This window comes from Notolepis coatsorum, assembly GCF_963971535.1.
Source record: "Notolepis coatsorum genome assembly, chromosome: 4".
Classification (NCBI taxonomy): domain Eukaryota; kingdom Metazoa; phylum Chordata; class Actinopteri; order Aulopiformes; family Paralepididae; genus Notolepis; species Notolepis coatsorum.
In genome coordinates, this window is record NC_140168.1 from 68,370,404 (window position 1) to 68,514,582 (window position 144,179).

At 45.6% G+C, this 144,179-nt stretch overlaps 1 protein-coding gene across 1 annotated transcript; it reads right to left on the minus strand.

The window, feature by feature from the left end:
• Nucleotides 1–13,118: 13,118 nt before the first annotated feature.
• LOC311226544 (integrator complex subunit 3-like) lies at nucleotides 13,119–117,923 on the minus strand (the record flags this gene model as incomplete). Its single annotated transcript, XM_084311964.1, has 19 exons — nucleotides 13,119–13,190; nucleotides 14,412–14,568; nucleotides 20,537–20,609; nucleotides 20,849–20,949; nucleotides 23,166–23,369; nucleotides 24,571–24,619; nucleotides 25,033–25,053; nucleotides 46,026–46,139; nucleotides 47,634–47,709; nucleotides 54,048–54,116; nucleotides 58,759–58,912; nucleotides 70,712–70,876; nucleotides 78,269–78,372; nucleotides 88,486–88,540; nucleotides 95,854–95,983; nucleotides 101,756–101,872; nucleotides 102,657–102,760; nucleotides 117,402–117,493; nucleotides 117,909–117,923. 19 exons carry the CDS (start codon nucleotides 117,921–117,923, stop codon nucleotides 13,119–13,121), a joined length of 1,872 nt encoding a protein of 623 aa, XP_084168090.1.
• Nucleotides 117,924–144,179: the final 26,256 nt, after the last annotated feature.

Sequence of the window (144,179 nt, forward strand, 5' to 3'; positions counted from 1 at the left end):
GACTGCACTTTGATTGACAGGTCGTCTAATGAGCGATTGTCTGTTGCTGGGGGTAGGCGATCAATATGCCTTATCTCTTGGATTACGTAATCCCATATACGTCCATATCTCTGGTCCAGCGCTGCTAGGGCCGCGGTGTATGGGGTCGTAGAGGTGGCATAGGCTAGCGCTATATTGTGCGCTCGCGGTACTTTCAGGTGCTTCAGTAATATTGCATACTTGTGGCGTTCATCAGCGACATCCACCATCATTGTCTCTAAGCACATCCGGAGCTCCGTGTACTGTGCTCGATTCTCATAGGTGAAGTCTGGAAACGACGGCGTGGCAATGTATGACGCCGTGGATGGCTGATACATCGGCGAGCGTTGGGGGAGAGACCTCCTAGGCGAGTCCCCTCTTGCGCCTCTCTGTGGGCTGGTACCGACAGGGTACCAGGGCCCGCTGGTCCAGGTGCTATTCCTCGGGGCTGGTCGTACGTCGTGCTCACCCGTGAATAGAGTCGGGGGTCTGTAGCGCAGCGCCGCGGGGGTATAGCCTGGGCTGTACTGGACCTCCTGGTCCGGTGGAGTACTGTGCTGTCGTCGGGCTTGGTTCTCCTCCTCTCCCTCTTCTTCCTCTATCAGGTCTTCCAGATCCTGTAGTCGTTTGTTTAGCTTCTCCGCAGTGTATGCCGCTCCTTCCTTGTAGCTGGGTCTCGCTTGAACCGGTCTGGGAAGGGGGTCTGCGGGGGGTATAGGCTTGGTCTGTTGGTCAAGTTCAGGGTCGCTTGCTCGGTTGGGAGACGCTGCCCTTGACTGTTGTCTCGACGAGTTCCTTGAACCCCTGGCGGAGGGAGAGGGTGTTGCCTTGAGGATCAGCTGCTCCATTAGCTGCGCTTGTAACTTGTCGCGCTCGACTTCGCGCTTGGTGAGATCTGCTTCTCTTTGGGCACCGGCAGCGGCGCGCTGGGCGTCGGCCCGGTCTCTTGCCATATTCTCTTCCGTCTGAAGGCGTCTCATCTCCAGGCGTATGCGCTCTTCTTCGCTCCGTTGCTGTGCTTGGAGTCGATCGCGTTCGCCCTGAAGTCGATCGCGTTCACCCTGAAGTCGATCGCGTTCGGTAGAGGCTGTTAGGCTGACGAGGAACGCCTGTTGTAGCATCCTCTCCGCTTCGCTGGGGGAAGGCGGTTGTGGAGGTGAGCCGCTCCTGGGTGAGCCGCTCCTGGGTGTACTCGTTGGGGAGTCCTGGAGCTCTATTTCCTCGGCGCTCTCCTCCTCTTCTTCCGTGCAGAGTTCTCTCTCTGTAGGGTTGTCTTCCTCCCGGGGCTGGTCGGGGACTACTTCTTCGGTATTGGCGGGGGGTAAAGGCATGTCAGCTCCCTCCTGGTCCCCACCGTGAGCTTGGTCAGTTACATTAGAACCTACTAGGGCCTCTGTGGTCGGGGAAACCTGGTCGTTAAGGTCAGACATAATTTTACTTTCTACTTTTACCGCGCTTACCGTTTGTCGAAGGCTAGGTAGTTGACTGACAGCGTAATCCTCTAAGTACTGAGGTGGCTGTCGTCTGCGCCGCGGGCGTTCTACGTTAGGAGGACCGTTTCGTGGAGTGTTCATCATAGGCCATTTTAATATTAATAACACTATATTAATATTACACTAGTTACCCTCCGGCTCGAAGGACCAATTGTAACTGAGGGATACAATTCCCTGACTGTATTGATAAGTATGGTATTATTAAACCACTACCTCTTGTACTTTAACTTCTGGCCATCCAGTACATGATATAGATATGATGAACACTTTCCCACCTGATGAAACGAAGTCCACACAAATGTACAAATCGAATATTTTATATAGCAAAGGGTATATACAACGTTCACTTGATGACATTTATGATTTGAAATGCACTTGTATGGCAAATGAGTATTCGTAGGTAAATCAACATTGAATGTCCAATCTCTGGTTACGCAGGGAGTAAGTATACAACCCGGTTCTTTAGGGAACTATAGCGATGGTACTTAAATGATTATAGCTGGATACACTAAGGGGGGGGGGGGGGGTCCCGCTGGTTGTAAGACAGTAGGAGGGGGGGTTAGAAGAGCCGCTGGCGGTATCCCATCTGGCCGACGATTTCTTGGGAGAATTCAAAGTCTTGAACACGGTGCCCACAGAACCTCGGTCCGCAGATGAATACAGCTGGACCCTCTGGTGGACGGTAGCTGCCGGTCCACAACGGAGAGACGTGAGGCGACCTCACTGGTGTAGAGCGCCGTCTCACCTGGACTCCTCTCCGGGGGGTAGTTCCAACACTCAGCAGTGTTGGCCGTTATCCATGGAATAATCAAAGCACCCAAAGCATGTAGATAATCCAAGCCGTGGAAGGCTCGCCGTCGTCCGGGTAAAGTAATCCAATGTACAGGTCCGCTCGTCCTGGCCCGGAGCTCCTCGGATGCAAGCACCACTAGTGGTCTGCCCAGCCTGGTTAAGACTCCAGATAACGTCAGGAACGATGGGGGTGCTGCTCACTTTATAACTCTAACCGAACGATGCACCATACATAATAGACTATTATTAGCTTAATAGAAATACGTCCAACTCGACGGTATAGTGCCAAACTATGACAATTCAACTATTAATCCACACGATATCTCAATGCCTATTCTGAGGTCAAGTAGGCCTTACTGCACCACACGTGCGTCGTGGGTGAGGCTTCGCGTCTGTTACTAGGTTGGAGGGTAAAGAACTAATGGACTAAAAGAAAGTTCTACTTTACTTGCGCCATATATATATGCGCTGTGAACAAATAGTACCATTCGTATTTCGCCAGACGTATTCCTACGCGGAACCGGGCTTGCCACGACATGTTGGGCGGCACGATTGAACTTGAACCTAGGGGTATGGCTGCTGGCGCCAGGTTCTCGTCCAATGGTAGAATGAAACTATTATGGGCTGTTTAGTAGACTAAAGGGATATTCAGTGCATATTGTACAAGGAATATACAGGGGATATCAAACGATATACAAATACTATTAGATATATATCCATAAATAAATATATATATTCGGTTTAATCTGATCCTTCACAACAGCTAGGCTTCCTGATCCATATTACTTCCATTAATTTGTGCTAAGCTAGGCTAGCATGCAGCAGGATAGCTTTCTACTGAATGCTCTGGAGAAGACGGTAAGCATACTTCCCATGTTGGCTCGTTCCTTTAACTTTAAAAGTAAAAGTAGGAATGCACTGATAGTGATTTCAATGAATTATCTCTCATCCATGTTTCAGTTCCAACTGTCTTTCAAAGCTTCATCCGCAACCAAGAGAAGATGTCCAACCTGACCACCAACGATGAGTTCTTTGGAGGGAAAGCCACAGACATGTCATCTGTACTGAAGTCTCTGCCCACCCATGAGGCTTGGAGAGGTTTTACCTGAAAAGGGTCCGCATCAAGTATAGAATAGAATACAATAGAAATAGAATATAAATATAAATACTTTATTTATCCCGAGGGACATTCTGCACTACAGATCGCTCACAGTAAACAGTAAACATTTAGGTAGTCAGAAACAAAAGTCACGAATAAGAATACGAATAAAATACGGAATAAAATACGTAGCTATTGTTCCGTGACAGAATGAAGTACAGGGACAGAGAGAGAGGGAATCACATTTAGCTAACAGTCTCTCTTTTAAGCCTACAAGCCCCTCCTGGGCCCCATTTACCACTGCTGCTTCTCTGTATCGTAACTCTTTGAGTATTTGGGCTATTGAAAAAAACGCAATGCCGTCTGAAAGCCAAAGAGCTGAGCTTTCTTCACATATACGGCTTATTACTGTAATCCCAAAACCGCTGGAGTTATTGAGGAAGTAAACATAGGTAGAATTCTACCTGCTTCAAGGTCAACAACTAAGGTCAAATTATTTCGCCTAGACAAAAGTGAGTAAAAAGGAGCCTAAGAAGAATAAATCTAAAAGGCCAGGGCCCTCATTTATCAACAATGCGTAGAAAGTGTTATATTTCCGTTCCTACGCACGGAATTTAGAATGTGTGTACGCACAGAAAATCGTGATTTATCACACGTGCATACACAGGTCCTACGCACACCTGCAAGTACTCTGTGTTGATAAATGCCACTTGTTCTACGCTACGCGCTTGTGCACGATTTTAAGTATTTGCATATAGAACCGCCCGTAATTAACCATATACGGTAATGAAACACCCCCATGAAATGTGGAAAAGTGGACTAAACCGAGCGAACGCGTGTTATGGGAGAAATACGCGACAGGCTGACAGACGTGTACACGGTGATGTCTGATATGATATCTATTAACTTCCTAAAGACCATTGCTGCCTGGGCAGTGCAAACACTAATAAAGACCGTTAACCACTGTTTGCCGTTGGTGTCATTAATAACCATGCTGGAACAGGCACGTGCACACATAGAGGCCAAGGGGTGCCTGAGCACCTGCCTTTTTGAGCCTCATCAAAAAAGTGCCCTTTTTGATTTTTTTTTTTTTTTTTTTTTTTTACTGTTACGCATATAGACTGCCCTTCCAACTGAAAAATGTCAGGATAGAATAAAAATATTAGGTAAAGAGAGAGAGATGCCCCATATTCCATTGCTGTTTGCACGGCCTCCTCAGCATGCCTCTCCGCGGACCTATATATTTTATGCATAGCGTGGGTGGTGATGATGATCATGATAGAAACCGCTATTGAATGCTGGTATTACACTCATTGAGGGACACAAAGAAGTCAAGTCCGATGGGATTTGGGAATCTCAAATACAAATCGGGATTGGAATAAAAAATGCATTTATATTAAACAATACAGAATATACAGCACTTCTTGGGGTCTGTAGGGTAAACACTTATTCCCTCCCCCCTGAACATTTATGGAGATGTATGGGCCTTTTAAGTCAGTGATAAAAGTGTCTTTCAAGGATAAGTGAGCTCCTGCACTGATTATTATAGTTCAATATTCAATATTTGATCACCAAAACCCCCCAAAAAGCATAAAAAGGGGGCCCCCCGCCCGAAAAGGGCCCTTAAAAATCGTGCTCGCGCGCTAGGCGCGCTCGCTTAATATATACACACAAGTGGTGTGCCCTTTTCAGCCTTTGAGCACCTGCCCCTCTAAAGTCCTGTGCACGTCCCTGTGCTGGAATATGACTGCCTTTTTTCGTTTCGTTCGATTAATACCCAGGGATTAAAGTTCTCTGTCAATTTGATTCCAAATCGCTGTAAGGGTTCGGTGTGAGGGTAGGTGAGGAGACCCCAAATGCAGAACACGATCCGAGAGAGTAGAGGCAGAGACGACAAAATGAAATAAACAGGCTTTTACTTAAGCAGTTGCAACAAACAGTGATACACGTTAAAACGGTACAAAACAAAGGCGAACTGCAAAACCCGGAAAAACTAAATTCAGCAGTACTGGAATAAGGAACGGACTCACTGGGAAATAGCAGGAGTGAAGGTGAACAGGGTAAGTGACCGAACACAAGGTTAGACAAACAAAACAATGGCAATGGCGCGACAGGGAAGTGAGAAACGGGCAGGAATAAATACTGCCCGTGATTACTAATGAGCGCCAGCTGGTTTAGGGCCAGGCATGACCAAGACTGGTGAACACAAAGTATTAGTAAAAGGAAATCTCACACTATAAATAAAAGCATGTGTAAAGGGATTATCTTAATGGAAACATATGCAATGAGGTTAACCCTTAACAGAAACATATGTAAAGGATAAACCTTAATGGAAACATATGAAAAGGATTAACCCTTAATGGAAAGCATAAGTAAAGAGAAAAGCCTTACTGGAAACATATGTAAAGGATAAACCTTAATGGAAACATATGAAAAGGATTAACCCTTTAAACACAAGCTAGACCGGGGAAACACAACATGAACAGAGGCAGCATAGCATTAATAATAGTATTCAAACCTAGGACTAAATGCCTGAGAAGGTTCAATATCTGGAGCTGCTGCGTTTGGCCACCAGAGTGCGGCAGAAAACCACTGTTCACATTGTTCAGGAAGGATCCCCGGCTGGGACCATGACAATTGCGACAGATTTTCCATAAATGTTCTACCTGCATATGATTTGTAGAGGCATACAATCTATTAGGTATTAGGTAGCCTATATAACAATAATACGAGAGCATACAAGAACAATGAATCTCACTGCCATGTAGCCTACGCCATGTGTAGCCTGCCTATATGTGATCAATACAAACTTAAACTTGAATTCCATCATGTCTGTGTGCGGGAGCTCACAAGGCTGTTGTCACAATGTAAATAAAAATGTGCACTGAAAAGTTACAGTATGTAGATGGTTGATTATTTCTATGGCAGTCAGTCAACCCTTGTAAAAAGTATGAGTTTTATTTAATGAATTGAAAACATAGCATTGATATATGCAAAAGCAAACTGGCAATAGAAAATATGTTAAAAATAATCGAGTTCCCTTAAAACGCTAACGCTATTAAATAAAAATATACAGTTTAGGTTAAAATAAGAATATGACTTGGCCTGGAAAAAAGCAAATTGCACGCTCCATGGTGACTCTTTCTTGTGCGCAAGTGTGCACGGTGCAGATGCGCTCCTGTTGGGGTTGATCAGAGGAGTCATCCATGGCTTCAGTAGAGTACAAATGAAGGAAGTGTCTCAGGTATAGCGGACTCTAGTTAATATTATGTTCTCTCGGCAATTAGACTGCCCCTCATTTTTCTTTTCTTTTCTAGAACACCAATCATGTGACCATATAGAACCTTTATGGTATTGGTCCTTTTAGCTTTGTAGCCATGTATTTGTAAATTATTGTTCTTTTGTTTTAACATGTTTTTATATTGCTCTGTTTTTGTATTTAATTTGTTTTATGTTTGGGGACTGATGATGAAAATTAGCATCCCTTGCTAAATCCTGTGTATTTACAGTGCATTTTTTGTATTGTCCATTAATACATGCCGTCCCTTCCAAATAAACGAAGAAATTAAATGAAACAGTCTTGAATCGCAAAAAAAACTAAATACACTCCTTGTTATTTGATTTTATCGCAATTTCAGGACCATCGTATAAACTTTCAAGGGCATTTTCTCTCTTAACCTCTGACCCCAATGTTCAGACGATGTAGGAAATGCAAGAACATGCATTTAAACCCTTAACTCTTTGACTGCCACGCTGTTTTCCCATCTTTACACCCTGGCGCCAGCGTTATTGAAAATGTTCACGATGTTTGCGGATGTATATTCTATATTATAGCTATGGAGACAATAGTATGGCTCATTTGACAGGCACTATTTATAGTCCAACGGGGACAAACCAGTTCATTTCTACATACTTTCGTTTGTGCGCTATTCCACGCTAAACATCGCCAGTTTAAAAATAATCCAGTCTCGTTTTCTAGATCATGAGATATGACGTGTTATATGCATATACGCAAATCGTTCGGGTTGCTCGCCTGAAATTTATATTATTTCCAAATCAAAGGTATATACCATATAGATGTTTCTTCACAGTCATCAAGGGGGGGGGGGGGGTCGTTTTACGAAGCTGCAATCGTTATCAAAAGCATGTTTTAGGTTAGGTAAAATACGACGCTGTGATCAATACAAAATCATGTTTTAGGTTCGGTAAAATAGACCTAAAATAGACCTTACCTTTGTCAGAAGGTACTCCAAAATGAATAATCCCAGTAGTTCCATCGCGATCGCCATTACTGGTGTGCATTGGGCCTGGCTATATTACGGAAAACAATAGGTTTCAGGCGAGCAGATCGGCTACAGATGCATGTGTGCTTCTTCACTTTGAGGGGGAGGGGATTCCTGCAGCCGGAGGTACTGAGGCACTGAGAGACCCAGTTCAAAAGGTAGGCGATACTGCCACCTGTCGGGATTAGATCGTCATTGCAATTATAATGTAGGCAGCGGTGCCAGGGAGACACAGACAGGTCTGCGTGAGTGTTTAGAATGGGAAAATCGGAAAAAATTAAAAAGGATCTAAAAACTAGATATCTCGGGTTTGGCACTCAACACTTGGATTTGAAACATGAGAAATTTCGTGTTTGGCGCAGAAGGAGTTAAGCCTGGGCTGAGATTTATTTAACGTTGCACACATAGATCAATACAGTCCCGTATTAAGTGGTTTCTTTTTCAAATGTAGCCAAGAGTAAAGACCCTAACCCTATCAAAACAGCAGTCAAATTGTATATTTTCAGCACTACATTTGTTTAGCAATTATTTTAAGTGTTATTAGTGAAATATGAGCTTATAAAAAATCTCTGCGCATTGCATCGGAAATTGGAGTATTTATACGTGCAAACAGGAATACATTTGCAAATTGTTGAGGTCAAAAGAAAGAGGAGACCCAGGGCTTTCAATAGCTGTCTAAATTTCATAAAACTATACTATCCAGCGCATACCAGCCGTCGACAACGGAAGTAAATAAATGTAAAAAATAAATAATCGTACAAGCATTGACTGGAATATCGTGTTTATATCTCACGGGTCGAACAAACCTCAACGTTATTGCCATAAAAAGCTACGTATATTGTTGAAAAAAACGTGTCTCAATCCAGTGATTTTTGACACAGCTGAAAAAAGTACAAAATGAACTGTACTTACAGTAGATTTAATTCACAGTATTTGCTGCCCTCTACCTCTGGTATTCAAATAGAGGCACTTGGCCTTTCAAATGATGTATGATTTGACCCTATAAAGCCATTTATAGGCCTGGCATTTTATATTCTATATTCATATTTCATATTGCATGTGTCCGGATGGCACTTGATACTTGATCTCAAGAAGTAGCTGAATCTTTTAGCTTTTGGGCATTGTGAGCATGGTGTTATTCACTGTCAAAGATGGGGGGGGGGGGGGGGGGGACTAATAATAATAATAATCTATATTCTCCTTTGGTTAATTACAATTTACTCAAGTATAGTAACAGACACAATATATCTGACACTGGGAATACATTCCCTGAGGTCCATAGATGTCCCTAGATATCTAGATATGGAGCAATCTTCCATTTACTTGGGTATGTACTTTTAGGCGAATTTTCTGAAAAATATGGCTAGGGCTTAGGCAAGTAAGGAATAGGACTAGGACTAGGTGTCTGAAATTCTGAACATACCCTTTTGAAGAAGCGGCTAATCTAGCCCACAGGTGTAAAGCTATTCTGTATTGTTATTACCTGCATTGCTTTTTGTTATGGTTTGTAACCGACCCCAATCGCACAACACAAGACAGGTATGAGAGTAAGCCAAAACAGGGCAAATCTTTATTATAGAACAAAGGTGGCACAGTCCCTTTATGGGAGAACACAAAAACACTCGAGTCAAGGAAAACTGGAAAATGCGGCACTGTGCCTTTAAGAGGCGAACAGGCTAAGGGACTAGGGCTAAAGGACAGGGCCAGGGCTAAATGTCAAGGACCAGGACCAGGGGCACTGGAGAGGGGAACAGGGGAGAACACAAAAACACTAGAGTCAAGGAAAACTGGAAAATGCGGCACTGTGCCTTTAAGAGGCGAACAGGCTAAGGGACTAGGGCTAAAGGACAGGGCCAGGGCTAAATGTCAAGGACCAGGACCAGGGGCACTGGAGAGGGGAACAGGGGAGAACACAAAAACACTAGTCAAGGAAAAATGGAAAAAGCGGCACTGTGCCTTTAAGAGGCGAACAGGCTAAGGGACAGGGCTAAGTGTCAGGGACAAAGGCTAAGGGCCAGGGCTACGGGCCAGGGCTGCTTACAGGGATGAGGACAGGGTTCCGACGGCGGAGGCCTGGCAAGGGGACAGGGGCCCGACGGCGGGGGCCGGGCACGGAGACAGGGGCCCGACAGCGGAGGCCGGGCACGGAGACAGGGGCCCGACAGCGGAGGCCGGGCACGGGGACAGGGGCCCGACGGCGGAGGCCTGGTACGGAGACAGGGGCCCGACAGCGGAGGCCGGGGGGAAGAGGCGCCATCCTCCCGTGGAAATAGGGAGCGATGACGCGCCGGCTTGACGTCTGGAGTGGGAACACTGGCAACCTCCCGTAGAGAATTAGAGAGCGAAGGCGGTGTCCCACTCCAGGCACGGAGATCCTCTTCCTCCTCCTCGGGGGGGGGGGGGGGGGGCACGGAGACTTGACTTGACTTGAGACAGGGGCCCGACAGCGGAGGCCGGGGGGAAGAGGCGCCATCCTCCCGTGGAAATAGGGAGCGATGACGCGCCGGCTTGACGTCTGGAGTGGGAACACTGGCAACCTCCCGTAGAGAATTAGAGAGCGAAGGCGGTGTCCCACTCCAGGCACGGAGATCCTCTTCCTCCTCCTCGGGGGGGCCGGGCAACGCAGAACAAAGGGGTCCCAGGGGACCGGGGCGAAGAGATGCCATCCTCCCGTGGAAAATAGGGAGCGATGACGCGCCGGCTTGACGTCTGGAGTGGGAACACTGGAAAACCTCCCGTAGAGAATTAGAGAGCGAAGACGGTGTCCCACTCCAGGCAAACGGCGACAGGTGGTGATGGCTGGCACGTCGTCTCACGCCGGAGACGCGGCAGGTGATGGTAACGTACAGGATGGTAACGTACAGAACTCCATGAACACAGAGTGAACACAGATACAGAACGACCCGACCAGGACTGGAAGGGAGGTCCAGGTATATAAAGCCCTCTGGGGCGCTAATCATAAACTATGACAGCTGCGTGAAGGTAGTCCAAGGGTGGGGGCTGGTGAAGAGTAGAGGAGAGTAAATCATCGCAAGGGTGGGGGCTGGTGAGGGAGAGTAGACAGGGAAAAGTTCAGGGAACAGGCGAATCCTCACACTTTTACCCTTTTCTTACTCTCTGCATTGCTTTTATTCTGTACATTTTATTCTAATCTTATTCTAATCTATTTTACTGCTGTGAAGCACTTTGAATTCTTGTATGAAAGGTGCTATACAAATAAAGTTTTTATTATTATTAATAATAATAATGATAATAATAAAAATTAACCTTAAATGTCTTTTTAAATCAGTGTTTTGCCAGGTGGGTTCCAGGTCATTCTGGCCTTGATATAGTGGTCATATTAACAAACTGCTGATGTTATGTTTGAATTCTTCTTTTTACAGAAAATGGTAATGTCCTACATACACTTCTGGGCAGACAGAAGGCCAAGAATTTGCCTGCAGTGTCTCCCAATGTCCAGCCACCAGAGAGGATCTCTAGCTGGCCAGGGCCTCTCTGAAGACTCCCTATTAGCGTGTTCATGAATTGGTTTGTGTTGTTATTGTGTTGTAACTAAGCATATATGACCATTCAAATTCTCTATCCGTGGCTTTGAAATGATCATCGCATGCGTCTTGTATCAACAATGTGTTTATTCAAATGTTTAACAAAATATATATACATTTAAATAGAAAAACAAAGGCATGAGGTGTTCAAGAAAGAATGTCATTCTTGTCAGACATTGAAATAAAAAGTATATTTTGTTTCCTTTGATCTTTCACATAATTTAGACAAATAAATACATCTTCATGCTGATGAGCTGAGAGCATGGGCGGAGCATTCTATTTTGTTTGCGCCCCCCTCTATATCTGCAACCGATAGTTTGACATAAAAAAAAAAAAATCTAACATAAGGGAAAATGAGCCAAAAATCTAAAATAGTCGGTCGGTCTTTAACTCAATCAGCGCCAGACCCGATGATAGTCGGGTTAACTCGCCAATGCTTGAGCGCCAGACCCGACTATAGTCGGGTTTTCATCGTTATTTCTTTTATTCGATATTTCCATTCATTACAGGCACACGGACTCGGGGTTAACATGGGGAATCATCCTGAGAATGCCAAAGTGCAATACCGGCCGCATCCACCCAGGTGGCAGTATCGAGCACCCTTTGAAACATTATATCTTGGCCTGTGCGTCGATCAAATGTCTCCGGGCTCACTTTTCTTTGTCGGGCGAGGCGGGCGGGTATCCCGATCCCATTGAAGCACTTTGAACTGCAACCTCTGTATGAAAAGTGCTATACAAATAAAGTAATTATTATTTATTATTATTATTGAGAAGCGTTCAATGCCTCTGATGCATCTGTTGTGGTGGATTATGTTGGCGACACGATGGACACCAGTACTTGGACTCGCGATCAGACAATTGGAATATTCTTTCACCTCGATCGCAACCTGTGTGTGTAACGTTACTCCACAACGTATGCCGTTGGTGACGATCAAAGCATAAAAAAACGACCCCCCCCTTTCATGCATTCATGATGAAACATAATACCTATTATATATATTTGATTTGGAAATAGTAGCGTGTCCAGGCGAGAAACGGCAACGCTTTTAGTGAAATTCACGTTTTGCTGCATATCGTAGTTTTCTTGAATGAACATTTATTTGTTTATATTATAAATCAAAAACTAACAAAAAATCGAATGGAAAATAAATAGTTGTATGGCACTTAACAGCATCATTTACCTCCTTGGCAAATAAACAGCTGTATTTAGTTTTCCAAAAGGTCCACTGACTCGGTCCCCAGCACTGTGGTGGTTGAGCAGCACAGGAGCAGGGCTAACACTACTAGCACTGTCAGTAGCGCTGTTAGCTGCTGCGCTAACAGCATTAGTCAAAGTATTTGACTAGTCTTTGGCCTTTTTATAAAGACGAAGCTGTCCAGCCTTGTACAGCCTTGTGGCGGGTTAAGAATTTTTTTTCGCCGGCACTGTTTACTTTTTACTTGAGTCGCAGTTGCAGGACACGAGGACCATGGGCACTGGGCAGCCTACTGTTTAACGTTACATAATGTTAAGCTGGCTGCTTCTTCTTCACCAAATGGGTTGGAGTAGCAGACACGCTCATGGGCGACACATAGCGACTTGGAGGTGAAACGCAGCCTATTCCACAACATTAATTACTCGGTTATTTTAAAAACTGAAAAGACAAATATTATCTATTAACAATTTATTTAGGTAACATAAATAATACTAATTCGTACATTGAAAAAATATATATATTAAAAAAAAAATGTAATATACATTTTTTGAGAGACCCCCACAGGTATTGTTGACTATGGGGGCTCAGACTCTATCTATGGGGGCTGAGCCCCCATTGGCCCCCACATAATTCGAACACTGGGCTGGTCACTATGGCAGCTCGCTTGTGGTTGGTTGGTCGGTCGGTCGGTCAGTCACTGTCGGAGTTCACGGCCGACAAGCCTTTCCTCTTCCTCTTGCAGGCTTTGGGCTTCTCCTCCTCCTAGACACACACACACATGTACATACACACACACACACACAGCCAGAGAAAAGTAGGGAAGCCATTAAATATTATCCTGTGAAAACTAGGGTTGCCACGCCGATGTGAAATGTTCCTGACTAGTAATAAACTCATGACAACACGGTATTATAATTAATACCGGACATTTTACAAAATGAGAGCTTACTTCTTTAATGTTATACAGCTACATTGATCCATTGTGTCTGTTTTTAATTTATTTTCAATGATTAGTATCCATTTATTGGACAGACAGAGTTGACGTGAAGTAAAAACTAAGTGAAAGTGAAACCTAAAAATCTGATGTACTGCAATAACAACGTGTCCTTTGTGATGTACTGCAATAACAACTAGTCCTTTGTGATGTACTGCAATAACAACGTGTCCTTTGTGATGTACTGCAATAACAACTAGTCCTTTGTGAAATACTGCAATAACAACTAGTCCTTTGTGATGTACTGCAATAACAACTAGTCCTTTGTGAAATACTGCAATAACAACTTGTCCTTTGTAATGTACTGCAATAACAACTTGTCATTTGTGAAATACTGCAATAACTTGCCTTTTGTGATGTACTGCAATAACAAGGTTTTACTGTAACAGTTCTACAAGGTGTGGTGCAATTTTACTGGTAATAATAACTGCGGGATGTCTGTTACAGGAGAAGTCAGGCCCTGTGGCTGTAAAGCTCTGATACAGGAGTCAGGCCCTGTGGCTGTAAAGCTCTGATACAGGAGTCAGGCCCTGTGGCTGTAAAGCTCTGATACAGGAGTCAGGCCCTGTGGCTGTAAAGCTCTGATACAGGAGTCAGGCCCTGTGGCTGTAAAGCTCAGATACAGAAAGAGATGGAGGAAGAGATGGAGGAGATGGGGGAGGAGATACAGGAGGAGATGCAGGAGGAGATGGAGGAGGTGGGGGAGGAGATACGGGAGGAGATGGAGGAGATGGAGGAGGTGGGGGAGGAGATACAGGAGGAGATACAGGAGGAGATGCAGGAGGAGGTGGAGGAGATACAGGAGGCGATGGAGAAGGAGATGGAGGAAGAGATGGAGGAGGAGATACAGGAGGAGATGGAGGAGGAGATGGAGGAGGTGGAGGAGATACAGGAGGAGATGGAGAAGGAGATGGAGGAAGAGATGGAGGAGATGGAGGAGGAGCTGGATTAGATACAGGAGGAGATGGAGGAGGAGATGGAGGACTCACGGAGGCGCTGCTGGAGGCGCTCTCTTCCTCGTTGCTGGCAGGAGGAGCGGCTCCTTTGCAGGAACGCGGTGAGGAGTCCGGGGCTTTACGACGAGACTTGGGAGGTTTAGACTGAGAATCCTCGTACTCCTCCGCTAGATAAAACAGATCACTGAACCTGGAGAGCGAGAGCGAGAGAGAGAGAGAGAGAGAGAGAGAGAGAGAGAGAGAGAGAGAGAGAGAAATAGAGAGGGAGAAATAGAGAGGGGGAGAAAGATAGAGATGGAGGGAGAAGGGAAACGAGAGAGATAGATGAGAGGGTCTGTGTGTGCGTGATAAAGAGTCTCTTATTTTTTATAGTTTTAGAGCCTGTAGGACCCCCTTAATCCAACTGCTGTAATTCAAATATTATTTTAATCCTACTCTGTGTACTGTATATGTCATTTGATCAGATTGTCTTAATCCTACCATTGTTGTTAGGAGAGCAGACCTCTAGTGAACTGCAAACACGATTGCCTCTACTATGTCTTCAACTTTCCTGGAGTTGGTTATACTAACAGTTTAAACTAGTTGAGGAAATAGAGTCTACAGTTCACTAGAGGTCTGGGCCCCGTTCCCCGTACCTGGATAACTGAGTTAGCCGGATAACTTTTGGTCAAGTCTGACTTAAGCCGGACCTTCCTGTTCCCCGAAGCTGGATTGTCTAAATCACCATGACAACAGATCAAAAAGTTTGAGCCTGGTCGAGAGCAGGGTTTAAGTTCAAGTTAGCCGGATGAACCATCGCCACGCCCCCGCAAAGAAATGACAGCCCGTTTCCTGAAATTATTCCCACAGTCTACGATCTGCATTATACCATTCTGAATTACGTTTTTGTGCTCCATTCTTACAGAGGGGGCTTTTGAAATGTAAAATAGACCCAAAATGCTGATACTAAATTCACTTTGTCCTAAATAATGCACGTTATATACCGTGGCGCTCGCTCGGTGCGATGTACACATTATGTGGTTATTTTAATTGTAACTGGGATTAAGATGTCTGATGAGATGCGCTGTTTGACGGATTTGAGAAATTGAATGAGCCGTTGACGTCACATTAATGAATGAGAATAAAGAGATAAAACTTCATTCAAAATAAAGAATATTCTAAACACGGATCTCTCGTTCATTAATGTATAAACAATGAATTTATCCCATCTGGCACAGTGGCGCAGCGGTAGTGCTCAATCCTGGCAACCCGGCGACCGGTGTTCGAAACCCCGTGTTTCCAATATAATTTTTTGGAATATAATATTAATGATTATACGCCAAAGTAGCCTAGTTTTAAGTTAAAATATTATAAATCTACATGCATTGAGGATGTCATTCTTTATATAGCTCTCAACATGCACCAAATTGAATTATTCCTACATCGCAAAAAGAAGGAAAAGACTAGGTTTCGAACCCCGGTCGTCTGCGTGAAAGTCAAAAGAAGAACCCGTTACACCACAGTGGAGATAAGTAAAAGATCGACCATACATCAATCAATGGGTAAGAGAGCCGTATTGTTATTCTGTATAACAGTTTAACTAATTATTTTCGCTAGCAAGATCTCATTTGATTATTCAATCCAGCAGGCAAGTTTAAAGAAATATAATCTGATTGATTGAGGTAATGAGGGACTTAAAATTAGCCTATAGATAACGCATTTAACTTGTCGGCGAGGCGATTGAGCCGTACTGCGATATGTTAATAAAGTTTTAAATCAATTAATCAATCAATGCCGCTAGAGAATCAGGATCTCTGCTATCGATACGTGCTGGCTTTTCAACTGGAGCGGCCGCGCGCACTTATCCTGGGTCTCAAGTCTGGTTTGAGTTAACGAGACTGAATCCACCTTCGAGGAACAGGAAAATCCCGGCTTCAAACATCGGGTTAACTGAATCTGGATAATGACATCTTGATCGACTTAGTTGAACCAGGTACGGGGAATAGGGCCCTGCTCTCCTCCGAGTGATAATAGTGTCTACAGACAAAGTCTCAAGCGCGTTCCTGTAGTAAGAGTAAGAGAAGTGAAGCGTTGGTCTGTGGAATCAGAGAACACGTTGCAAGCGTGAGTGCACAGACAATATAAATGACTACACTGAAACAGTGCTGGACTTTGTTGGTACTTGTGACGTACATGGGTACGTGGGTTGGTCATTACCATTATTACTGTATTTATGACACCATCTGAACATCAGGTTAGTATATTTAATGTGTTATGTTTTGTATGTGATGTGTGTGTGTCTGTGCATGATGGCTAATGCTGTCTCTTCTTCTCTTCCTGTCAGGTGCTGCCCGTCCCTACACTGAAGAGTGCTGATTGCCTAATGAGTGACAGCTGATGGCAATCACCTTGAGAGGGACGGGTGGACAAATACCTGACAGCACACACACATCGGGGCGCCTCATTGGAGTCACTGCCACGTCTCAGAGTGGAGTGAGGAGGTTGCCTTCTCTACTAGCTGTCGCAGTGGAAGCGATATACATTGTGGCTTTGTGTTAGTGACCACTTGGTGTGGATCGATCCTAGATTGTGGTGGTGTCCTATAACGGCCACGTAGTTATTTTGTTAATTGTTTGTTTGTCTGTATGTATACCGTGTTTGTTCTCCCCTTACCTTTTTCCCTTTGTGTGGACTGGGTTTAAATCCCCACTGAAATAACATCCCTTTTCCCTTTGGGAAAAGCCGTGGGTTTGAAGCCCCACATACAATAAATATTATTTACCATTTGAAACGTCTTCGTTTACTATCTGCCTACCCGGGACTGTTTGAAAAGCATTTACTGAGAGGGGCTGTTTCTGTTCATGTACAGCCTGCTCCAGCTACTATTCTGTGCGGTCGTTAGACCTCTGTACATGACATGGGGGCTCGTTAGTTTGCGCAATTGTATAGTTATGTAACATTGTGACTTGTCAATTGGAGCATGGCAGGTAAGGTAGCGTTTTTTCTTTCTCATTGGTAAGTTGTATTGTGTTTTCCATTGTCCGTGCTACACAGTTTGATTGATGTAAACCGTTCTTGTATGTAATGCTCTTAAACTAATCTTTTTTCTGCCACATAGGTAACAGGGGGATCACCTACCTGGTTAGTGGGTGGGGGGCACACGTCGTAATTCCGGTGGAGCGCGCAATGAAATCGGTAAGCGACTGAAGATATGTGTAGGCCTCATCCCGCCAGGGGAGTAGTTTAGCTGGGGATATGCTAGAGTGACACAGGTGATCCTAGTTAGATGGTTAGACCAACGTTTATTGTTTTCATGAATGGTAGATGTGGGCATTAAATCAGATTGGTTGAATTGTATACTACGGAATGTGGCGATCAAATGTGTTACGCACGGATATTGTGGAGTAGGTGAGTGGCTATTTCCTGGTGCCTGTTATTTGTTTGATGGTAACGTGGGTTGCTACGGGAGCACAGGGTAATAATACATATGTTATTTGTGGCATAGTCATATTCTGCAAGGGCTATGGCTGGGGCAGCTTTTACTTTGGACGTTTTTTTGGCGGACCCTACGAGGGATCAAATTGATGTCTGCACAAAGATAGATTTGTGTAGTGTCGCCAAACATTATGGCATTACTGTCCAAAGTTCGAAAAGTAAAGAGGAGTTGAAAGCGATCGTGCTGGCTGGGTTGTTGGATACAAATATATTTAGTTTGCCCATAGCCCAGGGAAATGTCTCTGAGAACGTCGCGCACGGCGAGGCGGCTGACAAGTCTAGTGAGGACACTGGTGGTTTAGATCGAAACGCTGGTGCGGTACAAAAACAAAGAGGTGGCATTTCCAAGGGGGAGGAGAATGATAGTGATGACTCTGTACACTCAGGGCGTGCCTCTGTTTCTTCTCCCACTCGTAAATCAAGTAGACGTTTGGCCCGTCTCCAGATGGAGGAAAGAGAGGCTATACGAGTCAGGGAGGAGAGGAAAGAAGAGAGGAAGGAAGAGAAGGAAGAGAGGAAGGAAGAGAGAGACAGGGAAGAGAGAAGGGAAGAAAGAGAGATGCTGAGGGAAAAGGAGGAGAAGGACAGGGCGCTGCTGAGGGAAAAGGAGGAGATGGACAGGGCGCTCCAGGTGACTATAAGAAGGATGGAGTTGGAGAGTGGTGGCTCTTCCTCCTCCTCAACTGAAGTCTCCCAGGGCCTTTTTAATATTGGGCAGCATATTTCTTTAGTTCCCGTCTTTCGGGAGTCTGAGGTGGAATCATATTTCTCTGTTTCTCTGAAAGAAGAACACTGATAGCGGGGTGTGGACCGTCCCGCAAGCCCCAGACTCTGGGGAGCCTCTGGGGCTCGCGGGACGGTGGTCTGTGGCTCGCGGGACGGTCCACACCCCGCTATCAGTGTTCTTCTTCCCCGCCAATGAAGTATTCACCCAAAGACGCAATACTGTGGCAACAACTACCGCACTACCGGTAGAATAAGTGCCGAGAACCGTGGGAAGTGATGCAAACTGTCTTGTCGTGTTTTGAACATTTATGTTGTGTTGATGGAATCACGTTAATATAGAGAGATGAAAACAATACGTTATTTCGATTGATATGAATTGGATAATGCAGGCTGTTAGTAGAGGCAGAACTAGCGAGCCGTTAATATAGAGATGAAAACAATACGTTATTTCGATTGATATGAATTGGATAATGCAGGCTGTTAGTAGAGGCAGGACTAGCGAGCAAGCTGCAGGCTGTTAGTAGAGTTGGGCGTGCAGAACTGGCGTAGATAAGGGGGGCATAATTGGTCAGTGGCCAATCAGAGCGCAAAACTCGAACGCGGAAGCAGGAGTTGTTTGGGCTTCGAATAGACACGATCGGATCAGATAGGGATTAAAAGTTTTGAACTCCTGGGCCCACCATCAGGATGCTCAATGACAATGACACTATGTAACAACCCATCATCTACACACAGCACACATCCACACACATCCACACTCACTTTAAATAAATACTCACCTTAACACCCACTTTACTCACTTTAGACACTTTAACACACTTTATATTTATTAGTAAAGAGATTTGCACTACAATTCATACATCATTGCACCTTACCCTAAGTTTGTACCTCATCCCATTTCTGCATTGTACCTCACTGTTACTCTTTTTACTCTGTATTGTATATTATGTATATTGACTGAACACTTTATTTGACGTACTTTTGACTTTTTCTATTTTATACTTTTTATCTATTACTGTATGAAGCACAATCCCCCAGGGGCTCATACAGAAAAAAGCATTTCATGATAAAGTATTCTGTATTTTACTATGACAATTAATAAACAAACTTGAAACTTGAGTTCACTAGAGGTCTGCTCTCCTCTGGGTGATAATAGTGTCTGCAGTTAACTAGAGGTCTGCTCTCCTCTGAGTGATAATAGTGTCTGCAGTTCACTTGAGGTCTGCTCTCCTCTGAGTGATAATAGTGTCTGCAGTTCACTAGAGGTCTGCTCTCCTCTGAGTGATAATAGTGTCTGCAGTTCACTAGAGGTCTGCTCTCCTCTGAGTGATAATAGTGTCTGCAGTTCACTTGAGGTCTGCTCTCCTCTGAGTGATAATAGTGTCTGCAGTTCACTAGAGGTCTGCTCTCCTCTGGGTGATAGTGTCTGCAGTTCACTAGAGGTCTGGTCTGCTCTGTGATAATAGTGTCTCCAGTTAACTAGAGGTCTGGTCTGCTCTGTGATAATAGTGTCTGCAGTTCACTAGAGGTCTGCTCTCTGGGTGATAATAGTGTCTGCAGTTCACTAGAGGTCTGCTCTCCTCTGGGTGATAATAGTGTCTGCAGTTCACTAGAGGTCTGCTCTCCTCTGGGTGATAATAGTGTCTGCAGTTCACTAGAGGTTTGCTCTCCTTTGGGTGACATCATCTGGTGGAGTTTCTCAGCGAACTCTCGAGACACAGAACACGTTGGTTCTATGTCCGGTCATCATGTGTACTACTCCCAACAGAACTATAGGATTATGTTTTTTTTTTTTTTTAAATGCCCCTTTACGTAATTAAAGTGTGTGTGTGTGTGTGTGTGTGCGTGTGTGTGTGTGTGTGTGTGTGTGTGTGTGTGTGTGTGTGTGTGTGTGTGTGTGTGTGTGTGTGTGTGTGTGTGTGGTGTGGTGTGTGTGTGTGTGTGTGTGTGTGTGTTACCTCATCTTGTGGGCTTCATCACAGCTGGCCTGAACGTGCTGCAGAGCCTGGAGGATGGGTGTCTGGGTGAAGACTGAGGAAGAGGATTACAGCATCATAAACCATCAATCAATCAATCAATCAATCAGGCTTGCTTACATCATTATCAAAGTGCATGCGTATGAACATGTGTGTGTGTGTGTGTGTGTGTGTGTGTGTGTGTGTGTGTGTGTGTGTGTGTGTGTGTGTGTGTGTGTGTGTGTGTGTGTGTGTGTGTGTGTGTGTGTGTGTGTGTGTGTGTGTGTGTGTGTGTGTGTGTGTGTGTGTACTAACAGTTATTCTTGGTGTTGCTGAGGTTGAGTCTCAAGTTGTCCATGTGTTCTAAGATCTGTTCCAGGGTCAGCTGAGCCAACTTACTGCTGGAGCTACGAAGACTGGAGAGAGTGAGAGAGAGAGAGAGAGAGAGAGAGAGAGAGAGAGAGAGAGAGAGAGAGAGAGAGAGAGAGAGAGAGAGAGAGAGAGAGAGAGAGAGAGAGAGAGAGAGAGAGAGAGAGAGAGAGAGAGAGAGAGCGAGAGAGAGAGAAAGAGCGAGTGAGAGTGAGAGCGAGAGCGAGAGAAGAGAGAAAGAGAGAAAGAGGGGGGGGGGGGGGGGGGGGGGGGGGGGGAGACACAGTTACAGCTTTGGTGTAATATTTCTGACCACACAAGAATTTAAAAACAATGAACCTCTTATTTACTGTTACCTTGCACTCTGGTTATATTACTTTACTTTACTGTTACCTTGCACTCTGGTTAGATGACTTTACTGTTACCTTGCACTCTGGTTAGATGATTTTACTTTACCATTACCTTGCACTCTGGTTAGATGATTTTACTTTACCATTACCTTGCACTCTGGTTAGATGATTTTACTTTACCATTACCTTGCACTCTGGTTAGATGACTTTACTGTTACCTTGCACTCTGGTTAGAAGACGTTACTGTTACCTTGCACTCTGGTTAGATGACTTTACTGTTACCTTGCACTCTGGTTAGAAGACTTTACTGTTACCTTGCACTCTGGTTAGAAGACTTTACTGTTACCTTGCACTCTGGTTAGATTACTTTACCGTTACCTTGCACTCTGGTTAGATGACTTTACTTTACTGTTATCTTGCACTCTAGTTAGATGACTTTACTGTTACCTTGCACTCTGGTTAGATGACTTTACTGTTACCTTGCACTCTGGTTAGATTACTTTACTTTACTGTTACCTTGCACTCTGGTTAGATGACTTTACTGTTACCTTGCACTCTAGTTAGATGACTTTACTGTTACCTTGCACTCTGGTTAGATGACTTTACTGTTACCTTGCACTCTGGTTAGATGACTTTACTGTTACCTTGCACTCTGGTTAGATGACTTTACTTTACCGTTACCTTGCACTCTGGTTAGATTACTTTACCGTTACCTTGCACTCTGGTTAGATGACTTTACTTTACTGTTATCTTGCACTCTAGTTAGATTAGATTAGATTAGATTGTACTCTATTGTCATTATATTAGCATACAATGAGATTTGGGACTCAAACTTAAGGTGCAGTAGTGTAAGCAAATATAAAATCACACAAGTAATAAAAGAGAAACATAAAATAATATACAATAAAACAATAATTGTAGCCAGCGGGTAAAATCGTGATTTTTTTAATTTGTTTGTCATGACAAACCAATTACATAATCCAACATATGTGTAAAGGCACAACATATTCCAGTTAACGGTATCTTTTTTTAATGATTTGTTACGGCGTAGTCGTTCTATATGAATTGAAAATGGGGGACCCTGATGTAAACAAGACAAACGTCTTTCTCAGGTCTGCATCCCCTTAACAATTGTGTGTATTGAGCCGTACTGTATTGTACCCATTCTGCAATCTGTTAAATAAAGTTCTCATTCATTCATTCATTCATTCATTCATTCATTCATTCATTCATTCATTCATTCATTCATTCAGTCAATACTTCCATGCGTATAAATTGAGGAAGAGAGCGAGTCCGCGGCCGCTCGCTCTGCCGCGCGAGCGGTGGATAGGGGGGCGGGTCACGTGAGGGTCGCGGCCAATCAGAGGAACCCGGAAACCGAATTCTGTTGCGGAAAGGATACACGCGAGGGGGACAGGGTGAATTATTGGTGCATGTTAGAGTTCAAGGTGGTGATGGCTCTGGGGAAGAAACTGTCTCTGAGCCAGTTTGTTCTGGCTCTGATGCACCTGTAGCGCCTGACCGATGGCAACAGGTCGTACAGGTGGAAGCCAGGGTGTGAGCTGTCCTTAATGTTTTTTTGCTCTGTTGAGGCAGCGGGAGTTGTGCAAGTCCTTCAGGGACAACTGACAACTTATTTTCGTTGTACTGCACTTGTGCTGAATGACAATGAAAATACAATTGTTGTCATAGTAACAGAACGCATATCTCTGTGGCGGGGTTCGAAATGACCGTCATAATTCAACAAATTATATATATAAAGAAAAAGTTGTGTGGCATTAAAGTATCTTGTATCTTGTAAATGCAGTTATAATGATTGTACAATAAAAAAAAGTTATGAATGTCACATCTAAACCTTGTATTTTGTATCTCTCTCTCTCTACTGTGTATCTCTCTCTCTCTCTCTCTGGTACCTCTGTCGTTTGCGCGGCTGGTTGTTGTTCTTGATGAGTTGTCGTTTGCGCGGCTGGTTGTTGTTCTTGATGAGTTGAGTCTTGATATGTTCTCCCAGGACGTCATCATGTTTAGCTGCCCAGTGTCTCAGTAGACTGGTGGTGAACTGGTCCTCATGATGACAGGGTCTGCTGAGAACCATCTTAACCATCTCTTCACTGGGCCTGGAAATACATATATTGATCCATCAGAATGGTTACTGAGAAACATCTTAACCACCAGTTAGAATGTGTTTCCTACATGAAATGATACAGAAAGATCTCTTTAAAGCTGGTGCTTACCAGAGATGAAAATGTTTAAGCCAATAATAACTCATTAACACATTAACTGCCACGGAGTTTGATCATCTTATACCATTCTCTGCCAGCACTGTAAGTCTATGGAGATGTTCACCTTCTTTGCAGGGCTATAACTTTTTTAATTGTATTGCTAAATTGACATTACTATGGCCCATTCAACATCGATTATCTATCGTTCAGGATGTAGGAACGTTTTACTTTTTCATTCACACAATTCCTAGAACGTGAGATATAGGCATAAATGCATATATAGATTATCAAATGCAGTTTGTTACCGATCCACGCTATATTAAAAGTTTCAACTGTACATGGTCCTAAACGTTATGACTGATCATGCGCGGGGGGGGGGGGGGGGTCGTTTATAATTCCATGATCGTCGTTAAATGCTTTAAGTAGTATGGGTGATATATAGATCAGAGCAGTTTGTATGGATAATAATAAACACTCACGCTGAAAATGACATCAGCCTCCTCTTACCGTTGGGCGATGAGACTGGAGCAAAAAGATCCCAGTTATTTGATGGGGATCGAGTAGATCCATTTCCGGTTTGTATAATACTAATACATGCCCAAATCATGTCGATTATTGAGTTATGGCAGCGATCCATATCCACGGTGTGTGGCTAGAGTCCTGCGACGATATGCGAGTGGCCGGACGGATTTAGAAGACGCACCGATATCCAACCGGCCAATCGCCGATCATCCACCAGGGGGCAGTATTGAAGCGTTGCAGAGTTGTGCCGGCTCACACAGCATCAGACCAGGCTGCGTGAGGGAAATATGAATACCATGTCGAAAATATGATCTCAATAACGTCGTACGCCGTGGATTGGCAGAATTCGCATGAACTTGAAACACGTCATACAACGTGATTGGCGGGGAAAGTGTTAAGCATGAGAAGAAAAATTTAAATATTGACAAATCGACAAAGTCTTGGTCGACAAAGAAACCTGATGATTATTGGACTAAGAGAGAACAGCCCTATATACTCTACTCTCTTGTTTGAGTAGATATATTGTCTGTTTAGAGATCAATAAATGTAGGCTGTATTCACGTCAACAGCTTACTTTTCCTTGCACAGCTGCAACAGGAGACAGGAGAGCGCCTCTGGATGTTCTAGAGAGAGAAAGAGAGAGAGACACAGCACATGACCTCACTACAAATACAACATGTCAATCCAATATTATCATTATTATAATCAGATGAAGTTTTCAGAGGAGCAATGTTTTCAAACCATTTATCTACAGTAAAGAAGGTAAGTTAGAGTGTTGTGTTCATTCATAGTTAAAGACAGTAGAGGTTGAGTACTTTATTATCTAAAGATGATAAGTTAGAGTGTTGTGTTCATTCATAGTTAAAGACAGTAGAGGTTGAGTACTTTATTATCTAAAGATAATAAGTTAGAGTGTTGTGTTTGTTCATAGTTAAAGACAGTAGAGGTTGAGTACTTTATTAAATGAAGTGTTGTGTTCATTAATAGCAATAGTTCATTATTTGAGGTGTAGTATAGGTATTATAGTGTGTATTACCTTTATATTTGAGGTGTTGTAGTATAGGTATTATAGTGTGTATTACCTTTGTATTTGAGGTGTTGTAGTATAGGTATTATAGTGTGTATTACCTTTGTATTTGAGGTGTTGTAGTATAGGTATTATAGTGTGTATTACCTTTGTATTTGAGGTGTTGTAGTATAGGTATTATAGTGTGTATTACCTTTGTATTTGAGGTATTATAGTGTGTATTACCTTTGTATTTGAGGTGTTGTAGTATTATGTATTATAGTGTAGAAATCGTCGGAAAGGAGAGACGCACAATTTCTATCTTGCGACAACACCAAGTAGTGTGTCATTTATTATCTTTTTAGCACAAGTGACAGCTGTCAGATCTATGCCGTGCTAAACTCTGACAGCTCCTCGTCACCAAACATTTTATCAATGACATTCCACCAGCGCGTCTTCTCTAAGCCCAACCCCCAAAACCAACCTCATTAAAGTGACAGTGCCCCATTAATACATCACAGGATAGGTGGCGAGGGGGTCTCGTGGGCCTTACTGGGAAGACGGGGCAAGGTAGGGGGTAGTCCCCGCCGTGGGGGCTGGGCCAGTCCAACAGGTTTGCCCAAGTCCACATGAGCCGGTTTAAGGCGGTCTATGGAAATGTGTTCCAGCTTCCCGCCCATGTCCACAACAAAGTACTTGTCTCCAGCCTCCTGGACACGGAACGGACCGTCGTATGGAGGTTTCAAGGGGTCCCGTGGGCATCGTGATGGATGAAAACATATTCCGCTGACTGCAGACTTGTAGGGACGTGCGACCGGGGAAGGCCGTGCTGTGAGGTGGGGACTGGTGTGAATACCTTAGCCTTCTCCAGAATTGCTGTCCGCTGCTGGGCTGCACACCAGGGGGCAGTAATGTTAGGGATGAAATCCCCTGGCACCTGCAGAGGCTGACCGTAAACCAGCTCGGCCGAGGAGGTCTGAAGGTCTTCCTTGGGGGCCGTCCTGAGACAAAGCATGACCACGGGAGCCGGTCGACCCAGCCGCTGTCAGTAAGGCTGGCCCGAAGTGCTGCTTTCCTTGAGCGGTGTAAGCGCTCGCATAACCCATTGGCCTGCGGGTGGTATGACGTAGTCCGGTGTAGCTTCACGCCCAGGCTCTTGGCGACCGTGTTCCAGAGCTCGGACGTGAACTGTGGGCCCCGGTCTGAAGAGAGGTCGGCTGGAGTGCCAAACCGGGCGACCCAGGTTCCAATAAAAGCCCTGGCCACCTCGGCGGACGTCGTGCCTGACAGTGGAACTGCCTCTGGCCAACGGGTAGTCCTGTCTACCATAGTAAAGAGGTAACTGAAGCCGTGTGAGGGGGGCAGGGGGCCCACTAGGTCAACGTTCACGTGGTCGAACCTCCTTTCAGGTACAGGGAAGTGCTGCAGGGGGGCCTTGGTGTGACAGTACACTTTAGCGCGCTGGCACTCCAAACAGGAGTCAGCCCAGTCTCTCACATCTTTTCTAAGCCCAGGCCAGACAAACTTGGCGGACACTAGCCTCTGCGTAGGTTTCTTTCCCGGGTGGGAGAGGCCGTGAACAGCGTCATAAACACGCCGCCTCCATCCTGTGGGAACGATGGGGCGGGGCTGTCCCATAGAGACATCACACAGGAGTGTGGTGCCAGCGCTGTCAAAAACCACATCCTCTAACCGCAGGCTTGAGGTGGCTGACCTGAAATCTCGCACTTCAGGGTCGGTAGCCTGGTCCGCCACCATACCGGTGTAATCCAGCCCCAAGTGGATGGCGCCCGCTACAGCCCGGGAGAGGAACCTCTGCGACAAGGTTTGCTTTACCTGCCACATGTTGAATGTCAGTAATGAACTCTGAGACATATGAGAGCTGTCGCTGTTGACGGGCGGACCATGGCTCAGACACCTTGGCCATGGCGAACGTCAGCGGCTTGTGATCCACGAAGGCCGTGAACTGGCGGGCCTCCAGCAGGAAACGAAAATGGCGGATGGCAAGGTAGAGGCCGAGGAGCTCCCGATCGAAGGTGCTATACCTCCGCTCGCTGGGGCTTAACTGGCGGCTGAAAAAAGCGAGCGGCTGGCAAGCCCCGCCTACCCACTGTTCAAACACTGCGCCCACGGCAAAATCTGAGGCGTCGGTGGTGATGGAGATTGGGGCCTTAAAGGAAGGATGTGCCAGCATGGTGGCGTTGGCTAGGGCAGCCTTGGCATCCAGAAAAGCTTTGTCTCTCTCTGCAGACCAGTCGACAGCATGTTTTGGCGCTTTACCCCTAAGGGCCTCATACAAAGGCTGCATAATCCGAGCCGCCTGGGGAATAAAGCGGTGATAAAAGTTGATCATTCCGAGAAACTCCTGCAGTGACCTAACCGTGGGTGGCCGGGGAAAATTCATCACCGCTTCCACCTTCATGGGAAGAGGGACCGCTCCCTCTTTAGTGACTCTGTGCCCCAGGAAGTCAATGGTCGACCGCCCAAACTGGCATTTGGCCGGGTTGATTATCAGTCCATGCTCATTTAGCCGCTCAAAAAGCATCCTGAGGTGGGACATGTGCTCAGCCTTAGAGGCGCTGGCTATGAGGATATCATCCAAGTATACAAAAATAAAATCCAAGTCTCGTAGCACAGAGTCCATAAGGCGCTGGAACTTCTGTGCAGCGTTTTTGAGGCCGAATGGCATGCGCAGAAACTCAAATAGTCCAAATGGAGTTATGACTGCTGTTTTGGGGACGTCCAGCGGTTGGACGGGCACCTGATGATACCCACGCACAAGGTCCACCTTGGAAAACATTAATTTCCCTGAAAGGCGGGCAGAAAAGTCCTGAATGTGCGGGACTGGGTACCGGTCCGGCGTCGTAGCATCGTTGAGCCGGCGGTAATCCCCACACGGGCGCCACCCCCCTCCCGGCTGCGTGTATCACTTCCGCAACGGATTTAGTCGGATTTCGGTTTCCGGGTTCGCCTGATTGGCCGCGACGGCTTGCCGCTGCGCCCTGCTGTGGCGACGCTCGCGGCGGCGTCTCTAACAGTAACAGTAAGAAGCATTTTGGATACAAATATTCTGTACTTCTGTATGACAACAATGTATGCCTTTCAAATGTTAAATGATAAATGATTAAATGATACACACTGAAATCTACGCTCTCTCATCCTGCTTTCCACAACACGACAATATTATCAAACAGCAGCTCTGTCATTGAAGTGGGAAAAGTGAGCCGTATTGTATATTAGTACATTGCATAGTATATTGTATGGTAACTCAGTTACTTCTATTCTGATCGAACATGTACAATGTTCGATGCAGAATAGAAGTAACTGAGTTACCATACAATATACAATATACTATGTGTAGCAGGGTGGATTATCCCTGCTTTGTGGGAACAGGTGGGCACAATCACTGGGTAGCGAGACACAGTAGAGCTCTGTCTGACTGCACCTCCGTCTTTGAGTCTGGAGCTTCAACTGGAGGCTGGCAGTGTGAGTGGAAGGGGCCCAACCTGGTCTGGTACTCTGGTCTTCCTCCCCTGCAGCAGGGCGGTCAGCAGTACTCCCCAACACGCTCTCACCTTCCCCAATTACTCCTTTAACCCTCCCACACCTAGTGACTGAATTGTAAATAAATAACTTGGTTCCCCCCGCAAGCAGTACCCTCCCTCAGTGACACTAGAAACCTTACAATAAAAAGGGAAAGGTGGAGTAGGAAGGGGTTAATTATAGTAGCGTTACCCACACCAAAATAGTTAACACTGTACAAAGTAATGGACACGCACACAGAATCCCATCTAATGTTTTTATGTTAATTTGAACGGTTGAATACAAAAGCTTAATAGGAGTGGTCCAACGGAATGAAATCCTACTACTGCTCAATTGTAACTCAATAGCTTATGTACCCGTATATTCTACACACACCTCTGTGTTAGCACCAGGAACAATATACTTTAATGTATTCGACTCATCGCCCACGTCTGGGTCAGTACCAGGTATAATACCTCTATCAGGCTTTAATTATATGGTAGGAATAATACCTCAGGTCTGGAACCTCCCCACTGGGAAAGGGTTGATTAGATGGGAAATTATTATCAAAGAACCAACACGTTATCACACTCAAAGGAAATCAAAAATGTGGGCCCACTGTACCAAAACAAAAGTCCTATACTAATGCCGGCATATAATGTGTATGGGGTACCCCTATGAACTGGATTTAGCAACGTTTAGCTTCACCTGTAGGCCGCACCACACTGTGTACTGTGCAATAAGATCTGGAGCACTGATGCTCTATTGTACTCAACCAAGATGGCGTCCTCGCCGCACCACCACTGTTCGGGGTAGCAAGATGGCGTTGAACGCTCTCGTCGCGGGCGCGAGCAAGCAGGGCTGGAGCAGGGGGGCAGTATCGGGCTGAGAGCGCGTGCTGGATGATGGCGACCTCTGCTGGACGGGAAGAACTCCCGTGATGGCCTGAAGACAGCCGGTGCAGGGCAGACGTCGAACGCCGGCGAAGACTGATTGTTGACGGCCGGTGCTGGGTAGACGCGCGGCTCTACTCTTGCCCTACTTACACTGAAGCTACTCTTGGGGTCCCAAACAGCCCTCCTGCTAGACGCAATATATAATGACGCAGGGTGTCTCTAAACACCGGTCTTCTTCAAGCCACGCTCACTAGAGGGAATATCTTTAACTTAAGCCACACTTGGCTATACCGCTTTTCCTCTAGGATAACTCGTTGTATCGCTAGGGTTATTCAGTGGGAAAACATGCAACACGCTACTACGTTTACCTTTCTAGGATAACCCGTAATATACTCAAGTTCAATACGTTCACCCGTGTGGTCCTACATGGGGCTCTGTCTAGACATGACCGATCACATCCAAGTCCAATGTCGAAGAGGCTGGTTCCTCACACTTCCGTCTCAGTTGACTTGCTTCCTCCTCCGTCACTCTCGTACGCTCTCTGCCTGCCACCGGCGCCCCCTGCTGGCACCGCCTACTAGCCCCACAGGGAAACACTGGGTGGAAGAATATGATCCAGGGTTATTGTTTATAATCCATATTCCAGCCGGTATGAGAAGGAGAAACCCGCGTCATTGATCAAGGGGATATTTAATGGAAACTAGTTAATACGTCTTGGTGTACCAGGGGAGATAAAAGGCAAGTCAGCACTTCTGAATAATAGCCATATTTTCAGGGTGCTACATATGCAATGTACTAATATACAATACGGCTCACTTTTCCCACTTCAATGACAGAGCTGCTGTTTAATAATATTGTCGCGTTGTGGAAAGCAGGATGAGAGAGCGTAGATTTCAGTGTGTATCATTTAATCATTTATCATTTAACATTTGAAAGGCATACATTGTTGTCATACAGAAGTACAGAATACTTTTATCCAAAATGCTTCTTACTGTTACTGTTAGAGACGCCGCCGCGAGCATCGCCACAGCAGGGCGCAGCGAACATTTGAAAGGCATACATTGTTGTCATACAGAAGTACAGAATACTTTTATCCAAAATGCTTCTTACTGTTACTGTTAGAGACGCCGCTGCGAGCGTCGCCACAGCAGGGCGCAGCGAACATTTGAAAGGCATACATTGTTGTCATACAGAAGTACAGAATACTTTTATCCAAAATGCTTCTTACTGTTACTGTTAGAGACGCCGCCGCGAGCGTCGCCACAGGAGGGCGCAGCGGCAAGCCTGGCGCTGCCGCGGGAGCGTGCCACGGCGTGTCACGTGGCCGTCGCGGCCAATCAGGCGAACCCGGAAACCGAAATCCGACTAAATCCGTTGCGGAAGTGATACACGCCTCCCGGTGTCCTGCAAAATTCTACTCCACACCAGAATTCTGCTGCCAGCGCTTCTGCGCTTGCGCACGCATGCGCATGACCCACAATCGTTTTTCACGCGTTTTAACTCACACAATATTCTACTGCCGAACGTCTTGTTGAGTCTTATTGATGGTGAGCAATATCTTAAACATATTTGTACATACATAACTTATTACTGTATAAGCATGTAAATATTTGCATGTAATTGGCTTTGCAGCAGAATGTATAAAGTATGTATAAAGTAGATGATAAAATGTCGTACACCTGTTGTAGTTCGGAGTGAATGTGACGACACCCAGCTGTCAAAAGATATAGGCCTGAGTTTAGCGTTATCTTGTTTTAAAATCACTTTTTTATGCATCAAAAATCACTTGTGTGTTAATAATATCACTTTTTTATGCATCAAAAATCACTTGTGTGTTAATAATACTTATCCCGACCCTGGTCTGTATAGCAATGGAGAAGTAGTAGAATTTCGCAGACGCGTCATACCCTGGTCTGTATGCGTGTATCACTTCCGCAACGGATTTACTCGGATTTCGGTTTCCGGGTTCCTCTGATTGGCCGCAACCCCCACGTGACGCGCCCCCGCATCCACCGCTGCTGCTGCCGCTGCCCTGTGTGTTGCCGCGCGGCATGGACTTGACTGCCGGCCGTGAGATATGAAGACAGAGCCGCAAATTGAACATGCAGTGAGTCTGCGACGACAACAACCCAATAATCAACACTCGAAACAGCTATTACCAGACAATTACAACAGCAGTGGTGCCTGCTTCGATGCAGACCAGAGAAAGACTTTTGTCTTGTTTACATCAGGTTAATTTCATTCATTCATTCTCCTCCCGATGTGTTCGTTCAACTCAGACCAGCCGCTCTATCGGAGATAGGATCACATTGTGTCATGTTTTGTATATGTTTATTATTCCGAATAGATCTACGCAGGCTTATAGCCTATAATACGTGCCATTTGAAGCAGGCACCACTGCTGTTGTATATAGAGATATGAAGACAATTTTAACTGGGTATAGGAAGGCAGCCAGTAATAATAAACACTCAAACAGCTATTACCAGACAATTACAACAGCAGTGGTGCCTGCTTCAAATGTCACGTATTATAGGCTATAAGCCTGTGTAGATCTATTCGGAATAATAAACACGGCCGGCAGTCAAGTCGGCAACACACAGGGCAGCGGCAGCAGCAGCGGTGGATAGGGGGGCGCGTCACGTGGGGGTCGCGGCCAATCAGAGGAACCCGGAAACCAAAATCAGAGTAAATCCGTTGCGGAAGTGATACACGCGGTCTGTATAGCAATGGAGAAGTAGTAGAATTTCGCAGACGCGTCTATCGAGTCGCTACGGCAGCAGTTTTCGAGGAAGTATTAGAATTCCGCAGAACAACGCCCAGGCTCTTGGCGACCGTGTTCCAGAGCTCGGACGTGAACTGTGGGCCCCGGTCTGAAGAGAGGTCGGCTGGAGTGCCAAACCGGGCGACCCAGGTTCCAATAAAAGCCCTGGCCACCTCGGCGGACGTCGTGCCTGACAGTGGAACTGCCTCTGGCCAACGGGTAGTCCTGTCTACCATAGTAAAGAGGTAACTGAAGCCGTGTGAGGGGGGCAGGGGGCCCACTAGGTCAACGTTCACGTGGTCGAACCTCCTTTCAGGTACAGGGAAGTGCTGCAGGGGGGCCTTGGTGTGACAGTACACTTTAGCGCGCTGGCACTCCAAACAGGAGTCAGCCCAGTCTCTCACATCTTTTCTAAGCCCAGGCCAGACAAACTTGGCGGACACTAGCCTCTGCGTAGGTTTCTTTCCCGGGTGGGAGAGGCCGTGAACAGCGTCATAAACACGCCGCCTCCATCCTGTGGGAACGATGGGGCGGGGCTGTCCCATAGAGACATCACACAGGAGTGTGGTGCCAGCGCTGTCAAAAACCACATCCTCTAACCGCAGGCTTGAGGTGGCTGACCTGAAATCTCGCACTTCAGGGTCGGTAGCCTGGTCCGCCACCATACCGGTGTAATCCAGCCCCAAGTGGATGGCGCCCGCTACAGCCCGGGAGAGGAACCTCTGCGACAAGGTTTGCTTTACCTGCCACATGTTGAATGTCAGTAATGAACTCTGAGACATATGAGAGCTGTCGCTGTTGACGGGCGGACCATGGCTCAGACACCTTGGCCATGGCGAACGTCAGCGGCTTGTGATCCACGAAGGCCGTGAACTGGCGGGCCTCCAGCAGGAAACGAAAATGGCGGATGGCAAGGTAGAGGCCGAGGAGCTCCCGATCGAAGGTGCTATACCTCCGCTCGCTGGGGCTTAACTGGCGGCTGAAAAAAGCGAGCGGCTGGCAAGCCCCGCCTACCCACTGTTCAAACACTGCGCCCACGGCAAAATCTGAGGCGTCGGTGGTGATGGAGATTGGGGCCTTAAAGGAAGGATGTGCCAGCATGGTGGCGTTGGCTAGGGCAGCCTTGGCATCCAGAAAAGCTTTGTCTCTCTCTGCAGACCAGTCGACAGCATGTTTTGGCGCTTTACCCCTAAGGGCCTCATACAAAGGCTGCATAATCCGAGCCGCCTGGGGAATAAAGCGGTGATAAAAGTTGATCATTCCGAGAAACTCCTGCAGTGACCTAACCGTGGGTGGCCGGGGAAAATTCATCACCGCTTCCACCTTCATGGGAAGAGGGACCGCTCCCTCTTTAGTGACTCTGTGCCCCAGGAAGTCAATGGTCGACCGCCCAAACTGGCATTTGGCCGGGTTGATTATCAGTCCATGCTCATTTAGCCGCTCAAAAAGCATCCTGAGGTGGGACATGTGCTCAGCCTTAGAGGCGCTGGCTATGAGGATATCATCCAAGTATACAAAAATAAAATCCAAGTCTCGTAGCACAGAGTCCATAAGGCGCTGGAACTTCTGTGCAGCGTTTTTGAGGCCGAATGGCATGCGCAGAAACTCAAATAGTCCAAATGGAGTTATGACTGCTGTTTTGGGGACGTCCAGCGGTTGGACGGGCACCTGATGATACCCACGCACAAGGTCCACCTTGGAAAACATTAATTTCCCTGAAAGGCGGGCAGAAAAGTCCTGAATGTGCGGGACTGGGTACCGGTCCGGCGTCGTAGCATCGTTGAGCCGGCGGTAATCCCCACACGGGCGCCACCCCCCTCCCGGCTGCGTGTATCACTTCCGCAACGGATTTAGTCGGATTTCGGTTTCCGGGTTCGCCTGATTGGCCGCGACGGCTTGCCGCTGCGCCCTGCTGTGGCGACGCTCGCGGCGGCGTCTCTAACAGTAACAGTAAGAAGCATTTTGGATACAAATATTCTGTACTTCTGTATGACAACAATGTATGCCTTTCAAATGTTAAATGATAAATGATTAAATGATACACACTGAAATCTACGCTCTCTCATCCTGCTTTCCACAACACGACAATATTATCAAACAGCAGCTCTGTCATTGAAGTGGGAAAAGTGAGCCGTATTGTATATTAGTACATTGCATAGTATATTGTATGGTAACTCAGTTACTTCTATTCTGATCGAACATGTACAATGTTCGATGCAGAATAGAAGTAACTGAGTTACCATACAATATACAATATACTATGTGTAGCAGGGTGGATTATCCCTGCTTTGTGGGAACAGGTGGGCACAATCACTGGGTAGCGAGACACAGTAGAGCTCTGTCTGACTGCACCTCCGTCTTTGAGTCTGGAGCTTCAACTGGAGGCTGGCAGTGTGAGTGGAAGGGGCCCAACCTGGTCTGGTACTCTGGTCTTCCTCCCCTGCAGCAGGGCGGTCAGCAGTACTCCCCAACACGCTCTCACCTTCCCCAATTACTCCTTTAACCCTCCCACACCTAGTGACTGAATTGTAAATAAATAACTTGGTTCCCCCCGCAAGCAGTACCCTCCCTCAGTGACACTAGAAACCTTACAATAAAAAGGGAAAGGTGGAGTAGGAAGGGGTTAATTATAGTAGCGTTACCCACACCAAAATAGTTAACACTGTACAAAGTAATGGACACGCACACAGAATCCCATCTAATGTTTTTATGTTAATTTGAACGGTTGAATACAAAAGCTTAATAGGAGTGGTCCAACGGAATGAAATCCTACTACTGCTCAATTGTAACTCAATAGCTTATGTACCCGTATATTCTACACACACCTCTGTGTTAGCACCAGGAACAATATACTTTAATGTATTCGACTCATCGCCCACGTCTGGGTCAGTACCAGGTATAATACCTCTATCAGGCTTTAATTATATGGTAGGAATAATACCTCAGGTCTGGAACCTCCCCACTGGGAAAGGGTTGATTAGATGGGAAATTATTATCAAAGAACCAACACGTTATCACACTCAAAGGAAATCAAAAATGTGGGCCCACTGTACCAAAACAAAAGTCCTATACTAATGCCGGCATATAATGTGTATGGGGTACCCCTATGAACTGGATTTAGCAACGTTTAGCTTCGCCTGTAGGCCGCACCACACTGTGTACTGTGCAATAAGATCTGGAGCACTGATGCTCTATTGTACTCAACCAAGATGGCGTCCTCGCCGCACCACCACTGTTCGGGGTAGCAAGATGGCGTTGAACGCTCTCGTCGCGGGCGCGAGCAAGCAGGGCTGGAGCAGGGGGGCAGTATCGGGCTGAGAGCGCGTGCTGGATGATGGCGACCTCTGCTGGACGGGAAGAACTCCCGTGATGGCCTGAAGACAGCCGGTGCAGGGCAGACGTCGAACGCCGGCGAAGACTGATTGTTGACGGCCGGTGCTGGGTAGACGCGCGGCTCTACTCTTGCCCTACTTACACTGAAGCTACTCTTGGGGTCCCAAACAGCCCTCCTGCTAGACGCAATATATAATGACGCAGGGTGTCTCTAAACACCGGTCTTCTTCAAGCCACGCTCACTAGAGGGAATATCTTTAACTTAAGCCACACTTGGCTATACCGCTTTTCCTCTAGGATAACTCGTTGTATCGCTAGGGTTATTCAGTGGGAAAACATGCAACACGCTACTACGTTTACCTTTCTAGGATAACCCGTAATATACTCAAGTTCAATACGTTCACCCGTGTGGTCCTACATGGGGCTCTGTCTAGACATGACCGATCACATCCAAGTCCAATGTCGAAGAGGCTGGTTCCTCACACTTCCGTCTCAGTTGACTTGCTTCCTCCTCCGTCACTCTCGTACGCTCTCTGCCTGCCACCGGCGCCCCCTGCTGGCACCGCCTACTAGCCCCACAGGGAAACACTGGGTGGAAGAATATGATCCAGGGTTATTGTTTATAATCCATATTCCAGCCGGTATGAGAAGGAGAAACCCGCGTCATTGATCAAGGGGATATTTAATGGAAACTAGTTAATACGTCTTGGTGTACCAGGGGAGATAAAAGGCAAGTCAGCACTTCTGAATAATAGCCATATTTTCAGGGTGCTACATATGCAATGTACTAATATACAATACGGCTCACTTTTCCCACTTCAATGACAGAGCTGCTGTTTAATAATATTGTCGCGTTGTGGAAAGCAGGATGAGAGAGCGTAGATTTCAGTGTGTATCATTTAATCATTTATCATTTAACATTTGAAAGGCATACATTGTTGTCATACAGAAGTACAGAATACTTTTATCCAAAATGCTTCTTACTGTTACTGTTAGAGACGCCGCCGCGAGCATCGCCACAGCAGGGCGCAGCGAACATTTGAAAGGCATACATTGTTGTCATACAGAAGTACAGAATACTTTTATCCAAAATGCTTCTTACTGTTACTGTTAGAGACGCCGCTGCGAGCGTCGCCACAGCAGGGCGCAGCGAACATTTGAAAGGCATACATTGTTGTCATACAGAAGTACAGAATACTTTTATCCAAAATGCTTCTTACTGTTACTGTTAGAGACGCCGCCGCGAGCGTCGCCACAGGAGGGCGCAGCGGCAAGCCTGGCGCTGCCGCGGGAGCGTGCCACGGCGTGTCACGTGGCCGTCGCGGCCAATCAGGCGAACCCGGAAACCGAAATCCGACTAAATCCGTTGCGGAAGTGATACACGCCTCCCGGTGTCCTGCAAAATTCTACTCCACACCAGAATTCTGCTGCCAGCGCTTCTGCGCTTGCGCACGCATGCGCATGACCCACAATCGTTTTTCACGCGTTTTAACTCAACAATATTCTACTGCCGAACGTCTTGTTGAGTCTTATTGATGGTGAGCAATATCTTAAACATATTTGTACATACATAACTTATTACTGTATAAGCATGTAAATATTTGCATGTAATTGGCTTTGCAGCAGAATGTATAAAGTATGTATAAAGTAGATGATAAAATGTCGTACACCTGTTGTAGTTCGGAGTGAATGTGACGACACCCAGCTGTCAAAAGATATAGGCCTGAGTTTAGCGTTATCTTGTTTTAAAATCACTTTTTTATGCATCAAAAATCACTTGTGTGTTAATAATATCACTTTTTTATGCATCAAAAATCACTTGTGTGTTAATAATACTTATCCCGACCCTGGTCTGTATAGCAATGGAGAAGTAGTAGAATTTCGCAGACGCGTCATACCCTGGTCTGTATGCGTGTATCACTTCCGCAACGGATTTACTCGGATTTCGGTTTCCGGGTTCCTCTGATTGGCCGCAACCCCCACGTGACGCGCCCCCGCATCCACCGCTGCTGCTGCCGCTGCCCTGTGTGTTGCCGCGCGGCATGGACTTGACTGCCGGCCGTGAGATATGAAGACAGAGCCGCAAATTGAACATGCAGTGAGTCTGCGACGACAACAACCCAATAATCAACACTCGAAACAGCTATTACCAGACAATTACAACAGCAGTGGTGCCTGCTTCGATGCAGACCAGAGAAAGACTTTTGTCTTGTTTACATCAGGTTAATTTCATTCATTCATTCTCCTCCCGATGTGTTCGTTCAACTCAGACCAGCCGCTCTATCGGAGATAGGATCACATTGTGTCATGTTTTGTATATGTTTATTATTCCGAATAGATCTACGCAGGCTTATAGCCTATAATACGTGCCATTTGAAGCAGGCACCACTGCTGTTGTATATAGAGATATGAAGACAATTTTAACTGGGTATAGGAAGGCAGCCAGTAATAATAAACACTCAAACAGCTATTACCAGACAATTACAACAGCAGTGGTGCCTGCTTCAAATGTCACGTATTATAGGCTATAAGCCTGTGTAGATCTATTCGGAATAATAAACACGGCCGGCAGTCAAGTCGGCAACACACAGGGCAGCGGCAGCAGCAGCGGTGGATAGGGGGGCGCGTCACGTGGGGGTCGCGGCCAATCAGAGGAACCCGGAAACCAAAATCCGAGTAAATCCGTTGCGGAAGTGATACACGCGGTCTGTATAGCAATGGAGAAGTAGTAGAATTTCGCAGACGCGTCTATCGAGTCGCTACGGCAGCAGTTTTCGAGGAAGTATTAGAATTTCTCAGAACACCGGCTTGGGGACAATGTGGAGGGGGGAGGCCCATGGGCTGTCGGAGCGACGGACAATGCCGAGGCGTTCCATGTTCTCGAACTCTGCCTTGGCAATGCTGGGCTTGACCGGGTCGAGGCGCCGGGCATAGACCGGAGGGCCGGTCGTGGCGATATGATGTTCCACTCCATGCTTGGCTGTAGATGATGAGAACGTGGGCCGCGTGAGGCCCGGGAACTCGGCGAGAAGGTGTTGAAACTCATCTGCGGCGGAGAGCATGCTAGAGAGTCTGATGGAGTCTGCACCCCCAAGCGCACCAGCATAAGAGCAGAACGTAATGGCATCAATTAAGCAGCAATTTTTAACATCCACTAACAGTCCATAATCACACAAAAAATCAGCGCCTAGAAGAGGGACGGCTACATTAGCTGTGATAAAGTCCCAGCCAATTTAGCCAAACCGTTGGCCACTAAAACACATTTCGACATACCTGGTGCCGTTTGTGCGGATGGGGGTGCCGTTGGCAGCCTCCATGGGGGGTCCGTGTCCGCCGGATAGGATGTCCACTCTAGAAGCCGGCAAGACGCTCCTCTGCGCGCCCGTGTCGCACATGAAACGCCGCCCGGAGATGGTGTCCTGGACAAACAGTAGCCTGCCAGCCTGACCGACGCTCATGGCCACTAACGAGCGCCGGCCGGGCATTTCCCGGTCCACTGAAGCTGCACGGCGGGCGGCACTGCTTGGCTTTAGGTCCAAACCGTGCATGAATCATGATAAAAACACAGCCCGCGTCACGCTGCTGGCGAGGGGCTGTCGCTGCGGCGGTGATATTCCAGTCTCCCGGCGGTGAAACAAAGGCTTGGGTTGGGAAAACTGCCGCTGCACAGTGCTGTTGACCAGCCAAAAAAAACCTATCACGCCACGGGCTCACTGCTGACAAATGAACACGGACGGACGGACGGGCGGGCGGCTGCCTCTTCACTTCCGCTCCCATGTTAACGGACGATAGTAGGCACACTGGCCGCGAGCGGGAGCGCGCCTCGCGAGCGGCTCCCGAGCGGCAAGCTATTTTTTAGCCTCGATCCTATTTGAGGCGGCGCGCCATGCGCATTGTCACAGAAATACAGTTGAATATCTGCATATACCACAGATATAGATGTTGTTCAACCAGCTGTGTCTGTATCTGCAAATAAACGCCCAACCCCCCCCTGTCTGTATGTTTGTTTATACCTATAACTATTACAATGTTGCATAATAATAATAATAATAATAATAATAATAATAATAATAATAATAATAATAATAATAATAATAATAATAATAATAATAATAATAATAATAATAATAAGGGGCGGCTACGTGGCGTAGTGGGCAAGGCGCTCGCCACGAATGCGGAGACGCTGGGCTCGCCTGTTCGAGCCCAGCGCTCCACATTGCTTTCAGTTTAGCTGGTCGTTCATACTAATACACATTGGCCGTATTAGGGGGTGGGAAACTGATGGGTGGGGATCGGGCGTTGTGGACAGCGACTCCTACAGGTCGGTTGGTGCGCCTGCGCAGTAGAATCAGGAAGTGTCGGGGGCAGCGTGAGCCTCCCACGCGTTACTCCTCGCCACTGAGAGATCGAGCTGATGCGACTGCTGTTACCTCAAGTACCGGAGGGGACTTGTGCTATGTATGACTTAAGGCCTCTGCATGCTACAGCAAATTCAAAGCAACTTCGACACAACATCGACAAAGCAACGGTGTTGCAGACACTCTACCTTTATGCTTCTGCAAAATCAACGCGCAGCCTATGTAACATTGTACCCCGTATGTAGCTAGGTTCCCTAGATAGATGACGCTTCCCTTCTCAACCAACCCATTGATAAAAGCAGAAAAATAAGTATAATTTTTACTTCCGGGCGGGGGGTTTCAAAATAAAAGAGCGAGTCTAAAAGCACCGTAAATACGTTTATTTTTTACAATATCTAACGTTACACGAACCTAAACTAATCTAAAGTTAGTTTAGGTTCGTGTTAACTTTGGATAATGTACAAAATAAACGTATTTCCGGTGATTTTAGACGTCGCTCTTTTATTTTGAAAACCCCCGACCGGAAGTGTTATAGTGTCTGTTGCTAGCAGCTTGACTTTCTGTGCTTTTCGAGCTAACGTTACCGTAACATCATTAGTTTCCAATGGAGAGGACCTCGGCTCACATGCAGCTCAAACTACCTATTGGAATAAATTACTTGATTGATGTTTAACTTGTCCCTGTGTGTGTCCAGTCATTTCGACTAGCAAACGTTGTATTTAACGTTACCTCAGGACGGATACCATTGTATTTACTTGGTTAGCTAATGTAGCTAATGTGGATAGCATTTTGAATAGACCCAATGCTAGCTGGCTGGCTACATCTTTATTTACTAAATTATGGAGGCTTTTTAATCGTCAAGGTAAGAGGATTTGTCATGATCAACTGAAGGCGTATGCTATGGAACAATATGTGCTTGGGTTTTCAGAAAAAGGCGAGCTATGTGACGCTGATTATTTAGCGTCAACGCTGGCTTCAACAATGGAGGATATTATTCTATGACAGCCCCGCCCCCATTCGCTAACCAACCAATCACTGCTACGCAATATCAACGCAACGGTTGTTCAGATTAGATTCTGGGGACATGTACGCAACGTCCAAGCAACACAGTCTACAAGACCCTCTAAAACAACCGCGCTGAAATCGCGCCGATGTTGTGTTGCAGTTGCTTTGAAGTTGCTGTAGCATGTAGAGGCCTTTAGTCCACATTGCAGCCGGCTTGTGGGAGGCAAGAAACAGCGTTCGTGACAGGGGAGGGTTGAATTGGATGATACGAAATTGGGATGGGAGAAAATATAGAAAATGGGAGAAAAAGTGGATAAAAAAAAAAAATTATAATAATAATAATAATAATAATAATAATAATAATAATAATAATAATAATAATAATAATAATAATAATAATAATAATAATAATAATAATAATAATAATAATAATAATAATAATAGCAGGATATAGCAGTCATTAAGTCAATCCACCTTGTCACCTATAATGACAAACGTTTTATTTGTTTCCTGACAGCTAATTATGGTAATTATGATTATTATTATTATGATTGAACAGCAACCAGTAGGCTTATATCAGTGTATATTTTATTAACAGATTGCAGAATGGGTATACAATACAGTACAGCTCTTTCTTTCTCTCTTTCTCTCTTTCTCTCTCGTTTTTTCTCTATCTTTCAATAGATGTTGTTCAGCCAGCTAATGTGTCTATCTTTCCCAATGCAAATAAACAATATTACTATAGTTAGTACCCCGCCCTGTCTGTCTGTTTGTTTGCCTATCTGTCATATCTGGTTGCCTGTCTGTCTGTCTGTCTGTCTGTCTGTCTGTCTGTCTGTCTGTCTGTCTGTCTGTCTGTCTGTCTGTCTGTCTGTCTGTCTGTCTGTCTGTCTGTCTGTCTGTCTGTCTGTCTGTCTGTTTGTTTGTTTGTTTGTTTGTTTGTTTGTCTATCTGTCTATATCTGGTTGCCTGTCTGTCCCGACAGAGACAGATAGAGAGGGGGGGGGGGGGGGGGGGGGGGGAAGAGGGGGGGGGGGGGGGATAGAGAGAGCGAGAGAGAGAGCGAGAGGGAGAGAGAGAGAGAGAGGGGGGGAGAGAGAGGGAGAGAGAGAGAGAGAGGGGGGAGAGAGAGAGGGAGAGAGAGAGCTATTGATGCTGCTGGGGCTCCACGCTGCTCTTTCGAGTACAGTCACACTGATCATCATTCTAAAATGACTGACTTCGCATATAGACTAGGCATTTACAGCTGTCCCAATGTAAATGTGCCTTCCTCTGTGCGCTTCCGCACGCTCAAGTCGTAGGTCCAGTGTGCCTGACCAGGCGCGCGATCCCGCGAGGGAGCCGCGCGTGAAATTAATTCGTTAGCAGTGTGCTTGTGGCGTCAGCCTCCTCGGCCAGAGCGCGGCAATCGTCTATAGTGGTGTTGGCCAGAGCGGCCCGACGCAGGAAAAGTTGCATGAAAAGGAAATCAGGCTTGTGCTCTCCCAATAAATCCAGCATCCTATCCATGAGCTCCGATGGCTTGCTATCACCGAGCCCAGACCCGGCGCCATGGTCGGGCATTAGGGGGCCGGGCCCGCCCGCGTGAATATTAAAGGCAACCAACTTGTGTTCAGCTTTTCGTTCAGCGTTTCTCTGATTGGCCACACGGCCAATCAATCAATCCACTAGCACACACCCTTGCGGCAAGAGAGACGCGGCAGAATCGCTGGTCGAACCAGCGGTGTTCTGTTGTGTGACTGTACTACAGCGGTGTTCTGTTGTGTGACTGTACTAAACTCTTCCACCACATGACCGACATTTGACATACTGTACAGTACACCTCCTATCTATGTTGGGATTATGTTTGGTCATGACAAAACAATAAAAATCGCTACTGTTAGTAATGCTGCCACCACCCACTTCAATGACAGAGCTCTCATATTTGCGAATGCATAAACTATATCTTAAATTATGGCGATGTGTCTAATATGGCTGTCGCGAAGTCATTGATAAGCGACAGCCATATTAGACACATAGCCATAATTTAAGATATAGTTTATGCATTCGCAAAATATGAGAGCGCTTGAAGGGCTTCTACAACGGAGGAACAGCCGCTGCTGCTGCTGGAGCTGAACCGAGTCAAGCCGTGGGCGGCGCACGGAAGCCGGGGATACACCACCGCGTCGCCCCGCTGGCGCTTCAGGCTCAGCAGCCTCCACGGGCCAAATAACATATAACGTTACAGTTCCACACTGATGTACAGTGAGTGTAATATGGCTGTCGCGAAGTCATGCCTCTCCCTCTGAAAGCCCATCCACGCTGTGTATCATAGAGACATAGAGCACTGGGTTTTATCACTGGAGATATATTTCTCACTCACCATTGTATTTTGCGCCATCTGACAATATCATAATGATGTATTTTCTATATTATATCCACAATCATTCATCTAAAAAATTGTATGGGCTTTGATTAAACATGTAACCTACACCTACTGTAACTTACTGTACCTCTGCTTCCTACAGCACAGCAGGTAATGGCGTTAATCAATGGAACCCGAAACATAATAACGTTACGCTTTCTAGTTCAGCGCATTTCATAACTGTATGGGCTTTGTTTATACACGAGTGAATCTGGTAGTTGGTTGTTAAAAACGCGAAACATAATAATAACGTTACGCTTTCTAGTTCAGCGCATTTCATAACTGTATGGGCTTTGTTTATACACGAGTGAATCTGGTAGTTGGTTGTTAAAAACGCGAAACATAATAACGTTACGCTTTCTAGTTCAGCGCATTTCATAACTGTATGGGCTTTGTTTATACACGAGTGAAACAGCAGCCCAACACAACTGCGTTGGAACAGCAGCCCATGGTACACAAGTTGGTTGCCCGCGCTGCCGCTCGCTTGCGCTCCTTGGATTTCATTTGGGACGTGGGACGACTGCGCTTGCCTGCGCGGCCAATCAGAGAAAAGCCGAACACAAGTTGGGTGCCTTTAATATTCACGCGGCCCGCCCACTGAGTCAGCTGTGCCCACCCTGGTAAAAAAAAGAAAAAAAGATTTTTTTTTTTTTTTTTTTTGTCAATCAAAGTCAACTATCCAAATCCTTAGTCGGGGACAGCCCTAGTGGGCACTGATGTCAACAACAACACTACTGAAGCTAGCACGGCACTCTGTGAGAATTAGTTTTCTACCCTCAAGAACGTCTTTACAGAACATCGCCTTAGTATGCTTCATCGACGCAAGGCCAATTTAATTCAGTTGGCATTTGAGAAGGACTTAACAAAAAAGTTCAGGAATGAGTGGAGGGGCAGTGTTTTAAGAAGATTTCACTCTGTCCCCAAACGCCGCTTGCCGCTCTACTAATGATGGTGAGTAGACTGTGGAGGAATTTTGTTTGCTTTTTTATGCACCTTATTTTTGTCAGTTCAGTTCAATTTGTCAGTGAATTCAGAAGTGTTGAATAAATGGAGACTTTTCAAAGATATAGAATAGAATAGAAATGTATTATCCTGAGGGAAATTTGACATTGCAAATCACTCAACATTAAACATTTAGACAGAACAAGCCACGAATAAGAATAACAAAACAAATGGCCTAAGAATAGAATAAAATGAAATAGAATAAAAATAGAATAAAAGATACAGTAAATAAATACAGTAAAGATATACTGAAGTCTACAGGTGTAATATTGCACAGTGCTGTTTAAAAAGTAAGAGTCCAGGAAGATCGTAACTGTCACTCTGTGCTCAGTGATGCAGTGAGGCACAGTGATGCATTGTATAGTCTGATGGCTGTCGGAATGAAGGACTTCCTGTGCCGTTCAGTGCTGCATTTAGGTAGTGTGAGCCTATAACATGCTCCTCCTGTCAGCCAAGTCTGTGTATAGTGGGTGGGAGGGGTTTTCCCTGATGGCCTGGAGCTTAGCAAGGTTCCTCCTCTCCGCCACCCTCGCTAGAGTCCAGCTCCACCCCAACCACGTTACTGGCCTTCCTGACCATCTTATCCAGCCTGTTTGTGTCCCCTGCTCTCAGTCCGCTGCCCCAGCAGGTCTGTTATATATATCCGTTCAGTCTGTTTTTGTATAAGTGAATGTTCTTAAGATAGAGAGAAATTAGATTTTTCAATTGCCTCTCTGCTGTTTAGTTCAGCACCGTGGGCAGTCCCAAGCAAGCCACAGCGCCGTTGTCCCAGCTGAAACATATAAAAGGGAACCTGTGTTGAAAAACCATTGTGCCCCCCCCGAGAACATTTTATGCCCCCCCACTCATTTGTTTCTGCAGCCTGGTCTGACCGAGCCCTTGCAAAGAAAACAACCGGCTGGCCCGCTCGGTATCGGAAAGTTCGAATGTCTTTACTTTAGATATTTATCTCGAGCCGGAGGGTTCTTGAGGAGGCTCACCACTCTGCTGGCTGTCGAACTTCCCAGGGCTGACACCACATAATAATATCTTGTGGTATCCGAGGTAATCTCACGCAGCTCGAACTGTGCCTCCGTTTGCGCAAACCATGCCGAGGCTGACGACTCCCAGAACTCAGGTAATTTCAGTGAAACTGCGTTCGTAGACATGTTGCCGCGGAAGCGTCTTCAAAACTTATAACAGGGTCACCAATGTAGAAATCGTCGGAAAGGAGAGACGCACAATTTCTATCTTGCGACAACACCAAGTAGTGTGTCATTTATTATCTTTTTAGCACAAGTGACAGCTGTCAGATCTATGCCGTGCTAAACTCTGACAGCTCTCGTCACCAAACATTTTATCAATGACATTCCACCAGCGCGTCTTCTCTAAGCCCAACCCCCAAAACCAACCTCATTAAAGTGACAGTGCCCCATCAATACATCAAAACAATCTAATGGTGAATTATGTCCATAGCACCCACTACAATAGTGTGTATTACCTTTGTATTTGAGGTGTTGTAGAATAGGTATTATAGTGTGTATTACCTTTGTATTTGAGGTGTTGTAGTATAGGTATTATAGTGTGTATTACCTTTGTATTTGAGGTGTTGTAGAATAGGTATTATAGTGTGTATTACCTTTGTATTTGAGGTATTATAGTGTGTATTACCTTTGTATTTGAGGTGTTGTAGAATAGGTATTATAGTATGTATTACCTTTGTATTTGAGGTGTTGTAGTATAGGTATTATAGTGTGTATTACCTTTGTATTTGAGGTGTTGTAGAATAGGTATTATGGTCTCCAGGGGGATACTGTGAGCGAGGAAGAGCTGCCAGGTACTGTACTGTTCAAACGACTCCCAGTCCAGAGACTGAACTGAAAAACACAATACACAATGTTAAGAGTGTCTGAACTGTACAACACAATACACCATGTTAAGCTTGTGAACTGTACAACACAATACACCATGTTAAGAGAAGTATAGGGGTGTGTGTGTGTGTGTGTGTGTGTGTGTGTGTGTGTGTGTGTGTGTGTGTGTGTGTGTGTGTGTGTGTGTGTGTGTGTGTGTGTGTGTGTGTGTGTGTGTGTGTGTGCGTGTGTGTGTGTGTGTGTTGTGTAAATATGCACGTGTGAGTGTAAATATGTGTGTGAATATATATGCATGTGTGTGTGAGTATGTGTGTCTGTGCTAAAAAAGTATGACGGGACTCTATGGAGAAACCATGACACTCCCCTGACTAAAAGTTGTTTAAAACGAAAACGGCTGGATGTCATTTAGCCAAATCAGCATGGCTGTGAGTCTTTCACCTTTTACATATCTAGCTTTGGCATGGCTTGATTGTTTAGATCGCTAGCATGCTAACAAATACAAATATATTGTAGTCTGCCCCGTTGTTCTGACCTGGATTATGTTCCTTTTGCCCCCTTGATGCGCGCACACACTGAGTCTGACGTGGACAGCGAACAGGTCTATATATATATATATATATATATATATATATATATATATATATATATATATATATATATATATATATATATATATATATATATATATATATATATATATATATATATATATATATATATACCGTAATTCCTCTAATAGTAACCGGTATTCAATTAAAAACCGGGTCTCTATTAATGACCGGGTGCGCTGTTGAGCTAAGCAATTATAAGCCGGCCTCCTAATACAAGCCGGGTATATTTTGTTATTGTTGTTATATGCTGGCCTGGCTGTGCAGTAAATACCATATAATGGTATGGTGTTAATGTTTACCAAGAGAGTAAGCCTACCTCAGAATTGTATAAAACAAAGTTATTATTATTATTATACCAGTATTGTGATTGCACTATTTTACTTTATTTAACTTTTTTTGACCACCTGTAATTGCACTGTTTACTACCGTATTTCATACAGTACTTGGTTTCAATAAATGAACCCAGTACATTTTACTGGGTTCAAACTGACACAAAATGTTGATTTATTCATTATGATCGGTTTGAAAATTAGAAATATAGGCCTCTCTCTTATACATGCCTCCTCCTAATACAAGCCTGGTATCCGCTACAGTTGAAACAAATACAAGCCGGGGTTACTATTAGAGGAATTACGGTATATATAAACACACACACACATATATATATATATATATGAGTGTATATGTGTGTGTGAATATATGTATATATATATATAATGTGTGTGTGTGTGTGTGTGTGTGTGTGTGTGTGTGTGTGTGTGTGTGTGTGTGTGTGTGTGTGTGTGTGTGTGTGTGTGTGTGTGTGTGTGTGTGTGTGTGTGTGTGTGTGTGTGTGTGTGTGTGTGTGTGTGTGTGTGTGTGTGTGCGTGTGTGCGTGTGTTTCTCTCACTGAGGATGTTGAGAACTGAGTCTTTTCTAAACATCACCAGGTTCCCCATCATCACATGACACATTAACTCCTGGAGCTGAGAGAGAGAGAGAGAGAGAGAGAGAGAGAGAGAGAGAGAGAGAGAGAGAGAGAGAGAGAGAGAGAGAGAGAGAGAGAGAGAGAGAGAGAGAGAGAGAGACATAGACAGAGAAAGAGAAAGAGAAGAGAGAGAGAGAGAGAGAGAGAGAGAGAGAGAGAGAGAGAGAGAGAGAGAGAGTGGGAGGAAGAGATAGATAATTATCTCAAGATAAATCTATTTATTAAGTCAACAGCATCATTAGTCATAAACACAAAAAATAAACCAGACATATATTATCAGTAGGGTTGGGTACCGTTCACATTTAAACAGATACCGGTACCTTTTTCTGTACTTTAGTCTCTCTGTGATAACAAAAATGTTATTTCAGTTGTAAAACTAAACTAAAGTCTAAACTTCTCAATTTCAACATTGTTATCACACCACACAAACTAAAACCCCTCCCTACCTCCCTCTCTCAAACTCTCATCCCACCTCATCTGATCCTTCCAAAGTCATTCTTTTCAGATGACACACACACACACACACACACACACACACACACACACACACACACACACACACACACACACACACACACAGAGAGAAAGGGAGAATGGCTTATAGCAGACTTAATGATTTTAGAATATTTCAGCTAATGAAGTTAAATGTTTACCGTAAATCCTCTAATAGTGGAGGGTACTAGAATAAAGGACGGGCCTCTTATATAAGCCGGGGGTTTGATACATGGAGACAAATACAGGCCGGCTTCCAATATAAGGTCGCAAAAAAAAGTTTTTATTTTTCGTGCCGTGATATAGAATGAGATAAACTCTTGCCAATGCTAATTAAGTGCTGCCTCCCGCTACACTGACTACATTAACGTTTCACTCGCGTTAGCATTAGCTTTAGCGTTAGCTAACGTTGTCATATCTAGATATGTGGTGTCAGCTGGATGACATTGTCTTTGTTTTGCAAACGTTCGCTATCTATATGGCGTTGGCAGGCGGGGCTGGCGTTGTCCAGTTGGCATTACAGATCATGATGGCTATGATAGCGTTAGCTAAAGCTACTGCATGTTACTGTATCAATGCAACTCGATTCGACTGAGGAAGTCGAGAAGGTACCACACGCTAAATCGTCCCCGGACCCCGCAACCTATAGACAGTTCCAACTTCAGTGTGTGAATTACGTTAATCCACCACAGTTTCACCCTGACAAAGCAAATACTCATGTGATCTGTATATGTTTATGTCTAAATAAAATCAATCAATCACAATTACAATTGGCCAGTTTGTGAAATTAAGGCCTGCCTCTTATATAAGCCTCTCTCTAATAAAGGCCTGGTGCTCTTTGCAGCTGAGGTAAATACAAGACCCGTCCTATATTTGAGGATTTACGGTATTAACATCAACTATCCAGTTCGTTTTTATAGTGTAACGTTTGGCTACTTGAGAGAGAGATAGAGAGAGACAGAGAGGGAGGGAGAGAGACGGGCTCAGCTCCCATTTCCTCACAATTGGAACTCTATGAAAACAAAACTGGTTTCTCCGCTGTGCCTGTGAGCTGGAGGGTTAGTTTAGCTTAGCGGCTAACATTAGTTAAGGTTTTACCGCGACGTGGGCATACAGGAATGGCGAGGATGCTGCAAAGCATGTTAGACGCATTGGACCTGTTGCTCGCAGTTTTCACGGCACATACTGTAGAAACAGCGAGAGGAGTTGTCACAGAGCTGTAGAACACAGGGCTGAAGAGCTAGATGTCATAGCTTCTAATATTGAAGGTGCATTGTGGTTCTGTGTCTATTATGAAATGACAATTGCGAGACATTGAAGGTCCATGCTGGTCTGTGTCTATTATGAAAGGTACCGAAATGTGGCATGGATTGATCTAACGTGAATCGGATGTTAGTTACGTCGGTACTACCATGTTCCGATTCACGTTAGATCAATCCATGCGATCAGTTAGTTACCTGTGTGGAGTCAACAGTATGATTAGTCAGAAACTACAGGTCAAACAATAAACCAGATATACAGGTTCTAGTTACCTGTGTGGAGTCAACAGTATGATAGTTATATATCATACTGGCCATCGTGTCTCGCTCTTCGCCATTATGAGATATCTCTTATCTCCTAGCACCTACTGTGCTCACGAACAAACAATTGCACACACATGCACGTGACCAGGCCACGCCCCCGCGGTCTACTATATGATGCCGGACATGGTCACACTCTACCTTCCCATTTTTTTGTTTCCAACACGGATGTTGCAGTGCACTCCGTGAACTAGTTGTTATGAAACGCAGGGAGGAATTACACAATGTTGGGTTTTCGCCGGAGGTTTACCAGCCCCTGGAATCTTCTCGGCACATACTCACAGCGCATCGGGCCTGTCCTGGGGTTCCTCATCTCGTGACAGCGGATCGAGGGACATCGCGCGACGGTTAGCAGTCGAGCTACGTCGTGCACAGGTAAGCCTGCGTTGTCAGGCATTGATACTAGCATGAGTAATACTGCTGGTTGTCCCGTGAGACAGCCGTGTGATGTATTGGCACGAGGGGCAGGATATTTGGGAAAACATGGTCGTCATGACTCTGTTTTGGGTGTTTTCCCAACTATCCTAGTGCGCACGGCTAATGCTAATGCTACAATGCTGGGTCTCCGTTCTTTGTTCCCCGCCGAGGGCTGTCTTTACTAGAAGGTCTTCCCTCCTCTTAACCATTCATGTTGACGGTCAATCGGTGTCTAATGTTGGGGGTTTAACAGGGGCTTGTTTACCATTTTCATGGGTGGATGGGCTGAGGCTCAGGGCTGGTGTGCTTTTTGTGAATCTATGAATTGTGTGCGGGACTGGTGTTTTCTCTGGTCTGCATCCCCTTAACAATTGTGTGTATGGGCTAGCCCATTCTGCAGTGTGTTAGTGGAGTTTTCGTTCATTTATTAATTTACCCCTTCATGGGTGCACACCACAGTGGAGGTTGCTGCATGCAGTGCTTCACTAGTAGTAGTCTTTTGTCTGCAGCCACCACTGGTGCTCCGTGCTTGTGAAGCAGGTGGCATCAGTCCTTTGCCTCTGACATGGTGGAACGGTGTCCCGCCCGGCCGACGCCATGAGGCGAGTCGGCCCGGCAGGTGGCTGGTGGGCTGTTAAAGCCTATACCGCCGCGGTATAGAATTAGCAGCGACTAGCAACATTGTTCGAATTGCTGTTTTTTCTGTCAAAAATGGTGTCGGGTGGTGGGGCCTTAGGGCCAGCTGACGTCGAAACATTGTGCAAGGTTTTGAGGTTATTAGCTTTTGACCTAGCCGCAAGCTATAACCGCAGGGAGGGCTAGGATGCTGTCAATGCTTGTTTACAGACATCTTTGGTTGGATCAGTCTCCCCTTGGGGAGGAGAGAAGGTTTTTTTCCCTCCTCAGGGCTCCCCTCTCCGCAGAGGGACTTTGGTCTTTCCGCAGGAGCGCTGGCGGTATTTGACCTAGGCCCCACACCGCCTCACACCGCGCAGCCAGAGGTGAGGGTGCGGCCTCGCCAGCGGCTGTGGCGAGGCCCCCAACCAGCGGCCATGTTTCCCCCGCCTGAGGTACCCTGAACACAAAGACAACAGGTGATCACAAGGCCGACAGCCTTGGCGGTGAGGGATCGGCTACATTAGATGAGCACGCCCATACTGGACCTGTTCCATGGAAGGTTCAGAATGTTGACCGTCTCCCACCTGTTAGACGCTGTCAGGTGGGGGACTTGTTCACCTCCATAGACCTGTAGGATGCGTATTCGCATCCCGATCTTCCATCCTAGGGCTTACCTACGCTTCCTTTGCAGGGCTTAGCGTACGGGTACCAGAGGCTGCCGTTCGGCTACTCTCTGGCTCCCCGCATCTTCACCAAGTGCGTGGGGACCGTGCTGGGGCCTCTGCGTCGTCGGGGGTTACGAATTGTATTCTGCCCTGGACAACGTTCTGTTCCTTGGCCGGTCAGGGTAGATCGCCAGGTCTCATACCAGGCAGGTGGTGTCTCACCAGCCTGGGTTTTGCTGTAGACTGGAAGTAGAGTTCTCCTCTTCCCTGTCAACGGGTGGAGTACTTGGGCTTTTTCTAAGGTCTATATGGGCATCCCTCTCGGAGCGGCGGCGAGTGGTTGGTTCTCGGCGCGCTCGGGAGGTTCCGTCCTAGGACGGTTACGGCGCTGTCTGTGATGCGCCTGCTGCTGGGGTCCCTCTTGGCCTCCTCTTCATGAGGAGGATACAGAGGTGGTTTTTTCCAGTATGGAAATGGACCCGGGGTGAGACATGTGGAAGCGGCTGAAGGTTCCCATGTCAGTACTGGGGGACCTCGTCTTCTGGGGAGGGTCTGGTGCCCCTACCTGGGGGGTCCCCGTGGGCAGCAGGCTGTCACACGTCACGGTCTTCACCGACGCCTCCCTCATGGGATGGGGGGGGGGACATGTCGGGCCAACACAGTAGGAGGCAGCTGGCAAGACCATGCTGCCCGGTCTGCGCTACATTCAATGTGTTGGAATTGAAGGCAGTCCTTCTGGTCCTCAAACGGCTCGACCACCTTGTGCTGGGCAAGCATGTTTTGGTCAGGACGGACAACACAACGTCAGCATCGTATATTGTCAGACAGGGAGGAGTGCGCTCCCCCCGTCTGCACCGGGCGGTGGTCGGGCTCTGGCTATGGGCGTTCTCCATCTGCTCTGCCTGAGGGCTCTCCACATCCCCGGCAGGGAGAATGTGGGTGCAGGTGTGATGTCGCGGAGCGGTCCTCACCCTGACGAGTGGGGACTACGTCCAGACATAGTCGGGCAGGTCAGGGACCGATTCCGTCGCCGTCCGGGATTCTGTACGCATCCCCCCCTTACACCTGATAGCTCAGCTGTTGGGGCGGGTACGTCGGGAGCGCGGGACTTGGTCCTGGTCGCGCCAAGCCGGGGCTCAGCTGTGTGGTCCTCGGCCCTGATTCAGCTCTTGGTGGCCCCGCCGTGGCCTGTTCCGTGGTCACCGCGGGCCCTCTCTCAGGCACGCGGGACTCTGTTCTGCCTCCTGTTCTGGGGCAGCCTCTAGGCTTGGCTGCTGACAGTGTGAATCTGGTGGGGATGCGTCTTGACTATTCTGTGGTTAACGCTATCCGGTACGCGCGCGCTCCATCCTCTACCGCGGCTTACGCTGGGGAGTGACGTATGGTCGAGTGTGGGGGCGGAACATTGTTCAGCCACCCTCTCGTGGAACATTCCTGCTTGGCGCTTGGCGTCTCAAGCCTGTGGAACATTCTCTGTCTCCGAGTGGGACCTCCAACTGGTCCTGGGCCGGTTGTCGGAGGCCCCGTTTGAGCCTCTTGAGCAGGCGCCATTGGATCTGCTGTCTTGAAGACGCGTTCTTTTTGGCCATCACCTCCGCTAAACGCGTGGGTGAGCTGTGTGCTCTCTCGGTGCGGCCTGAGTGCCTGTCTATTCGGCCAATAGCGGTGCAACTCTGAGGCCTAATCCAGTCTTCGTGCGAAAGAATATCCGGAGCTCTTTCGCTCAAGGGATATTGTGGTTCAGGCGTTCGTTCGCCTCCTCGCGCTGGTGAGTTGGAGGCGGGCCTTCACCTGTCGTGTCCTGTCCGTGCACTGGGGGTTTACCTCAGGACTCGGGCTCTCAGGGCTTCCGTTCAACTGTTTGTTTGTTACGGTGGCCCTTGCGCGGGTGAGGCACTGTCCAAGCAGCACCTGTCACATTGGTTGCCTTTTGCTGCACGTTGGCTGGACAGGTCCCCCCTCGGGCTGCTGCCCTGTTAGGGGGGGCCTCTGTGGAGGACATCTGTGCTGCGGCCTCCTGGTCCTCCCCGGGTCCCTTCGCTAAGTTTTACCTCGTGGACATGACTGGGGGTTCTGTCTCCCAGGCGGTTCTGAGGTCTGGGACCTCTCCTGCATCCGGCCATTTGGACGGGACTCCCCTCCTCCCTGGTTGGAGCTTACGGGCCCTCAGGGGGTACACTTGTCGGGCCACGCGTCTGCTCTGCCCCATATCTCATAATGGCGAAGAGCGAGACGCGATGGCCAGTATGATATATAACGAAAGGTTATCCTATAACCTAGTTATATGAATACTGGCTGAGCGTCTCGCTCTTAGCACCCTGAGGTCCCTTGGTTGGGTTTTCAGTATTGGAAATTTTTTTCTGAGGAAGGTAGTGTGTGACCATGTCCGGCGTCATATAGTAGACCGCGGGGGCGTGGCCTGGTCATGTGCATGTGAGTGCAATTGTTTGTTTGTGAGCACAGTAGGTGCTAGGAGATAAGAGATATCTCATAATGGCGAAGAGCGAGACGCTCAGCCAGTATTCATATAACTAGGTTATAGGATAACCTTTCATTCTAGTTACCTGTGTGGAGTCAATAACCGCTACAATCATGTTGAGAAGCTCTCCACTCTGTAGCGTCTCATCTGGAAACTACACGTTGACAGAGAAAAACACAAGAAAAAAGGTAACTTAGGGCACCCGCTCTACATCTGTGTCGTTCACATTCTATGTTGTTTTCTGGAATAACCCAGAACGCTTTCAAAGAAATGGCTTCTTCCCAAATCGCTTAGGTTCAAGGCTTCTAGCAGCAAACATGCGTCATGCCTTAATGGCCTCCAAGGATATCAAACTCATACCAGCACGAGAGATAATCACAAAGGACACAATCTCGCCACGAGGTGCAGCAGCAGCACAAGGCGTCCCCCCCCCCCATATCACACAAGGCCATCTCGTCTGATCAAATGTCCCCGAAAGCACTAGATTACAGTACAGTTTAGTACAACTGCCATGCCATCTCTCAAAACATACCGGTAATCATAACCAGCCAATGGCATGGTGAAAAATATACGCCATCAATGCGTTTACCTGCTATTAACCTCAGGGCCATCATGGTCAAGCCAAAGCAGACCTCCTCTAAAGAAGTCCAACAAATAAAATTAGCCCTCCTAAATGTCAGATCACTGAATAATAAAACATTTTTAGTACATGATCTGATTAAAGAAAATAACTTAGATTGCATCTGCCTAGTAGAGACATGGCTAAATAATGACACAGCTACATCAATAATGATAGAAGCTTGTCCACCAGACTATAATTTTCTTCAAATACCCAGAAAAAATAGAAGGGGGGGAGAATTGCAGCAATCTTCTCCTCAAAACTCTTGTTTAGAATCACAGAACTAGGGGAGTTCATGTCAATGGAATATCTTGCCATTGAGCTCAAAACAGAATCAACGTTTATCGTCACAATATACCGCCCGCCTAGACACTCACCAATATTTATACAGGAGCTCTCTGAACTGATCTCACTATGTGTTACCGGATATGATAAGGTGATCCTAAATGGAGACTTGAACATCCATTTTAATAAGAACACAGACTCCAAAACTATAGAACAAAAAAATCTAATGGATAGCTTTGACCTAACACAGCATATAACAAATGCGACTCACAGGCTTGGGAATACATTAGACTTAGTTATAACAACAACTGGGCTAAGCATAACAAATATCTCAATAACTGAATTACCTCTCTCCGACCATCACTGTATATTTTTTGATACTCAAATAACCCTTACTAAAACAAAAAAATAAATCATAGTTCAAAAGAGGCTCCTAAACGACAAGGCTGAATCAAAGTTCATTGATCTTATCAGACTACATGAACCACACAATCATGACAGCTCTCTAAATGAAATGGTAGAAAATCTCAATGATGCACAGTCATCTATATTAAATTCTGTCGCCCCACTAAAAACGAAAAAGAAGAAAACCAGAGCCTCGCCCTGGTTGAACTATAATACGGTCAACAAAGAAAAAAGGAAATGTCGTGCAGCAGAGCGAAAATGGAGAAAAACAAAAAACACCATATGCTGTGATATATACAAAGATGCTTTAACTGCTTATAATAAAACCATCCGCTTAGCAAGGAAAGACTACTTCTCTAAAATCATTACAGAAAATGCTGGAAACTCCAGAATCCTTTTTTCCACTATTAATGTACTACTCAACACTGCCCCTACACCTCCTCAGTCATCAACGGTTAAGTGTGAAGAACTTGCACTATTCTTTAACAACAAAATAACCTTGATCAGGGCCAGCATTACTCATGATGGAAATAAAGCTGATTGCAGCAAACCGCGCAATGTAACCATGAGAAGATTCACATGCATCACATTAGATGTACTCTGCAAAACTGTCTCAGAATGTAACTCCTCCACCTCAGACATTGACCCTATACCTACAGCTTTCTTCAAACGGGTGTTTAATAGTGTTTCAAGCCCTGTGCTAGATATCATAAACACTTCCCTTAGAACTGGTATTTTCCCAGATGCCTTTAAAACAGCAGTTGTAAAGCCATTACTAAAAAAACCTAACTTGGATAGTAATGAAAAGGCAAATTATCATCCAATATCCAACCTACCATTCATTAGTAAAGTACTTGAAAAGATAGTTTCAGTTCAAATAAATTCCTTTCTTGAAGAAAACAACATCTTAGAAGAATTTCAGTCAGGATTCAGAAAATATCATAGCACTGAAACTGCCCTCACCAAAATGATCAGTGACCTCAGGCTAAACTCTGATGAGAATAAGATCTCCATCCTTATCTTGCTAGATCTCAGTGCAGCATTTGATACAATCGATCACGATATTCTAATCGATCGTCTTGAAAACCATGTCGGTTTCTCAGAACATGTGCTAGGCTGGTTTAAAACATACATCAGAGGGAGGAAATTCTATGTTAAACTAGGAGATCACATGTCTGATATATACGACAACAACTATGGAGTTGCACAAGGGAGTTGCTTAGGTCCTTTACTCTTCTCCATTTACATGTTACCGCTGGGTGATATCATCAGAGAACATAATGTAGATTTCCATAGCTATGCGGATGATACACAACTGTACATATCTGCTGAACCAAATGATACAGCGATTAGCTCCATTACAGACTGCTTACTGGCAATAAATAAATGGATGAGTAAGAACTTCCTGAAACTAAACGAGAACAAAACTGAAATTCTAATTATCGGCCCCAAAACTAAAAAAGAAACATTAATACAGAACCTGGGGGGACTAACCCCTTGGATAAAATCTGAGGTCACTAGTCTCGGGGGTTATCATAGATTCAGAACTGAACTTCAATTCTCATATTAGCAAAGTGACGAAAACACCGTTCTTCCATCTCAGAAATATAGCAAAAGTACGACCATTTATTAATCAGAACGATGCTGAGAAGCTAATTCATGCATTCATATCTAGCCGGTTAGACTACTGTAATGCACTTTTCACAGGTCTCCCTAAGAAAACCACAGAGAGGCTTCAGCTAATCCAAAACTCTGCAGCCCGACTGCTAACTAGAACCAAAAGGAGAGAGCACATTAGTCCAGTCTAAGCTGCTTTACACTGGCTTCCTGTAACATTTAGAATTGACTTTAAGGTCCTTCTCCTTACATACAAAGCTCTAAATGGACAGGGACCTAGCTACATCGCCAACACTCTAATAAATTACACACCAGCAAGAACACTGCGATCATCAGCTGCTGGACTACTAGAGGCTCCCAGAAACAGTCAAAAGAGGATCGGTAATGCAGCCTTTATCAACTATACCCCAAAAATGTGGAACAAACTACCCCAAAACATCAGAGAAGCCAACTCGCTAGACATCTTTAAAAGACAGCTTAAAACCTATCTCTTTGCTCAAGCATTTCACTGTGGGGTAATGCAGGCAAATATCTGAAGATAGATATCTGCTACCACCTAGTGGCAAGGGGAAATATTATTATAGAAACATCAGGGATATCCTGACACAAATTGTACTTACCTACACTATTCTTACCCTGCCTACTTTTATACACTGCCTATCAAATTCATGTGTCGGTTATCACACTTTTTACTTCTTACTGATGACTATTTTTAAACTGAATCATTTTAAACTATTTTTATTATTTGTATTACTGAATCAAACTGTAAACAGAGCTATATTCTTACCCTACCTACTTTCATACACGTCCAATGAAATTCATATGTATGTTAGAGTGATGCTCTGTTGTGAGGAGAAGATGACTTTTGACCTAAATCTAGCAAAGTTGTTTACCATTCCAGTTAGGTACATCGTGCCAAGGTTGATTCTCCTAACTGGGCCATTTTCATCTGCTTGAACAATCTTATCACACTTTTCACTGTAACCTTGCTATTTACATTTTTTATTTTTATGCTCGCTTATGCCTGTATTTTTTACTGTTGTTGTATGTCCGTTCTATTTTATAATTTTTAGACTATTTTTAAACTTAATCATTTTAAACTATTTTATTATTTGTATTACTGAATAGAGAGCCTATTAGGATGTTAGATCCTAATGTGAAACACTGTGATTTACCATACCTTGCTATGCTCGCTCATGCCTGTATTTTGTTACTGTTGTGAAGCACTTTGAACTGCAACCTCTGTATGAAAAGTGCTATACAAATAAAGTTATTATTATTATTATTATTATTATGCTCTACAAATGAGACCGTAGACTTGTATGGATCTCATGGCACTGGTTGTACCTGAGCAGAGGAGCTCTCATGGGGAGCTGTTTCATACATCTCTGTTGGGAGCGTTTTCTCTTGTTCAGCTCGACTCTGTGATTTCGCTGAAAAGGTCCCATAGTGCAGCTTTAAACCTCATTTGGTTGAAAGAGCGCACGTTTTCTGGGTTCACGGTCTACGGAGCAGCCCCATATTCTACATCCCAATGACATCACAGATTAGAGGGTTCTCTCTCCGATTTCTAGCTTTGGGATTGAGTAGTGTGAGTTTAAAAGAGTTTTACTGACTGAACTGTCCTGGGCACAGGAGGAACACATGTGATGCATTTTTTTTATTAACAGAGTGTATATGTATATATTATACCTCAGAGTATATAGAAGGAGTGAGGTAACAGAGTGTATATTATACCTCAGAGTATATAGAAGGAGTGAGGTAACAGAGTGTATATTATACCTCAGAGTATATAGAAGGAGTGAGGTAACAGAGTGTATATTATACCTCAGAGTATATAGAAGGAGTGAGGTAAGAGTGTATATTATACCTCAGAGTATATAGAAGGAGTGAGGTAACAAAGCAGTCGGACGTCGTCTTCCTGACAAGCCTTCATGTCCATCATTAAACAGGTGTGCAGGTCTCCTAACGCTGTGGCCTGAGCAAACGACTCGTACAGACTCATCTTACCCATCGCTGCTTTACTGCAGAGAAAGAGAGAGAGAGAGAGAGAGAGAGAGAGAGAGAGAGAGAGAGAGAGAGAGAGAGAGAGAGAGAGAGAGAGAGAGAGAGAGAGAGAGAGAGAGAGAGAGAGAGAGAGAGAGAGAGAGAGAGAGAGAGAGAGAATATTCAGTGCAGTCCGTAAGTCCAGTGTCCAGTGAAATATTTGTTGTTGTTCTGTCTCTGTACTTCGGATCGTTTTTCATTTCTTTCGATTTGAATACCCTATTCCATCCAGGGAGCCTGGTGTTATCATAGTGTAGCAGCCTGAAAATATTGCCTATTATTCAGAACTGCTGACTTGCTGTTTATCTCCCCTTTGTACACAAAGACATCATTGATATTCTCACGAACAATGATGTGAGTTTCTCTTCCTTCTATCGGCTGGAATATGGATGATACACAGTATCGCTGGACCATATTCACCATCCTTCCCCTGTGTGACTAGTAGGCGGGACCAGCAGGGGGCGGTGTCAGGCAGAGAGTGTCGGAGAGAGACGGGAGGAGATATATGGAGGCGGAAGGCGGAAGGCGAGCCTCTTCGGCAGTGAACTTGACCATGAACAGTCGCAACGGGCGTGTGCTCCAGAAGAGCCCCGTTGAAGGAGTGATGTGGAAGAGCCCCGTTGGGTACTGACGGGTGACAAGAAGTACTTGCTAGTTGACGTGTTATCCTAGAAGTACCAGCGATAGTGTGTGAGCAAACGGTACAGAACAAAGCACTAACGTTCATAGTAGTCGGGTTACAGTAGTAATGTGGCGGTATAAGTAGCGTGCGGCTAACGGCTATATCTGAGTTCATCATAGTCGGGTTACAGTAGTAGTGTGGCGGTATAGAGTGCGAGCCCAGATACACGCGTGGACCTACAACCAGTCTGCTCCGGCTGCCTGCAATCAGTCTGCCCCGTTCAACAGAGGTCGTCATCGCCCAGCACACGCTCTCGGCCAGCACTGCCTCTCTGCTCCAGCTCCGCCTGCTAGTATCCTCACAGAGAGCGTTCGACGCCATCTTGCCTTCCGGACGACAGTGGCGTGGCGAGGCGGCCATTTTGGATGAGTACAAATGGGCATTGATGCTCCAGAGCTATTATACAGCCTTTTGAGGTATTATTCTGGCCGTATAATTAGAACCTTTTGAAGGTATTATACAGGGTGGAGGCCCAGACATGGGCGATGAGTCAAATACCTTGCAGTATATAATCCCTGATACTAACCCAGAGGCGGTGTACAAAATACGGGTTTTGGGGGTGTTGATTCAGAAACGGAGCTATAGTGGGACTTCGGTCTATGTAGTCATTCTCCTTAAATCATTGTAACTGACCAGTACAATAATAGTAAAGAAGTGGATGGGAGTTCTGTGTGTGTGTCCATTCCTGAGCCGTATTAACCCTTTTGGTGTGGGTAACATACATGCTATTAATTCCTTCCTATTGCACCTTTCCCTTTCATTGTAAGGTTTCTAGGGTCATTGAGGGAGGGTACTGCTTGCGGGGGGAACCAAGTTATTTATTTACAATCCAGTCACTAGGTGTGGGAGGGTGCTAGGGGAATAATTGGGGGAAGTGAGGGCGTGTTGGGGAGTACTGCTGACTGCCCTGGAAGGGAGAGGAAGACCAGAGTACCGGACCAGGTTTGTAAATCCTGGGCCCCATCCACTCCCACTGCCAGCCTCCAGTTGACGCTCCTGACCCAAAGACGGAGGTGCAGCTAGCCAGAGTTCTACTGTGTCTCACTACCCAGTGACCGTGCCCAACAGTTCCCACGAAGCAGGGATAATCCACCCTGCTACATTTGGCATCACGAACAGGATCAACATCCTACTCCACTCCCTCGTACATGACGACCAAGAGACTTAAGATGGAAGAGGCTGACACCCCGAAGCCGAAAGTCAGAGCCGGGCCGTCCCGGGTGGAGCAAAGAGATGACCCGCCGTCTCCGCCCAAAGAGGAAGGAGGGGAAGCCGAGACGGTGCAGACCTTGACCGCCGCGGTGGAGTCCCTAAAGGGTCAACTCCAAGAACAGGCAAGCGTCCTGGACCACCAGCACGAACAACTGGAGCAGGCCAGGCGCCAAGAGTCGCTTGCCTTGGCACAGGCCATGATCCAACAGCTCCCTCCAGCGCCCCTCCCGGTGGTGTACGTCCAACGAGAGCGGAAGTGCAGCGAATTTGGAGGGGAAAAAGAGAGAGGGGAACCGCCTGTGGAAGACTGGATCCAGGCGATGAGGACCCATCTCCGTGCCAGTAGAGTACCTGTGGAGGAACAAGCGGAGGTCGTACAGCTTCACCTCAAAGGCGAGGCGAAACAGACGGTACGCTTCCTGACAGAGGGAACCGTCCCAGACACTGAAGCCCTGTTCTCGCTCCTCGAGGAAACCTACGGGGACAAGGTCCCGGTCAGCATTCGCCTGGGGGAGTTCTTTGACCGAAGACAGACCGCCAGGGAGACGGTGCGCCAGTTCGCCTACGACCTGCAGGAGAGGATCCGTCGCCTACGACGTCGGGCGCCTGCACAGGTCGCCGACGCCGCCGCCCTACTGCAGGAGCGGTTTGTGGTAGGCCTCAGAGACGAGGCCCTGAGGAGAGAAATGCGGAAGTACATGAGGGAGGACGGGACGCGGCCGTTTCCCCAAGTCCTGAAGGCGGCGATCAATTGGTCGGAGGATGAGCTGGTCCTCCCCTCCGACAAGAGTTCCCCCGGGGTTTAGTACACGCCGCGGCCGCGGAGCGACGATAGGCCCCACTGAACGTCGACGCGCTGCAGGAAGCTATTAAGCAGCTCAAGGCAGGACAGGAGCAGTTAGGTGCGCGCCAAGAGCAACTATTCCTGGCCTTCCAACAGGAATGTGACGCGCCCCGGAGAGGTGCCACTGGACGGCGACGCCGAGATGACGCGACCGCCGCCACACGGGGACCACCCCGCCGAGACGAAGAGGGCAGGCTGATCTGCTATGCCTGCAATCAGCCGGGCCCCATCAGCCCGCGGGCCATGCCTAGCCGCTAACCCCACCCCCAAAGCTCCGGGCCCGGCAGGGTACCGACCCGGGCCACGAAGAGCAGTGGACGCCGTCGTAGCCGTCGGCTGCGGAGGGCACTGGGACGCAAGACGTACACGGGGAGTGCCTCACCCTAGACGTTCAGATCGACGGGGTCGAGACCCACTGCCTCTTCGATACAGGCGCCGAAGTCACCACCATGAACAAGAGTCACTTCAGAAGACACTTCCCGCGGTCGAGGTTGACCCCCTCCAACTGGATCACCCTCATCGCCGCCAACGGGTTGGAGATCCCAGTGGTGGGGTGTCTATACGCCGAGGTGAAGTGCCTAGAGATGACGTTTACGGGTAAATGCATATTCATACTAAAGGACGACCCCGCCCGAGTGGCACCAGGAGACGCCGTCCAGGGACTTCTGGGCATGAACGTGCTCGGCGGGGTAGACGGCCTGTTCAGAGGAATAAAGGGGATGCGCCTGGCGAGCCGAAGACGGGTCGACGCTAGGAGCATCGCCATCCACCGTGTGGTCACCGCCATGGCCCAAGAAGCCCGAGAGTGTACCGCCCCGGGAAGAATGGGGTACGTCAAAGTGGCCGGCCGAGAGCCGGTGGTCATTCCCCCACACAGCGAAGTTATCGTCTCAGGCCGCTGCGAGACGACGGTGGGGATGCGGCGCCCCGTGATGCTAGAGAACACGCCGAGTGCCAACCTGCCCCCCGGAATGCTGGTGGCGAACGTGGTGACATACGCCCGACAGGGAAGAGTGCCTGTGCGGGTGTTGAACCCGACTGACGTTGAGATGGTGCTCAGACCCAGGTCCAGGCTGGCGGAGCTCCACTGCCCCCGTCAAGTGCGGCCTAAGGAGAGGGTGACCGTGGAGGAAGTAGACGGAGGCGTCCGAGTGACGGCGATTGAGGCTCGAGACAGCCCGCCAGAGGTAGAGCTGTACGGGAGGGTCCGAGGACTGGCCGTGCCCGTGCAGGCGAATCTGCAAGATCTCACGCCGGCCCAAGTGAGCCGACTAAATCAAGTGTTGGAGAAACACAAGGCGGTGTTCTCCGTGGACGACGGAGACTACGGTTACACAACCACGGTCACCCACTACGTCCCCACCGGTAACGCATCCCCGGTCAAGCAACGGCACCGCCGAATACTGCCTCATGTGTTCCAAGAGGTAAAGCGGCATGTACAAGACCTGGTGGACCAGGGGGTGCTAGTAGAGAGCTGCAGTCCGTGGGCGTCTCCAGCCGTGATCGTCATAAAGAAGGACGGCTCCGTGCGGTTCTGCTGTGACTACCGCCGCCTCAATAACGTGACGCAACGAGATGCATACCCCCTACCTCGTATTGAGGAGTCCCTAGACGCCTTGGGGCAGGCCAAGATCTTCTCCTCACTCGACCTCACCGCCGGCTACTTCCAAGTGGCGGTGAAAGAAGAGGATCAAGAGAAGACAGCCGTCACGACGCCCTTCGGCCTCTACCAGTGGACCCGTATGCCCTTCGGCTTGTGTAACGCACCCGCAACCTTTCAGCGGTTGATGACCGCCGTGCTGGGGGACCTGGCCTTCGACGTCCTGCTTGTCTATTTAGACGACGTCTTAGTGTTCGCCCGTGACTTCGAGAGCCATTGCCAGAAGTTGGACCTGGTGTTTGGACGGCTGCGGGAACATGGGCTCAAACTCAAGCCCCGAAAGTGCTTCCTTTTGAAGACCGAGGTCAAATTCCTGGGACACGTCGTCTCCGCAGCCGGCATACAGGTCGACACCGACAAGGTGAAGGCGTTGGAGGACTAGCCGGCGCCACGCTCAGCAAAGGAGGTGAGACAGGTGATCGGGTTCCTGTCCTATTATCGGCGGTTCGTGGCCCAGCCCCTGCATGCCCTGATGGGAAAAGAAAAGAAGGGGTTCGCTAAAGGCCGGCCAGAGGCCTTCAAGTGGACTCTGCAGTGTCAGACGGCCTTCGATCATCTGCGGGAGTGCCTCTTGACGCCTCCGGTGCTGGCCTACGCCGACCTCCAACTCCCCTTCATAGTGACCACAGACGGGAGCTACTTGGGACTGGGAGCGGTACTAAGCCAGAAGCAAGAGGGCGTGGAGCGAGTCATCCCCTTTGCGAGCCGAGGTCTGCGTGGGTCCGAAAGGAATGACCAAAACTACAGTGCGTTCAAGCTGGAACTCCTCGCCCTGAAGTGGGCAGTCACTGAGAAGTTCCGAGACCTCTTGATGTACGCCCAGTTCACCGTGATCACCGACCACAACCCGTTGAAACACCTAGGTACGGCCAACCTGGGAGCAGTGGAGCAGCGCTGGAACGCTCAGCTCGCGGAGTACGACTTCGTGGTACAGTACAAGCCTGGCCGACTCAACCAGAACGCCGACGCCCTGTCTCGCATGCCGATGCGGACCGAGCCTGAAGTAGAAGACACCGAAAAAGACTTCCTAACAATACCCGCGACCGGCACTCACACCCGTCAGGGTCTACCGGAACGGACCGCCTCCTTGTGCGCCCCCGCCTCAGTCGCCCGCGATGGCTACGTCCTGGTCCCAGCGGAAGAAGTACGGGCCCTGCTAGGCCCCGAGAGACCGACCGAGACGTGGGAGGTCCCGAGTGCCAGTGCCTGTCGGATAGCGACACAGAAGGGGAACAGCGGGTATGACTGGGCGGAAATGCGGCAGCTACAGGCGGACGATCCCGAGTTGGGTCCGGTGTGGCGGGCGGTAACACAGGGAGTCCCTCCCACCAAAGTACAGTTGAAGGAGGGAGACCCGAAACTCCGCAAGTTATATGGGCAGTGGGAGCGGTTTCGTCTGCACCAACAAGTACTGTTTCGACGCGTCAGTGATCCCCGCGACGGAGGAGATTCTGCAGCTGGTGGTGCCCACGGCCCTGCGACGGAGGATCTACGAGACCCAACATGAGGATGGAGGACACTACGGAGGGCGAGGGACGGTGGACCTGATGAGGCGAAGTTATTACTGGATCGGGATGGCAGAGGAGGTGAAGAAATGGGTGCAGCAATGCAAGCGGTGCGCATTAGCCCGGGACGTGTTTCCTAAAGCCCAGGCTCTGATGACCTGCACCAACGTGACAGCACCCATGGAGGTCCTTGCTATGGACTTTACCGTGTTGGAAAGGTCGGTGGGTGGCTATGAGAACGTACTGGTACTGACTGACATGTTCACCAGATTCACTATTGCCATACCGACCAAAGATCAGACGACGAAGACCACCGCCGCCGCCATCATCAAGTATTGGTTCAATTACGGCTGCCCTGCCCGACTCCATGCCGACCAAGGGCGTAATTTCGAGTCGAGCGTCATCAAGGAACTCTGCCGACTGTACGGAATCTCCAAGAGCCGCACCACGCCTTACCACCCTCAGGGGAATGGGCAATGTGAGAGGTTCAACCGGACAATGCACGACATGCTGCGTAGTCTGCCCGCGGAGAAGAAGCGAGACTGGAAGGAGCACCTACCCGAGTTGGTACTCACGTACAACTGCCACGTGCACTCCTCCACGGGGTACTCCCCCTTCTACCTGCTCTTCGGAAGGGACGCCAGAATGCCCCGAGATGTCCTGGGGGGCCGGGACGTCATCCAGGAGGGAGCGGAGGACCTAGACGAGTGGGTACAGAGTCACCACGAGCGACGAACCCGGGGCTGTAATAAGATACAGGACAAGTGGGAGCCTACGTCGTACGTGGTAGTGAAGCAGAGCCACGAAGGGACACCCGTGTTCACAGTCAGGCCCGAAGCAGGGGGTCCCGAGAGGACCATGCATCGAGACCAGCTCAAGACCTGTCCGTTTCCGGCCTCCGACTCGACAGACCCCTGTGGCGCTGCGGAGCTCGTCCGAATCAGACAGTGGAGATGCTTTCGAGTGCCGTCGAGAACCGCATCCTAGGGCGTGTAACCACCCCAGGCCCGTGCGGGACGCCCCTGAAGAGGCAGCGGACGCGGAGTCGACCCCCTCAGGAGAGGATGGGGAGGAAGGCGGAGACGGAGTCGAAGAGGAGGCCGCTGGCGGTCCACCGATGGCCCCGGAGGGCGAGGCCGTGGTCCATGACCCGCCCACGGACACAGAAGAATCCGACATGGAGTCGGAGGTGGGGGGAGTGGAACCCCCCAGTGTGGAGCCAGCCCGGCCCCACAGAAGCACCAGAGGTCGGCTACCCGTTCGGTATCGCCAGGACTACGTGCTCAAGAGTGTGTTTGTTGAACAGAGTGTCCAACTCATGAAGGAGTGTGTGAAACTGTTAGCATAATGTGTGATTGTCGATTAGGGAGGGGGTAGGCGCCCCGAACCTTAGTTGACAACAGGCGGCGGTGGGACTGCGAAGTCCCGAGGGCACGTTAAAATATCATATAGTGCTGGGGAGGGACTGAAGGCCCCTGTGTCTGATGAGGTATGAATGAACATACCACCGTGGTACCGCCTAGTCGGCGTGTGTGTCGCACACGCAAGTGTGGGGGCAACACGTCGTACGTGGATGACAGTCCACACCTAGCAGACGTGCACGGGCACCTCTGTGAACAGGCAAGGCGGGTGAAAATGGTCAAAGTTTCCATACCCAAAGCAAAGTGGGATGGGGATCAGACCGTCGGTTCTTACCTGGGTGGCCAACAACCACTACGGGGTCTAGGATCGCTATCGACTGGGTCACCTGCCGGTAGGATCGCATATGGCAGTAAGACCATGGTGATGGCCGCCGCGTTCGGCTCAATGTACAGTCAGGCCACTATAAGCTGAAACCGAATGAGTTAGTAAGCGAGTAGTGTTTCTGTGATCGGTGTTTTTTAAAAGAAAATGCCGGGAAGCAGAAAGCTAAGGCTTGTCGGTCCAGAGGAGTCTGGATGGTAAAGCCTAGGGGTGGAAAGGGACCTAGCCTGGAACTGCGCCCTGGTGAGGGAGGTTCAAAGGGTCTAAGCGCGATGTGTGAAACTGTTGGTCTCAGGACCGTTTTCATGCATGCGTTGGTTGGTGTTTTGTTGTTAACTTGCAGAGGACTTAGCAAGTTCAAAGTGGGGGGAAATGTAGCAGCCTGAAAATATTGCCTATTATTCAGAACTGCTGACTTGCTGTTTATCTCCCCTTTGTACACAAAGACATCATTGATATTCTCACGAACAATGATGTGAGTTTCTCTTCCTTCTATCGGCTGGAATATGGATGATGCACAGTATCGCTGGACCATATTCACCATCCTTCCCCTGTGTGACTAGTAGGCGGGACCAGCAGGGGGCGGTGTCAGGCAGAGAGTGTCGGAGAGAGACGGGAGGAGATATATGGAGGCGGAAGGCGAGCCTCTTCGGCAGTGAACTTGACCATGAACAGTCGCAACGAGCGTGTGCTCCGGAAGAGCCCCGTTGAAGGAGTGATGTGGAAGAGCCCCGTTGGGTACCGATGGGTGACAAGAAGTACTTGCTAGTTAACGTGTTATCCTAGAAGTACCAGCGATAGTGTGTGAGCAAACGGTACAGAACAAAGCACTAACGTTCATAGTAGTCGGGTTACAGTAGTAGTGTGGCGGTATAAGTAGCGTGCGGCTAACGGCTATATCTGAGTTCATCATAGTCGGGTTACAGTAGTAGTGTGGCGGTATAGAGTGCGAGCCCAGATACACGCGTGGACCTACAACCAGTCTGCTCCGGCTGCCTGCAATCAGTCTGCCCCGGCTACCTGCGACCAGATCTGCACCTGGCTGCCTGCAGCATACGGGAGTTCGCCCCGTTCAACAGAGGTCGTCATCGCCCAGCACACGCTCTCGGCCAGCACTGCCTCTCTGCTCCAGCTCCGCCTGCTAGTATCCTCACCGAGAGCGTTCGACGCCATCTTGCCTTCCGGACGACAGTGGCGTGGCAAGGCGGCCATTTTGGATGAGTACAAATGGGCATTGATGCTCCAGAGCTATTATACAGTGTGGTGCAGCCTGCAGGCAAAGTTAACGTTGCTACTACCGTTCAATAGGGGAACCCCAAACAATATATGCCGGCATTAAGATAGGACTTCTGTTTGGTATTTTGTGGGCCCACTTGTTGCTTTCTTTCCTTTTCTTTGAGTGTGATAACATGTGTGTTTAATAATATCTTCGCATCCAATTAACCCTTTCCCTTGGGGAAAGTTACAGACTTGGTGCATTATAATTAAAGCCTTTTGAGGTATTATTCTGGCCGTATAATTAGAACCTTTTGAAGGTATTATACAGGGTGGAGGCCCAGACGTGGGCGATGAGTCAAATACCTTGCAGTATATAATCCCTGATACTAACCCAGAGGCGGGTGTACAAAATACGGGTTTTGGGGGTGTTGATTCAGAAACGGAGCTATAGTGGGACTTCGGTCTATGTAGTCATTCTCCTTAAATCATTGTAACTGACCAGTACAATAGTAAAGAAGTGGATGGGAGTTCTGTGTGTGTGTCCATTCCTGAGCCGTATTAACCCTTTTGGTGTGGGTAACATACATGCTATTAATTCCTTCCTATTGCACCTTTCCCTTTCATTGTAAGGTTTCTAGGGTCATTGAGGGAGGTTACTGCTTGCGGGGGGAACCAAGTTATTTATGTACAATCCAGTCACTAGGTGTGGGAGGGTTCTAGGGGAATAATTGGGGGAAGTGAGGGCGTGTTGTGGAGTACTGCTGACTGCCCTGGAAGGGAGAGGAAGACCAGAGTACCGGACCAGGTTTGTAAATCCTGGGCCCCATCCACTCCCACTGCCAGCCTCCAGTTGACGCTCCTGACCCAAAGACGGAGGTGCAGCTAGCCAGAGTTCTACTGTGTCTCGCTACCCAGTGACCGTGCCCAACAGTTCCCACGAAGCAGGGATAATCCACCCTGCTACAATAGGGAATGAGTCTGAGATCGCAAAAGTCCAATATCGCCACCTGGCAGGGGTGTAAAAAGTACCCAGAAATTATACTTAAGTGAAAGTATGGGTACCATCTCAAAATCTGACTCAAGTAAAAGTCAAAGTATCTGGCTAAAAACACACTTGAGTAAAAGTAAAAAAGTCCTACTTTTAAATGTACTTAAGTACTAAAAAGTAAAAGTAAAAAAAAAAAAAAAAAAATTGAAAGGGATAGACCAGTGGTCTCAAACTCATTCCATCGTGGGCCAAGTTTTCATTTTAACTATACATTGCACCAGGTGAGTTAGTTGAAGAGGTGAGCCAATTAGTGAAATCATCAGCTGGTGTTTAGGCAAGGCTGGAATGAAACCAAGCATACACTCTGCCCACAATGGAATGTGTTCTGCGATAGACAATGCTGAAATGAAAGAACAGAGGACACTTTTTTTGCATTACAATTATTTAATGCACTTCTCCATTGAAGGTAAACTAACATGGACGGCATTCACATCACAGCATGAATAATATCACAATATTAAAAACAGAATGGTGTATCCTGAATAATATCACAATATTAACCACAGCATACTGGATTATCCTGAATAATATCACAATATTAAAGGCAGAATACTGGAGTATCCTGAATAATATCACAATATTAAAGACGGAATACTGGAGTACCCTGAATAATATCACAATATTAACCACAGCATAATGCGGATCTGACTGTCTATTCTTCGGGTAGCAGGTGTTTAATCAAAGATCCCCGCTTTCTAGTGTTGCACAAGGACCAATCAGCATGGGTATGGGCGGGTTCATTTTCCATTGATGGGGATTTGATTGGCTGTTTACCTGCGGTCGCAGGATTAATAACGTTAACGTTAGTTCGGCTCGATAAACAATTAAAATATATTAATTAAAATGGTTGGACCTGTGAGATTTGTACTTTGTACTTTGTAGGTCTGCATTTTAAATGTAAGGAGTAAAAAGTATGTTTTTTTTTCTCTGAAATGTAATGGAGTAAAAGTACAAAGTATACAAACCTAATAATACTCGAGTAAAGTACAAATCCCCCAAAACAGTACTTAAGTATTGTAACGAAGTACAATTACTCAAGTACTTTACACCCCTGCCACCTGGTAGGATGCGGCCGGTATTGCACATCCTTTGAAACGCTGTGTCTTGGGCTGTGTGTCAATTATATATGTCTGGGCAGACTTTTCTTTGTCGGACAAGTGTAGCGTTTATAACGCTCGGATTGAGGAGAAACAATTACTCCCGATCCGTGTTCTGTGGTGGATTATGTTGGTGAAACGATGGACATACTTGGATACTTACAATACTTGGAGTACATCCTAGTCAAGGTAAGGGCTATATGGTATCAATCTTGCATTGATCCAAGAATGTTTTCATTGCAATCCGAGCGTATGTGTGTAACGCTAGTCCATAACGTATCCCCCCCCCCCGCCCCCCTTCATGCATTCATGATGGAACATAATAGCTATCATATGCATTTGATTTTTTAATTGTGGCATGTGTAGGGACAAAACGCCAATGCATTTAGTATAATACACGTTGCGGCTTATAACCAGCCTCTCAGGAATTGGCCCGGATCATTCCGAAATAACACTCATATTCACCACGGTATAAAACGGGAACGTTTTACAAACAAGGTGACGGACTCCAATAGTTTAATGGGTGGCATTGCATAGCCGTTGCCCGGAAGAGGCGTGGCACAGAATGTGTTAAGGTAGTACAGTATCTCACCTGGCTTTAAGGTAGTACGGTAGATTGTATTTTTTAAGGTAGTACAGTAGATTATATATTTAAGATAGTACAGTAGATGGTATCTTTAGGGTAGTACAGTAGATGGTATCTTTAAGGTAGTACAGTAGACAGTATATTTAAGGTAGTACTGTACAGTAGATAGTCCAGTGTCTCACCTGGCTTTAAGGTAGTACAGTAGATGGTATCCTATTTTGGGCTGTTTTTGGTAGAGCTCTGCCAACATCTCCAGCAGCACAGAGAAGCCACTGTTGTCTTCCTGCATTGTGCACAGGTTCCTAAACACCAGACACACCGGCTTACATACTGACTCATCCAGAGACCTGTAGAGGACAGACAGACAGGTTCAATTAACACCAGACATATCATCTCCAGAGACCTGTAGAGGACAGACAGACAGGTTCAATTAACACCAGACACATCATCTCCAGAGACCTGTAGAGGACAGACAGGTTAGATTAACACCAGACACACTGACTCCAGAGACCTGTAGAGGACAGACAGGTTAGATAACACCAGACACACTGACTCCAGAGACCTGTAGAGGACAGACAGGTTAGATTAACACCAGACACACTGACCCCAGAGACCTGTAGAGGACAGACAGGTTAGATAAACACCAGACACACTGACTCCAGAGACCTGTAGAGGACAGCGGACAGACAGGTTGGAGGAACACCAGACACACTGACTCCAGAGACCTGTAGAGGACAGCGGACAGACAGGTTGGAGGAACACCCTGGGACGCCTGGACTTAATGTAATGTGTAAATATGAGTATCAATGCATCCCTCTATTATATCCACAGAAAGACTATAGTAACTGTTACAAATGGTCAGATTAAACCGAATATATATATTTATTGCCTGAGATCCCATGTATAATATTTGTATATCGTTTGATATCCCTTGTACATATCTTTGTACATATACACGGAATATCCCTTTACCTGGTACAGGACAGACCATAATATTCGTTCTCCTATTGGAAGCGATCCCCTAGGCGCCACGGCCATACCCCCAATGTCTAGTTCAAAGTCACCGCTAAGACATGCCTGAACATGCCCGGTTTTGCGCAGTAATACGAGACAGAAATAAGGCTGGTACTAGATTATTCACCGTACGTATAAATACGGCGCAGGTGGATACAGCAGCACTTAGCCTAAAGTCAAGTTACCCTCAAACGAGTTAACCCAACAAGTTGAAGCCTTCATCACGAGTTAACGACCAAGTGAAGTGAGCAACCTTGCGTCTAAATAGAGCACTTAGAACCGCGTGCGAATAGGATAGTAAAAGTGTCAGAGCTTAGTGAAATAACGTCAAGTTCGACCTAGTTAAATGTGAAGTACCGTGCACAGGAGAATCTACACCGGTGAATGCAGAGCCTTTTCCGGCTGGATTATTGCTTTGGTGCTGTGGCTGCTGGAGCAGAGAACCGTCTACCCCGCTGCTGTGTGGGATTTACCTGTGAGGAGCATCACTCGAACCCGTCTCTAGGAGAGGCTGGCTGGCTTTCACCTATGCTGTCGCGCATACTTGGATTATAGCTGCTGCTTTCGTCTGCCGATCAAGGGAGTAATGTACCGCCTCCCGTAGCTGGAGCTTATTGATTCCCCGTTGATCCAGACTTTTGCATTCGAACATTCCTCCCCCCTGCTGGCTTACAACCGGAGGGAACCCCTTAGTATCTCCAGCTGACCTACTAGTGTACCATATATAATTCTTATGTTACAGGTGGTATTCATTATCCCCTGCGTAATATGCTCATGGACTTACGCTCTTGACCTATTCATGCACATTCTTCGCCTTACAAGCGCAACTCTCAATCTTGATAAATAATGTAAGATAATCTTGGTGCTCTTCTAATAAATATTATTATAAACAGTACTTTCTTGTTAAGCCGTGTTATTGTGGGAGTGTTCATCACATATACCTGTGTACTGTATGGCCAGTAGTAATGTACATAACGCAGTAGTGGTTTAATGATACCATACTTATTCAATAGTCAGGGAATTGTACCCCTCAGTTACAATTGGTCCTTCGAGCCGGAGGGTAATTAGCGTAATATTAATATAATATTAATATTGACATGGCCAGCGGTGAACACTCCACAAACGGCTCTCCTAAGCTAGAACGCCCGACGCGCAGACGGCAGCCACCTTCTTACCTAGAGGACTACGCTGCCAGTCTACTACCTAGCTTTATACAGACGTTAAAGGCGGATAAAATAAGTAAAGCGGATAGCCAAAGTATGTCAAACCCTACCGACCAGGCGACCCTGCCAGTAGAGACCCTAGTGGGTTCTAACGTAACTGACCAAGCTCACGGGGGGGACCAGGAGGGACATGACATGACTTTACCCCCCGACAACGCCAACGGGACAGTCCCCAGAGAGCTCCAGGATAAAGAAAGCGCTCCAGGGACGGAACCCGACCCACTACCAGAAGAGACGCACACCCAGGAGATGGACCTCCTCGGAGCGCGACAGGAGAACGGATCTCCAACGAGCACTGCCAGAAGCCGATCACCTCCGCCGGTGTCTTCCCCCAGCGAAGCGGACAAGATGCTGGCGCAGGCATTCATCGCCACCCTGGCAGCCTCCACCGAACGCGATCGACTTCAAGCGCAACAGACGAGCGAGCGCGAACAAGCTGCAGACCAACGAGAGCGCCTTCACGCGCAACTCCAAGCGCAAGCCCTCAGTGAACGTGAACATTCTGCAACCGAGCGAGAGCGCTTCCAGGCGCAACAAAGGAGTGAAGACAACCGCATAAGACTGGAGACCAGACGCCTTCAGACGGAAGAGAACATTGAAAGAAGCCGCGCCGATGCACAGTGCGCCGCCGCCAATGCACAGTGCGACGCCGCCCATGCCAGCGCCAATGCACAGTGCGACGCCGCCAATGCCCAGCGCGAAGCAGTGCGCGACGCCGCCCATGCCCAGCGCGAGGCAGAGCGCGACCGGCTGCAGGCGCAGATGATGGAAAAATTGATTGCCATGGCGACACCCCCTATCTCCGCACGGAGCTCCCGGAGATCATCACGACAAGGGTCTAGGACACATTCCCCTACCCGACCAAGCGACCCGGGACCCCGCCAACAGGAGGATCCTGTCCACGTCTCCGAACCCCCTCCCCGGCCGGTCCATACGAGACCCAGCAACCGGGAAGAACCGGACCACGCCGAGAGACTGAACAGAAGACTCCAGGACCTAGCAGAGGAAGAGGAAGAGGAGGAATGTCAAGCCGACCAGCAGCAACGTACTCTGGACCAGGAGGCCCAGTACAGCCCCGACCAGCAGCAACGTACTCTGGACCAGGAGGCCCAGTACAGCCCAGACGTCAGCCCCGAGTCACTGCGCTACAAACCCCCGACTCAACTCACGGGTGAGTTTGACGCACCGTCAGCACCGAGGAACAGCACCTGGGTACCCGGCCCTTGGTACCCACCAAGTACCAGCCCACGACGACACGTACGGGGAGACTCGCCCAGGAGGCCTCTCCCCCAACGCTCACCGATGTGCCAGCCATCCATGGCATCGTACCTTGGCACACCGACGTTCCCGGATTTTACACGCGAGGACAGAGCACAGTACACGGAGCTACGGATGTGCTTAGAGACTATGCTGTCCGACGTCCCAGACGAGACGTACAAATATGCTATCCTCCTCAAGCACCTGAAGGTGCCCAGAGCGCATAATATAGCGCTGGCATATTCCAACTCAAGTACCCCATACACCGCGGCTCTAGTAGCCCTCGACCAACGTTATGGATGCATATGGGACTACGTGATACAGGAGATAAGAGACATTGACCGTCTCCCCCCAGCCAGAGACAACAGAGCATTGGATGACCTCTCTATCAAGGTACAGTCCCTGGTAGGGATGCTGGGGTCCCAAAAGGAAAAAGGGATATACGAACTGTACGCTAACTCTAATGTAGAAAGGATATTAGAGAAGCTCCCTCCCGCCCGACAAGAGCGTTTCCGGCGGCAGAGAGACCACCGTGACCCCAACGGCCCAGAGGCATCCCTCCTAGACTTATCTGATTTCCTCGCCAGGGAGGTCAGCAGCCTACGACTGGACACGTTCGTATGGAGTGGACCAAGCCCAAGAGATGGACCTCGGGGATCAAATGATAACCGCCGGTCGGTGACCGTTATGCACCAAGCCGAATCAGTACCGCAGCACAAGAACCACAACACCCCCTCGACGAAAGAGGAGTGGAAGATTGAATGCCAGTACTGTGAAGGGGAACATCGGCTGTATCAATGCGACACTTTCGGGAAGCTGACCACGGATGAGGTGAGTCAGTGGATCAAAGACCACGCCGCTGCTTCCGCTGCGCGCGCAGCCATATGGCAGCTGAGTGCCGTTTGAAGAAGAAGTGCGGCAGGTGCGGCGGCGCCCACTTGGAGGTCCTGCATGACATCAACAGGCGTCCGCCAGGACAACAAAGTGGGCCCGTCACGGTAATGTACCAGGCCGAGGCGGTGGCACCAGTACCGAAGATCAACCAGACCGCCCCCTGGTGTCCCGACTGCTACAGCAGACACTGGGAGTCACGGTGCTACTCGGACGACCGCGAGTCGGCACCACTCCAGAAGATCCAAAGCAACCGACCAACAGGAGTGCTCCACATTGACCAGCATAGCGGGACCCCCCGAGTGCTCATCAAAGTGGTCAGAGTGCTCCTGAGCTACGAGGACAAGGTCCTGGACACTTACGCCGTCCTGGACGATGGGTCTGAAAAGACTCTCCTCCTCGCTTGCGCCGCAGCCCAGCTGGGTCTGCGGGGTGCCAAAGGAACAATGACAATACGCACCATCAGAAGGGACCAGAAGACCATAAAGGGTGAAAATGTCTCCTTCAAGATAGCAGTGGTGGACCAGCCCGAGAAGCAGTATAGTATTACCAACGTCTTCACCAGCCACGACATAGGCCTGTCACAGTACACCTACCCCATCCCACAGCTGATGGCGAAGTATGTGCACCTACGTCAACTACCTATACCGCTTATCGACGGCGCCACACCGACCCTGCTCATAGGCTCCGACCACGCGGACCTCATTCTCCCAATTGAGGCGGCCCACATCGGACCCAAAGGATGCCCAGTCGCGTTTCAGACCCGACTGGGGTGGACGCTCCAGGGCCCCCTCTACGGACTTGACAGTCAACCCACGTCTACACGCTGCCTGCACACAAAGGTGAGCGACACCGGCCACTCTCTCGTACAGCCCGTTGAGAGGCTATTGACATTAAGCGAGAGGCCTGTGAGAGAACCGTGGGCACAAGAGGGAGTTCCGAACTCCACCCCCCTCAGCTGCGCTCCAGACGTAGCTGACCTCAAACCCAGCACCCCAAGCGACTCCTTGATGGGCGGCCGGAACCGGCCCCTCCTCAGACGGGGTACAGAGCAAACAAGAGAAACAGACGGAGGAGGTGGAGGCACAGCCAAGCACAGATCAAAGCAGTCTCAGGCCCGCTTCCTCCTAACCCCCCCTCCATCCCTTCCAGCCCGTCAGAAGCGGGTCAAGGACGGGGACAACTTAAAAGTGGACACAGTCGTCGTGATCATAGACCAGTCACTACCCCGAGCTGCGTGGCCGGCCGGCCGCGTAAGCAAAGTGATCACTGGTGCCGACGGAAAGGTCAGAGCGGCAGAAGTGCTCGTCCAAGGGCGGACATACACCCGACCCGTGGCGAGGCTGATAGAGTTGCCAAGGCTCCCCGACTCTCCTAATGACGACCATGACCCACTGACTTTGTGAATTGCCCTACTCCTCACAACGGACATTGAGTAGTGGACAAGGCGGTTAATCTGTCTCTGCTTATCTAATTAGGTGTGGACTAATTAGGAGGCGGCTGTTACAAAGGGTCAGATTAAACCGAATATATATATTTATTGCCTGAGATCCCATGTATAATATTTGTATATCGTTTGATATCCCTTGTATATTCTTTGTACATATACACGGAATATCCCTTTACCTGGTACAGGACACACCATAATATTCGTTCTCCTATTGGAAGCGATCCCCTAGGCGCCACGGCCATACCCCCAATGTCTAGTTCAAAGTCACCGCTAAGACATGCCTGAACATGCCCGGTTTTGCGCAGTAATACGAGACAGAAATAAGGCTGGTACTAGATTATTCACTGTACGTATAAATACGGCGCAGGTGGATACAGCAGCACTTAGCCTAAAGTCAAGTTACCCTCAAACGAGTTAACCCAACAAGTTGAAGCCTTCATCACGAGTCAACGACCAAGTGAAGTGAGCAACCTTGCGTCTAAATAGAGCACTTAAAACCGCGTGCGAATAGGATAGTAAAAGTGTCAGAGCTTAGTGAAATAACGTCAAGTTCGACCTAGTTAAATGTGAAGTACCGTGCACAGGAGAATCTACACCGGTGAATGCAGAGCCTTTTCCGGCTGGATTATTGCTTTGGTGCTGTGGCTGCTGGAGCAGAGAACCGTCTACCCCGCTGCTGTGTGGGATTTACCCGTGAGGAGCATCACTCGAGCCCGTCTCTAGGAGAGGCTGGCTGGCTTTCACCTATGCTGTCGCGCATACTTGGATTATAGCTGCTGCTTTCGTCTGCCGATCAAAGGAGTAATGTACCGCCTCCCGTAGCTGGAGCTTATTGATTCCCCGTTGATCCAGACTTTTGCATTCAAACATTCCTCCCCCCTGCTGGCTTACAACCGGAGGGAACCCCTTAGTATCTCCAGCTGACCTACTAGTGTACCATATATAATTCTTATGTTACAGGTGGTATTCATTATCCCCTGCGTAATATGCTCATGGACTTACGCTCTTGACCTATTCATGCACATTCTTCGCCTTACAAGCGCAACTCTCAATCTTGATAAATAATGTAAGATAATCTTGGTGCTCTTCTAATAAATATTATTATAAACAGTACTTTCTTGTTAAGCCGTGTTATTGTGGGAGTGTTCATCACATATACCTGTGTACTGTATGGCCAGTAGTAATGTACATAACGCAGTAGTGGTTTAATGATACCATACTTATTCAATACAGTCAGGGAATTGTACCCCTCAGTTACAGTAACAGACCCTGTGATCATATGAGATACTCAGAACTATTTAGTATAATGTTGATCATTGATCCAGGTCATTACATAAGATTCAGATCAATCTGAGAGTTGAATAATGTAAATCTCTGTACAGGACAGGTCACAGAAAGGTCACAGAGGGGTTAGATGTTGTGTGTCAGTTTGTGTGCAAACTCTTTACCAACGCCAGTTTACTTTGCTCCAACGTTGTCATGGCAATGTAGCACAGTCACTGCATGGTCTCACTGATGTGGGCACTATCTGACTGCATGTTAGCCTAGCTTAGCACAATGAATGAAAGTGGACAGTGACGGGTAGCCTAGGCATTGTCCAACTAACACCTCTCCCGAAGGCTACCAGTCACTGTCCGCTTCCATTCATTGTGCTAAGCTAGGCTAACGTGCAGCCAGATAGCTTTCGACTGAATGCACATAGAGGAAACTGGTAGCTATCTTCTTGACTCTCTCTGGAGAAGAGATTTGTCAGACAATAATCGTCATTACAAAATATCATGATCGCAGCAGCCGTGACTAGACTGTAAGTCAGACAGATAGACAGCCAGACAGCCAGCCAGACAGCCAGTCAGACAACCAGCCAGACATCAAACAGACAGACAGCCAGTCAGCCAGTAACGTACTCTTCAGTGATCTCATCAGGCAGAACGTCTCCTCTGAAGTGACCTTTAAACAGCTCAGCCAGACAGGAGGCCAGTGTCGACATCTGCTCCGAGTCAAAGTCCTCCTGTTGAACGAGACAACACAGTTCAATAATAATACTAGCTGCTACTAACCATTAGTCATTGATCGATGCAGCGATTATTTCATCGATTAATCGATGGATCCAAACTAGTCATTTTCATCCGATAGAAAAACAGACAATTGAAGCTAAAAGACATTAACCTGTTATTTTCCGAAGATTTGCCTAAAAGTACATACCCAAGTAAATGGAAGATTGCTCCACTTCTACAAGGTCCTGCCCATTTGCATGTTCTTGGTAAGTAAATTATAATGAACCAAAGGACTAAATAATTATTATAATTTTGTTTGTATCTTTGACTGTGAACACCACAATGCTAACATTGAACAAAAGCAGAAGGATGCCACTGAGCTCATTCAGCACCTTCTTGAGATCAAGTGTAATGAAAAGCTAAGCAAATTAACAAAGGGATCCTTTACAGGGTTTTTTGTAGATACAGTACTGAATTTTGCCATCCGGACATATGCAATAGGAAATATGAATATAGAATATTAGGCCTTATTATGGCCAAGTGATACGTCTATGGATCGGCACAGATTTCATCTTTCTAATGGCAGTTAAATCTGGATTTAGTACCACCAGGCGGTCGATAGAGGGCAAGACTGAGAATTAAATCTACTGTAAGTACAGTTACTTTTGTATAATGGCGACAGCTGCATCAAAAATCACCGGATTGAGACACGTTTTTTTCTAGATGTTCACAGAAAGGTAAAGAAACAATATATGTTGTATTTTATGGCAATAACGTTGAGGTTTGTTCAACCCTTGAGATATAAACACGATATTACAGTCAATGCTTGTAAGAAAAAAAGATTTGTTGTGTGAGCTGGGTGTAGTTTTATGAAATGTAGACGTCCATCCAAAGCCCTGCTTTCTCTGGACTACAGCGATTTCATGAGTGCTTCCTGTTGTACCGTCTAAATCATCTGCTTTCCGGTGCAATGCGCTGAGATTTTATATTTCACTAAGAACACTTAAAATCATTGCTAAACAAACATAGTGCTGGTCTTTACTCTTGGCTACATTTGAAACACAAACACAACATCATGTTGTCTAAAACATGATTGCTCAGTCCTCTGTTCCAATGTGTATGTGTGTTTTCGTGTTCAACGTAAAATTATCGTGCAACCTTATACACTGTTGTGCTGTCCTCCCGATGATGTTTTTAATCAAAGGTAGACGGCCAGCCAAACTCTTCAATAAGCAACATGAGTCAACGTAACTTCCTTGTTTCTTGTTTAATGCAGTTCTTGTTGCTAGGATAGGAGTAAAACTGAAACAGAATGAAGTGCATAGTGTTACTACTAGTGCACGTAAAAAGTATAGATATACAGTAAGTGTACTAAATGATTATATGTAGACATGTTGTACTAAACATTCCAAGTATTATGCACATCTACTGTATCTGCCATTAGCATGTATCACAGGTAATAGAATACGAACATAACAGCGACCCATCTACGACAATATACTTCAAAACTGAAAGATAACCTTGCAAACAATAAAGGATTACTTACAGACAATGCTTACGATGGGGCAAATCAAAGGATTACTATAGATAAGAACAGCATGTTGTTCATAATGAGAACTCTCTTCCTGGTGAAGCTGCAGGTCCCACTTCCTGTTTATCTTTGAGCTACCACTTCCTGTTTTACCATGAGGTCCCACTTCCTGTATATACCACGTTCGACCAACAGGTGGTGCCAAAGCAAATCAAAACCATATAAACTGCCTGGGAGGCAGAACACTCCCCGCATTAAGCGTGTACGCTATAGTACACATTAATTTAACTTCAATCCACTTTAGGCAAAAGAAGAACGATTTCTGAAACGGGTCTCGGGAATGTCTTTGAACTTCCTTGAGCTGTGGTCTTTACTTCGACCTTACGCACCTTTCCGTCCTGGCTTGGGAAGGTGGAAGTTACCAGTGCCATAGGCCACTCGTTCCTTGCAGCTTGGCTGTCTTTCAATGGCACAACGTCGCCTTTCTGTAAGTTGCGGTGATCTTCGACCCACTTGCGACGACTCTGCAGTGTCGGGAGGTACTCATGTCTCCAGCGGGTCCAGAATGTGCTGGCAAGGGCTTGCACCTGTCTCCATTGGCTTCGGTGGAGGTCCTTGTCTGAGAAATCTCCAGGTTTCCTGTCGAAGGTTCGACACAGTGAAGTAGGGCGATTGAGTGCCTGCTTGCGGTTGTTTGGGAGTCGTCTTCGTGGCATCTTGAAGGGTAGTGGGGGAACTCAGCTGTTCCTCTCATCCCTGTACGTCTCTGATAATATAATAATAACCATAATATTTAAAATGATGGTATCTTCTATGGATAAGGCAAGCCTGTTGTCGTTAGCAGTTGTTTGGCACACACTGCGACCCAGGTTGTCCTCTGTAACTCTCTCCGAGTTGGATTTGTGTGCACTGATCAGGCCGTTCTGTTGCTCCCCGCAGTGCCGCGTTCTCTCTTTCAGGTCTGTGAAGTTGGAAGGGTGTCCTGAAGCAGGGGAGGGGGAGTGTCCTGAGACAGCAGGGGAGTGTCCGGAGACGACAGGGGCATGTCCGGAGACAGCAGGGGAGTGTCCGGAGACAGCAGGGGAGTGTCCGGAGACGGCAGGGGCGTGTCCGGAGACAGCAGGGGAGTGTCCGGGGACAGCAGGGGGGTGTCCGGAGACAGCAAGGGCGTGTCCGGAGACAGCAGGGGAGTGTCCGGGGATGGCAGGGGAGTGTCCGGAGACAGCAGGGGCGTGTCCGGAGACAGCAGGGGAGTGTCCGGATACAGCAGGGGCGTGTCCGGAGACAGCAGGGGAGTGTCCGGGGACAGCAGGGGCGTGTCCGGAGACAGCAGGGGAGTGTCCGGAGACAGCAGGAGCGTGTCCGGAGACAGCAGGGGCGCGTCCGGAGACAGCAGGGGCGTGTCCGGAGTCCGCAGGGGCGTGTCCTGAGATGACGGGGGCGTGTCCTGAGACAGCAGGGGCGTGTCCTGAGACAGCAGGGACGTGTCCTGAGACAGCGGGGACGTGTCCTGAGACAGCGGGGACGTGTCCTGAGACAGCAGGGGCGTGTCCTGAGACAGCAGGGACGTGTCCTGAGACAGCGGGGACGTGTCCTGAGACAGCAGGGGCGTGTCCTGAGACGACAAGGGCGTGTCCTGAGACGACAGGGGCGTGTCCTGAGACGGCGGGGACATGTCCTGATATGGCAGGGGTTCGTCCTGAGTTATCCGCTGTAACTCTCTCCGAGTTGGATCTGTGTGTGTTGATGAGGCCATTCTGTTGCTCCCCGCCATGCCACGTTCTCTCTTTCAGGTCCATGAAGTTGTTGCAGGGTGTCAAGTAGGAAGGGCGTCCATTCTCTAGCACGTGGGTCCTGAAGGTGCTCACGCTAGGCTTGTGTGTGTTCCCAAGGCACACTTCCCCAACCACGACCCATCCCAAATCCAATCTCTGAGCAAAGGGGGCGTCGTGAGGGCCGTTGACCTGCTGTCTCACCTTATGTACTCGTATGATGTCTCTTCCTAGCAAAAGGAGGATTTGAGCGTTTGGGTCGAGCTCCGGGAGGTGACCTGCGACGGACTTCAGATGGGGATGGAAGCGAGCTGCCTTTGGAGTCGGTATTTCTGACCTGTTGGTAAGGATTTGCTTGCACTCGATCAGTGGTGGTAACGTGAGGGTAGTTCCTCCATCCACCGGCTCGATTTGGAAGCCTTCCGCCTTTCTTCCAGACGTGTTGACGACCCCAGCACATGTTCTTAATGAGTAGGGGGAGGAGTAGCTCTTGACATTAAAGGGGAACTATTTTACTATTTCTTTCACTATTTGGGCACTTTTACACAATTCCTGTGAGTTTATGGAACACCTCTGTAATTATATATTTTTTTTAATTCATTGTTTTGTATTTCTAATCAAGTCTTCAAAAACAGCATTTTTCTACCTCAAGATCTTAAGCCGTTTTGAGCCTGGGCTCCAACCACAATGGTAAACCACTGCGGGACATGATGATTATCATGCAGTGGTGTCTTTCTGACATCACAAATCATCACATTTTCAGATGACTCAGTTCAGTGAGGGTGAATATTGTGAGGGGAGAATTGGAAGAATGCACCAATATGATAATTAGAGACATAGATCATATTAATATAAGTCCACATAGCTAGGAAACGATGCTAAACACTGAAAAGGGCCATTTATAAGATAGTTCCCCTTTAAATAGCTCGAAGAATTCTGGCCTTGCTAATGAGCGGTTACTCTGCTCATCGAGTACGGCGTACATCTTGACCGCCTTGTGACGCTGCCCCTGGGGAAAGACTTGAACCAGACATATTTTAGAGCAGGACATTGCTGGCTGCCTTTCGCCGCAAACCTCAGTGCAGTGTGAGGTGACGATAAGATCTTCTTCCTCCTCCTCGTTATCCTCTGGTGCCGGCGTTGGAACTGCTTGCGATGTTGGGCCAGGATGCATAGCTGCGATATGGCGGTCACTCTCACACTCATCGCATTTCACGGAAAGTTTACAGTCCCTGGCTAAATGGGAGTATGATGCACAACACCTGTAACACATCCCATTTTCGCGGAGGAAGGCCCTTCTCTCGTCGAGTGGTTTTGCTCTAAAACCATAGCACCTACTTAATGGGTGTTGTGCGCGATGGATAGGGCAGTTCTTTCCTGGATTCTCGGTTTGCCTTGGAAATATGTTTGTGTCCTGTTCGGTGTCTGGGGAGACGTCTGTCTTGTGGACTGACACTGGGGTTCTCCCTGTCTGATAGGCTGGCCCATCTCTCACAAGAGGACTGTTGCTGGGGAGAGCAAAGCTTGGGTCGTTCCTGATGCGTGCTTCATAGCAAATAAATCTAGTGAAGTAGGAGAATGGGGGAAAGAGGCCGTCGTTTTCGTCTTTGAACCTGGAGCCTTGGGATATCCATTTCTCCTGTAGGGCGTATGGGAGTTTCTCTACTATAGGGTTGATGCCGCGAGCGGTGTCCAGGAAGGCCAACCCGGGTAGGTATCCATCCTCCTTTGCAGACTGGAACTCCATAAGGAGGTCTCCAAGCTCCATGAGTTTGATATAGTCTTTACTGGAGATCCTAGGAAACGCATCCAGTTTCTTGAAAAGAGTATCTTCAATTACCTCGGGTGAGGCGTAACGCCTGCTTAGCGCTCTGAGTGCGCGTCACAGTTTGATCGCTGTCTCCGTCACAGCCAATCAGTGCATACGGCGTTGTGCGTTGAAATATGACTATTATGTTGGAATCCGAGCGCGATTTGAAGCGGTCTAGCCAGCAGCGTGAACTTCCGTGAAGAATTTCCATAGCCGCATTTCGCGGAGACGCTCTCTGATTGGCCGACGCCAGTATTTTTTTCCATGGCAGAATTTCACAGAGACGATCTCTGATTGGCCGAATCCAATTTCTAATGTTCCAATTCTAGCTTCTAGCTTGGTTCCTAGGTTGGTCTAGGACTGTTGTTTGTCTTAGAGCGTGCCGTGCCGTGACTGCAAGTTCTTTAGACTGTTAAGCTTAGGCACTCTTTCAAAGTTGGTTAAGGTTAGAGTTTGTCTTAGAGCATGGCGATAGAACGCCAGGTAGTTTGCAGTCTGTTGTGCAGAATGTACTTGTTGAGTGTGGTGCTAACGAGCTCAGCTGAGCTAACACTTGGCTAACAAGCTATATGGCGGATTATACACGTTTATCAAGCTCTCCTGCCCTGGACGTTTCAACTAGTGCACTGCAACCTTGCCCAAGCCCGACGGGGCCCTACCCGACCCGACGGGTTCGGGCTGGGTAGGGCTTTGTTTTTAAATAAATAATTCGGGCTCGGCCGGGCCGGGCAGTGCCCTCTTTAAAAAATTTTTTTTTTTTATTGCGTCTTTTTTTTTTTTTTTTGCTCGCTATACTCATATAACTAGGGTTATAGCCAGGTTAACCTTAAGTTTCTGTTTCATTTTCGCGTAACGTAGTGCTGTCATCAGAGCGTGAAAGCCTCGTGTCTGAGGAGTCAAGATGTATAGGTTAACAGATAAAATAAGGGAAAGTTGCATTTTTGGAAACATTTGGATGTCTCCCTCCGCAGCCTGCAGGGATAACTCGAGGGGAGCGCGCGGCTCAGGTGGATGATAACTCGAGGGGAGCACGCGGCTCAGGTGGATGATAACTCGAGGGGAGCGCGCGGCTCAGGTGGATGATAACTCGAGGGGAGCGCGCGGCTCAGGTGGATGATAACTCGAGGGGAGCGCGCGGCTCAGGTGGATGATAACTCGAGGGGAGCGCGCGGCTCAGGTGGATGATAACTCGAGGGGAGCGCGCGGCTCAGGTGGATGATAACTCGAGGGGAGCGCGCGGCTCAGGTGGATGATGAACAAATTAACCAGACCGAAGCGGCATAGGTTGAAGTTGGAATATAGCCAGTTGGCGAATGTTTTAATTTGTTCTTGGATGTTAACGTTGTTAACGTTGTTCAACGCCTTGCTGACATCAACACAGCGAAGTGGTGAGTTTGATTATTATTATTTGCTGGTGTCTGGGGTGACGTCGCTGCTGCCCTGTTCTGTTGCGCTTTCATTATATAAATGTTGCTCTGCTCGAAATCTGATTTATGTTTTCTGTTTGTTTGTACAGTGACTGAGTAGGCTATTGTGTCGTGTGTGTGTGTGTGTGTGTCAAAGAAGATTCCATATAGCCTTCAAATTACGAGTTTTACAAGGCTGACTCGCGCTGGGAAATAGAATTTGCGAAAAAAGGCTATACTGGTTGTTAGTTTTCAGCATGATAATGTGTTATTTAGTTAGACCTATTGGACATTTTCGTTTTTGTTTATTTATTAAGTTAATATATAAACAGTGTTTAGAATATTTAAAACAAAAAAATAAAATAATTTTTGGCTATATGTTATAATATATATATTAATGTTTCTTTCGTTTTCACTATCTGTTATTTAGGTAGACCTATTGAACATTTTCGTTTTTGTTTATTTATTAAGTTCATATAAAACCGTGTTTCGAATATTTAAAAAAAATAAAAAAAAAAATTAATAATAAATAATAAAAAGAAATCGGGTTTTCACGCGGGCTAGGGCCTAAAATATTATTTACAGTCGGGCTTATTTTCGGGCAGGGCCTGAAGTTCACGGGCTCGGGCTGGGTACGGGCTTCATTTCAAGGCCCTTGCAGACCACTAGTTTCAACTAAACAGTGAGTCTCTCTCTCTCGCTCTCTCTCTCTCTCTCTCTCTCTCTCTCTGTGCTTAACGTTAACGTTTGTAAATAGTTTTTTTAGGAGCAGTACTGTTAGGCTACTGCTGTGCTGGCCATTAATGAAGCGAGACATTGCTGATTGTTTATTTATTTTATAACACAAGACTATGACTACCAACTGCCTAGCCAGCCGTGTATCAATCTTGGATGCAATAATAACGTTACTTACCACACTGACTATGTCGATGGCTCATTGATTTAACTACTGCAGCTCTCTCGGATTGAAAATACGTGGATTATGGCTTGTTCAATATCGTCTATGTTTGAATGAATGAATGAATGAGAACTTTATTAACAGATTGCAGAATGGGTACAATACAGTACGGCTCAATACACACAATTGTTAAGGGGATGCAGACCAGAGAAAGACGTTTGTCTTGTTTACATCAGGGTCCCAGATTTTCGATTCATATCGATAGTTTAATAGCTAGCCTTGGCTCGTTTAACAATATGCAAAATATGTGTACAGCCCTGTACTCATACTGAAGTTATTCTTGGTATATAATAGGTCTGATTGTGTAACGAATCGATTCCACGTCGCGCTGTGTGTGAGAGAGAGAAGGAGAGAGGGAGAGATCTGCCTGTGTTTGGAGACGGCGAGTTTTGTTTCTAACTTTTCTATTTATATTGTGTTTCAAGTTGTGAATTAGAGTCTAGACTATACTTTATTTGACTGGTTGTGTGTTGTTGTAGTAACAGCTGAGCGACTCGTTCATAAGAGCCGATTCATTGCCGTGAGCGTGAGTCGAATCGCTCACGTCTTGCCATGAGTCTTGCGTGGTACAGTACTGTACTGTACAAAATATTTGGTATAGCGCCCCTAGTGGCGAAGTACCCAGCGGCCGCCACTGATCCCATGCCTTCCTCAGTGCTGCTTCGGGATCGTTGACGTGTATCTGACGCATTCTCCTGACGTGGTGGGATGATTCCTTGCCTAGCCACTTGGTCAAGAGGTCCAATTCTTCACTGGCTGAAAGGTTGAGACCTCTGATGGCGTTGAGGAATGACGACTGCCATGCCCGAAAACTCTCGGGTTGGTCGTCGAACTGGTTGAGTCCTGTTGTCACTAGCTCCCGACGTGCTAAGTATTTAACAAAGTCTGTTATCTCAGGGGTTTCAGCGGGGTTAGCTGGTGGGGTGTGGTAATGAGGAGTATAGGGTCGAGCTGAAGGGTTCATATTTTGGATACGTGGCTTAAATTCGTCCTGATAGGTCTCATCGGCATGACGACGTGTTTTGGAGGGGGTCGTGTGGAACGGTGTGACGTGCTCTCCGGGCAGCATGACAGGCTCCTGTCATGGGAGTTAGGTCGCGAATCCTCGTATGCGGTTCCCCATTGGATTAGACTGCCATCGAGTCGAATAGACAAGGGGGCGGGGACATCGCGACGCGAAGTTTTATGTAACTCGTTCTGTTGGTTTACATAGGCACTTGTCCGGTCGGCAATGTCTCTCCCTGAGAGCGTCCTCCTGCCTCTGCTGGGCGGTGTTCTAACCTGCTGTTCGGCTGCCTCCAATACCTCTGCCTGTGCTATGGCGACGGCTGCCTCTCTTTGGAGAGTCAAAGCTCCCAATTCAGCGTCCAGTCTAGCCTTCTCCAGAGCCAGTCTAGTGTTCTCCAGAGCCGCCTGGGCATCTCTCTCGGCCAGCTCCTGTTTTAGTTTAGTCTCTTTCTCTGCAAATGATGCACGTACGCGCGCTGCCTCTGCCCTTACACGGGCCCTTGTTGCTGTGCTGGCTGAAGCTGTAGATAAGTGGTCGCTGCTTGCGCTGGCTTGAGAGGATGTGTCGTTCTCTTTGGCGGGTTCCATAATGCTATTCTGATCTGTCGAAGGGATCGACGTTGCACCAGCTGGTCGCTTGTCTTTTTACTGTGCTGTCCTCCCGATGATGTTTTTAATCAAAGGTAGACGGCCAGCCAAACTCTTCAATAAGCAACATGAGTCAACGTAACTTCCTTGTTTCTTGTTTAATGCAGTTCTTGTTGCTAGGATAGGAGTAAAACTGAAACAGAATGAAGTGCATAGTGTTACTACTAGTGCACGTAAAAAGTATAGATATACAGTAAGTGTACTAAATGATTATATGTAGACATGTTGTACTAAACATTCCAAGTATTATGCACATCTACTGTATCTGCCATTAGCATGTATCACAGGTAATAGAATACGAACATAACAGCGACCCATCTACGACAATATACTTCAAAACTGAAAGATAACCTTGCAAACAATAAAGGATTACTTACAGACAATGCTTACGATGGGGCAAATCAAAGGATTACTATAGATAAGAACAGCATGTTGTTCATAATGAGAACTCTCTTCCTGGTGAAGCTGCAGGTCCCACTTCCTGTTTATCTTTGAGCTACCACTTCCTGTTTTACCATGAGGTCCCACTTCCTGTATATACCACGTTCGACCAACAGGTGGTGCCAAAGCAAATCAAAACCATATAAACTGCCTGGGAGGCAGAACAACTGTACTTAACTAAATAACTTTAGCCTTGTGTTTGCAATTTTCTTCAAATTATGTCTTTTGTTGCAGGAAATTACAGCAAATGGTTCTTTATTGCAGTTTTCCCCCTCCCAGATGGGGGGCAAACAAGCACCATCTTGTTTGAAAATCCTGAGGAAAGCACTGCAATGATTCTTCTTCTTTTGAATTTCCGTCAGACAAGATGCTTTGGAACATTTAACTGCCACCAATGAAATGTTTCAATGTATCGATGCAGTAATCTTTCATTGATTAAACATTTGGAATTGATTTATTCAGTCGATAAATCGTGACACCCCTACTGAATACATTAGAATACAAAAGAATACAACACAGTACAGAGGAACAGTACAAATTAAATATTACTCACCTCCAATATGTGATCTACTATCTCCTGCATCACCTCACACTGTACCTCTGTGTCACTAGAGAAAGAGACATAGAGACAGAAGGAGACATAGAAAGACATAGAAAGAGAGACATAGAGAGAATATGAACATAGGAACTGTCCTATCTACCTAGAAAACATCAGCCCACCCCCCTACATCTTAAATTAAATGCCCATCCAATTTATTTAATCTAGCGCCACAGGTCTTCAATTACTTACACACACTATTAATTTAGTACTAAAATATATCACACACTATTAATTTAGTACTCAAATATATCACACTATTGATTTAGTACAAAAAAGATATCACACTATATATTTAGTACTAAATATATATCACACATTATTTATTTAGTACTAAATATATATATCACACACTATTTACTTAGTACCAATATTTATTTAGTACTAAATATATATATATATATATATAATCACACACAATTTAGTAGTAAAGAGTAAAATGTATATCCCAAAACTAGATAGTGCCTATAAATACTGCCTAGTGCAGCTTTAATACACTGTTACCAGGTGTGAGTCACCTCATATAAATACAGCCTGCTTCTCAAACTAGTGCTGCTAACACAAGCTGGATGAGCTACATTCTTTCATAACAGCCCCAAAGACTGGCAGTGGACTAGGTTTGAGATTTTTTTTTATACATTTTGTATGGTAGTGTCTATAGATCCCATTGCCCAGAAAAGTATTTAATCTGTTAACTGTCATAATCACAGCACGGGCATACTTCACTCCCCCTCCTTTTCCCCTGACGTTCTCCACACGCTCCTCTTCATCCCCCTCTCCATCCACTACACACTCCTCCTAATCCTCTCCTTCTCCATCCACCCCTCCCTTTACCCTTATACGTCCAGCATCACTTAACTTCACGCCACCTAGCCCAGCTGCACTCCATCCCCCTAATTCACACGCGGTCAGGCACCTCACTCCTCACAGCTGCACTCAATCCTCCCCTGATGGAATGCCTACTTCTACTCCTCGACGCTGACCAGAAGCCGTCGTGGTATTAAATACCACTACCCAGGTACGACGTCTCTACCTACAGCTCTGCTGGAATCTACCCTTTGTATTGCCTTGCTCTAACATGTTCTCTCCTGTGCCCCAAGGACCGCCGTCCCTGCCTGGACGTTTTCCTGTCCCCAAAGAGGAACACTCGCTCTCCCGCTGCAGCCCAGCAGCCCCCAAGACAAGAACAAGGACCACTTGCTCGCTCGCTGCTGCCACGGCAGCCACAAGACAGAACATAACCCTGTTCTATTCCCCCCAATTCCTGTGTTGCTCATTTCATTAAAACCCTTGTAAACGCTCCTATCTCCTCTCCTGTGTGTAGCAGCCTGAAGATATTACTTATTATTCAGAGCTGCTGACTTGCCTTTTTGTCTCCCCTTTCTACACCAAGACATTCTAACTAGTTTCATTGATATTCGCACGAACAATGACACAAGCGTCCCCTTCTGAAGAGCACTGGAATATGGATTATAAACGACATTACTGGATCATATTCTACAATGCTTTTCCCCTGTGTGACTAGTAGGCAGGACCAGCAGGGGGCAGTAGCAGGCAGAGATTGTCGGAGAGAGATGGAAGGATATATATGCCGGAGGAAGGGAGAAGACAGACCTCTTCGAGTCGGGACCTTTGTTGTGAACAGACGTGTCTCGGGGAGCCCCGTATTGAACTTGAGTATATCACGGGTTATCCTCTATCAGCAAACGTAGTAGCGTGTTGCATGTTTCTCCCTGAATTCCCTAGTGATATACCACGGGTTATCCTAGAATAAGAACGTTATAGCCGAGTTGGGCTTAAAGTTAAAGTTATTTCCTCTAGTGAGGCGCCCCGCCAGAGTGGCGTGAAGAGGAACGGTGCTTAGGAGCACCCTGCGTTAGGATATATCTCGTCCAGCAGAAGGGCTGTTTGGGACCCAGAGTTTAGCTGCAGTGTGAGTGAGGGAACGCTAGATCCGCGTGTCGACCCAGCACCAGCTCTACCACCAGTCTGCTCCGGCTGCCTGCAAGTTGCAACCAGTCTGCTACGCCAGCCTATGACCAGACCTGCACCTGGCTGCCTGCAGGACACGGGAGTTCCTCCCCACCAGCAGAGGTCGTCATCGGCCAACACTGCCTCTCTGCTCCAGCCCCGCTTGCAGCACCTGCGACGAGAGTGTTCGACGCCATCTTGCCACCCGGACGGTGGTGGAGCGGCGCGGCCGCCATCTTGGTAGAGTACATTAGGGCTTTGGTGCCCAGGATCTATTGCACGTTACACAGTGTGGTGCGGCCTGCGGGCGAAGTTAACGTTGCTAACTACAGACCCCAAACATTACATGTCGGCATTAGCATAGGGCTTTTGTTTTGGTAATTGTGGGCCCACACTTTTGTTTTCTTTCCTTTCCTTTGAGCGTGATAACATGTGTGCCTAATAATATTTTCCCATTCAGTGAACCCTTTTATTCCTCCCCTATGTTCTCCCTTCTTTCCCCATATTACGGAGTACTAGAGCAGTATATGTAAACCCTTAGGGAAGGTATCGATACTGTGTCTAGCCCAGACGTAGGCAGCACTTCGTCTGGGTAGAACGAGAGCACTTGGTGCCTAGGGCGTAATTACATAATTATCAGACTGTAATTATTGTGTAACAATAACCATGGTGCAATAATCACCAGACGTAGCTATTGTGTAACTAGGCCAATGATACAATAATAATCATACTGAATGGGAGCACGGTGTATGTGTCTTTTATTGAGCCTATCTTAACCCTTTTGGTGTGGGTAATGTTAATATAATTAACCCTTTCCTATTCCACCTTTCCCTCTTCATTGTACGGTTTCTAGGGTCATTGAGGGATGGTACTGCTTGCGGGGGGAACTCAGAGTATTTGATTACAATTCAGTCACGAGGTGTGGGAGGGTCTAAGGAGCAACTGGGAGGAGTGGGAGCGTGTTGGGGAGTACTGCTGACCGCCCCGCGGCAGGGAAGGAAGACCAGAGTACCAGACCAGGTTGGTAAATCCCGGGCCCTATCCACTCACACTACCAGCCTCCAGTCGACGCCCCAGGCCCAAAGATGAGGGTGCAGTCAGACAGAGTTCTACTGTGTCCAGCTACCTCCTGACTGCCAGCAACCGTTCCCACGAAGCAGGGATAATCCACCCTGCTACATGTGTATTCAGCAATTGGGCTGTGTTCCAGACCACAATCTCACAGTTAACCCCTTTAGCCCGAGCGGTCCGGTACCGGTAAATAATAATAATAATAAAATAAAAATAATATCACGTCATAAATAGATCAATACAGTCTGTATTAATTAATGTAGCAGGTTTATTTTCTTCAAATGTAGCCAAGAGTAAAGAAAGACCCTAACCCTATCAAAACAGCACTACGTTTGTTTACCAGTGTTATTCAGCACCTTCTTGAGATCAAAAAACAAACTTCCAGACCACAGCTAGCATCCGTCTAACAAGTAACAACTAACTTCCAGACCACAGCTAACGTCCTTCTAACAAGTAACAACTAACTTCCAGACCACAGCTAACGTCCTTCTAACAAGTAACAACTAACTTCCAGACCACAGCTAACATCCTTCTAACAAGTAAAAACTAACTTCCAGACCACAGCTAACGTCCTTCTAACAAGTAACAACTAACTTCCAGACCACAGACAGCTCAGCATTCAATACCATAGTCCCCTCCAAACTCATAGCCAAGCTCAGGGACCTGGGCTTGAACTATGACCTGTGCCAGTGGGTCCTGGACTTCCTGACGGGCAGACCCCAGGTGGTAAGAGCCGGCAACTGCACCTCCTCATCCATCACGCTCAACATAGGGGCCCCCCAGGGCTGTGTTCTGAGCCCCCTCCTCTACTCCCTGTACACACATGACTGCGTAGCACAGCGGAACAACAACACCATCATCAAATTTGCTGATGACACAGTAGTGGTGGGCCTGATCTCTGCCAACGACGAAAGGGCCTACCTGGAAGAGGTAGAGAACCTGTCACAGTGGTGTCAGGAGAACTGCCTCTCCCTGAACGTCAGCAAAACAAAAGAGATGATTGTGGACTTCAGGAGGTCGGGGGTCAAGGACTACAGCCCCCTCAGCATCGACGGGGCACCAGTTGAGAGAGTGAACAGTTTCAAGTACCTCGGAGCCCACATATCCGAGGACTTGACATGGACCACACACATTGACAGTGTTGTGAAGAAGGCACGACAACGCCTCTACTTCCTCAGGCGCCTAAGGAAGTTCCAAGTCAGTCAGAAGATCCTTAGGAACTTCTACTCATGTACAATAGAGAGCATCCTGACCGGCAACATCACCTCCTGGTTTGGGAATAGCACTGCACAAGACCGTAGCAGACTACAAAGAGTGACACGTTCAGCCGAACGCACAATTAGAGGGGGGCTTCCCACCCTCCAGAACATTTACAACAAGCGGTGCAAGGGGAAGGCTAAGAGAATTATTAAGGACTCGAGCCACCCGAACAACTGCCTCTTTGAACTGCTGCCGTCAGGCAAGCGATACCGGAGTCTTATGGCGAGCACAGAAAGACTCAGAAGGAGCTTCTATCCCCAGGCCATCAGGCTGCTAAACGAACAATAATCGCTAAACGAACAATAATCACTATGCAACAACCATCAAATGCACACAGCACACACACCCACACGCACACACTCACTCAAACAAACAACACACTGCAGCACCCACTCTCCACACTTTAGATCACACAAACACACTTACACTTTATATTTATTGATAAAGGATTTGCACTACAACTCGTACACCTACTGTGAATTGTACCTAAACTGCACCTCGTCCATTTATGCCTTGCACTATATAGTATTGTATATTAGTACACTGCACAGTATTGTATATTGTATGGTAACTACGTCTACGAACATTGTACATATGTCTAAACTGAACACTGTGACCTCTTTTTTTACTTCTAATTTTTACTATGTTTTTATTTCATACTTATCTTGTCATGCACAGTCTCTGGAGCGCAACAGTAAGAAGCATTTTGTACAAAAGTATTCTGTACTTCTGTATGACAACTATTAAAGAAACTTGAAACACAGCTAACGTCCTTCTAACAAGTAAAAACTAACTTCCAGACCACAGCTAACGTCCTTCTAACAAGTAACAACTAACTTCCAGACCACAGCTAACGTCCTTCTAACAAGTAACAACTAAATTATAGACCACGGCTACTGTGCTAATAAGTAACAACAAAATGATAGGCCACGGCTATTGTCCTTTAGCAAGTATCGACTAACTTCCAAATACAAATTTGGGAAACAAAAAATTACCTACAGTAATGTCAGATCATTTGTGTGACTGTCTGAATCAGGGGCGGATTTAGGATTGTAGAAGATCCGGGCACGGATTTCTTTTACTTCGACACCACAACCTTTAACTTATACCACCACCTTAAAGCGAACAACAGGCACTAGAGAACACTTAAATTCACACCCTTTAATTAATGAAGCAAACTATAATAATTTATAATAATAATAATAATAATAATAATAATAATAATAATAATAATAATAATAATAATAATAATAATAATAATAATAATAATAATAATAATAATAATAATAATAATAATAATAATAATAATAATAATAATAATAATAATAATAATAATTAATAATTAATAATTAATAATTAATAATAATAATAATAATAATAATAATAATAATAATAATAATAATAATAATAATAATAATAATAATAATAATAATAATAATAATAATAATAATAATAATAATAATAATAATAATAATAATAATAATAATAATAATAATAATAATAATAATAATAATAATAATAATAATAATAATAATAATAATAATAATAATAATAATAATAATAATAATAATAATAATAATAATAATAATAATAATAATAATAATAATTAATAATTAATAATTAATAATTAATAATAATAATAATAATAATAATAATAATAATAATAATAATAATAATAATAATAATAATAATAATAATAATAATAATAATAATAATAATAATAATAATAATAATAATAATAATAATAATAATAATAATAATAATAATAATAATACACTGTGTTTGTATAGCACCTTTCATACAAGAATTGCAGCTCAAAGTGCTTCACAGCAGTACAAAAAGACAGGCATAAAATGAGCACAACATTGGCAGATCAAGAGCAACACGCAAGTGCAGACATAAAGCATAAAATAGATAGCAGTAAAATAGACAAAGTCAAGGTAAGACATAGAACATTAAATCACATCGTTTTTCATATTAGGATCTAAGATCTAGGGTTAACTCGCCGAACGTTGAGCGCCAGGACCCCCGAAAACCAGAGTATAGTCGGATTTTCATTGTTGTTTCTTTTATTCGATTTTTCCATTCATAAAGACATGCCGGCAGCCTGTGTTATCACTGGGGATGGGTCTGAGATCTCAAAAGTCCAATACCGCCGCTTAACACCTTGCGGCCGCTATTGCACTCTATTTGAAACGATGTGGCTTGGTGTCTGTCATTTTGGAAATTACACCAGACCACCCTGAAACTACACTCATATTCACGACGGTATAAAACGGAAATGTATGGATGGAAAAATGATCTGTTTTTTGCATCTTGACCGGAAGAAACTCAATGACAATCGACTATATTATTAGATCCATAGCTATAATATATAATATAGCTTTAGGCCTGCAAACACAGCCACGTATTCCCATGTTAAAAGGCGCTGGCCTTTCAACAGTAACAGTAAACACCACCATCTGGCGCTGAAAGTGTTAATATGCGTCTTTGTTTACGGTTTGATTATCACTGATACAAAGTAAAATAGTGCAGTGCAATAAAATAGTTAGTAAAATAGAATAAAATAATGCAATAGTGCATTGCAATAAAATAGTTATCATCGTATTTTGTCGGGAGGCCTGTAAGGAGTGCATTACAGTAGTCGAGTCGGCTTGAGATAAAGGCATGGATCTGGTTTTCAGCGTCCTTTTGATTTATAAATGGCCGTACTTTAGCTATCTTTCTAAGGTGGAAGAATTATATTTTTGTCAACTTGTTGATTGTGATTTAAAGCTTAGGTCTGAGTCTACCATAACACCAAGACTTAACTCACTCAAATACAGTTAGCAGATGGATAGACTACAGATGGAAATTAGCTTCTGCTAAATCTGGTGCAAACATATTTTCATGTAACAATGATTAATTGTCCAAAAAAAAAATTAAATAGATTCGGGGCTTTTCAGAAAATATTCTGGGCTTGAGCCCAAGTAGGCACGCCCTAGCCCCGCCCCTGGTCTGAATGTCTGTTGTCCCTCTTACCTTTCTTTCTGAAGCTGCAAGACTTTCTCTTTCATTGTGTCTTCCAATTGGTCCAAGTAGGGCGAGATGTTGGCTGGCTCCTCAATAATGGCCTCTTTGATTGGGTGGAACCTGAATTCCCGCTTTTTTCCTGCAATGATCAGTAAGATACATGGTCAGACCTGCTGGGGCCATGATTCCCACTCCTACTCACCACCATGAAAAATACATTTAAAATGTAGTCTTGTGTCATTTTCTAGCTAATGACTGAGCTCTTGACAGGGGCGGACTGGCAACAAAAAGCAGCCCGGGAATTTGCGGTCAAACGGCCCCCATTTCTCCGAAATAACATATCAAGCTAGATGTGACGGTGCGGCTCCGTCACTGACTGCGGGCAGTGCGCATACTGTACATACACACACACTCATTGTCTGTCTTTCCATATACCATATAACCTTATAATGTAATGTGGTGCGTTTCATGTGGACAGCGCACATGGAAACACACACACGCCATATGCCGCGGAGCAACGCACACACACGCACACACCAAACATTCCCTCCTGTCAGTTTTCTTAGGATGTCAGAAATGTCCGAATGTGCACAATCATTTCATTCCGTTTTCGTGGTTATAGCAGAATGACGTTCATTCAGCAAGATGTTCATTCATAACATCACATACACTTTTATTACTCACATTGTCACGATGCATTCGCTTCGCTCTGCACTTCTCCTAGGTTGACGTGTTGGCCAAGCAGAGGCACACATGTCCGCCAGGTTAAATGGGAGAGGTTGGCGCAAGGCAAGGATCACGTGAGCGATATTATTGTATTGTACTGTTTACGTGGTTATCTTTAATTACAACAGTTGGAAAGTATGTGTGATATATGTACATCCTGTTTAAAGCCTAGTGGGAGGGGCTATTGGATATAAGAGAGCTGCTTTGGTCCAGGGACGTCAGTCTTGAATGGACTGAGTTACAGTGAAGGTAACCGGAATCCCTTTGAACAACGTGTTGGTATTGCTTGAAGTGGAAGTAGTAGTGGATATTGTGTATTTAGACTTTGTGTAGTGTTAAGTATTAAGTATATTGTGTTTTGTTTATTTGTTTTCTCTTTTTCCACTTTTGTTAGATATAATAAGTATAGGGTATTTTGTTTTACGTTACTTTCACTTTTCACATTTTTTGTAAAACTATATTACCTCTGCACTTTTGGGAGGCGGGGAATAAACACCCACCAACAAGATATTTCCGACTATGCCTGTTTATGAGAGAATCAAAGGAGTTCGAGAGAGGACCCCGTCACATTATGGTGTCAGAAGCGGGGTGGCTAGCCGAAAGAAGATAACCCGCCTGCCCAGGCCGCGCGCCGGACTGCGCTCCCAGAGACAAGAGCGAGATGAGGAGTCGGCAACCGGTGATACCGACCGGGCTTGGGAGACAGACCCGGAGGACGAGGAGGGAGCTGCAGCCCCAGCGCCGACCGGTGGACCAGGGGGAGAACTGCTGGTAATAATGAGAGACTTCCTAGCAGGACAGCAAAGGAGAGAGGAGGGCCTGCTGGCAGAGGTTCGAGGCCTGCAGACCTCTCTTCCACTGGTTCAACCAGCTCCCCAGCAACGTCAAAATGTTTCACTGCCTGCCCCAAACTTGCATGACCCTATTGCAACTCCAGGGACAGCAAGCAACCCCAGACTTGACCCTCCAACACCTGCACCCCGGCGTGGGTACCAGGATGCACCGTCAGTGGCACCCTCTCTACAGTTTCCTGACTCAGTCAGTAGGCTTGTTTTGAAAATATTGAGGCCAACATGGCATTTCACTATTTCGAAAGCCTTTCTGGTGATTCTAAGGCGAGATATGAGTCAAAGAAGCTCCCCCTGATTGACTTGACATAATGTTCATACAAAACACCTGCAGACATGGCCATCTCTCGAATACCCAAATTGAAGCTGGTGTGTTACGTTTTGTACTAATAACAAACACAGAAATCCAAATGGCAAGTTTTATATAATATCAGCTGATGCATCACGGAGGAAAAAGTGGCTGGTGGCTAACGTTCGGCTAACTCGCTCTGGTGTTGTGGTCGTGGTAGCTACATGCTAAGCTAACGTTAATTACATCATATCGAACCGATAGGAGCTTATCTTATCTAATCTTACGTGGTGGTACCACGTGTGCCACTACCCGATCAAACATCCACGTAAGATTAGATAAGATAAGCTCCTATCGGTTCGATATGATGTAATTAACGTTAGCTTAGCATGTACGTTTCCATATTAGTCCCTGCAAAGGCTTCTCCCTCCTCAAACTAATTAAATTTAAAAAATATATATATATATTTTTTTTTCCTTTACGAGTAATACACGATCACTCGAGTATAGCATGCGATCAATCGATCTGGATTTTTATTTAAAATACCCATCCCTACTTGATTCAAGGACTAACACTAGACAACATGCTGTCATTCTCTGTTACGATGGGGTAGGTTAGAACACAGTTTGCAGAAGGGAATGGAGGCAGAGCCGAGGATTGAAGCTTGGAGAAGGGAGTTTACTGTAGAACCAAGTGCAATACAAAGAACATACAGAAACTACTTAACATACTACTCAAAACAAAAAGAGCGTCCTGCTCTTCGCCATCGAGATATACCTCATCTCCAGTACCTACTGTACTTCATTAACGAATAAAACAAATGCACCCAGCACCTGACCAGGCCCCGCCCTAGTGACGTACTATATAGCACTAGGCGTGGTCACCACTCGCCCTTCCTCGGAAAACAGTTTCCATCAGAAAAGTTTCCCAAGGGACCTCAGGGCACGCTAGGAGCAGGACACTCAGCCAGTACTCATATAACTAGGTTATATACATAACCTATCGCTATATAGTCGTACTGGCGAATCGCGTCCTGCTCTTCGCCATCGAGATATGGGGACAGAGCAGACGCGAGGACCGACAAATGCACCCCCTGAGGACCCGAAAGCCCACATTAGGGGGGAGGGGAGTCCCGTCACCCCTCCTTCCTAGTGAAGAGGGGGTGGCAGTCAACTCCACCCAAGTGCGAAAAAGAGGGAACTAGAAACCTCTAAACGCACAGCACAGGCGGGACCACGTGTGACACAACACCTTGTGGTCCACACCCACACATCCCTGCTAACCCACTGAAAGGTGGGAAGCAGGGGAGGTTCCAGACCTCAGAACCGCCTAGGAGACAGAACCCCCGGTCATGTCCATGAGGTAAAACCTTACTGAGGCCGCAGCACAGATGTCCTCCACCGAGGCCCCTCCTAACAGGGCGGCAGAGGCCGCCACCCCACGAGTGGAGTGCACCCTGACACCCCCAGGGGGGGCCAGCCCAGCCAACGTGTAGCAAAGGGCAATGCCCTCGCACAACCAATGGGACAGGCGCTGTTTCGACAGTGCCTTACCAGCGCGAGAGCCACCGCAACAGACAAAAAGTTGAACGGTAGCCCTGAGGCCCTGAGTATGGCTGAGGTAAATCCCCAAAGCCCGGACCGGACATGACAGGTGAAGGCTCGCCTCTAACTCACTAGCGTGAGGAGGCGGATGAACGCCTGAACCATAATATCCCTGGAGCGGAAAGAGCTCCGGATATTATTTGGCACGAAGACTGGATTAGGCCTCAGAGTGGCACCGCTATCGAAAACGAATAGACAGACACTCAGGCCGCACCGAGAGAGCACAGAGCTCACCCACGCGCTTAGCGGAGGTGATGGCCAGCAGGAACGCAGTCCCCAAGGCCTTGCTCAAGAGGCTCAAACGGGGCCTCGGACAACCGACCGAGGACCAATTGAAGATCCCAACTCAGAGCCAGAGAACGTTTCATCAGCTTAAGGCGCCGAGCGCCAAGCAGTAAACGCTTCACAAGAGGGTGGCCTTACACCACTCTTGGAAAATATGCCACCTACGCGCGTAACCCGCGATAGTGGAGGGAGCATGCGCGTTCCGGATGGTACCAACTACAGAAGGATCCATCCTCTCCAGACTCACCCTCTCACCAGCCAAACCATGAGCGGCTGGCCCAGCACAGGGAACTAACACAGAGACCCGTGCGCTTGAGAGAGGGCCCGCGATGACCAAGGAACAGGCCATGACGGGGATACCAAGAGCTGGATCAGGACCGGGAACCACACAGCTGCGCCCCGGTCCGGCGCAATCAGGATCAAGGACCTGCACTCCTCAACGTACCCACCCCAACAACTGACCTAACAGATGTATGGGGGGAAAGAATCCCAGGCGGCACTGCATTGGTCCCAGACCTGCATGACTATGTCCGGACATAATCCCCACCCGTCAGGGTGAGGACCGCCCCGCGACATCACACCTGTACCCACATTCACCCTGCCGGGGATGTGGAGAGCCCTCAGGCTGCGCAGATGGAGAACGCCCATAGCCAGCCGCCCGCCGCCCGGTGCAGACGGGGGGAGCGTACTCCTCCCTGTCTGGCGATATACGACGCTGATGTCGTATTGTCCGTCCTGATCAAACACTGTTTGAGGACCAGAAGGACCGCCTTCAATACCAACACATTGAACGTAGCGCAGACCGGGCAGCATGGCTTGCCAGCTGCCCCCTACTGCGTTGGCCCGACGCGTCTCCAGCGAGGGAGGCGTCGGTGAAAAACGTTGATTCTGGGTAAGACATCCATCTTAACTATTGATACTCGGGCCTGTCCTCTTTTTTAAGGAGGACAGATATGAGTGCCATATTGATGTCCCTGGGGAGTTTTTTATGTTTTTAATTGTACTTGACAAATCTAAAATGGATTAAGAAATGTTCAGAACGCTTATTTCCCATCTACAACTCAAATGTGTATGTGAATAGGATGTACAGTTTCAGTGGAATGTTTGATGTGTTGCTAGGAAACAGCTCAACTTCCTGTTGCAGTGTTTGCTAATGTCCTAGAATAATAAGTAGAGGATGAGGTCACAGCTTCAACGTTCTCACTGAGGTCATTCAGCACTGGGAAACAACGCTACGTCTTACAATGTGATTTGGGAAAGGAAGCCATTTTTTAATGTTTATGACGACACCTCTTCTTATGGTTCGAGCTAATATGACAGGAAATTTAATTTAGACCATTCTGGAATGCTGCTCTATGATTGTTTTTGTTGTCAAGTTGAAATGTGTCTATATGGTCAAAGATACTGTGGCTTTAAAAAAGAAAACAGTGGATCAATGTAGCCGCATAACGTTAAAGATCAAAGTAAGCACTCTAAACACACTCAGACCATTGGCTGACGGATAGCAGTAAGAGAAAAAAAGACAGAGCCTGAGAGCGGCCAAGAGAAAGTATAAAAAGACCTGCTTCACTGGTGACATCACTACTTATTATAACCTCTTGTTAGCATTCTCCAAAAACATTACTATTTCCAAAACCTCCTTCTGTCACCATAAGATCGAGGCCTCTGCTAAGAACCTCCGCAAACTGCATGCCACCATGTCCTCCCTCATCATGTTGTTCACAATCTGTAAGTCGCTTTGGATAAAAGCACCAGCTAAATGACTGAATTGTAAAATTGTAATATTAACCATTCATGGGACATTTTCCATCACCGCAGCACCCTTGTGTGTGTGAGAGAGAGAGAGGAGAGTGTGAGTGAGTGAGTGTGTGAGTGAGTGAGTGAGTGAGTGAGTGAGTGAGTGAGTGAGTGAGTGAGTGAGTGAGTGAGTGAGTGAGTGAGTGAGTGAGTGAGTGAGTGAGTGAGTGAGTGAGTGAGTGAGTGAGTGAGTGAGTGAGTGAGTGAGTGAGTGAGTGAGTGAGTGAGTGAGTGAGTGAGTGAGTGAGTGAGTGAGTGAGTGAGTGAGTGAGTGAGTGAGTGAGTGAGTGAGTGAGTGAGTGAGTGAGTGAGTGAGTGAGTGAGTGAGTGAGTGAGTGAGTGAGTGTGTGTCAGAGCATTACCTTTATTATTGATCTCCTCCTCATCATCGCTGAAGGCTGCTTCTGTGTTGAAATCACAGCCCTCATCCTTGTCCATATGGTTGTCCATGTCTATGGAAGCAGACTCCTCCATTTTCACTACCAGGGGAGGGGGGTGTTAGTCAGACGAGAGGATGCTCACACAGAATGAAACAAGTATAAAGCTGCTGTGAGATTAAAGTAAATAAACACATAAATAATCATCTCCCTCAAATATTACACTTTTCACCGAATTGAGAAAAACAAGAAAACATTTTGGATTTACAGCAGAGTGACCATGTTTTCCCATCATGGATATCCAAATTTCAACAAATTAAGTTGAGTGAGAGTGCGTTACCTTCAGTAGGAGGTGATGGAGACCTACAGACCTGTGTGTGTGGTACCTTCAGTAGGAGGCTAGGGAGACCTACAGGACTATGTGTGGTACCTTCAGTAGGAGGCTAGGGAGACCTACAGACCTGTGTGTGTGGTACCGTCAGTAGGAGGTGATGGAGACCTACAGACCTGTGTGTGGTACCTTCAGTAGGAGGTGATGGAGACCTACAGACCTGTGTGTGTGGTACCTTCAGTAGGAGGTGAAGGAGAACTACAGACCTGTGTGTGTGGTACCTTCAGTAGGAAGTGAAGGAGAACTACAGACCTGTGTGTGGTACCTTCAGTAGGAGGTGATGGAGACCTACAGGACTATGTGTGGTACCTTCAGTAGGAGGTGAAGGAGAACTACAGGACTGTGTGTGTGGTACCTTCAGTAGGAGGTGATGGAGACCTACAGGACTGTGTGTGTGTGGTACCTTCAGTAGGAGGTGAAGGAGAACTACAGGACTGTGTGTGTGGTACCTTCAGTAGGAGGTGATGGAGACCTACAGGACTGTGTGTGTGGTACCTTCAGTAGGAGGTGAAGGAGAACTACAGAACTCTGGGAAGCGTTCTCTCAGCATCAACCTCAACTCTCTGTCCAACTTTGGGTTGTCAAATGGAACTAAATTACTAGAGAGAGAGAGAGATAGAAAGAGAGAACACATGACCCCACTACAAATACAACATGTCAATCCAATAGTATCATTATAATCAGATGAGACAGAGACAGCGAGAGAGAAACATAGAGACACACACACACACAGAAAGAGACAGAAAGAGAAATATACATATATAGAGAAAGAGAGAGAGAGAGAGAGAGAGAGAGAGAGAGAGAGAGAGAGAGAGAGAGAGAGAGAGAGAGAGAGAGAGAGAGAGAGAGAGAGAGAGAGAGAGACAGGCAGGCAGAGAGATAGCAAGAAATAAACATAGAGAGAGACACATAGACCGATAGAGAGACAGAAAGATAAATATATAAAGAGACAGACAGGGAGACAGAGATAGAGAGACAGGGGAGAGAGAGAGATAGAGAGAGATACATATACAGGGAGAGAGACAGAGACAGGCAGATATAAGGGGAAAGGGAGGCAGAGAGGGGTAGAGGGAGAGAATGACAGTAAGAAAGAGAAAATAAGAGAAAAAGTATAGATAGTGATAGAGGAAGAGAGGAGAAGGATAGAGGAAGAGAGGGGGATAGAGGAAGAAAGATAAGGATAGAGGACCAGAGAATGATAGAGGAAGAAAGAGAAGGATAGAAGAGAGGAGCAGGCAGGATAGAGGAAAGGAGAGAAGGATAGAGGAAGAGAGAAGGATAGAGGAAGAGAGAAGAATAGAGGAAGAGAGGAGCAGGCAGGATAGAGGAAAGGAGAGAAGGATAGAGGAAGAGAGAAGGATAGAGGAAGAGAGAAGGATAGAGGAAGAGAGAAGGATAGAGGAAATGAGAGAAGGATAGAGGAAAAGAGAGATGGATAGAGGAAGAAAGAGAAGGATAGAGGGAGAGAGAAGGATAGTCAGAGAGAGAAGGATAGAGGAAGAGAGGAGCAGGATAGAGGAAAAGAGAGAAGGATAGATGAAGAGAGAAGGATAGAGGAAGAGAGTGAAGGATAGATGAAGAGAGAAGGATAGAGGAAGAGAAAAAGGATAGCAGAAGAGAGAGAAGGATAGAGGAAGAGAGAAGGATAGAGGAAGAGAGAAGGATAGATGAAGAGAGAGAAGGATAGATGAAGAGAGAGAAGGATCAAGTCAAGTCAAGTCAAGAGATTTATTTGTCACGGCATACAAGTATACAATGAAATGCGGGTGGTCTTGCCCGCAACGATGTGCAAATAACATATAATAGAATCAACATTGTGCAATAAACAAGTAACATTGTGCAATAAACAAGTAACATGTTAGGGCATATCGGTATATGTACATAAGTTATTTACAGAGCATGGAGGACATACTAGGTCCTTTGGTAGTGTCTTTCTGTACATGCTAATTTATACAATCTCCGGTTATACTATACTATTTTTAAAGTGACCTTTCCTTAGTGGCCATAAGTGTGGGCGTGTGCAGCATGAGTGTGTGCTTGCTCATGTTAAAGTGGCTGCTAGCGTGTGAGCGTGTACAGTGTGTGTGTTGTGTGTGTGCTCATGTGTGCTTGTGTGTGGAGAGTTCAGTGTTCAGGGCTCTGATGGCCTGGGGGAAGAAGCTGAGCCGAAGTCTCTCTGTCCTAGCAGCTGGTGTTCGCAGGCGTCTGCCTGACGTGAGCAGCATGAACAGGCTGTTGTTGGGGTGGTGTGGGTCTTTCATTATTCTGCAGGCTCTGGATTTGCACCTCTTGTTGTATAGAACCTGCAGGGGTGGTAGTGCAATACCCGTGGTACGCTCGGCTGAGCGCACCACTCTCTGTAGGGCCTTCTTGTCCTGTGCCGTGCTGTTTCCATACCAGGCAGTGATGTTTCCAGTCAAGATGCTCTCTACAGCTCCGGAGTAGAAGGACTGGAGTATCTTCCCAGATACTCTGAACTTCCTTAACTGTCTCAGGTGGTAGAGGCGTTGCTTCGCCTTTTTTACGACTGAGTCTATGTGTGTTGTCCATGTCAGATCCTCTGCTATGTGGACCCCCAGGTACTTAAAGCTGCTCACCCTGTCCACGGTAGCCCTGTTAATCCTCAGTGGTGTGTGTGTCTCCTGCTGTCCTCTCCTATAATCCACGATCAGCTCCTTGGTTTTACCAATGTTCAGGAGCAGGCTGTTGTCCTGGCACCAGCGTTCCAGTACCTCAACCTCCTCCCGGTAGGCCTTCTCGTCGTTGTCCGAGATCAGCCCCACCACCACTGTGTCGTCCGCAAACTTCACTATGGAGTTGGAGCTGAACTTGGCCACACAGTCATGTGTGTATAGTGAGTACAGCAGGGGGCTCAGAACACAGCCCTGGGGGGACCCGATGCTCAGGGTGATGGTGTTGGAGGTCTGACCCCCCACCCTGACCTCCTGGGGCCTCTCACTCAGAAAGTCCAGTATCCAGGCGCTCAGAGTGGAGCTCAGACCTAGCTCGATCAGCTTGTCCACCAGTCTGGTGGGGACTATGGTGTTGAACGCTGAGCTGTAGTCAATGAACAACAGTCTCACATAGCTCCCCTTCTGACGGTCCAGGTGAGAGAGGGTGCTGTGTAGTACTTGGGAGACCGCATCGTCAGTGGACCTGTTTGGCCTGTATGCAAATTGCATAGGGTCCATATCACTGGGGAGGGAGGCACAAATGTGATCCTTGACCAGCCTCTCGAAACATTTCATGGCCACAGAGGTGAGTGCCACCGGTCTGTAGTCATTGAGACCTGCTGGGGAGGGTTTCTTTGGTACCGGGATAATGGTGGACATCTTGAAGCAGGCAGGGACCACTGACTCCTTCAGGGATCAATTAAATATGGTGGTGAACACAGGGGCTAGCTGGTTAGCACAGGACTTAAGTATGCGTCCTGTTATTCCATCTGGGCCAGCCGCCTTTCTGGTGTTCACCTGCATAAATGCTCTTCTCACACTGTGTACCGTCAATGAGAGCATCCCCGCCCCCCCGCGGATGCCCCCCCCCCCCCCCCCTCCACAACAGCCGGCGTGCCACCCCCCCCCCCCTCCACAACAGCCGGCGTGCCAGTGACGTCACTAGCCGTTGAGCTAGCAGCGCCACTGTTTGCACCAAACCGCGCGTAGAAGGTGTTGAGCTGGTCCGCAAGGGAGGCGTTGTCGCTCCCCATTGAGGGGCCGCTGACTTTGTAGTCAGTTATCGTCCTCAGTCCCTGCCATAAGCCTCTTGTGTCATTCTGTGCCATTTGTGCCTCCATCTTGTCAGCATACGTCCTCTTAGCAAGTTTAACAGCCTTGCGCAGAGTGTAGACTGTTGTCTTGTACTCTTCCATGTTTCCTGACTCTCTGCCAAGGTTATAAGCAGTGGTGCGAGAGTTCAGAGCTGCTCTGATAGTACTGTCCACCCATGGTTTCTGGTTCGGGAACACCCTCGCCTTCTTTGTGGGGACAATACTGTCAGCGAGTGTTGTTATGAAGCTCACAATGGTGTCTGTGAACTCGCTGACGTCACTGGTGCTTCCCTCGAACATTCCCCAGTCGACGTCAAGTGCGTCCTGAAGCATGGCCTCTGATTGGTCGGTCCATCTTTTTACCTCACGTGACACGACGGCGTCACGTGATCTTTGTTTGTAAGCGGGGAATAACAAGATGGAGTCGTGGTCGGATGAGCTTGTAGCCCCTGTCAATGGTGGAGCCGCTACAGTCTTGTAGCCGGCTCTGAATGGGGTGTAACAGTGGTCGAGTGTATTTCCTCCCCTTGTGGAGCAGATGATGTGTTGAAAGAAAGACGGCATGACTTTTTTCAAATTCGCCTGATTGAAATCCCCAGATACCATCATGGCCGCGTCTGGATGCTTGATCTGATGTGTGTTTAGATAATAATAACTTTATTTGTATAGCACTTTTCATACAGAGGTTGCAGTTCAAAGTGCTTCACAACAGTAAAAAATACAGACATGAGCGAGCATAGCAAGGTATGGTAAATCACAGTGTTTCACATTAGGATCTAACATCCTAATAAGCTCTCTATTCAGTAATACAAATAATAAAATAGTTTAAAATGATTAAGTTTAAAAATAGTCTAAAAATTATAAAATAGAACGGACATACAACAACAGTAAAAAATACAGGCATAAGCGAGCATAAAAATTAAAAATGTAAATAGCAAGGTTACAGTGAAAAGTGTGATAAGATTGTTCAAGCAGATGAAAATGGCCCAGTTAGGAGAATCAACCTTGGCACGATGTACCTAACTGGAATGGTAAACAACTTTGCTAGATTTAGGTCAAAAGTCATCTTCTCCTCACAACAGAGCATCACTCTAACATACATATGAATTTCATTGGACGTGTATGAAAGTAGGTAGGGTAAGAATATAGCTCTGTTTACAGTTTGATTCAGTAATACAAATAATAAAAATAGTTTAAAATGATTCAGTTTAAAAATAGTCATCAGTAAGAAGTAAAAAGTGTGATAACCGACACATGAATTTGATAGGCAGTGTATAAAAGTAGGCAGGGTAAGAATAGTGCAGGTAAGTACAATTTGTGTCAGGATATCCCTGATGTTTCTATAATAATATTTCCCCTTGCCACTAGGTGGTAGCAGATATCTATCTTCAGATATTTGCCTGCATTACCCCACAGTGAAATGCCTGAGCAAAGAGATAGGTTTTAAGCTGTCTTTTAAAGATGTCTAGCGAGTTGGCTTCTCTGATGTTTTGGGGTAGTTTGTTCCACAGTTTTGGGGCATAGTTGATAAAGGCTGCATTACCGATCCTCTTTTGACTGTTTCTGGGAGCCTCTAGTAGTCCAGCAGCTGATGATCGCAGTGTTCTTGCTGGTGTGTAATTTATTAGAGTGTTGGCGATGTAGCTAGGTCCCTGTCCATTTAGAGCTTTGTATGTAAGGAGAAGGACCTTAAAGTCAATTCTAAATGTTACAGGAAGCCAGTGTAAAGCAGCTAAGACTGGACTAATGTGCTCTCTCCTTTTGGTTCTAGTTAGCAGTCGGGCTGCAGAGTTTTGGATTAGCTGAAGCCTCTCTGTGGTTTTCTTAGGGAGATATGTGAAAAGTGCATTACAGTAGTCTAACCGGCTAGATATGAATGCATGAATTAGCTTCTCAGCATCGTTCTGATTAATAAATGGTTGTACTTTTGCTATATTTCTGAGATGGAAGAACGATGTTTTCGTCACTTTGCTAATATGAGAATTGAAGTTCAGTTCTGAATCTATGATAACCCCGAGACTAGTGACCTCAGATTTGATCCAAGGGGTTAGTCCTCCCAGGTTCTTTATTAATGTTTCTTTTTTAGTTTTGGGGCCGATAATTAGAATTTCAGTTTTGTTCTCGTTTAGTTTCAGGAAGTTCTTACTCATCCATTTATTTATTGCCAGTAAGCAGTCTGTAATGGAGCTAATCGCTGTATCATTTGGTTCAGCAGATATGTACAGTTGTGTATCATCCGCATAGCTATGGAAATCTACATTATGTTCTCTGATGATATCACCCAGCGGTAACATGTAAAGGGAGAAGAGTAAAGGACCTAAGCAACTCCCTTGTGCAACTCCATAGTTGTTGTCGTATATATCAGACATGTGATCTCCTAGTTTAACATAGAATTTCCTCCCTCTACAAATCAATCTTAACTATATTCACAGGACATACTTGACTCCTATAAGACTGTGCAGAATGGGTCTTAAACAAGACTCCAAATGCTCCCAATGTACAAATGGGGACGAAGGGTCATTTATGCACATGTATTGGGACTGCCCACCAGTTAAGGCATTCTGGAAAGATGTGACCCAACAATTATCAAAACTCGTATCTTGGAATATACCTGTACACCCCTCGGTATTACTATTGAATGATGTTTTTGAGTTTGCAGTAAATCCACAGCTAAAGAGATTGGTTTTATCGGGTATCACAGTAGCTAAAAAGCTGATCGCATCACGCTGGTTTCAACCGGAAAAAATGTGCCGGAAAGTTTGGTTTCTTACATATCTCGATGTGATTTATCAAGAAATATCTACAGCAAGAATTCTGGGTCTCAATGAATCCAAAATGTCAATGTGGTTAGAAGTGGTGGAGAGAATAAAAGCTAGCTTATAATGGTAGTGTCTGGTTAGGTGCGAGGGATAATGGAGGTACTTCCCAAGGTGGGGTCCGGGAGGGGGGGGTTCGAGCTGGAGCATATGTGTGTAGGTTTTTAGATAACAGGTATTAGGGGTATATCTTATATAAGACAATTAACTAAAATGTGATTTCATTGGATGTGCTCTGACAATTAATGCTTGTATATCTTATCGAGTGTTGTCATGTTTGTTTATGTGTTTGTTTAAAAAATAATAAAAAAATTAAATACAAAAAAGAATTTCCTCCCTCTGATGTATGTTTTAAACCAGCCTAGCACATGTTCTGAGAAACCGACATGGTTTTCAAGACGATCGATTAGAATATCGTGATCGATTGTATCAAATGCTGCACTGAGATCTAGCAAGATAAGGATGGAGATCTTATTCTCATCAGAGTTTAGCCTGAGGTCACTGATCATTTTGGTGAGGGCAGTTTCAGTGCTATGATATTTTCTGAATCCTGACTGAAATTCTTCTAAGATGTTGTTTTCTTCAAGAAAGGAATTTATTTGAACTGAAACTATCTTTTCACGTACTTTACTAATGAATGGTAGGTTGGATATTGGACGATAATTAATAATAATACCATCACAGTTCCAAAGTGTTTCGAATTACTTGTGCTGAAGGTTGATTTGGGGCCTTGTAACTCTTTAGTTTTGATTGGTGTCTATAGGCCTCCCAAAGCTGAGGCTAGTGCTACTGATACAATTATGGATATACTGTCATTATATTCTAATTCAGAGATGCTAGTGCTGGGTGATTTTAACTTGGACTGGCGAAATGCTGCTTCTAGTTACCTGAAGGAGGTGAGTGGTAACCTCTGCCTTACTCAGTTGATTACTGAGAGCACTAGACCAAACCCTAAAGATCATGCTAAATCCACTCTCATTGACTTGATATTTTCTAACAGATGTGACAGGATCTCTGCTAGTGGTGTTTTTGATTTAGGCATTAGTGATCATTGTCCTACGGTCTGTGTTAGATCCACAAAGCTGCTGAAATCAAGACCGCGTATTGTTCAAAGGAGAAATCTTAAAATCTTTAACCCCCAAACCTTTTTGGAGGACATTGCTACTAATAATAGTCTATGTTTAGCAGGGTCTGATAATGTGCAAACTGCACTGGATTCTTTTATAAAGACATTTAATTGCTTTGTAGATAAACATGCTCCTTATAAAAGGACTAGGATTAAGGATAGGGTGGCACCGTGGTTCTCAAGTGAGCTGTCAGCATTATTTTCTGAGCGGAACTCTGCATGGTCACGTGCTAGACGCACTGGGGATACGCAAGACTGGCTTTCCTTCAGACAACTTAGAAATAGAACTACTGCAGCTGTGAGGAAGGCTAAATCTGATTACTTTTTAGACTTAGTCTCGAATTCCTACTCTAACCCAGCTAAATTCTGGGGTGCAGTAAACCTGTCAAAAAATAACCCTGCTACATTGCCATTGTGTATTAATGTGGCTGATTGTAAAATCTCGGGTCCTCAGGAAATTTGTCTTGCTTTCAATAAACACTTCATTGAGGCTGGGTCCTTATTTGACAGGTTGTCTACTGCAGGGGTTCCCAAACTTTTCAGGCCGGGGCCCAGAAAATAAGGCGTCAGAGAGCCGCGGCCCAATGCACATCGTCTGGCTTTTTTTTTTTTTTTTTTTGCCAGACGACCGATTTTTTAAGCCAAATATCACTTCAATCCTATTAAGTTAGTTCAAGTTAGTTATTCATTTATATGTGCTATTTATGAGAGGGCTAACTTGTTGCAAAATAATAATGATAATAATAATAGCCTCATTAAAATACTATTGTTGCTTCGGTTGTTTTCAGCGTTTTATGTGCATAATCTGTTATTTAGTTTGAAATGTTCGTTGAAATAAGTAGATTTTTCGTTTTTGTTTATTTATTAAGTTAATATAAAACCATATAGTCACATTTTAGAATACAATAGAATAGAATTTTAGAATACAACTAGAAACACTGTCCTGGCCTGCTTCTAAGTTCAGTGACCTGACAAAAAAAATTAAAATAAAAAATAAAAAAATAAAAATAATATATTTTTTTATTTTTTTTTATTTTTCTTTTATTTTTTTTAAATCATCTCGCGGCCCACCCGTTGCTGCTCGCGGCCCACCTTTGGGTCGCGACCCCGACTTTGGGAACCACTGGTCTACTGGGCTGGCTCCACTGGATGTTGACTCTGACCCTAGCCCAATCTTCGATCATGCCTCGTGTGTACCTACATTTTCCTTCCAGCCATTTTCATCTAGTGAAACTCTCAATATCTTGCAATCCATAGACCCTAAGTGTTCTACTGGTGTGGACAATTTAGACAATTCGTTTATAAAACTGGCAGCCCCTGTCATTTGTGAGCCATTGTCACACATCTTTAACCTTTCTATTGCATCTGGCATAGTCCCGCAAGTGTGGAAATCTGCCAAGGTGCTCCCCTTGCATAAAGGGGGGGATAGGGATAAGATGGATAACTATCGTCCTATCTCCAAACTATCATGCCTAGCCAAAGCACTGGAGACCTTGGTAAACAACCAAATAAAAACCTTTTTCTCAAGTTGCTCAGTGCTAAGTACTCACCAATCAGGTTTCAGAGCAAATCATAGTACTATTACAGCTGTTACTTTGGTCACTAATGACATTATTTCAGCCCTGGACAATGGGAAGCATTGTGCAGTTCTCTTTGTAGACCTCTCAAAGGCGTTTGATACAGTAGACCATCACTTGCTTTTGAATAGTCTAGCTAGCATTGGCCTGGATAAAGCCGCTTGTGCTTGGTTTCAGGACTATTTATCTTCAAGGTGTCAATTTGTGAATTCAGGTAACTTTCAATCTGATTTCCTGCCATTGTCTAAGGGTGTACCACAGGGTTCGGTATTGGGGCCGGTCCTCTTTACAATCTATATTAATGATATTGTTTCTAGACTTTCAGCACTAGCAGGTTGTCAGGCTCATCTTTATGCGGATGATACAGTTGTCTACTGCATTGCGGATACTGTTCAGGAAGCTATTGTGAACCTGCAGCTTGCGTTTGACACTCTCCAAAATGCTCTAGCTAAGCTCAAGTTAGTGCTTAATGCTAGTAAAACCAAGTCTATGATGTTTTCTAGAGCCAGGGTTATAGATTATGACATGCTACACCTAACAACAGCAAATGGTTTGTATATTGAAAGAGTTAGTGAGTATAAATATCTTGGTATATGGCTGGATGATAAACTTTCTTTTAAATTCCATATAGATAACCTAGCTACAAAATTACGGCAAAAGATTGGTTTCTTGTACCGTAACCGCGCTAGTTTTCCTATGTTCTGTAGGAAAAGAATTATACAGGCTGTTTTGGTGATGTCATTTACAGGCATGCGTCTGCGTCTACATTAAGGCCATTGGATTCTGCCTACCAATCCGCCCTAAGAATTATTACGGGTGACAAATATGATACTCACCATTGTCTTTTGTATGAGAGGGTAGGCTGGCCATCTCTCTCGTTGCGACGTAGTTATCATGGGTATCTTTTTATCTACAAAGCAATTATTGGCAAACTTCCACCTTATATTACATCTTTGTTGGTCTGGAGTGCTGTCACCTACCAAACTCGTTCGAATGATCGGCTTGTGCTCAGGGTGCCTCGAGTTCGGTCTGAGCTTGGAAAATCTGCCTTCTCCTACGATGCTCCATACACATGGAATACCCTGCAAAAGACTCTAAAGCTCGGAACATTCCCGTCATTCATGGAGTTTAAAGGCATTGCACTTGACCTATGTACTGAATCATGTAATTGTTTTTAATCCATCATTGTAGTAATTGTAATTCATTGTAATTATTAACTGTTATGATATTTGTGTCCTTTGTTAACTCGTCATCACTGTAAATGAGGGAAACCTCAGTGCTTTCACGAGTATAAATAAAGGTTTGAAATGAAATTTGCCATTTCATTACTATCCAAGTTAGGTTTTTTTAATAATGGCTTTACAACTGCTGTTTTAAAGGCATCTGGGAAAATACCAGTTCTAAGGGAAGTGTTTATGATATCTAGCACAGGGCTTGAAACACTATTAAACACCCGTTTGAAGAAAGCTGTAGGTATAGGGTCAATGTCTGAGGTGGAGGAGTTACATTCTGAGACAGTTTTGCAGAGTACATCTAATGTGATGCATGTGAATCTTCTCATGGTTACATTGCGCGGTTTGCTGCAATCAGCTTTATTTCCATCATGAGTAATGCTGGCCCTGATCAAGGTTATTTTGTTGTTAAAGAATAGTGCAAGTTCTTCACACTTAACCGTTGATGACTGAGGAGGTGTAGGGGCAGTGTTGAGTAGTACATTAATAGTGGAAAAAAGGATTCTGGAGTTTCCAGCATTTTCTGTAATGATTTTAGAGAAGTAGTCTTTCCTTGCTAAGCGGATGGTTTTATTATAAGCAGTTAAAGCATCTTTGTATATATCACAGCATATGGTGTTTTTTGTTTTTCTCCATTTTCGCTCTGCTGCACGACATTTCCTTTTTTCTTTGTTGACCGTATTATAGTTCAACCAGGGCGAGGCTCTGGTTTTCTTCTTTTTCGTTTTTAGTGGGGCGACAGAATTTAATATAGATGACAGTGCATCATTGAGATTTTCTACCATTTCATTTAGAGAGCTGTCATGATTGTGTGGTTCATGTAGTCTGATAAGATCAATGAACTTTGATTCAGCCTTGTCGTTTAGGAGCCTCTTTTGAACTATGATTTATTTTTTTGTTTTAGTAAGGGTTATTTGAGTATCAAAAAATATACAGTGATGGTCGGTTATTGAGATATTTGTTATGCTTAGCCCAGTTGTTGTTATAACTAAGTCTAATGTATTCCCAAGCCTGTGAGTCGCATTTGTTATATGCTGTGTTAGGTCAAAGCTATCCAGTAGATTTTTTAGTTCTATAGTTTTGGAGTCCGTTTTCTTATTAAAATGGATGTTCAAGTCTCCATTTAGGATCACCTTATCATATCCGGTAACACATAGTGAGATCAGTTCAGAGAGCTCCTGTATAAATATTGGTGAGTGTCTAGGCGGGCGGTATATTGTGACGATAATCGTTAATTCTGTTTTGAGCTCAATGGCAAGATATTCCATTGACATGAACTCACCTAGTTCTGTGATTTTAAACAAGAGTTTTGAGGAGAAGATTGCTGCAACTCCTCCCCCCCTTCTATTTTTTCTGGGTATTTGAAGAAAATTATAGTCTGATGGACAAGCTTCTATCATTATTGATGTAGCTGTGTCATTATTTAGCCATGTCTCTACTAGGCAGATGCAATCTAAGTTATTTTCTTTAATCAGATCATTTACTAAAAATGTTTTATTATTCAGTGATCTGACATTTAGGAGGGCTAATTTTATTTGTTGGACTTCTTTAGAGGAGGTCTGCTTTGGCTTGACCATGATGGCCCTGAGGTTAATAGCAGGTAAACGCATTGATGGCGTATATCTTTCACCATGCCATTGGCTGGTTATGATTACCGGTATGTTTTGAGAGATGGCATGGCAGTTGTACTAAACTGTACTGTAATCTAGTGCTTTCGGGGACATTTGATCAGACGAGATGGCCTTGTGTGATATGGGGGGGGGGGGGGGACGCCTTGTGCTGCTGCTGCACCTCGTGGTGAGATTGTGTCCTTTGTGATTATCTCTCGTGCTGGTATGAGTTTGATATCCTTGGAGGCCATTAAGGCATGACGCATGTTTGCTGCTAGAAGCCTTGAACCTAAGCGATTTGGGAAGAAGCCATTTCTTTGAAAGCGTTCTGGGTTATTCCAGAAAACATTGAAATTGTCAATGAATTTCAGTCCGTGTATAAGACATGCAGACCCTAACCATGAATTAAAATTTAGGAGTCGACTAAAGGCTTCTTGTCCTCTGCGAAAGCATGCAATTGGTCCACTGATGGACACATCAGTGTCTATGTACACAGACTGATGTTTGTCTAGTGTGTTCATTAAAGGTGTGAAATCCTCTTTCAAAGTCTCTGTGCCCGTCTTCTTTCGCAGGATGTCAAACAATCCAGAGTGAATGACAATTTTTGTTACGCCCGGTCTGATGAGTGTTGGAAGTATTTCGGCCAGCTCTTTCACAGATGTGTTGTCTAGACATATATTTTCTGTGTTTGCCATCTCCACATACCTTGTTGTGGAATCTCCAATCAGTATGCAGTCTGTTTTCTGTGTGAGGTTAGCATTTTTCTTTCCAACAGTTTTGGGGCCGTTTGTTTTTGGATTAGGCCTAGTCTGCCGGTTCTTACCACAGTCCTGTGGCCTTGGTGAAGCCTCGCTAGCTGTACCACTAGCCTTCTCAATAGCCGGCATGTTAACACTGGTCTCGTACCTTCGGCGTCGGCTACCGCAACGTTCTCCTCTGTGCATGGTAGTCTCTTCGCTGTTAGCCGTTTGCTCAGTCTGGGTCGTGTTTGCTAGCCGCGTCGCTCGTGGCTCTGTTTTCCTCGTCGTCTCGTCGTTAGCGTGTGCTCCGATGTGCCGGCTGTAAGCTTCGCTAGCATTAGCGTGAGCTCCGGCATGCCCGCTGTTTGCTTCGCTAGTGTTAGCGTGAGCTCCGGTATTCCTGCTATTAGCTTCGTTAGCGTGAGCTCCGTTCCGCTCACTGTTTGTTTCGCTAGCGTCGTTAGCCACTCTTCTAAGTCTCTTTGCTTTGGGTGTTGATATGCGTGTTTCCGAGAGTAGGTTGAAACTATTTCCTGGCGGTACCGGGGGCGAGGTAATAGTCGTGTTCCTGGTTCGTTTATTTCTCCTTTTATCCTTGACGGTGGTCCACTGCTTTGGTCTAGCTCCTTGCTTGTGCCAGGGACCGTCTTTTGGGTGGTGCTGTTCTGTAGCTAGCCTAGGCCAGGTCTCAATCATGGTATTGTTAACTATATTTGTAGTAGCTTCAAAAATAGAGTCAATGAGTCGCTCATCCTGTTGGATTTGGTGCAGGTTAGAAACTCGTGCCTCAAGCTCTACAATCCTCTTACTCATCCTCAGGCAGCTAGTGCATTCTGTGGGAGAGCCGAGTCCCGGCATCTTCCCTTATTTATTGTCTTTTCAGGTTAGGCTAAACTGAAGCTAAGCTAGGTACTTAGCTGGTGATGGTGGGTCTTGTTTCCTTTCAGCCGGGGTCTTTATGAAGTATTCTCGCTTTTCATAGATATCCTCGCCTTCAGCAGTGCCCGACATAGTCATTTGTGTGTAGCTGATAAGACGAGACTTATTCATCTCGCTGGTCCTCCCACGGAGAGATCTCGCTACTCGTCCTTTCGGCGAAGTACTGCGGTCATAAATCTAAATAAATTCACAGTTCTGGAGAAGTACCATAGGAACTGGGAGTTAACATACAGAGTATTTAGAGTTGAAAGGGCTATAATAAATCATTAAGGTAGCGATAGGTAGAAAAACACGGAGCGACAGTGAAAAGCAGCTTGCATAGCAGAAGCAGGAAGTAGTAGTAGATGGTCGTGTAGCTCCGCCAGCGCCCTGCCGACATTCGCTTGGGGAGGGATGTATACTGCAGTCATGATTACTGCAGTGAACTCGCGTGGAAGATGGAAGGGGCGACATTGGATCGAGAGGTGTTCCATGTCGGCGGAGCATGAACGGGAGAGTACCTGTACCTCCTTAGGGCTAGTCCAGCCGTTGTTGGTCATAAGACAGACACCCCCGCTGATGCTCTTCCCGGAGGCCTCTGTACGGTCCGCTCTGAAGATGGTGAAGGAGTCGGAGGGAGAGATGCTGTGGTCCGGAGTCGCTGGTTTCAACCAGGTCTCCGTGAAACACAGGATATTGCAGTCCTTCATCTCTCGCTGGAATCGGACCCGTGCTCGTAAATCATCCATCTTACTCTCTAGCGAACGTGCATTCGCCAGGAAGATAGATGGAATAGCCGGACGGTAAGCAGATCTTCTTAGTCTTAATCTGATCCCGCTCCTCTTCCCTCTGTGTTTCTTCTTTGTCCTGCCGCCTTTGTCTCCCGCGTTGTCTTTGTCCCGTCTGATCTCCGTTGGCCAGTCTTGGCATGATAAAGTGTCTCTAAACTCCTCTTTGAGTCCGGAGTTTAGGTCAATAAGTGACTGGCGGTCGTATGACTTCCCCGCCAGTGATGTTTCGATAAAAAAAGTAGTAAAAACAAACATAATAACAAAAAATGTGCACATTCGTTGCTGAGCAAAACCCACGGCGACTGACTCGGGTCGCGCCATGATACAGGATAGAGGAAGGATAGAGGAAGAGAGAAGGATAGAGGAAGAGAGAGAAGGATAGAGGAAGATAGAGAAGGATAGATGAAGATAGAGAAGGATAGAGGAAGAGAGAGAAGGATAGAGGAAGAGAGAGAAGGATAGAGGAAGAGAAGTATAGAGGAAGAAAGATGGATAGAGGAAGAAAGAAGGATAGAGGAAGAGAGAAGGATAGAGAAAGAGAGAGAAGAATAGAGGAAGAGAGAGAAGGATAGAGGAGAAGGAAGACAACAAATTACCATTGTGATCTAATGGTGTGTGTGTGTGTGTGCGTGTGTGTGTGTGTGTGTGTGTGCGTGAGACTCACGCCAGTACTCTCTTCGCCATGATGAAGGTGAGAGAGTTGCAGACGCCCTGCCTGACCTGGCCTTCTAGAGGAGGGAAGAAGTGAGGGATGATCTGGAGAGAGAGAGACATATCACATTTAATCACCTGTACATTGTATATTACTATTGCACTTTACTGTTACATTTGCACTCCAACTTCTTTACGTTGTTGTACTGTACTTGAGCTGTATTTTAACCCATTTAGACCTAAAACGCCTGCTAATAATGCATTATATAGCCTGCATATACACACAAATGTGTTTCCTGGTTTCAATGGGTTAAAATATATTTTTTAGGGCATTCCGTGCTTCATTGATAGGACCGTCAGAGAGATAATTTGGAGAAGAGATGGGGGGAGGACATGCAACACATGTCCTAGGCCGGATTCGAACCCAGGATTCGAAACATTTTCAACTTGCTTGCGCCGCCTAGAGCGACATTGCATTTGCATTTGTGGTCGTCCTTCCATGGACTTTGTATCTGCTCACATGCTCACATTGCATTTGAACTTTAAAAGGTCCCCCTTTTCCCGTGCGGAAGGCACCTGATTGGATAAATGACGTGCTGGAGCTCGAGTGCAACATCGAGTGGCTGAATGTTATCTATAGCACCTTTAACTTTCTGCTCTTCCACTCCCAGTCTGTGGAATGCTCTCCCTGACCACCTGAGAGCACCACAGACCCTGGATGCCTTTAACCCCTTAAGCATACCCCCAAATGTGGGCGGCTAGGTGGTGCAGTGGGCAAGGCACTCACCACCAATGCTGGAGACCCTGGGTTCGAGCCCAGCTCTCCACATTGTTTTCAGTTTGGCTGGTTGTCCGTACTAATACAATTGGCAGTATTAGGGGGTGGGAAAACTGAGGGGTGGAGATCGGATGTTGTGGACAGCGACTCCTACAGGTCGGTTGGTGCACCTGCGCAGTAGAATAAGGAAGCGATGGGGGCGGCGTCCCTCCAAAGCGCAGACCCCTGACGCTGAAAGATCGCGCTGCGCAGGTGAAAAGATGCGATGGCTGCTACCTCGAGTATCGGAGGGGACTCGTGCTATGTATGGCTTCGTCCACATTGCAGCCGGCTTGTGGGAGGCAAGAAACAGCGTTCGAGACAGGGGAGGGCATAAAACGTCTAACGATTACATACCCAAAGTAATTTGCGATTTATTATGTAGTGGAAAATGTATAGTTTCTATATCATATGAGATCAGAATTACATCATTAATATCGATCTCAGCCCTCCCACAGAACTCTGTAGAATATTAACTTTGACAGGCCTCTGTGGAGGGCTGTGTTTGTCTGCACCAAACAAAGGCATAATGACATCCCGTGCAGAAGCATTTGGGTCATGATCATGAGATCGTATGATGTTAGGGGAAGATACGCCTGTTTAAACTTGTCATGTGATCAACTGTTCTAGAATGTCTATAAAATGTCAATGTAAGGGGAGGGACGTCTCTCTCTTCCTCCTTCCCTGCCGGCGCTGGTTCTGTATTAATTCTGTTCTATATCAATTCTGTTCTATATCAATTCTGTTCTATATCAATTCTGTACTCTTAAACCAATGCTTTGAGTTGAATAAAACTTCTGTCAATAATAATTAAGACCAGCCTCGTCTGCTTTTCCTTAAGGAGCCCATTCTCCTTCATTTATACTTTATACTTATAGCACATGCTTGAGTCTGCCCAGATAGCAAAAGGTGTTAATTCAATGTTGATTTATGGTCACAATGCTTGCTTTTTGGTTAAGGTCGACGATTGATGTTGAATCACCCATTAACCGCTAAAGCAATTGACTATTGTTGAAAACATATCATTGAATCAATATTGTTTTGTGGTTGCATTTTAATGATTGAAATGCCAATATCTAATAAATGTTGAATCAACGGATGCTGTTCAACGTATATGCTGTTTGTCGTCATTACGTTGGCCCGAATTCCCCCCCCCAATTTAAACAGACGTACGTCCCAGCATGCAGCTGAGCACTCGATCTCTCAATGTGAACTGCTGTTCAGAACAGCACGTCTGGTTCCCCCCGGATTTGATTCTACTGAGTGCTTTACAGTAAGTTTTGGCTATATTACTTTTATCTTAACTGTGTTCTGTGAAAAATAACGTTATTGTGAGTGTGCACCAGTGGATCTTGACGGCGTTGTGCATGTGATATGCTGCAGTTTGGTAGGTAAATATATATATACGTCAACTAAGATAAATATTCATGAATATTCGTAGCGTGTGCTTAATATAACTCTGGAGAGTGTGCAAGTGGAATCGTACGGTTGTTTAAGTTATTTCGATGTTAATATTACGGTTGTTTAAGTTATTTCGATGTTAATATTAAAGCGCCAACGATTATAAATTGCGTGGTCCAATTGCGTGCGTTGTTACTGAATGACGTTGTGCGACTCAGCCAATCAAAAGCATGCTTATTGGGTGAACAGGAAGTAGTCAAGGAAGCACGCGCTAGCTGGCCTAGTAAACACGTGGATCCGTAAATGCAACGTTGCCTACCAGACAACAACGGGACCGCGTGTTTCTTTTTGTATGGCTGTTCAAACTAATTTTACAGTTCTGCTAGCTACATGCAGTATTTAGCGAGCTGGGTTAGCCGGTTAGTTGGCTTTGAATCCCGGCTGCGGCTAGGTAGCCAGCTAGCTAAATGCACCGCGACAAAATGGCGGCGCCCATGTTGATAAAGCGCTTCACATAACAAATCGTTTTTTCTTAGAAACTGCTTATTTTTATAACGTGATTTTTTTCTGTGGCTTATCTAAATACTAATTTGATGCTATGACTATGTTTATATCGCTATATGCTTCATCTCCCCTTGCACTCTTTCTAAGTTGGTTAAGGTTAGAGTTTGTCTTAGAGCATGGCGATAGAACGCCAGGTAGTTTGCAGGCTGTTTGAGACTTAATTGTTCTAGCCAAGTAAATACCACAATTTATGTACCATTACATTGACTATATAGTTAGACGTTTGGTTATATACATGGTATTTTCTAATGAACAATATAACAATAATATAATAATGGACTCTCTTGATATTGATCAAAATGTAGAATTATGCAAGCGTTTCACCCTGCACATTGCAATGCAGCACATTAATGTCGACCCTCCTCTCTTTTTTCTTTCTTTTTCCAGAATCACGTACCAGTTTCAAGAAGCCGCACGTTGCAGCAATTGAAGCAAAGACCTGTTCTAGCCAAGTAAATAGCACAATGTATGTACCATTACATTGACTATATAGTTAGACGTTTGGTTATATACATGGTATTTTCTAATGAACAATATAACAATAATATAATAATGGACTCTCTTGATATTGATCAAAATGTAGAATTATGCAAGCGTTTCACCCTGCACATTGCAATGCAGCACATTAATGTCGACCCTCCTCTCTTTTTTCTTTCTTTTTCCAGAATCACGTACCAGTTTCAAGAAGCCGCACGTTGCAGCAATTGAAGCAAAGACCTGTTCTAGCCAAGTAAATAGCACAATTTATGTACCATTACATTGACTACAGCACCTCATCACTATGTCATCTTATTCTCGGGCTAAAAGACGTAGAGTCAACAAATTAGTGAGAGAGACAGAGCAGGCTATCCTCACTGATTATAAGTTAATTGTTGCTGCTAATTCAAGGACAAACCATCACTCTTTAGAGAACACAGATCCTGTCACAGCCTATACTGAGTGCCTGCTCGATTTACCAAAGACAGTGATCAAAGTGAAAATATTGACTCACCAGGTGAGTCAAATGCACATTTTGAAAGTATAGCTGGGGATGACGAAATTGAACCTGAACATGTCTTTGACAGTGATGAGCATAATGAAGATTTCCTCATGACAAGTTTAAAATATTGGGCAACATCCTATTCAGTCTCTCTGGTTGCACTATCATCTTTGCTGTCCTTTTTGAAGATGTTTCACCCCACCCTTCCTAAAGATGGAAGAACATTGCTAGGAACACAAAAACATGTGCCTACCACTAAGATTGAAGGGGGAGAATACTATCATTTTGGTTTAGTCAAAGGGGTGCTTTCACGGTTGGCATGTTTGATTTTACCGGCAACTCTGACAACTCTTAATTTACAGTTTAATATAGATGGTTTACCTTTATTCAAAAGTTCTAAACTTCAGTTTTGGCCCATACTTGGAAGTCTCAAATGTGACTACACAAAGTCCCCATTTGTTGTTGGCATTTTTTGTGGTCTCAGCAAGCCAAAGAGTGTTTTTGAGTACCTAGAGCAGTTTGTCAAAGATCTTCAGAATGTACTGTCTAATGGCATTATTTATAATGACAAGCAATTTGATGTACAGATTTCTTCTTTCATTTGTGATGCCCCGGCTAGAGCTTATATTAAGCAGACCAAGGCATTTAATGGCTATTCTGGTTGTGACAAGTGTTTTCAGGAGGGTGTATGGAGAAATAAAATGACATACCCTGAAACAAAAGTCAGACTTAGGACAGACTCGAGTTTCTCAGACATGGTTGATGAGGCACATCACAATGGGACGAGCCCTTTAACAGGTTTAGTTAAGATGGTTTCTATGTTTCCAACTGATTACATGCATCTCTGTTGTCTCGGAGTTACAAGGAAACTGCTTAATATATGGTTAAAGGGGAAGAATTTGGCAACAAGGGTCCCTTCCAAAACTGTACAAGCCATTTCAGGTAAACTGCTAAAGCTACGTCCCTACATGCCTTGTGAATTTAACCGTAAACCAAGGGAACTGTCAGAGTTAGATCGCTGGAAAGCTACTGAGTTGCGATCCTTCATGTTGTATTGGGGTCCTGTTGTTTTGAAGGATTCCCTCCCCAGTGAGCTGTATGACAACTTCATGTTGTTTTCTGTTGGAATGTACTTGTTGCTGTCCCCTAGTATTTCTGAGGAAATGTTGGCCTTTGCGCACAAGTTGATGGTTTCTTTTGTTGAACACTTTGGGACAGTGTATGGAAGAGGTGAAATTGTGTACAATGTACACCAGCTTATTCATTTGGCTGAGGAATACAGGAAGTTTGGCACTCTAGATAATATTTCAGGATTCCCTTTTGAGAACTATCTTGGACAAATTAAGCATCTTCTACGCAAGCCACATCAGCCTCTACAACAGGTAGTGAAAAGGTTGTCTGAAATTCCACATGTTGGATCCCCATGTCCCACAGATGATCCAATTTTGCGTAATATTCACACTGATGGGCCTGTCCCCCCACAGTTTACTTCTTCACAACAGTACAGGAAGGTCTCCACTCATCGGTTTACTTTGTCCACAAAGAAAGGAGACAATTGTATTGAGGTTGGAGATGGATTTGCATTAGTAGAGAATATTCTTAAATCAGAGGAAGAGGTATATATAATTTACAGAAAGTACAGACACAAACAGCCATACTACATGTATCCCTGTGAATCATCATACATTGGTACATACAAGGTCAGTGGCTTGCAAGAAGATATAGGGATAGGTAAACTTCGCTATATCAAGCGCAAATGTCTTCTCTCTCCAGACGGAGATGGTGCCATTGCAATACCACTACTTCATTTAACAGCATAACCATACTGCCCTACAAAGCTAAAGTGCAGTAACTATATTGACACACTGACTCTAACGTCGGATTTCGGGGCATAACTTACCTCATTAATAAATACACAATTAGTACAATATTACATGTACACAGATAACATGTTTGGCTGGCCAATTGAAACGCTTAAAGGAAAACTCCAACATTTTGTGAAATTAGCTTATTTAACATCTTCCCTGGAGTTGGACAAGAAGATGCATACCTTTTTCGTCTCTCTGCATGCTTTGGGCTTAGGGAACGCCTGGACCGTTAGCCTAGCTTAACTTCATCACTGGAAGTGGGGCAGACATCTAGCCTAGTTCACTACAGTCAGGAAATATACTCCAAATACAACTCCCAAACGTTCCTGTAAACATGTTGTGACCTGTGTGTTTACCCCGTCTCCCAGTCACACAAGTCACACGAGTCTCCCAGTCACATGAGTCTTGTGTGACTGGGAGACTTTTGTGACTTGGAGACTTGTGTGACTTGTGTGACTTGGAGACTTGTGTGACTTGTGTGACTTGGACTTGTGTGACTTGTGTGACTTGTGTGACTTGGAGACTTGTGTGACTTGGAGACTTGTGTGACTTGTGTGACTTGGAGACTTGTGTGACTTGGACTTGTGTGACTTGTGTGACTTGTGTGACTTGTGTGACTTGGAGACTTGTGTGACTTGGAGACTTGTGTGACTTGTGTGACTTGGAGACTTGTGTGACTTGTGTGACTTGGACTTGTGTGACTTGTGTGACTTGTGTGACTTGTGTGACTTGGAGACTTGTGTGACTTCAAGTTCTTTAATAGTTGTCATACAGAAGTACAGAATACTTTCATACAAAATGCTTCTTACTGTTACGCTCCAGAGACTGTGCTAGACAAGATAGTATCAAATAACATAATAACATAATATAGCATGAATTTAGAAGAAGAAAAATGAGGTCACAGTGTTCGGTATAGACATATGTACAATGTTCTGAGTTACCATATAATATACAATACACAATACTATGCAGTGTACTAATGTACAGTACTATCTAGTGCAAAGCAGAAATGGGATGAGGTACAATTTTAGGTACAATTTACAGTAAGGTGTACGAGTTGTAGTGCAATCCTTCATCCATAAATATAAAGTGTGGGGAGTGGGTGCTACAGTGTGTTTGTTTAAAGTGGGTGTGTGCTATAAAGTGTGTGGAGTGGGTGCTACAGTGTGTTTGTTTAAAGTGAGTGTGTGCGTGTGGATGTGTGTGCTATGTGCGTTTGGTGGTTGTTGTTGTGTAGTGTTCATTCATTGTTCGTTTAGCAGCCTGATGGCCTGGGGATAGAAGCTTCTTCTGAGTCTTTCTGTGCTCGCCTTGAGACTCCGGTATCGCTTGCCTGACCGCAGCAGTTCAAAGAGGCAGTTGTTCGGGTGACTGGAGTCTTTAATGATTCTCTTAGCCTTGCCCTTGCAACGCTTGTTGTAAATGTTCTGGAGGGTGGGGAGCCCCCCTCCAATTGTGCGTTCGGCTGAACGTGTCACTCTTTGTAGTCTGCTTCGGTCTTGTGCAGTGCTATTCCCAAACCAGGAGGTGATGTTGCCGGTCAAGATGCTCTCTATTGTACATGAGTAGAAGTTCTTAAGGATCTTCTGGCTGACTTGGAACTTCCTTAGGCGCCTGAGGAAGTAGAGGCGTTGTCGTGCCTTCTTCACAACACTGTCAATGTGTGTGGTCCATGTCAAGTCCTCGGATATGTAGGCTCCGAGGTACTTAAAGCTGTTGACTCTCTCAACCGGTGCCCCGTCGATGCTGAGGGGGCTGTAGTCCTTGACCCCCGACCTCCTGAAGTCCACAATCATCTCCTTTGTTTTGCTGACGTTCAGGGAGAGGCTGTTTTCCTGGCACCATCCCGCCAGGACCTTGACCTCTTCCAGGTAGGCCCTCTCGTCGTTGGCAGAGATCAGGCCCACCACCACTGTGTCGTCAGCAAATTTGGACTTGGAGACTTGTGTGACTTGTGTGACTTGGAGACTTGTGTGACTTGTGTGACTTGTGTGACTTGGAGACTTGTGTGACTTGGAGACTTGTGTGACTTGTGTGACTTGGAGACTTGTGTGACTTGTGTGACTTGTGTGACTTGTGTGACTTGGAGACTTGTGTGACTTGGAGACTTGTGTGACTTGTGTGACTTGGAGACTTGTGTGACTCGTGTGACTTGGAGACTTGGACTTGTGTGACTTGTGTGACTTGGACTTGTGTGACTTGTGTGACTTGGAGACTTGTGTGACTTGGAGACTTGTGTGACTTGTGTGACTTGGAGACTTGTGTGACTTGTGTGACTTGGACTTGTGTGACTTGTGTGACTTGGAGACTTGGACCTGTGTGACTTGTGACTTGGAGACTTGTGTGACTCATGTGACTTGGAGACTTGTGTGACTGGGAGACTTGTGTGACTTGGAGACTTGTGTGACTTGTGTGACTGGGAGACGTGGTAAATACACAGGTCACAACATGTTTACGGGAACGTTTGGGAGTTGTATTTTGATTGTATTTGGAGTATATTTCCTGACTGTAGTGAACTAGGTTAGATGTCTGCCCCACTTCCAGTGATGAAGTTAAGCTAGGCTAACTGTCCAGGCGTTCCCTAAGCCCAATGCATGCAGAGAGACGAAAAAGGTATGTATCTTCTTATAACTCCAGGGAAGATGTCAAATAAGCTAATTTCACAAAATGTTGGAGTTTTCCTTTAAATGCTTCAAAAATGCAATGTGTGTAGTGCACTTTGGCTTTGTAGGACGGTATGGGAATGGCTTGTAAGGAGAGATCATTATGAGTACCGTAAATTCTCATTTCAGCCCTTTGAAGATGAATGGTGAGGTGGTGCTGTGGTCAGTTGTACAGTTCCCAAATGGTGGGACAGCAGTAGTTCTAGAGAGCTGGTTCGACCTATTCTATTATTATTAGTCTATTATGTATAGTGTATCGTGCGGCTACCGTTCTACAGTGACCAGCATTACCAACGTTTCCTCGTACCAGCTAGTGTGCTTATCCAGGCTGGGCTGCTTACCCTGGCGCTTTCACCCGAGGAGCCCTAGACGAGGACCGTGTGGATATGTACACTGGATAACCTACACCGACGACTACAGACAGAAATAAGGCTGGATTATATTAGTTTAGGACGGTATGGGAATGGCTTGTAAGGAGAGATCATTATGAGTACCGTAAATTCTCATTTCAGCCCTTTGAAGATGAATGGTGAGGTGGTGCTGTGGTCAGTTGTACAGTTCCCAAATGGTGGGACAGCAGTAGTTCTAGGGAGCTGGTTTAATGCTAAAGACCAGACTGTGTTATGGCCCCCTAAACACATAAAGCTCACAAAAGCCCTTCGAGATGGACTGCAACCAGATGATAAATGGATCACCTATAAGGATGTACGTGAGCTTACTACGTGTGGTGAGTATTTCGTGCAACACATACACAAAAAGTGAGGACGCAAATTGTGACGATGCACATATGATAAGAGGTACATATATTTTTTCGTTAAACACTGGACTGCAGATATGTTAATTGTCATTTTCTCTCTGCTCTTTCCAGAGACCCATGATGAGGCCAAAAAACGAGAGACCAAGTACACCTCAACTATGTGTCCAACCTCTGAAATTGAATCTGAGGACGAAGGAGATCTCCGCCAAAAAAGAAGATCCAGGTACAGTGTTCACTTTGTTAAAGGGACAACTCTCCCTAGGGTGTTGTAAATAATGGCACTGCTGTTGTAGTTGCAAGTAGTGCTAAAAGGATAACACACAGTGGCCTGAGGGCCTATGTATTCAGACTTTAGCCTTGACTAATAAACGTAGTATCATAACTACATTTATTTCTATGTGTGTATATATATACTTTTTTTTAGGCCAAATCAGCAGTATGTGCACTCGGACTCTGACTCGAGTGGCGACGCCAAAAGAAAACGTTTTGCCAAAGCACCTGATGTGGGTTTCCCAGGTATTGATGCAATGCATTTATTTTATATAGGCACTTTGGAAATGGCTACAGTTAATAATAATAATAAACAGTTAAACAAATTAGTCTGACCATGTACCGACAAATTGAGCATTTTAATTTGATTGGACTTCTGCATTTCTTGCAGTTATTCTATAGTTGGCCCAAAATATATACATTGTGAATAACATGCCAACTAAAATATGTTGTAGGACAGACTCCAAAATCGAGCCGGTCTCGTAAGGCGCTAAGATACGTCAACCCTCCAGTTGTTGGCCAAGACCCTACAATGAATGGTATGTTGCTATGCAACTAGATGACTGTTTAAACATGATTTGTAGCATCTTCAATTCTCACCCTGGCTTACCTTTTTTAGATTCTTTGGATGGTGGCAGGATCTACAGCTATTTAGATTCGTTGCAGACTCCTGATCCAAATAACAGTAAGTGAACCCATATCTGTGTTCTTGTGAGGAGATGGCTGGCAGGTCGCTGGCATCATGCATGCAACAGAATACATGTTTACAATGTGCATGCCAGCCCACTACAAAAATTCAAAGCCTTCACAACTTGCAAGCAATGTCACAATAAAAATGTGTAGTTGTACATAATGCTTTTATATTGAGCACAATTTCCACCATGTTTGAGTCGCAACTTATTTTACATTTCCCCTTTGTAGATCTGGTTACTAGCAACTACCGGCAATCGCTAACTCAACATAATGGTGAGTTATCAAGCAATCTCATAACATAATATTCTGGCATGTTTAAAATATCTGTATTGTCTCGCATTGTCTTTGATATTTTTATTAAAGTAGTATTTGGCAGTGCACGTGAAATCAGCTGAATGGAAATCAAACATTTTCTCACATGGGGGATTACAATAGCGTCATTTGCTAATAACTTTGTGTATTTCCTACTGTGTTTCAGCCGAGATGCCAGGATTTGATATTGTTCAGTATCACCAGCAGCAGCAGGCCTCACATGTCCAGCAGCTGCAAGATCGACAAAGTGCAAGTAGTGGTATGATACTGTACTCTTTCAGTAACAGTGTTTTGAGAGACGGGGATACAACTCCTTACACCCCTTCCTGACATAGAGCGACGCGAGCGAGCGAGAAAAAGTGATTAAAATGTATTCGTTTCAATCAGACTATCCTGACCTGCCGCGAGCGACAGTGAACTGAGCAGCGATGTCGTTCACCCCTCAAATATTTGCTCGCTGTGTCTCTAGTTGAGCGATTACGCGGCCGAGTCCCGCCCATAAACACTTTTTATTGGTCGAGAATCCAGGTAACACACACTCGGACATGCGCTGCGTCATATCAGGACAGTGTCGTGTGCGATTTCGTCTCCAGTTCGCTCGCTTGCTGCCTGTCAGGAACCGGTGTTAGTGATTGTGACATGTATGTTAATTTGACTGACAAGTCAGATTTTGTATTTTTAAATATAATGATTTGTTTCTACAGGGATGTCGGGATGCAGCTCGGGGCAATACTACAGTCCCCCTGGTCTCTCACAACATGCACAAAATGGTATGCCATTTTAGAGGGAACTACCACCAGTTTGATCCAATGCAGTCAAACTAGTGAAATATATAACTATGATTTTGTTTCTACAGCGATGTCAGGACACAGCTCAGGGCAATCTGGTGTTTCACAGCGTAGACAGATGGCCGGCGATGACGGGCAGCTTATGAAAGGCAAGTCTATTGGACATGGTGTAATTCCTCGTGTGATTTACTGCTTATTTTTATTTCTCACTTAATGATTTTAACTCTTCTTCTGAAGACCTTACCATCCAGAAGATGAATTCAATGCTTGCTGAATTACTTGTCGTGGTGAAGGATCTATCCAGAGATGTGCAGTTCATCAAGACCGAGTTGGCTGAGGGCAACATATCTGGTGGGACCAGGGGACACGGGGTGGCCACCACAACCACTATGCTCCCCTTCCAGCTGCCAATCGCCAGTGAACAAGACTTCAATGAGGCAGAATCATTACTGATGGAGCAATCAGTCCGTCAAAAGATGGTAATTTATTGAACTGCATTCATTTATCAAATGTAGATCGTTTCAGTGTGGTCTTGTTCAGGGGAAAAATGTGTTTAGCACTTTCTAGTTCAAAACGTGTTAGAGCTTGTATATCTGCTATTTATGAAACGTTTTGAAATTGTTCAAATATACCATTTACATATGGACAGGAGGGTTAATGTGGTTAAACCTACTGACTGGCATGGGCTGGAATATCAGTGCATGCATAAAGTGTGTGTATAAACAAGTTGGTTGCTCTGTGTTCATAAAATAAACGTTATGCTGTTTCTAACGCAGGGCCTTCATTTTCTTCTCTCTGATTTAGATTTCTCGCCTGGCTTTGGTAGGAGGCACCAATTCAGAGAACCTGATCAGACTGATGTTGAAAACTGCTATGACCAACGCCCTGGCCAGTGGGTTCAACTGGGCTGGAAAGAAAGACAAGCGTTGTTCAGAAAGCAAGAAGCCATTCAAGCACACCACACTACAAGCCTGCATGTTTGGTGAGCTTCCTCCCCTGCAAACTACTTCATAGGTTAAGTTTAGGTAGTGCGGTGGTGATGCTGGTGATGCTGGTGATTCAGAATATAATTATGCTGTTGCAAATGGAAATGGAAATGGTGAGCTTTAGAGGTGCATGGATACACATTGTATTGCGATTGCTTAATTCTCTTTCCTGTCCAGTCTAACTGGATGCTGACTGTAGCTTGTTACTGTAGACCTACAGAGTGAGTAATTGAGTGATTAAAAAAAATCGCACTCGTGTGAAGTGAGGGCCGGGTGCTCTTATCATCGTACATCATCTCACCCACCTCTCTTCCTCCCTTTTTTATTTTTGTGTCTATCAGCTGCTGCTCGACAGTTTGACCCCAAGCTGACCGACCAGGACTACAGCGAAACTGTCAAGAAGTGGCTTCGTTATGCGCCAGACCGGGAGGGAGGCATCTCAAGGAACCGAAGTGACCCAAACTTAAGTCAAGCGAACCAGAGTCAAACTTAGGGTACCCCAGCACAGCACAGCACACCACACACTGTTTCCCTGGTTCATACAGTACAAGGAATTACCCTGGCATCTACTTGAATGACTTATGCTGCTTCAGCCTGTTCTTGGAACCGAAGTGACCCAAACTTAATTGTCAAGCGAACCAGAGTCAAACTTAGGGTACCCCAGCACAGCACAGCTACCCCAGCACAGCACAGCACACACTGTTTCCCTGGTTCATACAGTACAAGGAATTACCCTGATGGACACTGTTCTTCCATGGACGGCATCTACTTGAATATGCTGCTTCAGCCTGTTCTTGGAACCGAAGTGACCCAAACTTAATTGTCAAGCGAACCAGTCAAACTTGGGGTACCCCAGCACACTGTTTCCCTGGTTCATACAGTACAAGGAATTACCCTGGACACTGTTCTTCCATGGACGGCATCTACTTGAATGACTTATGCTTCAGCCTGTTCTTGCAGTGTTTATTTTTTTTATTTTTAATTTTAACCTTTATTTACCCAGGGTAGGTTCGCTGAGCACAGATGCTCTTTTTCAGCTACGCCCTGCTTCACATTCACAGAGTTCCATTCACACCTGGGAGCTGCCCAGGCCTAACAAAATTAATAGTTGGTTTCAGGTTGCCGACCGACCCTGCCGATTTAGGTGCGACCCAATATATTTTATGAGTTTTTAGAAAAAAAAAAAAAAAAAAAAAAAAAAAAAACGTTTTTTTTATTTTTTTTTTAATAAAGTTTCATAGAAATCTTAGTCAAACATTTAGTATTATGGATATTAAACATGCTGGCAGAGTACATGCATCCATGTTGTTGTGAACATTTTAATTAAATAAAGAAATTCCCTATCCATAGTCGCCGTGGGAAAGAATAAAATAAAAAAATAAAATAAAATAAATTCCCTACCTACCCATGGCCAAACTGACAACCAACCTGAAACCAACTATTAATTTTGTTAGGCCCCAGTACAACCACAGTCTGACACTGTTGGCCACTGAGCAACTCCACTGGAGCAGTTGGGGGTTTAGTGCCTTGCTCAAGGGCACTTCAGTGGTTGGTGTTAAGGGTATGGGAGAGAGTTATATGGGAGAGAGTTATAGAAACATTAGGGGTGTAACGGTACACAAAATCCACGGTTCGGTACGTACCTCGGTTTTGAAGACACGGTTCGGTATTATTTTCGGTACAGTGGGGGGGGGGGGGGGGGGGGGGGGGGTCCAAAAAAATTTGCTTTTCATTTATCTATTTATTTAACTGTATTAAACAATATAAAACGAATTGGCCATACTTGACTGAGCAAACTAATGCTTACTGCTGTAACCTACTAATAACACTTAAGTAAATCTGAAGATTATTATATAGCAGATGCCTTGGAGGATAAGTCGTGGACAACTGTAGATCATCTAAGCTCCACTGTGTTTAAATTCAAATCCTATGCCATTGTTTATATTTAACCCTTGTGTCTGAAAACTAAAATATTATACTCTTATTAGGGGACTAAATTGAAAAACTCCATAAAAAGATTATGTTGAAATAATTTCCCACTTTCTTTTCCATAAATATTTTATTCAACTTCAGCCCTGATCATAACCATTTTTTATATTATTTTTGTAATGAAATACTCCCACTTTTCTGAAAAGAGTTGTTAAATATGACAAAAAAAAGAATATGTGGTGGTTATGATCGGGCTGAAGTGGAATAAACAATTTATGAAGAGTAAAAAAAAAAATACAAGATAATTAAAAGATTATGCCACATATTATGTTGGCTCATCACTGCAAAGTTATCAAACAAATACGAATCTGATCAGACACAAGGGTTAAGTTGTTGTTCCCTTTCTAATTTCCTCAAACATCTAGTCTAGTTAATGTTAATGTGTCTAGTTATTTGACAATTGATGCTTTTTGTTGGACATTTCAGTCAGTAGTGAGCTCATACTTTGAGCTCATAAGTTTATAGTTAAAATGATTGCAATCTTGTCTTCGTTGTGCATGAATGCGTGTGCTCACCACACACAATATGTGTGTCACTATTCTGGCAGTGGCTATATTGTTAATGAAAGCCTGTTTGTTTTTTGTAAAAAGTTTTAGTCACTAAGTTCTGATACCCTAGAAAAAAATGTATTTTCATATTAAAGCCATGTTGTCATTTTTGTTCACACATTTTTGGAAATATGGTCATATAAGAATTTTATTATTATTTATTTAACAATAGTGTGTTTAACAGCAGGAAAAAAACATGTAATGTTATGATGTATACATATCAGCAGCAATATTTTAATGTAAAATGTACATTAATCAGTATTGATTCCTTAACTTTACAAGTTACAAGTAGATGTACAAGTTACAAATGTACAAGTAGAGTACCATTTAGATTATGGTTGAATAAACATTGATGTCTAACATTGATTCAATATAAAATCAACTAAAATGTGCATGTAGATTACCATTTAGATTATGGTTGAATAAACATTGATGTCTAACATTGATTCAATATAAAATCAACTAAAATGTGCATGTATACCGGTATTACCATTTAGATGATGGTTGAATCAACATTGATATAGTATCAGCTATGGTTGACACCTAACGTTGATTCAACGTTAGGGTCATAGACAACGATCTATATAATTTAGATGTCAGGCTTCAACATAGATTCAATATTTCTGCTGAACCCTATTTCAACGTTGATTCACTCATTTTTTGCTATCTGGGTGCGGTCTCTTTCGAAAGGTAACATTCTGATGAAATTTTTTAAATCACTTTGAGTGCTAATGTATTAGAGAAATAGACAAACTAGACAATTCCGCGCAGGGAAATTGTGAAATTGTGGGTGATGCCTGTGCACCGCCGGCCAACGGGAGAGGGTCTGTATTGTCTCTGTATTGTCTCTTTCCACAGCAAAACGGTAGGCAAGACACCTTGGTTGAGAAATGCAGGCTTCAATCTATGTTGTTTAGTGAGGGTTTCCCAAAGTGGGGGTCGCGACTCGGTCAGGCCACTGAACTTAGAAGCAGGCCAGGCCAGTGTTTCTAGTTGCAGCAGCGCAATAGTTAGATAACCTACAGTAGGTGGGGAACAACCAGGAGATCACTGCAACTCACACAAGTTGGAGAACTATCTCTCTCTCTCTCTCTCTCTCTCTCTCTCTCTTGCTCTCACACACACACACAAAGGGAGTCGCATGTGATTGGTGGAGGCGGGACCCTTACAAAAAACTGTTGTTGCTAATCATTGACACATGCTAGCCTGTAATAATCCCCCCCAGAAAAATCTACTTTGCATTTGATATATTGCAAATATATGCCATCACACACACTGGCATTTAAAGGGTTAGAATTATAAAATGAATATGTGGTGTTATGATCAGGGCTGAAGTTGAATAAAAGATTGTATTTTTTTCAATCTGACATTACGAAAAAAACAGAAAATCCATCAAAATCAGTGTTGTTGCTAATCATACATGCTAGCCTGTTTTTTAACAATAATTTGTGATGCCATCACAAACACTGTCATTTAAAGGGTACAAATAAAAAAATTCCTGCACCAGAATGCAGGAAATGAAGTCTTTGTAACAAAAAATGTCCTGGTGGGGGACCCCCTGCTTAAAAAGTGGCCTGACTGGGGCTATATTTTGCACTATATTTCCTGGCCTGAATGATTTCCCCAGTCCGGCCCTGGTTAAAAGCCTCCAATGCTTATTAGTGTGTGTGCGTTTGAACGTTTGCATGTTTCAACCATACATTTCCATTTATAAAAAAATGTAAACAAATTAATACATTTTTTTCTCCTATAATAGTGGGGGTCGCGGCTCTCTGACACAGTTATTTGGGGGTCGCGGCCTGAAAAGTTTGGGAACCCCTTTAGTCTATCTGTTCAGTACTGTTCAGTACTGTTTCAAGATGCACAATGAGATCTTCTGAGAAAATTGTTGAATAGATACACAAATGTTCTAGAATGTTTGATTATGCCATCATACTGTGACATCACAAATGTTCTAGAAAGGCTGTCCCCGAAGCCAGTTTTTGTGATTCAAACTTCGTCAGGGTTCTTCGAACGGACTTTCGAACCTTCGTTTCTATTCAAGTTATTATAATTTTTTTTTGTAAATCTTTATTTAATTTTCTTTTTATCCTCAAACTAAATCCTCAATTTGAATAAAGTGATTCATTGGTTTAAATTAGTTTTTTATTTTATTAAATCAACTTTCCAGCCCCCTGTCCACTGTCAACCTGAATTAACATTCAGTATTCAATATTGTCTGATTCAATATTAACACTTTGCCGCCCGACCACGAGTTAATACGGGTTTCGAATCCATGCGTTGTGGACAGAATCACGTATAGCCGTGGCAAGTTGTTATTGCTTTTATATCATTTTAATAACCGGGTCAAGGTTGCGGAGCGGCACTGCATATATTCCCTAGTCTGTGAATTCCAGAAGATGCAATACCGGCCAGATCCTCTTAGGGGCGCCATCGCGCTACTGCAATGTGCCCTGTGGGCGAACGGATGACTTTTTTTTTTCTTTCAATGGAGATTTTCAGTACCCGGATTCTGAATCAGCATCTTTTGTACCGTGGATTACGTTTTCGCAGATTTCACCATGGAATAAGGGGATTTATCATCAGCCAATGGACATATCGATCTACCAGATGCCGATCGATAACGGGGAAATGCTCGGGGGTATCTCACCGGCTCATGGTAAGATCTTTTTCACATAAATTACAGCCGGATCAGAGCTTGCTATGATACGCAACCAGCCGAGCAGCGTATGTTACACGACCACTGTTATTGGTAATCAATAATAATAAACAACGTCCCCCGCCCCCCCCCCCCCCCTTTGATGCATACATGCTTTGGGACAGTCCCGATGATATGCAGTTTGAGTTATTTCTTTAGCATATGTAAAACAGAAATGCCGTTGAATATAACGTTAGCAGCTATTAGCCCTATAACTAGCCTTCCAGAAAATATACGAGACAAAATCCGCTATAATGCTTATCACGGCGCTATAAAATGACAACCTATTGATGCATTTTTTTTTCTTTAAAGGCCAACTTGCAGGTTGTATTTTTGTTCAATAAACAATGTGACTAGGCCAACGCTGACTTTCATGAAGAGGGAAAATAATTATCGAAATTGACCCAGTTTTAGCGTTTTTATCAAACATTTTGTCGACCAAACCACAAGCTCCACGCACATGCATATTTTAATCCATGGATCAATAATGTGCGTGTGTCATCTTAATGCTGACGTCACGTCAGGTGCAGGGCAGCGAGGGGCTCTGAGAGTCACACACAGCTAGTGGCAGGCAGAGAGCCTTGCTACTACTAGCCGAGGAGTGATGAATGAAAATGTATCTGTTTCATAGCCATCCATCTCTAAAGCTAACCACTATTTGTAAAAGCCACAACCACGTTACCATATTTGTAATAATGTAAATCATTGTGTCGTTGTACATATTGTGTATACACCGTTAGTAGCTAGCTAAGTTAGCTAACGTAGCTTAGCTTAGCTTGGTAGCCAGAATTCTCGAAACTCATAACAATGCCCGATTTAAAATGGTTCTCTCTTCTTTGTATACCTTTGTCCTCACAAGTATTATGCCAGGGAACTTATGGACACGACAATAGTAGTAGTTATAAGGTGTTTGATCATTGTGTTTTTGTACATATTGTGTACACACCGTTAGAAGCTAACGTAGCTTAACTTGGTAGCTATTGTTGTGCTAACAACATACGCCGACGTCCAGCTCGCTAGCCGGCAAGAAGGCCCGACCCAAAATGGGTCTCTCCTCTCTGTACACCCCCGTCCCCACAAGTACCCTGCCAGGGAACCGATGGACACGACAACAGCAGCAGCCATAAGGTGCTCGAGCCCGTAACGCTAGTGGTACACAATAGCTATGAGCTAACTAACGCTACAAGCTCAAACATCCTACAACCACCACTATTGTCGCGTCCACAAGCTCCCCGGCAGAACACCCGCGAGGACAAAGGCACACAAAGAGGAGAGAACCACCCCAAATCTGGCACTCATGCCGGCTAACAAGCCAGACGCCGCAGCACGTTGTTAGCACAATAGTAGCCCACTCGGTCAGTGACTGTGATGCACAGAGTGGGCCACCATTATAATGCAGGACCTGTTGCAGAGGTCTTTATTCGGCATGCAACGACACTCAATGTTTTAGTGGTACACACAGCGGTTAGTTTAGCACACACACCGGAACACACACGCATGCATTGTCTTTTTAGGATCGCCGATGCGATTCGTCTCTGCGATTAACCCATCCCGTCGTCCTTCCCCCCCAAGGGCAGCCGGGAGCAGACAGGCGTCAACGTGAGCCGCGCCATGGGGACCAATCCAAGTGCTCCTGTCCGTCTTCGTCAAGGACGCCACAGCGTTAGCGATCTGTTGTTGTGCATGTTTTTCCATTGGGTTTATCTTATCGGGGGGGAAACCCTTGCGAGCACGGGGAGAACATGCAAACTCCACACAGAAAGGCCTGGGAGATACCCCACCTGGGTACCTGGCATCATGGAAACCTGGTCCCCAAGCGGGAATCGAACCCTGGACCTTCTTGTTGTGAGGCGACAGTGTTAACCACTACACCACCGTGCCGCATATTGATCAACATGCAGCGACGTGTAGCTTGCATGATGAGTGTGCAGTGCTTTGCCACACAGGTCTGAGAAGAGGACCTGCACATGATTTTACTCGTTCCCCAAACTCCTCTACATGCCCCGATCTAAAATGGTTCACGACAGTAGACATAATGCTAACGTTAGCCAGCGCCATATATCCAGTAGTACTATGACCCGGACGGGCATAAGGCATACGTTTCCTGACGTGACGTCACGGCCGTGCTAGCGTCTGATAAGCTTTTAGATTTGCTTGTGCATGTTATTCATGCGTGGACCTTTTTAACCATTTCTGATTGGTATTTCCGGCGTCAAATGAAAAAAATTTATTAAATTAGATACCAATGATGTAAACTACCCATAATTGCATAGTAGGGTTTAACCAGCAAGTTGGCCTTTAATCTATTTTGAAGGGACGGTTTATGAACTCAATTGACAATGAGAATGGACAGATAGCAATACTATAAAGTATAGATTTAGCTCTACAAAAAAACACCGGTCTGTTTATAAAAGCTGGTCCTCAACCACTATATTAGACGGGTCCCAGCGGTCGCCAATGTGTTAACATTCAGTATTCAAGTAGAACAGCTAGCTAGCCATTGTGGACACTCACCTTTCCACAGCAAAACGGTAGGCAAGGCACCTTGGTCTAGAAATGCAGGCTTCAATCTATGTTGTTTAGTCTATCTGTTCAGTACTGTTCAGTACTGTTTCAAGATGCATAATGAGATCTTCTCAGAGAATTATTGAATACTGTATATACACAAATGTTCTTGAATGGTCTATTATGACATCATACTGTGACATCACAAATGTTCTTGAATGGTCTATTATGACATCATACTGTGACATCCCAAATGTTCTAGAATGTCTATTATGACATCATATTGTGACATCACAATGGAACATGTTCTATTTGAATAAAATAAATACTGGCTAGACTAGATAGGGTACAGGCAAAGGCTTTGAGGTTGTGTAGCGGGGCTTTTTGCTCAACCCCAATCCCAGCCTTGCTGGTGGAGATGGGAGAGACCCCTTTAGCATTAAGGAGAAGGAAGCTAGCCTTGCACTATATTGCCAAGCTGAATGGGCATGAACAAGTACACCCAGGCAGGCAGCTGTTGGAGGAGTGCTGGGAGTGGGGAGGAGGGGGTGGGAAAAGTGGGAGTTTTGTCTTTACGATAAGAGTGGAGGAGGAGGAGCTGGGATTGAGTGGGGTGAGGGTGGGCACTGCGGTGGTATGGCCTGCTGTTCCACCATGGCTGCTACCAAAGGTGGAGGTGGACTTTAGTATATCTGAGAGAATGAGGGAGGAGGGTAGAGGAGACCCGGATGATTTGGTGAGGGAGAGGATGCAGGAGAACTGGGAAGGGCACTTGCAAATATACACAGATGGGTCCATGGAGCCTAGTAGTAAAAGGGTGGGGTTCGCAATCCACATTCCCGCTCTGCGGGTCACCCAGAGCAGACGGCTGTCAAATGGGGTGTCAGTTTTTACATTATTGCATTATTATGGGCAGTAAATTGGGTAGAAGAGGTGAGGCCGCAGCAGGTGGTTATCTGCTCGGACTCGATGGCTGCATTGATGGCGCTGCAGGGTGGGAGGTCACGGGTTAGGCCGGATCTCATCTGTGAACTGCTAACTGCGCTCTATAGAGCAGAACGGGCAGGAGTTGAAGTGGGGTTCATTTGGGTTCCAGCCCATAGGGGGGTGAAGGGCAACGAGGCTGTGGATTTGGCAGCGAAAGAGGCCCTGAGGAGGGAGGAGGTGGATGTAGGCGTAGCCTTGGGGGTATCAGAATTTCGCAGTGAAATAAAGGCGGAGATTACCAGAAGGTGGCAGAAGGAATGGGAGGGAGAAAAGAGAGGAAGGTTTTATTACAGCTTGCAGAATAGTGTTAGGGGAGGGAACGTCACCCTGGGGAACAGCAGAAGAGAGCAGGTGATAATGGCAAGGCTGAGGTTTGGACACTGTGGACTAGCGGGGGGACTGGCCCGCATTGGGAAGCATGAGAATGGGCTGTGTGAATGTGGGGCAGAGGAAACTGTGCAACATGTGGTTATGGAATGTGCCAATTACGCATCAGAGAGGAGGGTGCTGTTCACTGCAGTCCTGGATGCAGGGCTGCCTTGCATCTCACTGAGGAGTTTGTTAGGACCTGAGGAACAGCAAAGGGCAGTAGTGAAAGCGGTTATGGCATTTCTTGTGGACACAGGCCTACATCTTAAGGTGTAAGAACACAGAATTATTGGAGGGTAGGACAGGAGTGAGTTAAATTCTTGTTGTGGTTAGGTTAGGTTTAAGTTTATTAGGTAGGATAGGGAGGTGAGGTTAGGGTTTGTATATCCTGGGTTATGTTTTGATTTTGTTTTGTTTTATTTTTGTTTTGTTTTGTTTTGTTGTTTTGTTTGTTTTGTTATTATTTTCTTTATTTGGCGGAATCTTGCCGTATTGGCCCAGCGACAGGAGGTGGCGGTATGCGCCTTTCTGTTGTGGCGACTCGACATTAAAGAAGAAGAAGATCGAGTTAGGCAGCAATACGCCGGAAGGTGCCTAGACTGCCGGAAATTACAAGAAGAAGAAGAAGAAGAAGGCCATATAGCTAACACGTGTAGGAAGGGGCAGAGGTGCGCTAGGTGTGGCGGGGAACATGGCTATGGGAAGTGTGGAGAGGGAGTGAAGCCGAGGTGCTGTAGTTGTGGTGGGGAGCATAGTGTAGCGTTTAGGGGGTGTGAGGTGATGAAGAAGGAGTTTGAGGTGATGAAGAAGGAGGTCGCGGTTCGGAGAGTGAGAAGGGAGGGTAAGTTATCGTATGCTGAGGCGGTTAGCAGGGTAGGACAGGGAAGCCAAGAAAGGGTGCAGGGGGTTGGAGAAGGGCATTTGGCAGAAAGGGTAGAGCAGGAGGATAGAGAGAGGGTAAGGGAGGAGAGATTTGGTATTGTGGCCTTCGTGGCAGGGGTAGTTAATGGTCTGGCAGAGGCTAAGGGTAGAACAGATAGGGTAAAGATGATTGTTAGGATAGCGGTTCAACATTTGGGAATGGAAGGTCTGAAATGGGAGAAGGTGGTTAGGGAATTGGATGAGGGGGCTGTGAGGGACCAAGCAGCCCAGAATAAGATCGCAGGGGGCAAGGAGTGTCCCGCAGAGGGGGGCTCAGACAGGAAGTAGCAGCATTAGCTGCACTCCAATGGACAATGTAGGGGATGACGGGTTCCAGTAGACTGCGGGAAAAGAAGAAGAAGAAGAAGAGCCCATCAAAAGAATTGCGGAGGGCAGTAATACGCCACGATGCGTCTACACTGCCGGAAATTCAAAAGAAGAAGAAGGCTGCTGTCCCCGAAGCCTGTTTTTGGGATTCAAACTTCGTCAGACTTTTTTGGGGGGGGGGGGGGGGGGGGGGGGGGGGGGGGGGGGGGGGGGGGGGGGGTGCAGTGGTGAAGCTTGCCTAGGGCGCCAAAAGTGCTAGGTCCGGCCCTGGCTGAGAGTGCTGTGATTGGTAGACGGAAGTCCAGACATCCGGGTCTGATAAGAGACTGAACATTGAAGAGCCAATGTGCTCAACGTTCACCCAAAATAATCCTTTTAGTTCAATGTCACATCAAAGAGACTCCAATAGAATTCAATATGAACTGCACTTTTTCTATTTATACATCTTCTAAAACAAGACAGTGACCTTGCACGGTGCAGCCAAAATGTTTAAACGTCTGCCTTCCTCAGAAGCTATGTCCAACAGCTTGGGCCTTTTCTCTGTCCAAGAGTGTTGATATACTTGCCTTTAGCTTCCAGTGTATCTAAACATTTGTCTTAAAACACCACATGAACTTAAATGTGTTATAGATCACATTCAGCCGCTAGATGTCGCACTATAGCACCAGCATGTCATTATCAATCATTATCTTTGCATCTTTGACAGTGAGTGAGTGCTAACATTGAGGTCGGAGGAATTTCGCTCACTGAGCTCATTCAGCACCTTCTTGAGATCAAGTTTACAAAAAACTAAGCAAATGAATAAAGGGAAAGTCACCACATTTGACTAAAATGGAGAATAAATGCTGACATTTCAGTTAGATCACTTTCATGGTTTATGTGGCGTTTATTCTTTTTATCTATGTGGGGAATAGGCAGAAAATAACATCAAATGTTTTCAGTAAAGGATACAAGTTTGAAAAAAGAAGGGCGTCTTGATTTTTGTGTCAAGGGGAGAATGACTTGGAATCCACGTCAAAAAGACAAACACGTCTCCACAAGGCAGCATTTAACATGCTAAATGTCAACAAGTAGCATCACAGGGCTTCCCACCCTTCAGAACATTTACAACAAGCGGTGCAGGGGTAAGGCTAAGAGAATCATCAAGGACTCCAGCCACCCGAACAACTGCCTCTTTGAACTGCTGCGGTCAGGCAAGCGATACCGGAGTCTCAAGGCGAGCACAGAAAGACTCAGAAGAAGCTTCTATCCCCAGGCCATCAGGCTGCTCAACGAACAATAAACACTATGCAACAACCATCAAATGCACACAACACACACATCCACACACTCACTTTAAACAAACAACACACTTCAGCACCCACTCCACACTTTAGATCACCTAAACACACTTTATATTTATTGGTAAAGGATTTGCACTACAACTCGTACACCTTACTGTAAATTGTACCTCATCCCATTTCTGCTTTGCACTATATAGTATTGTATATTAGTACATTGCATAGTATATTGTATGGTAACTCAGTTACTTCTATTCTGCATCGAACATTGTACATATGTCTATACTGAACACTGTGACCTCTATTTTTACTATACTACTTTATTTCATACTTATCTTGTCTAGCACAGTCTCTGGAGCATAACAATAAGAAGCATTTTGTATAAAAGTATTCTGTACTTCTGTATGACAACTATTAAAGAAACTTGAAAACACAAAAACATCCACACATTTATTTTAGCCCTTTTTTTTATTATCATAATCATTTCATAGTTATGATAATTTTTATGAAAATAGGTCAGTAGAAATAAATTCATTAAAAAGTTCAGCGACTTGTTTGTCTGTCTCCATCCGTTCATAAAGTCTTTATTTCTGCACTCGTTCCGTCTGTCCGTCGTCCAACTGTTGGGAGGGTTATAAACTATCCAAATGGAGTGTCCGTAAGTCTCACTCATGGGCCAATCGGAGAGAAAGGATGAGCAGGAACAACGGGTTCTCAACCAATCGTTGAGGAAGTTTTCTAACGTGGGAGGCGGCCTTTCAGTAACTACTTATAAACATTACAGCTTAATTCCTTGTAGAACAACTACATCAGTGGAAAACAATTAGACACATCTGGAGTCACCGTCTCAAACACTTTCAATCTGAACGTCCAACAACATTGAGTAGGTGATCTGTGAAACACATGGACAGGGTTCTGACCATAGATATATGTCTATGGTTCTGACACCCAGTTCCTTTTAGCTTTTAGTCTTGGCAGCTTTTTGACGTGACTGAACTCCGAGAGAGCAAACCTTCTGTAAAATCAAACACCTTCAGTAGTGTAAATACATTAAGTACAAACCCACTTTACCACTCTTAAAGCACAATACATAAATAATTGATCAGGCTGTTGGGGAAATCTTTAAAATGATAGAGGCTTCAATAATTTCACATACAGTGCCTAAAAATATCCCCTTAAAAAGGATGTGATGAATTAACACTAGATATGTTGAAATAAAAAGATGTGATGAAATAACACAAGATGTGATGAAATAACACAAGATGTAATGACATAACACAAGATGTGTTGAATTAACACTAGATATGTTGAATTAAAAAGATGTGATGAACTAACACAAGATGTCATGAAATAACTAAGGCTGTCAAAGTTAACGCAACTATTTTTTTTAACGCAAGATTAACGCTTAAAAAACATATATATTTTTTACTAGACTTCACTCGTGTGAGAGAGCGAGAAAGAGAGAGCGAGAGAGATGAGGAAGGGGCAAGAGAGAAAGAGAGCTGGGAGTGTGTGTGAGAGAGAGGGGGGGGGGCGGGGGGTGAGTCCTCAGCCCTTGTGTGGGTGAATGTAACAAGTTCCTAACGTTTTGTTTCCCCTATTATTTCATGCACACTTTATTCATTGTTTTAAATTATTATTTTCTTTTAAGTTATTTACTTATTTTGTGCATCACTCTGTTTTGAATTTGATGCAAATTTGCAATGCATGAGGGTCATCCTTTTGTGTTAAATGGCTGCATAAAGCAAGCATTTCTCATGTTAAGAGTATTAAAACTTGAAAAAGATCCGTTTAAGGTAGATTTAGAACAGATACAAAATGTGCGATTAATTTGCGATTAATTGCGAGTTAACTATGGACAATCATGTGATTAATCAGATTCAATATTTTAATCGATTGACAGCCTTAGAAATAACACAACGTGTTGAATTAACACAAGATGTTGAAATAACACAAGATGTGATGAATTAAGACAAGATGTGATGAATTAACACAAGATGTGATGAATTAACAGAATATGTGTTGAAATAAGACAAGATGTAATTAAATAAGATGAGATGTGTTGAAATAACATGTGATGTATTAACACAAGATGCTATAAAATAACAAGACATGTTAAAATAACACAAGACATGTTAAAATAACACAAGATGCGTTGAAATAACACAAGATGTGATGCCATACTGTAACACAAGATGTCTTGAAATAACACTATGTGATTAAATAACACAAGATGTGATGACATACTGTAACACAAGATGTCTTGAAATAACAAGATGTGATGAATTAACACAAGATGAGATGAAATAAAACAAGATGAGATGAATTAACAAAAGATGTGTTGAATTAACACAGGATGTGATGAAATAACACAAGATGTGTTGTTTCCGACTTAACACATGAGATGTGTTATGGCTGTGATGTAAAACAACACAACAGGTGTTAATAGCAACAGTTTTAACCCAGGTGGGCTAAAATGCCTTTAACACACCTGTACATGTTTAGTGAGGGACAACAGGTTGTTGTATTTTCAACAAATCTTAGTTTTTAAGAGTGTAAAATTGCTATGGTCGCGTGTGAATCTGAAATAGTCCCAAGGCTTGGCAACTTGACCCCACAATGTGAAGACTATTCTTCAGCAGTCTCTTGAAAACCTTGTCTCACATTTTTGTCTTCCGTTGATACACAAACTAAGACTTTCAAAGCGAGGATTGCATAGACTCACTCCACGATGTAAAACTATGTGGAATAAGAACATCGTGTAGAGCTCGAGTCTACAAGTTCCTCATTCCATCAGGCTAGCAACGAAGACCCTGTAATCCTCCATTAAAGCTAGAATCTGTAATGCCGTCAAACAGCGACCTCTAGGCAAAAGAGCCTGGCTTGCGCTTTGTTATGTGTAGGTGGGAGTTTAGTAGGGCTGTACCGAATGTCATTTTTTAACATTTGAAGCTTCTATTGAAGTATTCGAATGAAGCTTCGAATGTCTGTCGTCACATTTTATGACGTAATCTTTTTTTATATCCTCAAACTAAATTCTCAATTTGAATAGTGATTAATCTGATTAAA